At 42.0% G+C, this 144,179-nt stretch overlaps 1 protein-coding gene across 1 annotated transcript; it reads left to right on the top strand.

Annotated features, from left to right (window-relative positions):
* Nucleotides 1-27,533: 27,533 nt before the first annotated feature.
* On the top strand, nucleotides 27,534-138,948 carry LOC126252236 (homeobox protein Nkx-2.8-like). Its single transcript, XM_049953108.1, has 3 exons — nucleotides 27,534-27,723; nucleotides 115,278-115,582; nucleotides 138,460-138,948. The coding sequence occupies exons 1-3, from the start codon at nucleotides 27,534-27,536 to the stop codon at nucleotides 138,946-138,948; spliced, it is 984 nt and encodes a 327-aa protein (XP_049809065.1).
* Nucleotides 138,949-144,179: the final 5,231 nt, after the last annotated feature.

Here is a 144,179-nt window from a genome sequence, read left to right as displayed (position 1 = left end):
TAGCGAATATACGAAGTTCACCTTTGAGTATTTGTTTACTGACAGCCGCTCACATGGTTGCAGATGACATGATGTTCGCTAAGCAAAAAAGACGGCAACAGAAAAAAAGAGTACAGATAATAAGTCACAAACAGCGCCAATAATAGTTTAAAACATGCTGTAGCATACAACAAATAAGGTAGTATGGAAGTATCAGTATAAAACTATATTTCAAAAGACGATTTGTAAAAATGTAATAATGTTTTACTGTGCTTGTACAACCATACCATTTTCTGCATGTTTTAGATAAAAAAAAAACCCTCTGATGATGGTGATATACGTCGCCGAAACTAGTTTGGGATAATAAAGAAATAAACAAATAACACGGTGTTTTGCATGAAGGTGGACACAATTTGTGATACTACTGTATGTCGCTTGACATTTTGGAGCAAGCGAATAGCCTTCGTACGAGGAGTGAGGGAAGGTGGGGCAAGGTGGCCACTCCAAGAAAAAGTAAGTTTTCACCAAACTATGGTTATTGACAGAAGCATGCCACATACACATTTTGAATCTACGTAATATATGGTATCACGCCAAATATTTTAAGTGAAAAACAAAATAATAAATGGGAAATACGTGTATTTTTCTGAAGGCTTAAGTAGTGACCACTTTTCCCTATCCAAGGGGGGCAAATGCCTAGTACCATCACTACAGCATAGCATGTCTGCTGTTCTCATTTCCGAAATATGCTCTACGCATCTTAGTGCCCTAGTATCTGAAACAAGGCCAAGAGGCTGCAGCAGACTTTTTCAATAGCACTTCTGCGTTAGGCCGAACAGAATGACGGATGACAATTCTGTATGTAAAGGGGTTTGAAAGACAAGATAATCTGCAGTTTGATGCGAGATACACGGAAGTAACTAGCTCTTACTGGGTAAACATCTTTCCCACTGTTGTTGTTGTTGTGGTCTTCACTCCTGAGACTGGTTTGATGCAGCTCTCTATGCTACTCTATCCTGTGCAAGCTTCTTCATCTCCCAGTACTTACTTCAACCTACCGAATCTGCTTAGTGTATTCATCTCTTGGTCTCCCTCTATTATTTTCACCCTCCACGCTGCCCTCCAATATTAAATTGACGATCCCCTCAGAACATGTCCTACCAACCGATCCCTTCTTCTGGTCAAGTTGTGCCACAAACTTCTCTTCTCCCCAATCCTATTCAATATCTCCTCATTAGTTATGTGATCTACCCATCTGATCTTCAGCATTCTTCTGTAGCATCACATTTCGAAAGCTTCTATTCTCTTCTTGTCCAAACTATTTATCGTCCACGTTTCACTTCCGTACATGGCTACACTCCATACAAATACTTTCAGAAATTACTTCCTGACACTTAAATCGATACTCGATGTTAACAAATTTCTCTTGTTCAGAAACGCTTTCCTTGCCATTGCCAGTCTACATTTTATGTCCTCTCTACTTCGACTGTCATCAGTTATTTTGCTCCCCAAATAGCAAAACTCCTTTACTACTTTAAGTGTCCATTTTCTAATCTAATTTCCTCAGCATGACCTGACTTAATTCGACTACATTCCATTATCCTCGTTTTGCTTTTGTTGATGTTCATCTTATATCCTCCTTTCAGGACACTATCCATTCCGTTCAAGTGCTCTTCCAAGTCATTTGCTGTCTCTGACAGAATTACAATGTCATCGGCGAACCTCAAAGTTTTTATTTCTTCTCCATGGATTTTAATACCTACTCCGAATTGTTCTTTTGTTTCCTTCATTGCTTGCTCAATATACAGACTGAATAACATCGGGGAGAGGCTACAACCCTGTCTCACTCCCATCCGAATCACTGCTTCCCTTTCATGCCCCTCTATTCTTATAACTGCCATCTGGTTTCTGTACAAATTGTAAATAGCCTTTCGCTCCCTGTATTTTACCCGTGCCACGAATAGAGTGGCCATTTTCCCCGAACGGACACTGTGTTGATATAGGCCTAAGTGGTACACAGATGAAGCTACAAACCTAATGAAACAACGAAGAACTACATTTGCATCGTAGGGCAAAAGATGTAGTTAAAACATCGATATCGTAAAAAAAGTATTACTCTCCGTATATGTGAGGCAACAAGAATAAAATGGGCATGAGTCAGCTTCTATAACTGAGCAGTCAGCGCGACTGCCATTGGGAGGAACCGGGTTCGATTACCGGTACTGCTAGCGATCCCTCCTTTGCGGAGGGCCGGCTACAGCGTGCACTCAACTTCGGGAGGCCAACTGGGGAACTATTCGACCGATTAGTAGCAATTCCAAGTTCTAGAAACCGACAACGACCATGAGAGCGGTTTGCTGACCGCGTGCCCCTCTATACCAAATCCGATGACGCCATTGGCAGAGGATGACACGGCGTTCGGTCGGGTCCGATTGGCCCGTCTACGGCCAGAAAGTTTAAATAATTGATATAGTGGAGTGTCGTGTAGGACTGCTTTTCGGCAGCAGCGGAAATTGAAGGTAAAATCTTCTAGGTTGTTACGTGAAATCGTGTTCCCCTTCGTACTTCTTCCTCACAAATTCAAGTTTCGAGCGGAAGCGTTCAGCGAATCGAGGACACCAGAAGAGCCTGAAATAGGTCCCCGCAGAGATGTCGAAACATCGGTTTACAAGGAAGACTTTTCATTATGAACATTATACAGCCTAAGAGCCTAGGAAATTTTATCTTCAGTGACAACGATCACGAAAGATCGGAAATGTTGCAGCTATATTAAGCCAAGCCAGATGGCTTTCTTAGCCGTTTGAACTGGTCGAGAACGAACTACCGCATAGTAACACACCTTATCGACGGGCTGTGCCATTTTCTTTTGTCACCTTAGCGGCGTTCTGCTATACAGTGGCGTGTTAATTACATTGTGATCAGGACTCCAGACACGTACCTCGAAACAGACAAAAAGTAGTTATGCAATTTTATTTATTTCTTAATGGTAATTAAAACTTCATGACTATCCGTCATACATTATCCATTTCACGCAGATCACAGTATGCTGCAGAGAAACTGAAAAAAGGAGATTATATTCGTAAAAGTTTTACGGCAATACTGTAGTAAACTCGTTGTACCTACAAGGTGATAAAAGGATTCATTTTCGACTTTTTGTGAAATGTCCAATCTTAAAGTTGATCCATTGCCAAAGAGAGCTTTTATATCGCGTGATACAGGAAAACAAGAATTCAGGACCTAAAACGACTACACGACTACACAGCATTCGGCAATTATTTTAAAATGCAGGTTACTTCTGTCTAGTGTCGTTTACTTATTTTAGAATAACTGCTTGTGAAACTATTTCCAAAATTTTACATGCTACCAAAGCGTTTCCTTTCACATACTTCCTACAAGTACAGATATTTGAAAGGCTAGTAGACACAGTCAATTCTAATTTCCAGAAGTTATCTACACCACATCTCTATTTTTTTGTGCTGGTTAGGAATCAACTTTCTAAGTAATCAGATATAAATGCTTAAAGCAATGGGCACCCTCTGCCGGTAATTTGAGGTATTAAATTAGATGTTCAGAAATGTTCAAATGTGTGTGAAATCTTATGGGACTTAACTGCTAAGGTCATCAGTCCCTAAGCTTACACACTACTTAACCTAAATTATCCTAAGGACAAACACACACACACCCATGCCCGAGGGAGGACTCGAACCTCCGCCGAAATCTAAATTAGATGACTGGCTTAACGTGCCTCTGCACAGATTGTGCAAATATGAGTTAACGTCATACTTTCCTCACTTGCCGTGAACTCATCACCAGTGACAACTGCTTTCTATTTATCATACCAGTTTACGTATTTTAATGAACAGTGTGATACGTAGTTTCCTATACAGAACGGTAAACTTAATTCATTCTGAGAGGTTTATGTTTCGTTTGCATGTTCAAAAATGTGCTCTAAATGTCTAATAGACACTTTGCATCATGCGTTGCTGCTGAACATTGTCATGTCTTTGGACACAAGTCCGCAAACAATGCAGATATAATTTTTAATACACTCATTATTTCCAGTTCCTTTTCAGAGACTAATACCTGCGAAACTGTCAGACGTTAAAATGGACCTCACACGTGTGTGTAGCCGATTTGCGATATTACAGCGCCGCAGCTGCTTCGTGACCTAGCGCTCGCTACCTGTCAGCTACGCCGCAGGCTCTGCTCTATATCACTTAGGCCGCGCGCTTGCCCCTGATCTGGTTCCTTCCCTCCCCTTCGTTCAGCTGGTGAGGTGATGTCGTGCTAACAAGTGTACTCACATTCCATTAGACCAGATGCTGGAATGATTCCTTTGGAAAAAAACACACAAAGACTGTCGATAATAATAGAAAGAAGAAAATACAAACATGGATAATAGTTATTTGATAGGCTGCCTACGTCTTAACACTTTCTCAATCGCCGCATGACAGAGAAGTGGGAAGTTTGATATGTTGCAACTTATGAATTAATCAGCCGTCTGTGAAGATTGCTTTATGGCAACCTATCTTTTTACACTTCATATGGATTACAAACTGGCGTATGCCGTAGCCTCTTCAACAAGTTTCCTCCATTCTACCCTCTCCTGCTGGATTCTCGACCATCCTCTGACTCTGATAGATTTTATTTATATGTTCTCCGTACACATAAATGAAATGACGGATAAGGTGAGCGGCATTCTGCAACTCTTTGCTGATGATGCTCTAGCATACTGGAAAGTATCGTCGTTGAATGACTGTAGTAAGATACAGGATTAGATTAGATTAGATTAGATTAATACTAGTTCCATGGATCATGGTTCAAATGGCTCTGAGCACTATGGGACTCAACATCTTAGGTCATAAGTCCCCTAGAACTTAGAACTACTTAAACATAACTAACCTAAGGACATCACACACACCCATGCCCGAAGCAGGATTCGAACCTGCGACCGCAGCAGTCCCGCGGTTCCGGACTGCAGCACCAGAACCGCTAGACCACCGCGGCCGGCTCCATGGATCATGAATACGATATTTCGTAATGATGTGGAACGAGTCAAATTTTCCAATACATGACATAATTAAGTTAATTTAACAACATACTTAAGTTAATATAACAACTTTTTATTTTTTGTGCTTTTTTATTTATTTATTTTTTATTTTTATTTTTTAAATATTTTTTGTTTTTTTGTTTTTTTTTTCTTAATTTATATCTAAAAATTCCTCTGTGGAGTAGAAGGAGTTGTCATTCAGAAATTCTTTTAATTTCTTCTTAAATACTTGTTGGTTATCTGTCAGACTTTTGATACTATTTGGTAAGTGACCAAAGACTTTAGTGCCAGTATAATTCACCCCTTTCTGTGCCAAAGTTAGATTTAATCTTGAATAGTGAAGATCATCCTTTCTCCTAGTATTGTAGTTATGCACACTGCTATTACTATTGAATTGGGTTTGGTTGTTAACAACAAATTTCATAAGAGAGTATATATACTGAGAAGCTACTGTGAATATCCCTAGATCCTTAAATAAATGTCTGCAGGATGATCTTGGGTGGACTCCAGCTATTATTCTGATTACACGCTTTTGTGCAATAAATACTTTATTCCTCAGTGGTAAATTACCCCAAAATATTATGCCATATGAAAGCAATGAGTGAAAATAGGCGTAGTAAGCTAATTTACTAAGACGTTTATCACCAAAATTTGCAATGACCCTTATTGCATAAGTAGCTGAACTCAAACGTTTCAGCAGATCATCAATGTGTTTCTTCCAATTTAATCTCTCATCAATGGACACACCTAAAAATTTGGAATATTCTACCTTAGCTATATGCTTCTGATTAAGGACTATATTTGTTAATGGCGTCATACCATTGACTGTATGGAACTGTATGTACTGTGTCTTATCAAAATTCAGTGAGAGTCCATTTACAAGGAACCACTTAGTAATTTTCTGAAAGACAGTATTGACAATTTCATCAGTTAATTCTTGTTTGTCAGGTGTGATTACTATACTTGTATCATCAGCAAAGAGAACTAACTTTGCCTCTTCATGAATATAGAATGGCAAGTCATTAATATATATTAAGAACAACAAAGGACCCAAGACTGACCCTTGTGGAACCCCATTCTTGATGGTTCCCCAGTTTAAGGAATGTGCTGATCTTTGCATGTTATTAGAACTACATATTTCAACTTTCTGCACTCTTCCAGTTAGGTACGAATTAAACCATTTGTGCACTATCCCACTCATGCCACAATACTTAAGCTTGTCTAGCAGAATTTCATGATTTACACAATCAAAAGCCTTTGAGAGATCACAAAGAATCCCAATGGGTGGTGTTCGGTTATTCAGATCATTCAAAATTTGATTGGTGAAAGCATATATGGCATTTTCTGTTGAAAAACCTTTTTGGAAACCAAACTGACATTTTGTTAGTACTTCATTTTTACAGATATGTGAAGCTACTCTTGAATACATTACTTTCTCAAAAATTTTGGATAAAGCTGTTAGAAGGGAGATTGGATGTTAATTGTTGACATCAGATCTATCCCCCTTTTTATGCAAAGGTATAACAATAGCATATTTCAGTCTATCAGGGAAAATGCCCTGTTCCACAGGTGGCTGAGATTCTTACTTATCTGTTGAGAACAAGCTTTTAGTGTTTTGCTGGAAATGCCATCAATTCCATGTGAGTTTTTGCTTTTAAGCAAGTTTATTATTTTCCTAATTTCAGAGGGAGAAGTGGGTGAGATTTCAGTTGTATCAAATTGCATAGGTATGGCCTCTTCCATTAACAGCCTAGCATCTTCTAATGAACACCTGGATCCTACTATATCCACAACATTTAGAAAATGATTATTAAAAATATTTTCAACTTGTGACTTTTTGTTCGTAAAGTTTTCATTCAATTTTATGGTAATACTGTCTTCCTCTGCTCTTGGTTGACCTGTTTCTCTTTTAATAATATTCCAAATTGTTTTAATTTTATTATCAGAGTTGCTGATTTCAGACATGATACACATACTCCTGGATTTTTTAATAACTTTTCTTAATATAACACAGTAGTTTTTATAATGTTTGATAGTTTCTGGGTCACTACTCTTTCTTGCTGTCAGATACATTTCCCTTTTCCGGTTACAAGATATTTTTATACCCTTAGTAAGCCATGGTTTGTTACAAGGTTTCTTACGAGTATATTTAACTATTTTCTTGGGGAAGCAGTTTTCAAATGCATTTACAAAAATGTCATGAAATAAATTATATTTTAAATTGGCATCAGGTTCACGGTACACCTCATCCCAGTCTAACTGCTGTAGGCTTTCCCTGAAATTTGCAATTGTTAAATCGTTGACTGAACGTACTACTCGTACTTTGGAGGACTGTTTAGTATTGCTGAATGGAGCTATGTCATATATTGTAACTAGCTGTGCACCATGATCAGAAAGACCATTCTCAACAGGCTGAGCATATATCTGGTTAAACTTATCTTGGTCTATAAAGAAGTTATCTATCAGTGAGCTGCTATCCTTTACCACCCGAGTAGGAAAATCAATAACGGGTGTCAAATTGAAAGAACCGAGTAATACTTCAAGGTCATTTTTCCTATTACCCTCTTTCAGAGAATCTACATTGGAGTCCCCACAAATAATAATATGCTTCCCCTGTCTGACAGATAGCACAACAAGGAGTCCAAATTTTTCAGAAATAGATGAAAATTTCCTGATGGGGACCTATATACAGTTACAATTATAAATGTGCCTTTCTTTAATTTAAGCTCACAGGCACATGCTTCTATATGTTTCTCTACACAAAACTTTTTTGTTTCTATACTTTTTGCACAATGATAACTTTTGACATATAATTGCCACTTCGTGTGATGAGTTATAGTCAGCTGTAAATGTAGAGAACGTAAGTTAATGCAGATGAAGGGAAAAACAATCCTATAATATTCGAATACAGTATTATTTAGTTGATTGTTACACAGTCGTGAGCATTAAATACCTAGGCGTGACGTTGCGAATGGAACGAACACGTAAAGAGGTTAGTAGGGAAGGCGAATGCTCGACTTCGGTTTGTTGGTACAGTGTAAGGGAAATATAGCTCATCTACAAAGAGATCGCCTATGTAACACTTGAGCGACCCACTCTTGAGTACTGCATGATCGTTTGGGCTCACCACCAGGTTAGATCAAAGGAATACATCGAATCAGTTCAGAGGCGTGTGCTAGATTGGGAACAGATAGATTCGATCAACACGCCAGCATTGCGGATATACTTCGGGAGACCAAACTTGAATTCCTGGAGGGAGGACGACGTTCTTTTCGCGAGACGCTATCGAGCAAAATTAGAGATCAGGCATTTCCAGCAACATCAGAATGATTCTACTGCCGCCAGTGTATAGTTCACATAAGGGCAGCGAAGACAAGCCATTTGTCGATGCAATGGCTAGCCAGATATAGACGTAGATGCGGATACCTGGAAGCCATTGCTGAGCTGAACTGTCCCATAGAGCTTGCGCTGAAGCCTGCGTTCTATATCCTGAGCTGCCGCTTATCATTACTCGTAAATGTCCATGTTTCTGCAATTTCAGCTGTCTGTTTCATAATATAGAGCCAATAATTTTTTAAACGTGATGAAACGAAGTCAACAATCGTTTATAAAGAACAACAGAGGTGTTGATGACAGGCAAGAGACTACTCCACAGTTACCGAGCGAGGTGGTGTAGTGGTTAGCACTCTGGACTCGCATTCGGGTGGACGACGGTTCAATCCCGCGTCCGGCCATCCCGATTTAGGTTTTCCGTGATTTACCTAAATCGCTCCAGGCAAATGCCGGGATGGTTCCTTTGAAAGGGCACGGCCGACTTCCTTCCCCGTCCTTCCCTAACCCCATGAGACTGATGACCTCGCAGTTTGGTCTCTTCCCCCAAACAACCCAACCCACAGTTGCTGATGAAATAAATGGCTCTGAGCACTATGGGACTTTAACTTCCGAGGTCATCAGTCCCCTAGAACTTAGAACTACTTAAACCTAACCAACCTAAAGACAGCACACACATCCATGCCCGAGGCAGGATTCGAACCTACGACCGTAGCGGTCGTGCGGTTCCAGACTGTAGTGCCTAAAACCGCTCGGCCACTCCGGCCGGCATTACTGATGAGTCTTATCGGTAGCCACACGAAAGAACCCATGCGTCTCGCGAAAACCTGGTAATAAAAACGCGAGAACGAACAAGCTAAAATTTTTGGAAAAAAATACTCATTAGTCTACTACGAGTTGCCTCCTTATAGACAGAGAAGAGAAAGCTAGGAAAATAACAGCACACACACAAAGAAATGTAAACAATCACTCTGTCTTTATTAACTTCGTGGAAATACTGGGACGAATTCCTAACGATACTTTATTAATTCTAGTTCCTCCCTCTACCATTTCACTTGTTCTCCAGTTTCGATTAATTGGATCGGACAATAAGGTTATGAGAATATGAGAAATTTTCTTACCACCATAGTAAGAGTACTGACATTACTGTGATATTTACTTTCATTTTAGTAAATCGTAGAGTACAAGTATAGGTAGACATATAGAAATACGGTAAATCTTCTGTTAATCACATGAAAACACCCACAGAAATCACAATAGTTTCTGTCCCCCCATTTGTATTTGGAAGGAACAGATACTTATCCTTCTCCTCATTCTGATTTGTCATGGCTACTCTAAATTACCGTGGATTAATGCTGGGATGCTTATTTCGATGAAACGAAGGTCGCATTGTTCCGTCTTTTGTCGTTACTGACTGCGATGAGGACGAAACAATAAACACTAAAAACGACTTCGTCGGGCCCAGCAAGACCCATGGGTGGGTCGTATCTTGCACAGAAGAATTTCTAGCAAAGCATGATGAGTTGAGGGCTCTGAAACATGCCACCTCCGCATTCATGAATTCCATTACTAGCAGCTCCATGTTATGGCGCTTTATTCCTTTTTAAAGTAGGAGGATGTCTTGAGCCCATGGCCTTAAGTGAGTCTAGGACGTCGAAAGCCTTGACGGAAATTATTGACTATCCCGTCATTCGCATTCTTTTAGCATATGATAATAACAACCTGCCCCTTCCACAATCCCTTCCTATTCCCATTAGCAGAAGTAATCTCATCGTCACTGGACTATGCAGGTTGCGTTCAATGCTTCACGTTAGCATCCACAAAAAAGGAGCCTATCCTTGACAGTCGTGTTAACTTATAAGACAGATTTAAGAGGAGGGAGCAAGAAATCCGATTTGACGAATTCCTTCTGCAGAGGAAGCAAGGAAGTTGTCATTTAAATATCATCAGGCAGAAAACATGATAAATTAATTACTGAGTAAAGATGTGACTTCATGAAGTAGATGGGGATATTAGGAGATAATGTACATTACTACAGACCTTAAAACAGCAAAGCGTATACGAATCTTTATTTATTCAAAGTTGTATATATATCATAGACCGACAGGTTACATTTTCACTCCTTTTCTGTTCTTGTTAGTTTTTGTTATAAATATTGGTTGTATCAAGGCTGATTCGGTTCCTAGGACCATTTTGGAACGTGCGCCTCTCCTTGATATCCATGCGTGCCAAATGTTAAGCCTTCCTTTAAACTTTTGTAGGAAATGAAAGTGATTATTTGATTGTAGATAATTTGTAGGTATGTTTTCTCGCCTTATCAATAAATGTCATCAAAATAATTATTGATTTGTAGCTTATGGGGCGCGACGTTACTACAAAAACTTCACACAATTTTATTGGTGATATTACTTTGTATGGAGCTCTCCTTTTCGTCCTACTTAATAAAAGGACCAACACGAAGTCTTACTATTTAGCAGCGGTTAACAACGCAACCAAAATGACCAAAGGGAACCTAAATTACTAATGTGATTACTTCGGTGGAGCTCCTTAAGCGAAATTAGTAAAATTATGAATAAAAAACTCTCATTTCTACTTTAGTAGAAGTTGACATGAATTAAAATTTACCGACATCTGATTGATCAATAAGTTAGAGCATAAATTCTTAGTCCTCCATCAAAACATATTGAAGAAAAATGTAATAAGGATAGTATACTTTTACAGGATGTTATTTTCTCATCCTTCCATTATTGCTGAATTTCCTTACCTGACTGACTCGTCAGAGACGGAAAACCACTTTGGAGAACTGTCGAAAGACTATGCTGCGGCCTCCTTGAAAAAGATCTCACTGAAATTCACAATGTTTGGGGAAATAAGTGAAAAATTAATCCAAATTGAGCTCCCGGTAATTTTAACTCTCCTCCATTCGAAAACCTATCTAGAGTTTTCCCTACTTTCCTCCTCCTTCAGTGAATTCACCCGAGGGAGGTGTAGTCAGATACGGATGGTGTAAAAGGAATACTCACTTTCTACCTTGTTGATACTGTTCAGTACAAATTCTAAAGGTGCTTTTTTTAAAATAGTTATAACACTACCGAGGAGTGCGTTCCAAGGCAACAAAAGTGAATTTACGTTACATGTGGAGCACGGCACAAACTACACCTAACTACATGTCCCTAGCACAGTCGGAAACGTACAGTATTTGCACATGTTTTGACGGACGACTAAATATGTAAGCATTATCTATTAAAAGCGCACGGTCTGCCAATAAATACAGCGCTTCCGCGCAATGCACGATGAATCAATGTAACAGACTGAGTTTAACATGATTTTTAAATTATTTACTTTAGTAAAGGATAAAGAACTCTGAACATCGTTATGATTGTCAGTTGGCTTCGGAAAATAAAAATACAGTCTACGATGTTACTAAACTTTCATTGAGACGGTTTAGTTAACTTATTCGTAATATCACGTTAATCTTATTTTACGGTAATATTTACTGCCAATATATACACACGACAGTGTAACATAATTTACCATGTCACTTTCACTGGGGTAGCAATAATAATCAGTTCAAGTGACTGTGACTCATTAGTAAAATTATTTATATTCTCATTAGCACTTTCGGCTGGAATGATGGTTCTGTTTTATCACTTCGCCGTTTTTCTCCGTGAACAAACGGAAAGTTTGGGATATTTTTATTAATTGTATTATCTTCCTGAAAATTGATGTTGCTTATTACAATAATAATTAGTAGTTGTTGATATCTGCATGAAAGAGTCTATGTTTTCTGAGGCGGAAGAGTAGCTCTTGTCGAGGTTTAAATGTTAGGGTACAATCTCTTGTCTCTATCTCCTGGAAGTATACTCTCGTTCACACCTTGTTGCAGATTGTCTTCCAGTCTGTCATTAGCCTTTCGACATGCATAACAGGAGATACATTTTCCTTCTCGTGCTTTCTCTCTATGACAAGAGGACAAAAGTGAAGTAATTTTGTTTAACGTGCTGCTACATTAGTTCCAGATCTTTTATAATATATTACGGAACATGGTGCCTTCATTTATTGATTTCAGCATCCGTGGCTTTTGTTGCATGTTACACTTCCTAACACCCACAACCGTTCTCATTTAGTGTAAACATCTGGCTCCTCTACGATTGCCATGTTCGCCAAATTATGCCTACGGAACCCGCAATTTCTAAGGATCATATTTTGTATCAATTTACGTAACTCAATGGGTCTTAACACGAATTCACCTGTACAAATGTTGAAAAGCTGCTTTATTATTTTGTCTGTTTATATGTCTTATTTTACGTTGTCTCACAGGCATGAATAGATAAATTCGATTAATGTGATAAGTACACATGAAAGCACTGCATGATGTAGTTTCACGTGAAAGTCTACATGCTCATATGTTGAGCGAATGTCGTGCAGTATTTCCTCCCTGACACCTGTAAATGCAGAAGACTGCATACCTCCTTGACAGCTCCTTCTATACCATGAATGAATTCTTGAATATGAGTGAATAAATCTGGAGATATAATATATGCATTTTGTGCCATTTAAGGGAATGGGGTAGATAATAGAAGTATTGAGGTATAACACTATAATGTAAAAAAAAAACCTTGTTTCCTGTGTGCATTTCTTGTGTATATGACACATTCCACATCAGAACGGTTTTTCGGTGCTATTGATCAATGGAACACGTAACTAACTAACTAACCGCATGAACACTAGTTCGACCTCTGTAACTATGCACTTCCTCACTGGCGTCATGTTGAATACGTCTCAAGAAAAGACCACAACGAGAGAATCATAGAAATTATAGGTGAATGTGAAATTTTCAACTGCATTTTCAACAGTCTTTAGGTAAATTTGCGTTCTTCTAGGACAGGCTTAAGCGATGAAGTATCAAATGTTGATCAAAACACACGGTTCTGAGACAATGAGTTTTTGAAGTAATTTTGTACTCATACCTCTGAAAAATCAGAACAGCCATTTCACATCAGTTAAAACCACCTTTCTTGAAAAACTCTTCAAATGAATTACATAAAAAGAAGAAAGTAAAAGAGCCTTTTAACGGTAAGGAGTATCTGTTAGGCACACAGAGTTAAGTGTTCGCACAGTGCTGGTAACCTGCACTTTTAGAACCTGCTACATGTTACGAATATTTCCCTAAATTCTGTGCAACAGCATGTAGAACCTTCTTTTCCAGAATGTCAAACCTACACAGAGTTAACGTGTTCAATTCGGCGACATCCTCCTGCGAGAGTCTGTCCCGCATCTGTTTATATGATGTTATTCAGTAATATTCCGAAATACTATCTAGTCTTTCGGCGCTCATGTTATTTGTTTTTCCCCGGCATCTTTCGTATCTCTCCGTTTAGAATGAGACACAGATAATGCATTCAGGGTCTTTATCTTTTTTCGGGTACTTTGATACCGAATAAACAAACTTTCTCAAGTCTGAAATGGAATGTGTATGTTTTACACAATTTCCAATGTCATCTTTATTGTTCAGCTTGTCCTGTTACATTTCAACACATTTATAATTCATATTTATGCAACTTAAACATAAATACCAAGGAATAACCTGTTTTCATTTTCTCTGTCACTTGTCTACGAGCTGATGAGATACATTACTGATATTTAAGCTTATGAAAATAGTTATTTAACGGACTATACTATTTCATTTGAATGGAACTACGCGTTCCGTCGTCACGCTATCATTTCTTGGAATCTTTACGTTTATGCAAATTTTGGGTGAAGGGTTGTTTTCGTATATTTTTGCTCAAAGCGACAAATGGCTAGAAATAAACGAAAACAGCTTAATGATACGTGAAACCAACCACCCTTTATGATGATGAAGGTGTATCTGAGAAATGCGTAATGACGTTACAAATGAGTGTGACGCAGAATACTCATATTTTTACACATTTACCGATTCGGTAACTGTTCAGGTGCCCCCACCATAAGTACGAACTCCCGAACCTCCGATTTTCAGAAGTAATAGACTGTAATCGACTTCACAGATGAGAAAATTTACAGAAATGGGGGAAAATATAAACGTTATACAGTTTTACCTGTGGAATAGGCTCGTCGAGTACACTCGAAGGGATAACGATACCTGCAACATATATGTGCACGATAAGAAACGTCTAAAAGTATTTATTAATATTTGTTTTTTAGAATAGCTCGCAATTGAGAGCAGATCTTCCCTAGATGGAGGAATTATCAGCACTGATCATGGGAATATTGGACAATACAAACATAATCAAGAGTTACGTTGCTATAACAAAAGTGCTAAAGAAATATATTTTTGTAGTGAAGATGTACCAAGGAGCATAAATCAATAAATGCGACGTACGCCGCCTGGGCGAAAACAGAAAGCTGCAGAAGACCCGCGGAATGGAACGGACTACCCGATTAGTAAAAAAATTTGGGTTTAGGGCAAACAATGTTAAGACGATAATAATGATTGGCAACACGGGAAACAGCGATTAAAATCCAAACTGCAAATGACACACAATTAGAAGATGAGAAATAATACTTCTGACTAACTTTCAAGCTTACACAAAACGGCCAAGAAGAGAATGACAAAAGAAGCGAAATGGCGTGGGTGCTTCCGCAGGCATAAAGTATTAATATGAAGCTGAGCAAAAAGTTACTGAATGTGTGCGTGTGAAACACGGTACTGCCCCGCGGAGTGGCCGTGCGGTTAGAGGCGTAATGTCACTGATTGCGCGGCCCCATCCCGCCGGAGGTTCGAGTCCTCCCTCGAACAAAGGTGTGTGTGTTGTTTTAGCATAGGTTAGTTTAAGTAGTGTGTAAGACTAGGTCCCGATGATCTCAGCAGTTTGATCCCTTAGGAATTCACACACACACAAACACGGTACTGTATCGAAGTTAAGCGTGGGTCATGGAAAATTCGCTGATACAGAAACACGAAAGTTTTCAAACGTTATGCTGTGGATGATTGTTAAAAAACTAAGTACGTTAAAATAAAACGATATGAATTGGTATAAGAAGGTATAGGTGAAGGGAGAAGTCATTGGGAAATGTTATCCTAAAAGGTTGGTCAGTGGATGTTGCTATTTCATCCTGGAATATCAACTGCTACAGGGAAGAGCGGAGAGGGTAAACTGCAGGGTCAAATAACGATTGAAACAAGCAAAACAGATTATAGAGAATGCTGCAGTAACATTACTCCCATGCAGTCACGAAAAAAATGCAATGAGAAAAAAAAGATATGAGGGACAACATCAAACGAATCTATACAATAAGGACAAAAGAATAACAGCAAGAAACTGTGTTGTAAATGTCCCTAATGATTTCATGTACTTCCTCTTTACAACACAGAGAAATAACAGTTCTATTAGACTAGGAAGGACTCTTATAGCTACGAGTGACATTTTCAAGCTAACTTCAAAATAAGCTAATTAATGTTCTATACGTAATTGCATTTCTCTTGCGATGTCAGTATCATAACCTTTCCACTTCATTCTTCATTAAGACACCAGTACATCGTTATCCAGAAATTTGCTGTCATCTCCGTCATAATTAAATTTTTCCTCAGTACTACCGTTTCAGTGTCTATGGATACAAATATCTGTATTACAATTAGTAGTCATGCCACACGATGATAGAATAGCAACATCACACCCACTACACTTTGCTTGCTGCATGCTACGTTTTCTTGCAGAGCGGATCCGCTTTGATAATAATTAGACTGTTGTTAGCATCACTTGCCGCATTGAAATATCGTAAAGAGTGACCGTAGGTAAATGGAGAGACACAAACGAACTACAATTTGTGGCGATTCTGAATCTCTATAACAAGTGATTCGCTTTACGGACAAGTAACTCAAATACTTAAAGAATTGCGTTTCTAGTTATGCAGAACGGCTGTACTGTTTTCAGAAAATAAATGGACAAAGTATCTTCGTGTGTTGTTATTCACTTTCTGGGGCGTGAATTTTAATTCATTCTTGCGTCGAATACAGTATGTAATCTGGGTGCGGTGCTGTCACATACTGTTCAAAGCTGGGCTACATCATTTGTAATGTCAAAGTCAATGTTTGATTGCACTATTAATAAGTTTCGAAAATTATAAATTTTGAATGTGCTCTATTCATGTTCTGCGTGTTCCTGGGAGGATTGCCAAATTAGCAGATAGGTTTCTTCGGTCATGTATGCCGTCTAACTGGGAACACAGTTGTTACTGCTACGGATGCATATCTGAAGTCACTTCAAACTAACATATGCTTTTCGAACTAGAAATCAGTCCCAAGAGGAAGTTGTAGGTCGACAAGAATGTGACAATATATACCTGAAGAAAATGTTGTCCACTTTTCATCAGCCTAATTTCCTGACAGCAACATTACGTTGAATATCTAATCAGACCGTACGCAATAGTCCTCACGACTAAAGCCATTATGAACTTATTCTGGTGGTGTGTGTCTCAAGCGGTGTGAGTCTGACAGAACAGGCATAGAAAAATCATGCAAGAGTCTCCTCGAACGTAGCAAAGTTTAGTTTAGTGGTGAGTGGCAGTTTAGCGCAGAGCCTGACACCCAACATGTTTACATAAGGAGTCAGTGAAGGAACCGTAGGCTTGTGTAAATCTCATTGACCCCCTCTCTCTCCCTCTCTCTCTCTCCTTTTTATCCCTCTTACTCTTGATATAGAAACCTGAGCCGTCGTCACTTCCAAAACAGAATTAAAGTTCCTACTGCAAGCTTACAGAAGAACCAGTGTATAAGTCGTTATACCAGCAAAGTACGAAAATGGACAATTAGAGTTCTGTATGTCTACTCGGATGACTGCGATGTTAAACAGCAGTCACTGACTAAAATCACTTATTTAGTAAATGGATAGACATTTTACGCCAACACGCTGGGACTCATTTTATGCGAGTAAGAAGCAATTCCCTTCTATAAAACGTGACATAAGATATACAAATTATATTACAAGAAAAAGAAACGAAGAACTCATTTATGGTTGAATGGAATAAATTATTCATTTATCTGACTAAGTAATAGAAAATATTTTGAATAATTTGCTTTTTGATATTAATTGTTCATGACTGTTGTGTTATCTGTTTCTCAGTGATCATACATAAACAATACCTGGAATAATAATCAACAGTTTTTTTTCGAAATAATGCAATGTGAATATTTAAAAAAGTCAAAGTAAAGAGTAATACGGCTACACAATAGTGTGTGGAAAGTTACATTACACAGTTCGTACAAAACCAAACTCTAAGGAATTATCCCGGGATTAACAACCATGAACCAAAGTTAGGCATCAGAAAAAGTTTTATGCAGAAGTAGCAAATAATTCAGAGAACAGCAACGCACCAGAAACTGTAATTTATATCAACATTGTGGACCTCGTTTTTCGCTATGAAATACTAAATACGCAACATAAATGCTGTAGCTTGTCAGCTGTCATTTCCGAGAACTAATTTTATGCCCGTCTTACACAGGTGTACAGGACTTGTAATGTCTCTTGCAGCGGTGTCTCCGCGATATTTTCAGAAATTTTATAAATTATATAACTCAGTACATATCTCGAAATATCTCTTCTTAACTTACCGATTCCTAAACTTTAATATACGATGATTATCAATGCAAAGTAGTTTCAAGCCCTATTATTCCTTGGAGCGTCCATTTACTCCATGGAATAGCTTCTCTGCTATCTATGTTTTCTCTTATGAAAAGAATGAGGCAATGCTTGCCGATTAGCCGTGAAAGAAGGAGTATGTATATGTATGTATTGTTGAGCTAGTCGCCATCTTGATGCGATTCTGTATGAGAAGGAATTTAATACATGAACTAAACTAAAGTAAGTGTGTTCGCGTATTATTTAACTGATTATTATTGACAGTGTCTGCTTACTACGCTGTGTTGCACGGGATCTGTGGGGAACGTCTGATTTACACTGGACGAACCTGCCGTTTTGTATGCTCAAGATATCCAGTTACTTCAAGTAAATAGGCTAACACGGTCTTACCAGCAGATCTCCGGTCTTCCCCATGTGATCACCGAAAGTTAATAATTATTACAAATATTTTTAGGAGATCGACTGACAATTTTCGTCGCACCGAGACTTCTAAATTGCTTCACTGCCTTATGGATTTTAAGTTAAGCTCAGTTTAATCAGGATACAACAGTATTGAACTGTGTGAATGTGATAAGCCTGCTTTGTGCATGAAAATTCCCTTAACATACGCATGTTTTTACTATCCTGATCAGTGCGGCTAAATCAGGCCGGTGCAAGACGAGGTTTTTTAAATTTTAGATCCCACAAAAAAAAATATTAAAGACTGATAGAAAGTTATCAATGGTACAGAGTGTCTCTTAGTATGGATAGGTAGCTACGGTCGATTTGGGGTAGACCAAATAAAACTTTCTTTCCCTTACTAAGTGCAAGTAAACCTAGACAAGAAGGAGCAGTATCTACTGAGGGTTTTAAATTACAAGTGAACCGAAAAGGAAATAATTGCTGACGACAAGCGGATGTCTTTATGCGTTCAGTAGAACAAGGCAACTAGTGAAACGCTAAAAACGTGATTCAAAATGTACATAATACAGTTATAAACTCTTAAAGGCCTTACTAATAAGTAACATATTGTGACTACATGATTTAGAACACATCCTTTTTTCTAATCGCTAACAATAAACTGTAAGGTATAAGAGTGAAAAATTGTCGAATTGCAATTACGAATATATCTTCATTTTCAATTATGTTGTCTGGAATTAAGATTTTGCTATATTATAATATTTTGCCGGTTACTGACTCCTTATTTACGACGGGATGATAGTTAAAGATTAGATTTGCACTGCAAAGTGCGAAATTGTATTCCGCGTTTAAAAATCTAATGCTATCACAAGAGCAGCATAAACTGCAACCCAGTAACAGTGAAGAAAATTGTAACGTTCACCTTTGTTTTTCCGTAGTGCTTCCGTGTCGCTTAGCGCTTATCACCTACAACAAATATTATATCACTAAACTACGTTCTATGAAATTATTCGTCGAAAAGTATTATTGCTTTCATTCTGGTGTAATTACTTTGCATTTTATGGTAAATAATTTTGAAGACATAACCCCTTATTCAATAATGACTAGAATTTTTGTTAACACTTATGGAGAATGGATGAAACTACCACTCCATGAGTTTGTTTGAGGAGTAAATGTTTCCAATCGTCCTTAATTGCCTGTGTGTTCTGCACCGCCCACTAGTTGATTGTCGTTTAGACTTTCTTTCTGTAAAACAGTCACAAGTTCAGGTAACGCTCAATGAAGTGGTTAGCCGTCATGCACCATCCTCTCCAGCGTAGACCACAAAGGTTCAATAACACCCAGGAGGGTGACGGTGGTGGCCAGGGGAGATGCGATAATTCATCCTCTACATCTACATCCATACTCCGCAAGCCATCTGACGGTGTGTGGCGGAGGGTACCTTGACTACCTCTATCGGTTCTCCCTTTGATTCCAGTCTCGTATTGTTCGTGGAAAGAAGGATTATCGGTATGCCTCTGAGTGAGCTCTAATCTCTCTGATTTTATCCTCATGGTCTCTTCGCGAGACATACAATGGAGGGAGCAATATACTGCTTGACTCCTCGGTGAAGGTATGTTCTCGAAACTTCAACATAAGCCCGTACCGAGCTACTAGGCGTCTCTCCTGCAGAGTCTTCCGCTGGAGTTTATCTATCGTCTCCGCAACGCTTTCGCGATTACTAAATGATCCTGTAATGAAGCGCGCTGCTCTCCGTTGGATCTTCTCTACCTCTTCTATCAACCCTACCTGGTACGGATCCCACACTGGTGAGCAGTATTCACGCAGTGGGCGAACATGTGTACTGTAACCTACTTCGTTTTCGGATTGCATTTCCTTAGGATTCTTCCAATGAATCTCAGTCTGACATCTGCTTTATCGACGCTCAACTTTATATTATCATTCCATTTTAAATCCCTCCTAATTCATACTCCCAGATAATTTATGGAATTAACTGCTTCCAGTTGCTGACCTGCTATATTGTAACTAAATGATAAGGAATCTTTCTTTCTACGTATTCGCAGCACTTTACACTTCTCTACATTGAGATTCAATTGCCATTCCCTGCACCATGCGTGAATTCGCTGTAGATCCTCCTGCATTTCAGTACAAATTTCCATTGATTCAACCTCTCGATGTACTACAGCATCATCCGCAAAGAGCCTCAGTGAACTTCCGATGCCATCCACGAGGTGACTTATGTATATTGTGAATAGTACGGTCCTACGACACTACCCTGCGGCACACCTGAAATCACTCTTACTTCGGAAGACTTCTCTCCATTGAGAATGACATGCTGTGTTCTGTTATATAGGAACTCTTCAATCCAATCACTCAATTGGTCTGATAGTCCAAATGCTCTTACTTTGTTCAACGACTGTGGGGAACTGTATCGAAAGCCTTGCGGAAGTCAAGAAACACGGCATCTACTTGGGAACCCGTGTCTATGGCCGTCTGAGTCTCGTGGACGAGTAGCGCGAGCTGGGTTTCACACGACCGTCTTTTTCGAAACCCATGCTGATTCCTACAGAGTAGATTTCTAGTCTCCGGAAAAGTCATTATACTCGAACATAGTACGTGTTCCAAAATTCTACAACTGATCGACGTTAGAGGTATAGGTCTATAGTTCTGCACATCTGTTCGACGTCTCTTCTTGAAAACGGGGATGACCTATGACCTTCCAATCCTTTGGAATGCCTCGCTCCACAATTCATCCTCGTGCCTACAGCTGGACGATGCGAGCTGTGTGAGCAGGGGCCCTGTCACCTTAGAAATCTTCATCACGACTGTGGGGCAAACATTGTATGGTAAGACGGACCTTATCAGCCTTGTCAGTAATGGTAGCTTGCGCGGTAACCATCGGGCCTTGAAATATCTAATTTTGCAGCCCAAATCGTCCTGTTCCATTCTTAGGACGTAAACTCGTCCACAAGTTGGAAACAGCGTGTTACAACACTCATTCGACCAAATGACTTTCTTCCATTGCTCCATAGTCCAAGTTTTATGGGTTTGGCATCTAAATTTCTGTTACGGGCTTTTGCATCACTGATATATGGTGCTGGAAATCTTGCTCGCTTTGAATTACTGCCCGCTCTGCAATTTCCAGCTGCAGAGCTCCCTTTGTGTTATTTTGATGCTGAAAGGGTTCACGAATGTGACACTCAGTTCTGCAGTGAATGCTGAAGCTGTCGTCCTCTGATTCTTCCTCACAATCCTCTTCCATGATCGTCCATCACGATCACTCAACAAACACTTTCGTCCGCATTGCGACTTGGCGGATGACGTTTTTCGCTTTCCGTATATGTCGATAAATCTTCGATATGGTGCCCATAGAGACATCGAACACTTCGGCTACCTTGGGTATGGAAGCACCCACCTTAAGAGCACCACCAATTTGCTAGCGTTGCTACCTCTGGATCAAGGGGTCCCGGGTTCGATTCCCGGGTTGGGGATTTTCTCTGTCCAGGGACTCGGTTTTTGTGTTGTCCTCACCATTTCATCACCATCATCATTATTAATGACAGTGATTAGAGTGGATTGTGAAAAAATTGGACTGTGTAAAAACTGGGACTTTGTACGGGCGCTGATGACCGCGCAGTTGAGCGCCCCATAAACCAAACATCATCAACATCATCATCATCATCACAACCAATTTGCTTATATTTGAAGTCATTTAGCTCCGATATAATGCACTAACAACTACACAGAACACTGTTCTGACGACGAGCGACTATGCAAATAAGCATTGCTCGCATTTTTGCCATATTTTTGTCCACCCCTGTATCCCGATGAAACTTGAACCGTCGTGAGAAAGAACTGCTGCAGTATACTACAGGAGGTATATAAGAGATATACGCATTGAGACCACCAGAAATGACCCTTTTACTCTGAGACAACACTTGCACTTAAGTCACCGTGATTCATCATGGTCCAGTGAACACTACAGACACCGAGACACGCGTCCTAAAAGGTTGTGTGGTCACCACCGGTGGCAACGCATGCTCCGCAGTTGCTTCCGTGCTGGCCCCAAGGTTGGTAAGGAGTTCTTGTGGTAGAGCGCAGCATTCCTCCACCTTCCTCCAATGCTTGGTGGTCGTTGGAGCATCTGAACATACTTCAGTACGTCTCCCTTACACATACTACACCTGCTTGATCGGATTTAAGTAGGGGGCACGGGAAGGCCAGTCAATTAGCCGAGTATCTCCACGTTTCAAGAGTTCCACCACCTACGCTGTTCGATGTGGTCACGTATTGTCATCTTCAAAAATGTTCAGGCCGAATGCAAACCGGAAACGACGCATACGGGGAAGTACAGCGTCACAATAACGTTGACCGGTGAATGTACCACATTCAAAGATTCGTAGGTTAGTACGCCCATGCAACATTATGCCTCACGACACAGTAACACATGACCACCAGAACGATTACGTCCGACAGTGTTCTCCAATATCTGTGTGTTCTCATCGCGCGCCGAATGTGGGCGCATACGTAAGTTCAGAAGTCCAATTCCTGGGATACGAACGTAACTGCTTTCGAAAGGCGTCGTGTCGTTGCACAACAGCCGATTGCATTCCGCTTCTGTCAAGTGTGATCACGTCCACCAATCCACAATATCGAAACACCCTCAATACGGCCGAGATCCCGCACCAAGCGGTTTTCAAAGAGAAAGAAGCACTCAGCGGTCGCCACTCCATAACTGATTCCGACGTTCAGGAGGTCATTGTAAAGCAGCCCCTAGACGTGGACCGTAACTTTTTATATGGTGGTCTCGACAAATTACCTAACCAGTGAACAAATGCTTCACCAGCCATGCTGACTACGTTCAGAAGTAATATCTACCAGAAGCTTAGTAATATTTTGTACCCAATTTTCTGCGTAAAACTTTTCTCGCATACCATTCGTTGTGTTTGGTATTACCCTTGTAAATAGTTATGTATTCAGAGTTTTCTTTGATTGTTTTACTTTTCGTATAACAAACCCCCAAAGCTCCAAATATAACAATTACGAATTACAAATTCTACAACAAAAATCACTTTGATACATCATATACAATGCACAGAACCATACTACCCGATCGAAAGTAACCAGAAATCCCTATACAAAACAGAATTGGCATCCAGGTGTTACGAGAAGCGGATCCGCCAGTATGAAAGGAGGCGTGGGACTATTCAGTTGTCAGTATAGAAGCAGAAACAGGAGAATGAATCGGTCAGGACGGCTCATTGATATCGAACGTGGCCTAACCATTGATTATCACATGAGTAACAAATCCATTTGAGACATTATGACTCTTCCTAAATTGTCCAAGTAGGCTGTTGAAGATGTGATTGTGAAGGAACAACCACGACTGGACCGAGACGAGGCAGACCGCATGTACTGAAGGACAGGGACTATCGTTCAATGCGGACAATAGCTGCAAAAAATCGCATGAAATCAGCGGAAGGAACCACTCATTATTCCGAAAGTTCTACGAGCAGTCATCCTAGCGTGCGTAGGAAGTTAAGAATGGTCGAGCAGCTTCACATAAACCACATATTTCAGCAGCCAGTTCTAAGCGACGCTGGACCTGGTGTAAAGAGCAATGCTAATATACAGTATATTACTGGAAAAGAGATATTTGGGGTGATGAAACACTTTATACCCTGTGGCTTTCGGTGAATGTGTAGTACGGGAGAGGTGGTGTTACAGCATAGGGATGTTTCTCGTGGTTAGGGTCTCGTCCTTTTACTGCGCATAAGCAGACATTAAATGCAGAAGGATGTGAACACAATGTACAATATCGCATACTGATTACCGTTGGGCAACAGTTCGAAGACGATGACAGTTTCTGTTAGCATAACAATGAAAACCAACAGCGTGTTTCATATCGTGGGACCCTGAACTGATGCACAAATTAAGAGGCAGTATCACTATGTTATGTAAATCACACCAAAGTGGGTTCATATTGAATCTTCACAAGCTGTGTAACGCAGTTTTATAATGACCCTAATATAAATCCTATGTGGGGTGAGTAGCCTCTCATATAATTTATTCACTAAATTAGTAAAAGTTCCCCTCCAAAAATGATGATGGGAAAGGAGTCTGGTTAGCGTAACTGTTCAACAGATAAATTCCGTCCTAAAAATGTAGAACTAGATTTATTATTTCCTTTAAAGGGAACACAAAATTGATCATGAAATTGTGCAAGGAACAGTCATGTATATTAACGTAAACCCAATATGTAACTAGTCCTCACTTGAGAGAGCTGTTGGTATGGACCTAGTACAAACGACACCGTGTGGTATCTAGTGTGCCTCTCCAGTACGAGAACAGGGAGCAAAGAGAACAGGTGAATTGTATAATAATGGTAAACAAGTGGGTTATCGGATGTAGGACCACGATATAACCTAAGGAAGTAAAGTGATTCTACAGTTGCCACTGCTGAGAAATCTCACTTCGAATTTCGGTGGCTCAAAAATCAACTGAAACCCTACCGGCCAGAGGTGGCTATATCACCGGCAAGACAGCGCAAAGTGGCGTGCTGATGCCCGCATCTCGTGGTCGTGCGGTAGCGTTCTCGCTTCCCACGCCCGGGTTCCCGGGTTCGATTCCCGGCGGGGTCAGGGATTTTCTCTGCCTCGTGATGGCTGGGTGTTGTGTGATGTCCTTAGGTTAGTTAGGTTTAAGTAGTTCTAAGTTCTAGGGGACTGATGACCATAGATGTTAAGTCCCATAGTGCTCAGAGCCATTTGAACCATTTGGCGTGCTGATGACGGCTGCTACTCGTGGTCGGACGCTGCCTGGAGCGGGGTTGCGCCTTGGACACGCATCGAAGCGCAAGCGCGACAAGAACTAAATGTTTTTCCGTCTGGATGTACAAGTGAAGCTGCTAATGAAATTACTCTGCAGTAAGGACGGGAAAGTACGCAATCAAGTGGCGGGCAGGAACCTACTCCTCAAAATATTCTTCCGCCCCGCTCCCAGAGAGCGACCGCTTGGCTTGAGCCAGAACTGGGCCAATCGTTGCCGATAAACAAAGCTTTCGCCAATAATTTCCTTAAAACAATTTCCTCTAGACTCCCACTACCGTACTCCTTCAAGCTAGACGCTAATACCATTCCTTACTGCCAATTCCCAACCGTGACTGCAAACGTATACTGACGTAACAAAAATGTTCAAATGTGTGTGAAATCTTATGGGACTTAACTGCTAAGGTCATCAGTCCCTAAACTTACACACTACTTAACCTAAATCATCCTAAGGACAAACACACACAAACCCATGCTCGAGGGAGGACTCGAACCTCCGCCAGAATCATGACTGCAGTGCCCTAGACCGCTCGGCTAATCCCGCGCGGCACTGACGTAACAGTCAGGCGGCTTATCACAGTCTCCACCAGCACTTTGCGCGGGAAGCTTTGTAATCATGGGTGGCAACGGAATATGATAACTGGGGTGGAATGTGTCGTACCTTTCTGTTGGCTATCCTGTGGAGCTCAGCGACCATTTCTCCGAAACATCCCAAACAATAGCAGAGCTGTGGCGCCGAGATGGCGACTTCCTACCCAAAACATGAGGCTTCCGCGAGAAAACTGCCCCCAGCCATTGTAAAACTAGCGACCGTCCGTCGCTCTGGCCCCTGAGACCCGACATCAAGAGAGAAAGCCGTCAACCATGGGTCAAGAGTCCGCCTGCGGTTGCCAGTGACCATACGTCCCCCCCCCCCCCCCCCCCACCTCCTGGTACTGTGAGTGATTAGCCTTCTCACAGCCTAAAAGTTCCCACTCATCTCCTATATTTAATGAACAGGATTACAATATACATGCATCCTACTGCTTATCATGTAGATGCGGTACATAGCATCCGATTACCCATTCTGAATGACAGTGATATACAGTAGCGAAATGCCATTGATTTGATGATTTGATTGATTTGCATGTATGCAAATTCAGATTTTAAAAACGCATGATAGGGTGGTTTGATGGCCCTTCAGTATATGAAGGTGTCAGGTGGCCTGCTGTCTTGCAACAGTGCACCCCGCCATGAAGCAGCATTTGTTAGGGAATGGTTTGTGGACAGTATCATTCATTAAATGGACTGGCCTACACAGAGTTCCGACATGAGCCCATTGAACACCTTTGGGATAAGTTAGAGCGTCGACTTCACTCCAGACTGCAGCATTCAACATCACTACCTTTTCTGATACTAACCCTTTAGGAAGAATGGGCCGCACTTTCAGACGCCTCGATGAAAAACTTCCCACAGAGTCCAAGCCATTATGAGGGGAAGGGTAGACCGACATCATATTAATGTCCACTAATAGGTGTTCAGGTGTATATCAGTTTATTGTTAACTTCACTTGCTGCTTTCAAGAGGTCACTCCGTTTCCGAAAGTATTTTCTTGTGACGCTCTATTTGGTGATGGTGCATTGTCTGTTCTGCTGCTGTACTGTTACATTACGAATTATTGACTATGCCCCAATTGTATGTTGTAGTCCTACTTCTGGCGCTTTATGCACGGCTCCACTTTAGGCAGCACCAGATTTTTCTGTCTAGTACAAGGACTGACGCTGATGTAGTTGGACCCTCGGAGCCAAAACGACGGAAACATTTGCGCCAGTTTCTTCTCTCCTTCCTCTCCAGGAGAAAAGGTTGCGGTGCAACAAGACATCTTGTTGCCGCAAAGGTCTTCAGGACTTTAGGCGGCGGTATAGAATGGACTGAAAGTGTTCTTGAGAATATGGTGGAAAGAGTTAGTTCCATCTCATAATTATGGCCTATTGTCGCCTCAGGTGTGGCAGAGTTAAACTGCTGGTGTACACTTCGGCACTCCTAGTAGAATGCGCATAGACTCCGTCAGATGTACAGGCACACGTCTTTCTCATTTGCTGTTCTGCCTGCTCCTGTACCATACTGGAGCAAGGTATGGCACAGGAACAGGCACAAGTGAGCATTCTATAGTGTCTGATGATGAGAAAGGTCCTCCTTACTGCTGTCTGTGAGACTGTCTGTGATTTCTCCTCGTCACTTCCTTTGAGTGTTTCTTATTTCATTTTCGGCTTGTGTATATCTTCGCCGATGTGTGTGGATAGGAGCGCACAGTTAGTCACGGATGGCGAGAGGCGTGGGCTCTTCTGTGGAATGGCGACCCTCGACGGCTCGTCCGCGGCTCCTCCAGCGGAGTCTCGACTGGAGAAGAGGGGCTCCAGTGTCAGCGCGCTGGAACGCGGGCCCCGGAAGGCGGCAGTCGCAGCGGAGCTGAGCCGGCGGCCACTTCACGTGCCTCCGCTGATCCCGGCCTCTCAAAGCAAGGCGCCCCCTCCGCAGTTAGGTTACGTCGCGTGACACCGCGAGCCACTCTGTCTGTCGCCGGGCAACCGTTGTCCTGTGTTGCGCTAGCGAGTGTAACACGATTTGCATAATTAATTTTTCACTTTGGACAGAGTATGCGTTATTTTAAGCTTCCTTACAAATTTAAATTGGGTGCCAGACATGGACTCGAATCCAGAACCTCACTTTTCACAGGCAGTGTTTTTGCCAGTGTGTTTCCTCATTGGTGCATCCAAAAGAACTGAACATCCGTAGGAAAAAATTAATTTAAAATAAACTGTCTTCATAAGTAAAGACAATAATTTTCTTCCTTCTTAAGTACCTATTTGGCTCAAGTCTGTAAGATTCAGATTAAAGGCGAACTGAATAAGGACTAAATATAAGCTAATTAACTAATTAAAGCAATAGAAGTATTGCAATTTCTACGAAAAATTGTAAATTTGCACCTAAAATCATTAATTTCATCAGTGTGGGCCCCACGCCCTCAATACATTTGCAGAAGGACATTATTCCACCAGGCTGTGCTTTAAATTTTTTATTGGCGCTTCTACACTACTGGCCATTAAAATTGCTACACCAAGAAGAAATGTAGATGATAAACGGATATTCATTGGGCAAATACGTTATTCTAGAACTGACATGTGATTACAATTTCACGCAATTTAGGTGCATATCTCCTGAGAAATCAGTACCCAGAACAACCAGCTCTGGCCGTAATAACAGCCTTGATACGCCTGGGCATTGAGTCAAACAGAGCTTGGATGGCGTGTACAGGTACAGCTGCCCATGCAGCTTCAACACGATACCACAGTTCATCAAGAGTAATGACTGGTGCATTGTGACAATCCAGTTGCTCGGCTATCATTGAGCAGACGTTTTCAATTGCTGAGAGATCTGGAGAATGTGCTGGCCAGGGCAGCAGTCGAACATTTTCTGTATCCAGAAAGGCCCGTACAGGACCTGCAACACGCGCTTCTGCATTATCCTGCTGAAATCTAGGGTTTCGCAGGGATCGAATGAAGGGTAGAGCCACGGGCCGTAACACATCTGAAATATAACGTCCACTATTCAAAGTGCCGTCAATGCGAACAAGATCTGTTGACTCAGGGATCGAGACGTGGCTGCACGATCCGTTACAGCCATGCGGTTGAGGTGCCTGTCATCTCGACTGCTAGTGATACGAGGCCGTTGGGATCCAGCACGGCGTTCTGTATTACCTTCCTCAACCCACCGATTCCGTTTTCTGCTAACAGTCATTGGATCACGACCAACGCGAGCAGCAATGTCGCGGTACGATAAACCGCAATCGCAGTAGGCTACAATCCGACCTTTATCAAAGTCGGAAACGTGATGGTACGCATTTCTCGACCTTACACGAGGCATCTCAACAACGTTTCACCAGGCAACGCCGGTCAACTGCTGTTTGTGTATGAGAAATCGGTTGGAAACTTTCCTCATATCAGTACGTTGTAGGTGTCGCCACTGACGCCAACCTTGTGAGAATGCTCTGAAAAGCTAATCATTTCCATATCTCAGCATCTTCTTCCTGTCGGTTAAATTTCGCGCCTGTAGCACGTCATCTTCGTGGTGTTGCAATTTTAATGGCCAGTAGTGTAGTTTTGGGTATAGCCCATTTTCAATTGTGTCTACAGTAACAGATGTCGCTACATCGTCCTCGTTCCGTCAAAAAGATTTCCCATTAAGTCATGCACATGCCACTGACATGAAGAATAGTTTATAGCGTGATTTATAATGAATATTTGAAGATGATGACCACTGACGACCGTGCTGTGCACAAATGTGTATTCCACGTGACTTACTCACGAACAAAGGACGATCTATGCACATCTGTTACTGCAGATGTACTTGAGAATGCGCAACGCCCGAAACTAGTAGTGCGAATAAAATACTTAAAACGCAACCTGCTGGAATAATTTCCTTCTTAAAATAAAGCATTAAACTGTATACTTACGCTCGTTGTTGATGCTTATGAACTGCAAGCTTATGCACTGCAATGATTCCAGCACCAAGTTATCCTATGTCTTCCCCCAGAAACACTTTCTAGCAAGTTACCAAATTCTGTCATGTGCTTGCTTTGTTTAAATTGTTTGTAGTGCTCTGCCACAATGCAGAATATGTATTCTTTAAAGCTGTCCATACTTATTTTATGAATGACAAAATTAACCAAATTTCCAGTTGCCACGTAGTTTCGTTACATTTTCATTTTGTATCAAAAAGTACGTCACATCCGCTAAAATTTGTTCGTCCGTAGTGATGCATCTACCGCTATTTCTTCTTAGAAACGCTACCTGCTTTTTTATTCGGATCCGTTTGTCGTTGAAGCCTTTGCAGGTATCTATCAAATGGTTCAAATGGCTCTGAGCACTATGGGACTCAATATCTTAGGTCATAAGTCCCCTAGAACTTAGAACTACTTAAACCTAACTAACCTAAGGACATCACACACACCCATGCCCGAGGCAGAATTCGAACCGGCGACCGTAGCAGCCCCGCGGTTCCGGACTGCAGCGCCAGAACCGCACGGCTACCGCGGCCGGCTGCAGGGATCTATCGACCACAGTACTGTTGCACCTGGTAGTGAGGGCGTTTCGGTCGGTTTTTAGTGTGTTTTCATCGTGATGTTTCACGAGTACATGGTGACCAACCTGATAGTAAATGCCAAGTGTTCTGAAACCATTCACAGTTCGATGCGTCTTCCTTAATCATCAGTGTGTTCTTCCATTGTAATGCCACCACATGTTTCCGATAACGACCACAGAGGCCACTTGCAATTATGTATCGTGTTCGAGTAGTAAACATATTGGTTGCCTTGTCAGCTAATCCATATCTGAGACACGTGTAAGTCAGTCAGCCCTATAATATTCATGCTCTCGTTTGTTGCTAGAATATTGTTAACATCACCGACGGAGCCATACACGCAAGACCTCATATTCCTTTCTCAAAGTCACACACTGTAAGTCATTTCTTCGAAATATCGTTCCCTCCTGGAGTGTTCGCGCAACAAGGAGGGAAGATCTAGAAAATCTGGGACAGGTGCGGACAAAATTGAAGCTGCAAAGATGGGTCTTAGGTTGTGCTTATATAGCTCGGTTACTATGCCCACCACCTTCGAAAAACACGGTTCCTGGTTCGAGTCTCGGCCTGATACGCAGTTATAATCTGTCGAGAAGTTTCAAAACCTGTCAAAAATTGCTGATTGTTCTTTTATGTATATGAAATCTTGCAACTATTGTCCGTTCTGTGTAAGTCCTACGAGACGCCACACACAAATTAAAGGAGAAAATCACTCAATATATTTCTCAAACATTCCATTTTCGTGTGGCTTGATGTTTAGCTACTGTCCACATCATCACCATGGAGAACTAATAATGTCGTTAATCTGCCCACAACTTCTTTAATCCGCTGTCGTACAAGTGGTTCTTTCCAAAAAAACACATTAATATTGCCTCCATAACTTTTGCGGCTCCTGCAAAAGATTAATAACGAAATATTTTGTCAACTGTACTGTACTGTACTGTAGATACGCAGCCGCGACACACGTGTTCCACGCACAGTATTTGATCTTGTTTTTCCCTATGGTAAACAAATTCCCCGTGATAGCGTTCCCTGACATTTGTTTTGAACATCCCGAAGCCGTTTCTGAAAGCTCTGCCAGTGGTCACTTACATTGACGGTTTTATCTAAACGCGAAGAGATCCTCCTTTGTCCCTCCCTAACGCCCCCTTACCTCTTACTCCACCACACTTCAGCTGAAAGTTTGAAAAACTTCACTAAAGTATATGTCGCTTGTTCCCACATGCATGGAGCACTACACAAGTTTAATCGCTCAATAGTTATCCCGTAAAGGCGTTTAAGGATTCATAATCTAGACTTCTCGAGCATAACGGCACTCGCAACTAATGTGAGGGTGATATTACTTAAGTAGAACATTTTGCAGTCACTAAAGGAAACGTCTAAAGCGAAGAAGTGCAGTAGTTCTTATTGTATTGCATCCGTATTCGTCAGAAGCGAGCTGCGGTGATCCAAATTTTATGTTTTCCATTGTTACTCGAAATCAAAATGGTTCAAATGGCTCTGAGCACTATGGGACTTAACATCTGTGGTCATCAGTACCCTAGAACTTAGAACTACTTAAACCTAACTAACCTAAGGACATCACACACATCCATGCCCGAGGCAGGATTCGAACCTGCGACCGTAGCAGTCCCGCGGTTCCGGACTGAGCGCCTAGAACCACGAGACCACCGCGGCCGGCTACTCGCAATCGATGAAGGCAAATGGTGTGATGGTTCCCTTGTCCATTGGTCAAGCCACGTGGTGCTCCTCTGCTATAACGTCATCACCGATGGGGCTAATATCGTAATCTTACTTTTATTTTTCTATCGTTAGTTTCAGAATAACGTGTATAGATCCTGCAAATTATGGCAGATAATTGAAAATTCACATTACGTCACACGGAAGGATATTGAAACCACTGTTATTGATTAATATGGCAATTGCTTTACAAATACGTGATTTTGTCTCATTGTTTGTAGTACACATGACAGTACTGCTAAATATTTTATTGAGTAGTGTATTTTTGAGATATAGAAGCCGAAAAACGGAAAGAACTGCAAACAGTGAGCGACTGATAAACGCTTTCGTATTTGCAACATTCTGCCGTGTAGAAATGCCACACCGAAGTTAATATTTAGCTTCGGAAACGAGAAAGAGGAAGGGTACCCCACAATGTTTTCTTATTATTCTCGAGTAGTTGGTCTTTCACTGACTCATTCTAAATTTTTAATGAACTCTCAACTTTGAATCTTCATCATGTGGAACGATGCTACAGATAAGTCTACTGTTATGTTAAGGTTGTAATATTCGTTAAGTGATTGTAGGAAATTACGAAATGAAAAGAGCTGATATGAAGTCTTTGAAACCAGCTGCAAGTTGCGCCTTGTATTTTTTATTTACCGGTTTCGCTCTTCAAACGAAGAAGAGCATCATCAGAATATACACTGTAGAAGATACAAACTGAAATAAAAAGATACAATTTGAGGTAACACGGAAAACTTACATTGATGTTACGTTAAGTACATATTTTGTTTCCAGTACGGTGTCTTACGTTCAAAGCTGTTTGACAGCGTTGAAGACTGCGTTTAAAGTTGGCTGACAACTCAAAAGATTAAACTGGCTGTGTGCGACTTAAACGTAAGTCATCTTTCTGGATATGGAATACGTACCTTACACAACATCAATGTTAGTTTTCCTTATTACCTCAATTTGTATCTTTTACAGCGTAGATTCCAATTATACTCTTGTTCATTTGAAGAGCGAAACTGGGAAAGCAAAATTAAAAAGCATGACTTGTGGCTGTTTTCAAAAACTTAGTTTTAACAGTCTCTGCCCCTGCACGCAATGCCTGCTCTTGCTACAGTTGATCTGATTTAATCTGATATCGGAACATTGCCTACTGGTTTCCAACAACGAGAGGACCGCTGTACATGTAAAAAAACCATTAGCAACAGCATTCATGTGGTTCCGCAAAGTGCCACAGCATTCATTTCAACATTTTAATGAACAATCGGACCATCAGTTTCTGTAGACCATATTTTCTTTACCTCTGACGAAATACTGATAACAGAAATTGCTTCATTATTCATCATTCGTCCGGTTATCTCTTATGAATTAGCAATAACTTTGAAAGCCTTCCACTTCATGTCAGTTTAAACATGGTTTTGCTCTGAAGATACTGAATGAGATCCTTGATAACACAATTGGACTGAATTATAAATACTTCGTAGATGGGCAATGAAGGGGTGTAATATGAAGTAAATCTGAAAAACTTAGCTCTGAGTTTCGATTGATAATCATAAACAAAGAAGATTCATCGTATAATAAGGCGTGCCTTCTAGGCTCCAGTAGTGTAGGACAAAAGTGCTATGAGATGGTGTGATGGAGAAAATGATTTCCTATGACGTCTCTCAAAACGCGTATCTCGTAATACTGTATCACGAATCCTGTAGTGCAGAAAAAATCTTACGTAGCACAAAACATGGGCTCTGCATAATTAAATACCGTTGCTTAAGAGCAGGATGGAATATAAACGAAAGGAACACACCTTCATGTAGCAGTTTTAGGTATCCAGATGGGTAGGTGGGGGCACGTTGTCGGAATCATTAGGCAAAAGCAAGTCTGTGAATAATACATTTCACCAATGCGAAAAGTACTGCGAACGTAATATAACTCTCCAACAGAGAAAGTAAAGCATGAACTACCCTTCATAGGTGGTTACATGGCATCAGATTTAACATGTTCAACAAGCCAAATGTACATCTTGAGAAAAAAAATCTTAAGTTACCGATCGTGATTTTAAAAGTGAAAGAGAGTTGTTATTAGTCACTTGGAACTACTATTGGCTAGCGTCAGCTCCGATAAAATCGCGTGACTACAAAAGTACTAATTCACCCACTGCGATTAGAAGAATAATGGAACACGAGAAACAACCTCGATTGTTCATGGCTTGAGGCAAATGTAAATTCCAGCTAGGTAAATAAATATAATATTGCCCTAAGCAAGCTGCGAACTCACCACATTGTTTGCAGTAGCAGGTAGAATGCTCCAATCTCGAACACGCAAGGGTCTAAAAACAGCGACGGAAGCATCGAATAGAGAATCCATATTGGAAACGCTAAGGGCGGAGAGCTAAATTTCGCTTTACTCGTCAAACCATACCATCCAGTAACCGAACTTTGTCAGTCTGCGAGCGACCAAGCCATCAGTCGGCAAAACGTGGCACAGACACATTGCCCTAACAGTCGGAACTCAGTGGAACTCAGACCCTCCGGAATAAGTTGATTAAATAGTGCCGCTGGGTTACACGTGATATGATGATGATTATGATGATGATGTTTGGTTTGGTTTGTGGGGCGCTCAACTGCGTGTCGGCACGGTAACTCAGCGCGTTCGGTCAGAGAGCTGGTTGGCCTCTGTAATATAAAACTGAGTGGAAGGATCAAGGAAACGAACGGATGTCATGTGACGTCCGCAATGACCAAAAAAAAAAAAACATGAATGATGATGAAATGATGAGGACAACACAGACACCCAGTCATCTCGAGGCAGGTAAATATCCCTGACCCCTCCGGGAAGCACGTGTTATGAGACACCCGTCACGCGGAAGCGGCCGTGTTTCAACTTCCACCAATTAGACGACTTTTTTGATGCTAATTAGGTAAGGGTACAGTAGTTACTCGTATTTTCACTCTCATAGTTGAAAGTTAAATCACCTGTACGTACACAATCTCGGGGACAGAGACAGACAGGTATGTCTATCGTCCCGCTGGAGACACATTCGTAAGAGATGGAGCATCTAGACAGGTGGGGAGGCAAACAGCGGCTGACACTGAGATGTTCTCATCCCCGGCACTGGACTAAAATGATTTACGGAAACTCAGTAAATTTAAATCTGGATGGCCGTAAGGCTTTGAATCTCACTTCTCTCGACCAAGAGTCTACAACAACGAGACAACGCTGCCGGTGGCAGATTGGAGGTAAACGGAAGGAGTCAAAGGAGACGAGGGGGAACGACACAGGGACGGAGAAAATTAAGAAGAAAGGAGCGGAGCGAGGGAGAAAGGCCAGCCGGCGCTTTGTGTACTCAGATGGGCGCTGATTGACGTGTTGATCACTCTGGGAGCGCTTCACTAAAACGCACTTCATGCTCGCGTAATGGAGCACTTCTGGTTGGGGGAGGCGGAGGGGGGCCTCACGTTCTACGGCCTGCTGTCGGACACGTGCGCTGCAGTGGTTTTGGATGCTCTTCTCGGAACTCTGCCACTATTTCCGTCTGACGTTTCGCGGCGTTTATTAGCCCCTACCCATCTGTGTCCCAAGCTTAAACGATATATTGCGCCCTATCAATTAAACGTACAGGTGTACAATTAAATTCCTAACACATGCCTCTAAGAACGACGTAGAATCTTCCTCACGTTGGAATCATACACTCAAACGACCTTTTTAAAGTGAATAATGTATAATGTTTCGTCAACATCGAAGTCGTTACAGCTACAGTCATCTCCAGGGTGATATGGAGAGCTGTACAAACTTCCCCCTTGTCTATCTTTTTTTCCGCTATTCGGTTTATTCAAATTTGTGTCTGTGTCGTGGTGTAACATCCGTTTGCAGCAGCGACGTACAAGGTAGGGACCTATAATGACACGTGATTCTGCACAATTACTCTATTAACAGCCAAAAGGAAGTGGCTTTCGAACGACAACTGCAAACGTTTGATGACAAGGCGACAAATCAGCCGAATCCTCAACTGGAAAATTCATCTGGTCTGTTATGCAGGGCATTAGAGTGGTAGTACGAGTGCCATATGATCTCATGTCGACGAGCCTAATTTGTATGCCTGGTGAGTGAGTAAGATATGCCTCCTTGCCCGATACAGGTGTTCTATGAATGTGAATCTGATCACTCCCAAAGAAATGATGAAAACATAATAGTTTGTCACATAAGCTGCAACAAATGAACGCAACAGTTTCACAATCACAGTTTCTCTGTGCTCTTTCAAAATATGTTTTTAACGTTTCGTTTTGGAAGTTTTGACTCTTGAATACCTTCGTTGTAACATAGTTCACATCCGTTAATTTGTTGTTTTCATTTCTGTGAGACGTCTATGTGGTATGTCGCCTGCTCTCAGTATTCATCACATTTACTTTCGACGGTAACTTTTCTTACAACATGACTCATATTCTATAACCAACGTACAGTATGACAACTGTCAAGACTACAGAAAGAGAACAAACATTTCAATGACCGAACGGACAGATCATAATGTGAAAAAAATAATTAAATGCCACGAGGAAGTTTTGAACACGGCTCGCCCACGTTCCAGACCGACATCTTGACCGCCTATATATTTACGATGCTAAAACCTTTCGGTTACATTTGTAATCAATCATGGTCTATTACCAATTACATGCCTCAATAATACAGTCGACAACTTCCTATATAATTGCTAACGGTCCGGTACTGTGTAACAAAATTCAGCACGCTGTCCTGGATGGCAAATGTTCCTCAGAGACAGTATGATGGAGCGGGTCTTGTTCTTAAAGTATTACACAAACTATCTGTCGTATAAAGCAGTTATATGAGAATTTTTGCTTGTAACCCTGCCGCTCCTTTTGATACTGTACCTAATGTTCATGTAATATTATGAACCCAGTTTATTCCCTGAAATTTTACCCCCGCAGACTGAACATCACTGATTAATGACGCAATATGAATTCAAAGTTTAGGTTTCGGAGTTGGCAAACCTTACGCGTAGAGCAACGAATGGGGGATGGAGGGGTTACTCGGTAGTTATGCAAATGAGTTATGAACTGATACACTAACCGTAAACCTCATAGGTCTACTGTATTGTCCTAAAGTATTTAAAACTGGGGCTAACAGGCCCAGTTTGTGAAGAACTAATCTGTTTATCGTTTATTGTGTACACTATCTTCTAACCTGATTCCGGAGAACTTGTGTGGCGGTAGCAATAACTGAGGACTGTTTTAAGAACAGTCAACATCTACAAAAAACAAAATTTTCAAGAAACACGTTTCATCGAATTACCTTAGCAGTATACATTCCTAATGTCTTACAAAAAGATATTTCACAAATAAACTGTAGATGTGTAATAGAACGTCTTAAAACAAATCTGTTAGCGGTTAGTTGCAAATAAAAACTATGTAACAATCATGTATTTTTTCCAATAGCAGTACAGTTTTAGTTTATTTTAAAGTAATAAGTTAATAAATTGGTCCGTTAAGATACTACACTTCATTATTTTCCTTGTCATATTCATCGCAACACTCCAGAACCTTCCCATTGAACTCTCGGCCTCCTGACGACGTATCAAAAAATTTTTACGTTGTCAACTTTTCCGACAGTCACATGCATTCTAGGCTTTATTACAGCTGATTAATCAATATCCCTGAAACTATATATGTTAGTTGTCTTCACTTCAACAATGATCGGGCAGGAAAATTTATGTTGTTTCGAGTTTGCAGATGGCACTACGTTTGGTATTTCTTTCTTTTTCTTATCGATGCGAATTCTGGCTTCGTAAATTTTTTATTGTAGCTTCTCTTTTATTAATCTGTTGGCAGTATTCTTGAAATCGTGCACATGCCATTCCTTGCCCACATCAACAGAGGTACTGTCGTGGAACTTCATGATAGTTTGATAATAAGGTTATGGTTTCTAGTTTTCTCAGTTCATTCTTAATGGTCCAAATGCCCTATTAAGGGGCATGTAATTGTGACTCCTAATTAGGAAGTGTCTATCAAAGGCAGCAGATGTTCAGATTCGGTAAAATACGTCTCTTCTTGTGGATATCGAGTTTAGAAAATTTATCAGGTGTATGTGCAAGATTAAACAGGCTGATAGCAAGTTTTCATAAAATCCTTGTAATACATTGTTTGGTTTCATTTAAAGTACACGTATGTAACTCATTTTTCCAAAACTTGCATCAGTTGAGTTTTTTTTAAAAAGGTCTTCAGTTTACGATAACGCCGTTTCTGGTGCTGTATGTTCTGACTAACTCACGTTGCGATGCAGTACTAGAATTGCCAAAAAGTTCCTACCGAAGATAAGTCCAAGTGTTGCTGAGTTAATTGCAGTGTAAGTCAACGGAACACGACTTGTTTGAAACTAATATAACATGTTGATACTTGAAGGTAAGGTGCAGGTGGTGGAATTCGTGTTAAAAGCAAAGGTGTAAGTTCCATGATAGGTAAAGACGAACATCGCATTAGAACATTTAAAATCTCCTGCTAACATCATAATAGAAATATATGTGGAATAAATGAACAAACTTTCGGAAAAAAGGAAAAAAAGAAACAAACTGCCTGTAAATCACTTGAATTAGCAAATGGTTAATGCAGGAACCGACACCGATCACCGCGTCTTCTGATGAAATCAAATGCGTGAACAAAGGCATAACATCTTCCATGCCACGTCCGAATATAAAATGAAACGCGAACAGGGAACAATTTTACTTAAATCTAACATTCTTGAGATTTCCAGTCAGGTGAATACGAACCGAATGCTCACAGCCTGCTGCAGTCTCACCATTATTCTGTATCGAATACACAAGAGTCTGAATCACTTCCGGTCCGTGTGCTGCCCAAGATGGGGAGCGCCTCGTACTTAAAACTCCGTGAGATGTCCAACAGAAAAAGTACCCGCCGAGTCCTGTGACTGGCCAACTCCGGTAAAGCTATAGCGTTTCCATAAGAGATACCTGCCGTTCTGTGTTAGCAAAGACGTACCGTTCCACAGGACAGAGGCGGCTGTGACGGATCATCCGTGAGCGACAAGCGACTTGCGCGTGGCACGTGAGTGATTTATGAAAGGTGCTTTCTGCAAAATGGCCGCCTTTCATGCTGTCGTGCACTGGAAAATGTCGTCGTTGAGTGACTGCAGGAGGATTCAGGAAGACTAGGACGGACAATCTATTTTGTATAATGAATGACAGCCTGCACTAAATGTGGGTAAATAGTAAGTTATCTGAATGACCCACCGGGTTAGCCAAGAGCGCTAAAGCGCTGCTTCCTGGACTCGGGTAGGCGCGTAACGACTAGGGTCGGTGTTCTGGCCAGCCTGGATGTAGTTTTTAGGCGGTTTTCCACATCCCACTAGGTGAATCCCGGGCTTGTCCCTACGTAACACCTCAGTTACACAGACATTTGAAACACATTCACACTATTTCATGCTTTACACTAGATGCAGACAACTGGGTTGCACTGGTTCCTTCTCGGTGTATGGGGTGGCGGGCATCCTTCACATTAACCATATCAAATCCGATTTTAATCACGCCGACCCTGCGAAACCTGTGGGACAAAGGCAAAAACAAAAGAAGAAGAAGTAAGTTATCCAAATGGATAAGAGAAAAAGTCTTGTGATGTTTGAATGTAGCCGTATTTTCTCTGTCACGGTGATGAAATATCTAGAGGTAAACCGAAATAAAATGGGCATGTGAGGTCAGGTTCCAAAATACTAGGGAAGACGAATGTTCAGTTACAGTTCTTTAGAAGACTTTTAAGGAAGTTGCGAAAACCTAAATCAGGGTTCAGGACGCGGATTTGACCCGTCGTCCGCCAGAATGCGAGTCCAGTTTGCTAATCTGGGATCCTCAACAAGGTGGAATTAATGGGAGGCAACAGGGCAATTCAAATTTCTCCTGCTCTGGAAAAGAAAACTGAAAATCTGTTAGATGACAACCAGTTTGGCTTTAGGGAAGGTAAAGCCACCAGGGATGCAATTCTAACGTTGCGGTTGATAGTAAAAGCAAGACTACAGAAAAACCAACACACTTCATGTTTTTTGTCGACCTATAAAACGCGCTCGACATTGTAAAATGGTGCAAGATGTTCAAAATTATGAGGGAAATAAGGGTAAGCTTTAGGGAAAGACGTATAATATACAATACGTACAAGAGCAAAGATGGAACAATAAGAATACAAGACGAAGAACGAAGTGCTCGGTTTAAAAACGCTGTAAGACAGGGATGTAGTCTTTCGACTCTACTGTTCAGTTTATACATCGATGCAGCAATGACAGAAATAAAAGAAAGGTTCAAAAGAGGAGTTAAAATTCATGGTGAAAGGATATCAGGATTCGTTAATGACAGTGCTATACTCGTTCTCAGTGGAAGTATAGAAGAATTGCATGATGTGTTGACTGGAACGAACGTTGTAATGAGTGCAGAATATGGACTGAGAGTAAAGCTAAGAAAGAGGAAAGTAATGATAAATAGCAGTAATGAGAACGAGAAACTTAATATAAGGATTGTTGATCACGAAGCAGATGAAGTTAACGACTTCTCCTACATAGGCAGCAAAGTAACCCATGACGCCCGGAGTAATGAGGATACAAAAAGGAGACTAGCACTGGAAAAAAGGGCATTTCTGCCCAAGAGAAGTCTATTTGTGTCAAACATAGGCCTCAATTTGCAGAAGAAATTTCTGAGAATGAAAGTTCGGAGCATAGCATTGTATAGTACTGCAACATGGACTATGGAAAAAGTGGGAAAGAAGAGAATCGAAGCATTTGAGAAAGTTGAAAGTTAAGTGGCCTGATAAAGTAAGGAATGAGGAGGTTCGCCGCAGAATCCTCGAGGAAGGGAATATATGGAAAACAATGAGCAGATGAAGGAACATGATGGTAGTATATCAGTTAAGACACCACAAAATAACTTCCATAGTACTAGAGGGAGCTGTAGAGGGTAAAAACTGTAGAAGAAGACAGAGATCGAAATGCTTCCAGGAAGGAATCGAGGAAAAAGGTTGCAAGTGCTACTCTGAGATGAAGAGGTTGGCACAGGAGGGGAATTCGTGGCGGGTCGCGTCAAACCTGTGAAGAGACTGATGACTCAGAATTGTTGTTGGTCAGGTCGCTACGAACGACAAACTGCACAGGATTCACCTCAGTGCCGCGAATGCGGAAATATTGACTCGCTGGCGAACAGATATGTTTGTGGAGCAACGGAAAACATATGGAATTTTCTCAACCACCGATTAGCCAACATTGATATGACGAGGGAATGCTATCTGGACGTTCGGGAGCTGATGCGGCGTGACAGCACATTAAACGCAATTACTGAACACAGAAAGCCACTTACATTACTGAGAACCGAGAATCTATATTCACGAAATATTTGACCTGTATTTAAGGGGGAATATTACCCAATGCAAAGGATCCCAATCACAAGGAAAGATTTGGCAACATATTACACATCGAGTTTGAGGAATCCCTGCAAGTGCTCTTCAACATGCCTGTCTCTAGACAACTGACACAACGAGAAAATAAAAACCACGGAAGAGTCTATTAAATCTTCGTAACTCTTTAATGCAAGTGATACAGTTGTTGTGTGAAGAAACAGAAGAAGGTATGCAAGGAAAAAATTGTTTTAAAGGCAACAATTCCTCTGTAATCGTAAAATTCCTGGTTCTTGAGTTTCGGTGTTCTGGTATCGTAAATTACATCTGTGTGTATATATGACTTAAGTTTTCCTTTTATTAAGCTGATTGATCCTTGTAAAATGCTCCTTGGACAAAGAAATTACAGATAAAAATAATACATTGCAGCGTACGTGTAGGTTAAAATTAAATCAGATAGAGAAACTTTCACCAACAGTACAAGAATATGGTGGAATTAAGTACGTCGATAGCTCATTCACCACCGTAAATCTACATTGCTACCATTGTCAATTATCAGACAGACTGTGATGGTACCTCCACAAAGAGCGTTCTGCGACCCATGTAAGGACGATGCAGCTGCTTGCGAGCAGGTACACAACCATGATAATACTGTACACTGACGGCTCAAAGTTTAATCGCACTACCATAAGTGTTGACGTAAATACAACAAACATGCAATTTGATTATACGCACATCCACCGGTATCAAAGATAATGAGAGTAGATATGGCGGTAACCTCGCAGCCACTCAAATACATAGACATAGCTTCGACGACCATTATTGTGGCTAAGAAATCACTTAAACCTAATAGTAGTACATCTTATGTATACAGTACTTTGAGATTGAGAAAGAAAGTTTTAGGAAACCGTGTAGGAGAATGATAATGCTTAATGATACTCCGAACAATAAGAATTGAGACCATCTAGCAAAGCGAGTGGCGTGTGAAGGACAAGCGGATGCCAATAATATCCTGACATTCATAAAAAAAAGTGGTTCAAATGGCTCTGAGCACTATGGGACTTAACTTCTGCGATCATCAGTCCCCTAGACCTTAGAACTACTTAAACCTAACTAACCTAAGGACATCACACACATCGATGCCCGAGGCTGGATTCGAACCTGCGACCGTAGCGTTCGCGCGGTTCCAGACTGAAGCGCCTAAACCGCTCGACCACTCCCGCCGGCCTGACATTCAACTTTATGTCACATTTATAAGTAAAACTTAAAGAAAAAATACTCTCAAGTATGACAAACATAAAAAAGAACAACATGTGAAGACGTGCGTTTAGAAATCACGAAACAGCAATAGTACTTGACAAGTAAATATTTCAGAAAATTTTTGGTAGTTATCTCCATACATAAATTTAATGCTATAGGAAGAATTTAATCAGAACACGTGTGATGAACAAGCGAAGCAGAAGAACTGGACCTGCGAGGAGTAAGAAGATAAAAATCGTCTTATTTGGGTGAATGAAATTGTCAACGAAAATCATTGAATTCATAAAAACGATAGTGAGCTTGAATTACGAACCTCCCCTTGGTCTGCGAACGCTGTTGGTTCCCAGAGACGTAAAATGTTTCAGAACAGTGTGTCATTAATTAATACATTGTTATTCATATAATACTATGGCGGAGGGTGTACTGTGACACACGTATTATATAGTAATGAAACTACATAATGTGATTGAATTACACTATCAAATAATGTACTATGTGATGAAATGTACAGTTAACATCAGCCAATGGGTATATATGGTTCAAATGGCTCTGAGCACTATGGGACTTAACTTCTAAGGTCATCGGTCCACTAGAACTTCGAACTATTTAAACCTAACTAACCTAAGAACATCACACACATCCATGCCCGAGGCAGGATTCGAACCTGCGACCGTAGCGGTCGCTCGGTTCCAGACTGTAGCGCCTAGAACCGCTCGGCCACCCCGGCCGGCAATGGGTATATATGTTTGTGTATGTTTATGCTTATATAAGTACACTGATCAGCCAGGACATTATAACCACCCACCTAACACGCCGTATGTCCGCCTTTGGCATGGATAATAGCGGCGACACGTCATGGCTTGGAAGCAATGAGCATTTGGTAGGTCGCTGGAGGGAATTGGCAACACATATGTACACACGAGTCACCTGATTCCCATAAATTCTGGGGAGAGGCCAATGAGCTCTGACTACGTATTCAATCACATCCCTGATATGTTCGATCCGATTCAGATCTGGTGAGTTGGACAACCAGCACTATCAACAAAAGACAATTGCACTTAATGTCATGTACCGAAAACTAACAAAACAATCTCTACCAATATCGACAATGGCATGGAACAAACAAGTTAAAGCGAAACGCATTTTTGAGATGAACCGAGTAGGTGGTTAATGATATCATAAAACTCCCATTTAGCAAGAGAACAGCGACCTTATGCGCAGAAAGGGATAAGGCCAGAACAATACATTATTCCTTTTAATGTAAATAAGGCCAGGACTGAGGGTAAGTCGCTGCACGTCATTCACAGGGATAGGCTGCGACCCAACAAGAAAAATAAAAATTTATTCACGTCTAGCGAGACGGTGATTGGCTGAAGCCATCCTTGACGACGCAGACGCGACATGGTGGGGAGATCCCTATTATATAAACGCATTTTGAGACTTAAAATTTCTGTCTCTCTCTCTCTCTCTCTCACCTCAGGACAGACCGCACAATTGTGTGGAAATAAGTGAGGGTGATACGCTTCATGTATCGTGGCGACGGATAGCAAAGTGGTAGTTAATTATTCCTGTAGGGATTTTTATTGGCAAAGAAATTGTGCACGTCAATCCAACCCATAGCGAGCGTGCAATAGCCATTATTTTGACCAGGGAAAGTTTAACGTTCTACGGAACGCACGAAAGTTGCGACTGAGTGAATTCAGTCAAGGCCAGAGAAGGGAATTAGCGTTTCAGATCCAGCACGGAGACAATGCCATTGCATATACCGCTTGGTAAAGTACCATCGCGTATTAGGCCACAGTAAATGTTGAGTATAGATTTTTCTCACTCCAACTTGCGTACAATTTGACCACTTAATATCAAAAGCTTGGCTACTAACCTACCCTCACATTGTGCACAAGAGAAATTTTTTTCATTGGTTCAAAAAGTAAATTTATTGTCCACTCAGTGAATTGACCAGCTACGACAACGTAGATTGAAATGAGCTGATGAGGATTTTTAATAATGATTCTTTTTGGTGATAAAAAACTTTCATGTGTAGAGGTAACGATTGTAATAATCGTCATTTCAATATGTCCAAGAATTAAATATTTTGTTATTGAGTGTCAAAAGTAATTGGACATGATATATGTTAATCACTTGACCCCTCAAAGCAACAGTTCATAAATTATATGTACAAGATGGGAATAGCAGTTTTGTCTTTCTAGAATAGACCCCAAACTTTCACTTTTATTAATTCATGCATGCTAGGTACTTGACAGCAGAATTTCTAAGGCTTTTTGTTAGGATTCGCACCTGGTATTAGCTGCCTTACAGGGCCAGGGTCATATTTATTTAGAATGTCTGTTTGACACTCTGGAATTGAGAAGACAGTTCAGATGTTTTGTCCATTTGTGCGTTAAGTGGTAAGCTAAGTTTGCACACATTAGTACACTCACTGTGCAGATACACAGGTCAGATATATGACAACTCCATCACACTCGTGGCCATGCGTCATGGTGCATTGTCTTGTTGGAAAGTGCCACTGCCGTTGGGAAACATGATCGTCATGGACAGTTGTACGTGGTCTGAAACTAGTATACAATACTCCTTGGCCAGCATGGTGCCTCGCACTAGCTCCAATGGGCCCACAGACCCCAACGTAAATGTTCCCCAAAGCACAATGGAGCTGATGACACCAGCTTGTCTCCATCCTGTGGTACAGATGTGAAGGAGCTGTTCCCTTGGAAGACGACAGATTCGTGCCCTCACATTGGTATGATGAAGAAGGTATTGGGGCTCATCAGACCACGTAATGCTCTGCCACTGCGCCAACATCAAGTGCCAATGGTCACGTGCCCACCTCAGTCGTAGTTGCCGGTGTCGTGGTGTTAACATGCGGACATGGATGGGTCGTTGGCTTTGGTGGTCCTTCGTTTGGAGTGCTTGGTGCACTGTGTGTTCAGACACACTTGCACCCTGTCTAGAGCTGAAGTCTGACATTAGTTCCGGCACAGTTCTTCGCCTGTTCTTTTCTGTTCTGTTTCACTAGTCTGCCCAGCCTATGACGTCCCACTTCCGTAATGAGTGATGGGCGCCCTATCCCACGATGCGTGGACATGGTTTCACCTTTTTTTTTTTTCATAACATGCTGAAGACTCAGATAGATTGCGCACCTTCCCCATTCTAAACACGGACAGCACGCTCACCGACACTACATGCACCATGCATGTCTCTGACCAGCAATCATTCCTCGCCAGGCAACGCTACTATTGCCTGGGCCAGTTTATATACAGGGCTATTACAAATGATTGAAGCGATTTCATAAATTCACTGTAGCTCCATTCATTGACATATGGTCACGACACACTACAGATACGTAGAAAAACTCATAAAGTTTTGTTCGGCTGCAGCCGCACTTCAGGTTTCTGCCGCCAGAGCGCTCGAGAGCGCAGTGAGACAACATGGCGTCAGGAGCCGAGAAAGCGTATGTCGTGCTTGAAATGCACTCACATCAGTCAGTCATAACAGTGCAACGACACTTTAGGACGAAGTTCAACAAAGATCCACCAACTGCTAACTCCATTCGGCGATGGTATGCGCAGTTTAAAGCTTCTGGAGGCCTCTGTAAGGGGAAATGAACGAGTCGGCCTGCAGTGAGCAAAGAAACGGTTGAACGCGTGCGGGCAAGTTTCACGCGTAGCCCGCGGAAGTCGACGAGTAAAGCAAGCAGGGAGCTAAACGTACCACAGCCGACGGTTTGGAAAATCTTACGGAAAAGGCTAAAGCAGAAGCCTTACCGTTTACAATTGCTACAAGCCCTGACACCCGATGACAAAGTCAAACGCTTTGAATTTTCGGCGCGGTTGCAACAGCTCATGGAAGAGGATGCGTTCAGTGCGAAACTTGTTTTCAGTGATGAAGCAACATTTTTTCTTAATGGTGAAGTGAACAGACACAATGTGCGAATCTGGGCGGTAGAGAATCCTCACGCATTCGTGCAGCAAATTCGCAATTCACCAAACGTTGTGTTTTGTGCAATCTCACGGTTTAAAGTTTACGGCCCCTTTTTCTTCTGCGAAAAAAACTTTACAGAACACGTGTATCTGGACATGCTGGAACATTGGCTCGTGCCACAACTGGAGACCGACAGCGCCGACTTCATCTTTCAACAGGATGGTGCTCCACCGCACTTCCATCATGATGTTCGGCATTTCTTAAACAGGAGATTGGAAAACCGATGGATCGGTCGTGGTGGAGATCATGATCAGCAATTCATGTCATGGCCTCCACGCTCTCCCGACTTAACCCCATGCGATTTCTTTCTGTGGGGTTATGTGAAAGATTCAGTGTTTAAACCTCCTCTACCAAGAAACGTGCCAGAACTGCGAGCTCGCATCAACGATGCTTTCGAACTCATTGATGGGGACATGCTGCGCCGAGTGTGGGAGGAACTTGATTATCGGCTTGATGTCTGCCGAATCACTAAAGGGGCACATATCGAACATTTGTGAATGCCTAAAAAAACTTTTTGAGTTTTTGTATGTGTGTGCAAAGCATTGTGAAAATATCTCAAATAATAAAGTTATTGTAGAGCTGTGAAATCGCTTCAATCATTTGTAATAACCCTGTGGTCAGTAATTCAGTGGTCATAATGTTCTGGCTGATCAGTGTATCTACGAGTAAGTGTGTTTGCGTACGTGTGTGCGAAGTTTTTAGATAAGGATGCTGTAAACAGTTTGGGTGGCTGTATGAGTTCGGTTCCAGTATGTAATAAATATTAAATTGAAGATTAGTAACTGAATGAAAAGGAAGCTAGGTAAACAATATGCTTTTTCTCTCAAGATTCTCTTTCGGACATGTTACTATCCATGGCATTTATTTTATATCATTCTGAACATTTATTTTATTATGTATGGGGTTAGTCAACAAAGTACAGTTGCAAAAGAATAGGAAAGTACATTGCCGTGGTGTACTCCCATGGATCATCTCGGCATTCGTCGTAACCTCCGCTACGTTTTGGAAAGCTTATTATTAGGTTAATCAAAACGTCTGAAGATATTCACTGTGCACGTACAGTGTGTGAAGGGGTGCTGTCGAAGGTCTCTGTACTCACTAATTAAATGAAATGGTCCATAAGATGACATTCCAATTGCTTGGCTGTACCTCATCCTTGTCTAACAAAACTTCCAAACATAGCAACCTACAGAAGACAATGAACTATTCACTGATGCAGGAAATATTCGTAACGAATCCATTAAGCTTTGCACACTACTTACTGTTTCAGACTATGTTACTTGTAAAGTGTACGCTGTTTGTAAACCGAAAAAATATTCATAATATACATAATCCTCTTGTATTTGTCCCACACGTGTCATGTAAAGTCTCTCTGGTTTGTGTGGAACAGATTAAACAGGTAATCAAACATCAGAAAGACAGCTATTGCTAGAGAAAATATGAAGCTCTTCACACGTAGTTGAGGAGTGTTATTACAGCACTGGTGTTCCATTGAACTGTCACAAGATAACCATCGCAGCTGTACACAGCTTGTATCGTCCCCTCATCACTGGCAACTCAGGTGTGAGCGCGAGACGAGAGCAGACGATTCGAGAGTGACAGAAGGCAATCGTCATGGCCGAATCGGTCGACTGGCACCGTTGGCAACATTTATTGGATGAAGTGAGGAGGAATAACTTTGGGTGGGTAGAGTCAGGTCGACCTTCGAAACTGGTTAGGTAGCTTAAGACCGATGGGATAGCCACGCGGGGTAGCCGCGCGGTCTCAGGCGTCTTGCAACCGTTCGCGCGGCTCCCCCGTCGGAGGTTCGTGTCCTCCCTCGGGCTAGGGTGTGTGTGTTGCCCTTAGCGTAAGTTAATTTAAGGTAGACTAAGTAGTGTGTAAGCCTAGGGACCGATGAACTTAGCAGTTTGGTCGCATTGGAACTTACCACAAATTTCCAAAAAATGATAACCCTACTATTAACAAATTGTGACCACAATTTTTGTACGCAATTTAGCTAGCAGTATGTTCAGCCAAAGGCGGATATGTTTTATAGTTTGCGTCGATAATCGATATTAAACAGTTGAATTAATAGAACCTGGATTCACACTCAGCACCTTTCCTGAACGCATTGTGGTCAGAATACTTCATCAAAGTTTTGTGTTCGTGAGTTGAATAGGCGCTTGTGGAATACTAACAGTCCGTTGCAGCAGACTGCTGTCCTCATTGTCATCTCTCTGTTTAACTGACGAAGTGATAACCGACTATTCTAATTTCGTGGCAAACCAAACCTTGTTGGCATCCATTAACCATCTGTGTAATGGGTGTATTCGAATGAGGCAGCGTCTGTGTGCCTGGTGACATACACGGTCCAGTGACATCTACGTCACCACTGCCTGTGATCGACTTCAACGTGCAATAACAACCCACAAATGGGAAATGGAAGCACTAGCAGTTGAAGGTTCAAAAATGGTTCAAATGGCACTGAGCACTATGGGACTTAACATCTATGGTCATCAGTCCCTTAGAACTTAGAACTACTTAAACCTAACTAACCTAAGGACATCACACAACACCCAGCCATCACGAGGCAGAGAAAATCCCTGACCCCGCCGGGAATCGAAACCGGGAACCCGGGCGTGGGAAGCGAGAACGCTACCCCACGACCACGAGATGCGGGCTAGTTGAAGGTATATGAAGCGTGTTTGGGAGATGCAGAAAACAGCGCAGTCGTAGTCATAATGCGGAAACGGAGCGATTTACCTGACGTCCAAAAGGTTATTGACTTTCAGGCCAAGAGTGGAAGCATATCCGAAACGGCTAAATCTGTTAGCTGTTCGCGTGGCGTCGTGGTTAAAGTATAGAGTGTATGACAATATGGTGCTATCCAAACCCGACGCCAAGCACCTGTTGTGCATCAGATGCCATAGATGACAGGGGTGAACGACAGCTGAAGGAATGTGTACGGGCGAACAGACGTACAACTATTGAGCAACTGACCACTCAAATGACCGAAGGGGCTGCCAACAGTGTCTCCTCATCGCCCGTTAAGCGAACGTTACTACATATGGACCTTTGCAGCAGAAGACTGGTTCATACGCCAATGGCGACTGTCGTTCATCGGTAACGATGGTTGGAATTTGCATGCCAATACCGCTACTGGACGTTCACTAATCAGCGAAGGGTGGCCTTACAAACCAATAAACCACATTTTGCGTTCCATCAGCGTGAAACGTCTGAAAGCAAACACGCTGCAACAATCATCGGAAGTGTCAGTGCCGGAGGATGGAGCGTTATGGTCTGGAGAATGTTTTCATGGGATTCCCTGGGTAATGTCGCCATTCTGGAGAGCACAACGTATCAACACAAACCTGCAAATGTCCTAGGGTACCCTGTCCACCCCCTACATCCAATTTGTTTCTCATCGACACGATGGCATCTTCCAGCAGAACAATGCAACGTGTCACACACCTCGCAGTGTACGTGCGTGATTCGAAGAGCACCAGGATGAGTTTACCCTACTACCATGACCACCTAACTCCCGGTAATGAAACCCAATTGACAATCTGTAGGATCACCTCGATAGGGCTATTTACGCCATGGATCCTCAACGGAGAAACCTAGAGCAGCTGTCAACGGTACTAGACTCGTCATTGCTAAATATCCCTGTCGGTACCTTCCAATTCCTCATTACTCACTTTCTGCACGTCTCGCAGAGGTCCACTCTGGGAAAGGTGGTTATTCAGGCTTTTGACACGTGGTCGCATTAATGTGTCTGGATAGCGTATATTTTACGGAACACAGCGGTAGGCCTCGAGTGGACTTATGGAGTTAATCTGGTTGATGCTTCTGATGTTCCGTCTGCCAGTACAATAGCTGACAGCTCAACTGTGTGACAACTTTCAAACTCACAGAGCTTCTGGATTCTGTATTAACAGGAACAATTCAGGACGAAGGATGGCTAGCTCCATGTTTTGACCTAATTCCTTAAGCAAATGTTCGGGATGCTGTCAGTAGGGATGTTCCTCCTCCCAATCTTCTTTTTCGAGTCCCTTCCTGTGCTGAGAGAAAATCTGTAGGAACGACGGTACCTACTTCCTGCGCAGCTCCCAGATACCAACTTAAAAAACGCTGAAGGTGCTGTGTTTCAGTTCGGTTTTGTTGCATTCTGCAATGACGTTACCAGTGCTATACCAAAGTCAATACTTTTTCTGAATTTTTTTTAGTATTCTGTATCACGTGGCCGGCCGCGGTGGCCGAGCGGTTCTACGCGCTTCAGTCCGGAACCGCGCGACTTCTACCGTCGCAGGTTCGAATCCTGCCTCGGGCATGGATGTGTTTGATGTCCTTAGGTTAGTTAGGTATAAGTAGTTCTAATTTCTAGGGGACTGATGACCTCAGATGTTAAGTCCCATAGTGCTCAGAGCCATTTGAACCATTTTTGTATCACGTGTCCCACACGTGAGCTCGTTTCCATTACATGTGACACGCGGCCTTTTTGAGCTGTCGCTTTGATATGGGACCTTTTCTCGATTAGCAGACACTGTATATAAACAAGAGAGATGGACTAAGTGAGAGTTTCTTCAGTGTCTATCTCGAAAATCGTGAGCCATATCCATCAACTTATCTCCGTAACTCATTCATAGATATTGATAGTCTTTTTTTTTTCTTACTGATAGAATACCTACCCAGCTAGCTATTCATTTACCAAGATACGCTAAATTTTACTTTATTTAAAAAAAAGTAATAATGTTCTATTCCGGCTTTCACATGCATCTGTTTTGGAAGACGCAGCAGGCGCCCCATACACCCCCACAGACCGCTAAAGTATCTGCAACCATGCTGAATAACACACTTCCGTACAGCTGGAAGGAATTCAGATGTGCGTTAAACGTGTGGACAACTGACGCGTATAGGGCAACTTTAGGAACTTTTGAAGCAGTGCATTGCCAGAGAGTTTGGTCCAAACACTTCATCCGACAGTTTGTTTTTCCTCCTACCGCAAAGTGACTCTACTTTTAGATAGGCACGCAGAGCACCTGCGATCTCGACAGGACCTCGCCCGCGGCGCAGAAACGTTTCACTTCGTTCACGAGGCGCGTACTCCACTGAGTGGCTCAGCCGAGAGAGCGTAGAATGCATGACTGATGCGTGCTTATTGTCAGAAGGGACTGGCGCGTCTCACACAGTGCTAACTATAACAGTACGTACGACGCAGGTTCTGGGAAATGACACTCAGCGTCTCTGCATCTGACAACTTGCAGACAATGGCACATCACTCATTTGATACTATGTCTTCCGAGAAGTCTAAAAATGTATTGTAGAGTTACAGTGCGTGTTAGCTAATGGCACAGTTTTTTAGTTCGTTAGTTCCATGTTCGGGAAATCAGAGTCATGCGAAACGTTAAGACGTGAAACTTTCAATTTCGTAACAGTTGCACACCTCTCTCTGAAATATGCATATTGACTCTACAGACGTTTGTAACTGGCTGGTTACAAAGCCACCAAAAATGATTAGTTACTTCTACTGAATAAATCCTATAAGACATGAAATAGTTCTCAAGTAGAAACAACTAGGTCTGTATGTCAGATTTATATTTAATGTGAGATTGTCAATTGTACTTCCCACCTTCACTGTAAAAATAGAATTTACTAGAGTGTGATACAATCACGTTATAGATGTAGTTACTCTTGCATATGGTTCCGAATCATGGAGCATAATAAAACAAAAAAAAAATCAGGTATACAGGCAGCAGAGATGAAGCTCATGGGATATGTAACAAGAAGATAAAATAAGGAATGAAACAGTAAGTTCAGATTTAAAGATCTTTTCAGTTAAGATGAAGATAGAAGAGAATAGACTGAAGTGGAAGGATCATGTAGATAGACTGATAAGAAGTAAGTGGCAAAAAAAAAATTGTGGTCGATCGGACCTCGTAGTAAGGAGACAAAGATGAGATTATGCCTCTGAACCTCAACCTAGAATCTGATTTTCCTAAGGTTTGTTTTCTCTCACCTTTATCCTTTACGTCGCTTCGGATGGTTACTGTCAGGTATTTTACGACAGTTATTATTTTCACTGATCTGTCCCCAACGCTGTAATCCAGAACTAGTGGCCTTCTTAGACTAATCATCCCCAGTACATTAGTCTAAGTAATAAAAAAGGTTAAATCCACTGAAAGTTGTAAAGATCAAAGACTTCATGAGAGTTATCATGAATATTCTTCATACGGTCGATTCACAGTATATTTTAACAAATGTACCATTACTTGCACACTTTCGTTGGTGGGCACCCTCGTCGACGTTTATGCCTTTTCCTCATGTTTCTTGAAGCAAGTTCTGGTAGCTGTGTTTGATACAGTGAGCTGGTTTTGCATCAGCTGAGAACTCACAAATCAGGTACGTAAAATGTCAATTTCTTTTATTTAAAAAATATGTAACTAATCTACGTCGACATGCCTATGAACTGGGTAAACATCTTCATGAATGGGTAAACATCACTTTTCCACTGGCTGGTGCCACATGTAAACGATTGTTAACGAAATGACTGCTTGTAATCAGTGCAGTTATTACGCAGCAACCTCCTCCAAATATTCTAAGTTCTACTGTTAGTGAAACATTTATTTCTCTTGCACTGAATTTCCCAAATTTTTAGTTTGTTATCGAATTCTTATATGTATTTAGTGACGAAATTTGGAAGAACTTGTACTTATCGTTTCCTTATGGTCCATTTGAGCATAGTCTCGTACATATTAAGTATCACACACAACCTCCTGTACACAATATATATCGAGAATAACTTACATAAACAAACAGTTCCAAAGATGTTTTTAGATGTAGTTGACAAAGGTAGTGTCACAGGTTTCCACACAGTGTCATATGCTTTTGTACAGTGGGGACGTATCTTAACAATATGGATCATAATTTGCTTATACCAATTTTGCAATGGTGCTTATTTCGATGTGTTACTATTTTTATTTAAGTATACACTCAAAAAATCTGAACAAATTCACTAATTCACTTTCAACTATTTCGTTTGACATCTTGTCTTCGTATTTTCTGTATTGTGAGTATATCTAAAATTCCTCTGAGGAATCCATTTTATTCCCCTTAATTAGTCGGGCAGTACTTTCAAATGTTTTTTATTCCAGTCTTTGATCACAATATGAATTATTTAGACGATGACAGGTTTCAGTCCGTTATGACTATCCTCAGATCTTTTTTACACCATGTCCTAAACTCATAACGCCATAATGGACAAGGTGTAAAAAAGATCTGAGGATGGTCATTACGTACTGAAACCGGTCATCGTCTAAAGAATTCATATTATGATCAAAGACTAGAATAAAAAACATTTGACAGTATTGGATTACTGTTGTATATGCGACCATGTCGCAGTTGGTTGCCCTAATTTTCCAAATCGGTATCCTGTATTGTTTATGTGTGTAGCTATTGTTGATGTGTATCCGTTGTGAGTGTAGGCATTAATGTGCTATGTGTACCTACTGGTGCTGATATTTCGGCCTGTTTGTCGTAGGTAGAACATGGAGCATTCCTGAATATTACTTTGTATATTCCAGAGTCTGAGTATCGGTCATGATTACACTTTATGTTATAAATTAGTTTTTGTTGTGGTTTATTTGATGTATAAAATACAACTTTTAACTAGCGATATTTGGAAATATTTACGAGCTTCTCGGCTTGATTGTTAATGTATGAGATGTTAGACATACATTTGTTATTGACTATTTATTCTGTGGTGCACTTTGTGTTTGGGTCTTTCTACACTTTGTCTAGAAATGTGTCAACCATGGAAGCAGTATAATGATTGGCAACTGCAATCCGTTTCACTATATCTATTTCATGCTGCATTGTTTCATGGTTCAAAGGTATTTTAGTTGCCCTATGTAGCAATGACCTGTATGCTGCCTGCTTATGTATGTCTAGGTGACATGCAGTTGTGGTGTCGGTCAATATATTTTTCCCATAAATTCTGAAAGTGTATGTATTGTTGTGTTTTCAATATTTAGGTCGAAATAATTTATTCTTTTGTCTTGTTCACGATCCACTGAAATTTCAACTTCAGCTACGTACTGCACATTAAAGCTTACAGACACAATAGACACACATCAGCAATAGCCACGCACATACGTAATACAGGACACCCACTTGGAAAAGTGAAGCAAAATGTCAAAGTAATCCACCGACAAAATAAAGGGCATGACATGGATTTGTTGGAGATATATTCACAGTATAGAAAATGTGAAGACAAAAGATGAAACGAAACAGTTGAAAGTTAATCAGTGAATTTCTTCAGATGTTTTTTACAATATACTTTATTAAAAATAGTAACACACAGAAATAAGCACCATTGGAAAATAGGTATAAGCAAATTATGATGCATATTGTTAAGATAAATACCCTCTGAACAAAGGCATATCACACTCTGTGGAAAACCTGTAATAAAATCTTTGTCAACTACATCTTTTTAACTGTCCGTTTATGTAAGTTATTCTCAATATATACTGTGCACTGGAAGTTGTGTGTGACCTTTAACATTTGTGAGACTCTGCATAATTGGGCCATAATTAAACTATAAATACAAGTTCTTCCAAATATCGCCACTGAGTATATAAAAAAATCGATAACTAACTGAAAATTGCACACTTTTTTTGCATATTGTAGTCAATAAAATGAAGCAGAACGTCACATATTAAAAACATTACATGAAAATGGCATAGTACAAGGAGAAAACACACTTGCAAATTGTAATCATTTCCGGAAATGAGTTGTGTACAATATGAATCAATCCTGACTGGTAGCAGAAAAGTTACTTACAAACAAACCCATTGTTTTCACAGTCGCAGGCTTTCGCAAAGCCATTTATAATGGACGTAATTAGGATTGATTGTACACGCTGAATTAATAACTGTTGCTCCAGTAAAGCGAAATACACTATGTGATCAAAAGTATCCGGACACCTAGCTGACAATGACTTACAATTTCGTGGCGCCCTCCATCGGTAATGCTGGAATTCAGTACGGTGTTGGCCCACCCTTAGCCTTGATGCCAGCTTCCAGTATCGCAAGCATACGTTCAGTCAGGTGCTGGAAGGTTTCTTTGGGAATGGCAGCCCATTCTTCAGGAGTGCTGCACTGAAGAGAGGAATCGATATCGGTTGGTGAGGCTTAGCACGAAGTCGGCCTTCCAAACCATCTCAAAGGTGTAGGAGTAACGTCAGGAGACTGTGCAGGTCAGTACATTACAGGGATTTTATTGGCGTGTAACCACTCCGCCACAGACCGTGCATTATCAACAGGTGCTCGATCGTGTTGAATGATGCAATCGCCATCCCCGAATTGCTCTTCAACAGTGGGAAGCAAGAAGATGCTTAAAACATCAGTGTAGGCCTGTGCTGTGATACTGCCACACAAAATATACAAGAGGTGCAAGCACTCTCCATGAAAAACACCACCACACCATAACACCTCCGAATTTTACTGTTGGCACTACACACGCTGGCAGATGACGTTCACGGGACATTTGCCATACCCACACCCTGCCATCGGATCGCCACATTGTGTACCGTGGTTCGCCACTCTACACAACCTTTTTCCACTGTTCAGTAGCACAGTGCCTTCGAGCAGGAGAGCTTCTGTAAAGTTTGGAAGGTAGGAGACGAGGTACTGGCGGAAGTAAAACTGTGAGAACGGGCCGTGAGTCGTACTTGGGTAGCTCAGATGGTAGAGCACTTTCCCGCGTAAGGCAAAGGTCCCGAGTTCGAGTCTCGGTCCGACACACAGTTTTGATCTGCCAGGAAGTTTCATATCAGCGTACACTCCGCTGCAGAGTGAAAATCTCATTCTACCCATTTCCTACTGGATTGAGTGTATTTTAAACGCACATTTTAGTTTCTATGACTTATATAATGGTTGTACTGAAAATTGTTTTAAATTATGTCAAAATGCAAAGACCTTCTTTTGCGAACAACTTACGCTAAGGACAACACACACACACACCCATGCCCGAAGGAGGACTTGAATCTCCGATGGGAGGAGCCGCACGAACCATGGCAAGGGGCCCAAGACCGCGCGGCTACTCCACACGGCAATAAATAAAGAACTGGACACTCCACGTACCTGATTTTCACAAGTTCATGTGGTACAAAATCGGCTCAATGTATTTAAAACAGATATCAGAATCAGATTTATGAAAGATGAGGGAAAGGTAAGTGTGCGCGTCAGTGAATCTTCGCAAAGTTTGAAAGACGATGTGAATTGGCAATATGAAAAATATTTATAATCACTATGTTAGAACCTTTGATCTTTACAGATTCAGTGAATTTATCATTACTTATTAGGTAGACTGAAAGGTATTACGTATTCAGGCGCAGAAATCCACCACTGTTGTATTACACTAATGGCAACAAATAGCTGCAAACAGTAACTTTCGTTAAATATCTGGGATTACCCATCAGAAACGAGTGCAATGACCACATAGAACTAATATTAGGAAAAGTAGACGCTTGGCTGGGATACGTAGGAAGACTCTTAAGGAAATGTAATTCATCCACGAAAGTGGTGCATTACAAAACACTTGTTCGACCGATCCGTGAGTATTATTTATTATACATATAATATCACGTGGAGATTGCGCAGTATGTTAGTAGCCTCATTCTTATTGTTGTTCCTTTAGATCATTTAAAAATGGATACTAGATATGCGAAACTGGTCTTTGAAGTAAATGGTTTATACTGTGTAAATGAGACAGTATAATGCATTAGTAGACCCTGTAGTGTATTACAGTGAAGGAGCTACAATCTCAAAGCCTCCACAGGTGCATAAAAAGAAAAATTACTTCTTAAAGGCCATGTTGGAAAGACAACTATTGTCGTGACAGAATCTTCGTAGTATACGTCTAAATGGTTTTTAAGCAATAGATACGCCCATTCTTCTTAGCTTCACGTTCATTGACGGCCAGTTCAAATGATGATGTACGGACTCTTTTTCACTTGTTCATTCGTCGTATAATAAGGACTGAAAAACTCAATTTGAGAACCAGAAACTCTTAATTTGACCTTTTTTTAATTTTTTAAATAAATTGAAGTTATTGGACTTTCAAGCAAATTTTCTTTGTGTGCTCGGCAGTACTATAGATAAGCTACATGCTTGCTGATTCTAAAAATGTGCAATATAGCATTCAAAATTCCTGTTATTAGTTAGGTTTTTCCTGGTTATATTATCTTGTTTGTCAATGTTTTTGATTGCTATAACTACGAATGTCTCAAAACAGAACAATTCCTACTGACCATATAACACGTAATAGCACGTCATTTAGAAGTACTGTAAAGCCAGCTCCCACTTCCTTGTCACAGATATCATCGTTTGAGTCCACGACGCAGGCTAGCACCACTTCACACGTGTGGCTCGTAATATCGACCCATCAGTACAGTTTACGCTGGCGTCGTGCATACTGCTGTGCTGTCTACGGCAAGATAAAACATTCAAGGCTCCATTAAAGCCGTCTGTCAACGTTACGACATGTTAATGTGGTATTTTAAAGCAATATAAAGAATGGTTGAAATGGCTCTAAGCACTATGGGACTTAACATTTGAGGTCATCAGTCCCCTATACTTAGAACTACTTATCCCTAACTAACCTAAGGACATCACACACATCCACGCCCGAGGCAGGAATCAAACCTGCGATCGTAGCAGCAAGGTGGTTCCGGACTGAAGCGCCTGGGCCGGCCGCGGTGGCCGTGCGGTTCTAGGCGCTCAGTCCGGAACCGCGTGACTGTTACGGTCGCAGGTTCGAATCCTGCCTCGGGCATGGACGTGTGTGATATCCTTAGGTTAGTTAGGTTTAAGTAGTTCTAAGTTCTAGGGGACTGATGACCACAGATGTTAAGTCCCATAGTGCTCAGAGCCATTTGAACCATTTTGAAGCGCCTGGAATCGTTCGACCACAGCGGCCGGCTTCAAGCAGTCAATTATAATTGTACGTGAGTCAGGTACTTATATATGTTTATTCGGCTTTCTACCACTTATAGGTGTTCTGTGCTTCCAGTCAGTTTTATCTTTTAGGGCGCTATGTGAGTACCCAGCTTTCATCGATTTATCGCGCTTTACGGTCTTACACGTCTATTTTCGAACTATTGTACTTATCTAATGTTTTAATTTTTGTACAGATCACACGAAAATTCATCTCCACTGATGCGTAACCGATAGTGAAAATTTAAGAAAAGTATTTTAAGAGGCAGTGCGGAAAATTTTATTTACCGCATGGAATTTTGGCTGTGGATGGCCGACGTCCAAAATAATATGTTCATTACACGTGGGAGAGTAGCCACGACAGTGCGTAACTTGGATATGCTGAAAGTTATCTTCAGTGGGTATCTCTTACACTGTTACTGCTATATAATAGCATACCTTATACAGCAGAATACGTGAGTAAAACTACATACATGCCCGACAATTGCTACAGGATGTTCGTTTCTAATTTTCAGTGCTGTACAAGGAAAGTCGCGTGGGTATTGAGAACTTAAGTTCAAATGTGTGTTAAATCTTAAGGGATGTAACTGCTAAGGTCATCAGTCCCTAAGCTTACCCACTACTTAACCTAAATTATCCTAAGGACAAACACGCACACCCATGCTCGAGGGAGAACCTCCGCCGGACCAGCCGCACAGTCCATGACTGCAGCGCCCAAGACCGCTCGGCTAATCCCGCGCGGCAGAACTGAAGTCTTACAGCTCTACTCTACAAGCAAAATCTAGGATCTCTGACAGTGACGGAGAAGAACACAGAGATTTAATTCCCTGCGTTTCCGGAGGTACCCTACATGTTGGATTACACATCCATCCACTCTAACATCTGCATCGCAGGCCAGCAGTGGTGCTCGCAACTCAGCGCCACACGTGGAACGAGCGCGGATCGGCGATGCCGGTGGTCAGGCTGTGGAGCTCTCAGGTCGGCCTCGTTCGCGGAGTGCCTGCAGGCACACACACGGCAGCGCAGAGTAAACAGCCGTCACTCACTGTGCCTGCTGTCGATTGGCTTCACCGGCCGCTGTCGATTAGCCCAGTTTGCTTGTACCGCGCCGGTAATGGCCGCACAAGTGGGCCCCACTCTTCACTCGCTGCGTCACTCGCACTCCGCCTACCTACTCCGCTGGTGCCTGTCAGCTGCCCTCGCTGTTTCACCACATCCTGTCCATCGCGCACGTGTCCTGTTCATTACTCGCAATACGACAGAACTCATTGCCGAGTACAGCGACAGTACACACTACGGAGAAATAAACAGTAAACTCGGTAGACATAACGCTAACATCGAGTACCACTGCTTCTAGCAATAATGTCTTCAACTTTGGTTCGTAGGACATCCGCAGCTGAGAGGCACGATAATTAATGAAGAGAGATCCGCTTCAGGTGTACTAATTATTTAGTGAGACTATGACCGGTTTCGGGATTTAAAATCCCATCTTCGGTTCTATGAAATTATTGTATTTCGTATCATTCACACCTCCATCCATTTATGATTGGCGTAACTACAGTGAGACTGCACGGTGGCGGACAGTGACTGCAGCTCTTGCAGCTTTCTATTTGTTATGTGTTACAAAATAAAATACTTTCATACACCTGAAGACGGGATCTTAAGTGAAGCAACCGGTCGTAGTTTGAGTACAACTCAAGCGGGTATCTCTAAATTAATTATTAATAGAGCCCTCAGTTCATTGAGGAATAGTCAGTACGCTTCGTCAGAGATGCTGTACCCACCGGAAGTCACTCACTGACAATTAGATAGTGTAAGGCTTGAAAATTGTGAAGGTGTTCACCGTGACATTTCGCCTGCCGTTCCAAGTAATCGTTGACGTTTTTTGGAATTAAGATTGGGTAATTTAGCGTGAAGTCAGGGTGCGATGGGACGTATCAGACTCCATCAAACGGGGTACGAGTGTCCACAGCAACTATTCATAAAGATGTACAAGAAATGGTCCGAAAATGTTTAAATAAACATCCTGTCAATTTTCACGGTAGCCTGAATGAGTGGGCCTGAGTCATTGGTATCGGAAACACCCCCAAAACACCACACAGCTACCTCCAGATTCTCCAAATGCTATTTGCATGAGGGCTCCATTGCATTATTCGCTCGGAAGCTGGTTAAGATAAACGTTCACTGGCTGACCGACGCCAGGTTGCGATGGCGCGGATACTCGGCAAGAGCATTTCGGAAACTACACGGCTTGTCGAGTGCCGTGTTGGGTGTCTTCCAGCACGTGGTGAAATCAAGGTGAAACGACGTCCAGACATTGTGGTGTTGAGCTGCCACACCTTATTACAGATGTCGGACGTCGCAGGCTGGGCAGACTGGTGAAACAGGACAAGCGGCGAACTGTGGCGAAACTAACATCAAACTTCAATGCTGGGCAGTGTTCTAGTGTGTCTGAACACACAGTGCACCGCAGGCCAATCCTAACGATTGGCCTCCGCAGCCGCCGACCCATGCATGTGTAAATGTTAGCACCACGAGGTAGGGAACTACGACTAAAATGGACACGTGACCATCGGCACTGAACTGCGCAGTGACAGAGCACTGCTTAGCCCGATGAATCGCGGTACCTTCTTCATCATGCCAATGTGAGGGCGAGAATCCGTTGTCCTCCGGACAAACAGCTCGTTGACACCTGTACAGTGGGGTGGAGACAAGCTGGCGGTGGCTCATTTATGCTCTGGGCAACATTCACGTTGGCACCCAAGGGTCCAGTGGAGCTCGTGCAAGCCACCATGACGCCAAGGAGTATCGTACACTGGTTGCAGACCAGGTACATCCTGTCATGACTGTCATGTTTCCCAACGGCAGTGGCATTTTCCAACAAGATTACGCGCCATGTCACAAGACCTGGACTGTCATGGAGAGGTTCGAGGAATATAGTGGCGAGTTAAAATTGATGCTCTGCCCCTCAACTCGCCAGATATCAATCGGATCCAACACGTGTGGCGTCAGAGCTCGTCGGTCCTCTCCTCGGAATTTACGGGAATTAGGTGATTTGTGTGTGCAGATGTGGTACCAACTCCCATCAGCGACCTACTAATGACCTCTTTGCTTCCATGCCATGACGCGTCGCCGCTGTTATCCATGCCAAAGGTGGGCATACTAACTATGAGGCAGGTGGTCATAATGTTCTGATTGATCAGTGTAGACTGAGGCACAAGGGGGGCTTATTTATATAACTTATTAGCGCTACACCTGACAAGTCGCATGCCGTAGATATTTAGTGCTACCCGTACGAATTTGGCGCGTGTCACTAATTCATATATTATGTGTGTGTGTGTGTGTGTGTGTGTGTGTGTGTGTGTCCAACAGCGTCTTTGTGTCTGTATGTGAAATCTGAGGTTTCGTACAAATGAAGTGTGTTGTCCGCCACATACTAGGAAATTTCTATAGCGAACCAGCTGAAAGATAATCATAACTTCGGAATTATGAAAGATTTTCCGAATTTAGTAGTCGGTGCTACCTGGAGACTGTCGTTCGGTGAATAATGCAGTGTTTTTCTTCCATATATTGCCCTCATCTTGTCGACAACAGTCAATAAGTCTCTCTCTGCTGTTTGTTGCAATATCCGTGCGCAGTTGTCAGCTATGGAGAGATGTGGGCTCTGAAAGTCGTGTCTACAGCCTAAACAACATACTCCGACTTCGATTATTGATTACAACTTTGATCGAATAAAAAAAGGAAGGACATTTTTCGTCTGCAATGCTTAAAAAATTTCCCAGGAATTCTACTCAACATCATGTCATATGAGGTAGTTTTGACTTCCAATCATTTGCAAGTAAGTTGAATGAAATCAAATTAAATCACGAAAAAGTATATTTTATTGGAATACAGTACATGTAACGTAGCATTTATCAACTTCTTCTTAAGCAGTAGACTACTTAGTTGAAGTCTCTCACTGTTAATTCAGTCTTGGATACCCTCTAAGAAATTTTAGACAACAGTAATTTCAGACGGAATAACAGAACCTTCATAGTTTCATTGAGACATCTCAATTTTGGGGCCCATATCGGAATACCTTGGACATGACATGGTACTGCAGAAAAAGAATCAGATTTCGGGAGCGTGTGGGTAACTCATCCGTATGGCGGAAGCAGAAAACATTTAGCTGAAAGTCGTAAGTGCGTTATAAGAAGTAAGGGTTCCTACACGACATTCAGTGAAAGTTCCATTAAAAGTTACCATACAAAAGTTTGTAACATTGGGCAATCAAAATCACCAAACCGTTCTGAAAAATGTATTCTTCCATCACACCTAAGTTTAAAACCGCCCGCCACGATGTCACATCAGAGCAAACAGATGCACAATGATCAGTTTGCATAAGGCTATTCTCAGAACAGTGCCTAAAATTTTGTCTGTAGATTGTACATACGAGACGAAACTAAGCTTCGCTTGAAATAAAAAAAAAACAGAAACTAAATTTTTATGACGATTTCTCCAAAGAATTTCTCTACGCAGATGTCTGTCTCGTGGGTAGTGTACACTATCTGATGAAATGTAGCTTAACACCTGTTAGCGGACATTAACACGGTGTATGCCCACCCTTCGCCTTTATAACTCTGATTGAATGTCTGCGGAGGAATTCTTCCTCATGAGCCGAAAACAGAGAAGGTAGAGACGAGGGTCTCTGGGGTCCGGAGCAAAGTCGACGTACTAATTCGTCCTAGAGCTGTTACATTCGGTCAGTGCTGGACTCTAGACAGGGCAGTCCATTTCAGGAATATTATCGTCCACAAACCACAGCCCCACCGATTCTGCTTTATGACAGGGTGCTGTACCACGCTCATACAAACCATCAAGGACTCCGTACTGTTACTGAACTGCATGCTGTTCCTATTGTGGTAAAATGTATTCATATCCTTCCGCATTTACCATTTTCTTCAGTGAAATAAGAGGTCCAAAGCTTAACCACGGAAAACACCATTACACCGTAACACTGCCTCCTTCATACTTCACTGATGGCCTTACAGAAGATGGCAGGTACAGACGTCCAAGAATTAAACACCAAATCCAGACTTTTCCATCGAACAGCCACAGGGTGTAGTGTGATCCATCACTCCAAATCATTCGTTTCCAGTCATCTACTGTACAGTGCCTTCGCTCTTTACACCACATCAAGTGTCGGTTGGTATTTTCTACTGAACTGTATGGCTTATGAGGAGCTGCTCGACTATTGAACTCCCAGTCTTTCAGTCTTTTGTACTCCATAATTCCTACGGCCCCATTTCGTCAGCGCACGAGAGCTGCATGACCTTGTTTTAGCTGTGGTTGTTACCTTGCGTTTCTACATCGCAATCACATGACCAACAGTCGACTTGGGCATCCTTAGAAGGACTGTAATGTTCGTGGTGAACCCGTTACTCAAGTGACATCAATGACTAGCCCCGTTTCGAAGTCACTGAGCTATCCTGCTCGACCCATTCTGCTGCTACTGACGACTCAGTGCCCCTCGCCTTCTTTTATACTGGTGGTTATGCCTTTCCTGACATGTAGTAGTAGGTTCCGCATTACATAGGGGTCCCGGATATTTTGATCAAATAGTGTATAGTTGCATCTTTGAAGGTGTTCACTTTCACATCTCGGCGAAGAATTCGCGAACACTTCGATGAGTTAACTGTAGCAATGCAGCGTGGTTTCTCGCAGAGTGCCATAGAGGTTACGTTACTTTTCACTTGAAGCTCGACACATGAGTGATATCCGTTCCTTTGCAGAATCTGTTACCTGAAATTTGATGTCCAAGCATAAGGATATTTTTCTTCTTACAAGGGAACCTCCTCATCGCACCCCCCTCAGATTTAGTTATAAGTTGGCACAGGGATAGACCTTGAAAAACTGTACACAGATCAATCGAGAAAACAGGAAGAAGTTGTGTGGAACTATGAAAAAAATAAGCAAAATATACAAACTGAGTAGTCGATGCGCAAGCTAGGCAACATTAAGGAGCGTGTTAGCTTACGAGCGCCGTGGTCCCGTGGTTAGCGTGAGCAGCTGAGGAACGACAGGTCCTGGGTTCAAATCTTCTCTCGAGTGAATAGTTTAATTTTTTATTTTCAGATAATTATCAAAGTTCACGCACTCACACATACTCAACTTCGCTCTCCAAAATTCCAGGAAATGTTCAGATTTGCTTGGACATATACAGGATTTGACGGTCTACGCACGGAAACATTTGAAAACGTAAAAAAAAACATGTTTTGACAGAAAAGGGAAAACTATGCGACTGTGAAACTGTTGCATTCATTTGATGCAGTTTATGTGACAAACTCTTAAGTTTTCATCACTTTTTTGGCAGTGATTATCACATCCACAAGAAAACCTAAATCGGGTAAGTTAGAAGAATCTTTTTACCCATTCGCCAACTGTGCAAGTTAGGTGGGTCGACAACATATTCCTGTCATGTGACGCACATGCCGTCACCAGTGTCGTAAAGAATACATCAGACGTGTTTTCCTGTGGAGCAATCGGTTGACCTATGACGTTGCGATCAAATGTTTTCGGTTCCTATTGGAGAGGCACGTCCTTTCGTCTACTAATCGCACGGTTTTGCGGTGCGGTCGCAAAACACAGACACTAAACTTATTACAGTGAACAGAGACGTCAGTGAATGAACGGATAGATCGTAACTTTGCGAAAATAAAGAAAGTAAAATTTTCATTCGAGGGAGGATTCGAACAAAGGACCTTTCGGTTAGCAGTTGCTCACTCTAACCACGAGACCACGGCGCTCATCAGCTAACAGTGTCCATTATGTTGCGTATCTTGCACATGGACTACTCAGTTTGTATATTTTGCTTATTTTTTCATAGTTCCACACAACTTCTTCCTGTTTTCTCGATTGATCTGTGTTCAGTTTTTCAAGGCCTATCCACTGTGTCAATTTATAACTAAATCTGAGGGGGGTGCGATGGGGAGGTTGCCTTGTTAGAAAAGGACTGAACGAAAAGTGGACACGCAGTGCACGTTACTTTGAGTGACTCACCCTTTTTAATAAATTCCTGAACTTAGAAAGAATATGCCCACGATACCATGGAATGTCTGATACTGAAAAACGACACTTAGGCATCAGTTTAATGTCGCTAGCCTCACAGATCTGCTCCCTCCTGACACATATCTCCGCCTTTTGTAAGGTCCCACTGGTCCTGTAACATCTCTAAATTTAATACACATAAGAACCACGATTTCTAATACAGGCTAGGCAGTTTGGTACAATGTATGTCCAGGCGATATCGGCACTTCAGGTTCTGGCGTTTCCCGTTTTACAAGAGGAACAAATCAGTCCTCCTCTGACATGTATGGTTGTCGCGATACCAGAAACTGCACAGGAAAACAAGTAGTCACCCAGAACCAAATTGTGCTACCACAAAATGTTTGAACGAAAAGGTTGGATTTACTGAATTGTATTCCTTAGAAAGCTGAAATATTATTCGTTGCTTACAAATACCTTCTGAAATACCTGAACTGCAAAGTCATCATTATGTAATGTATTTCCATTAAGCACTATTTCGTTATCTTTCAGTCATCTTGGGTATATGACATAATAATTTAGTGTTTCCAGACTTAGCATAAAAATGTTATAGTTACCTTTAGGTTAACAATGCTACGTTCCTACATGGCTTACTGACACGTTGGAGGAGTCACGAACACAAAATTTGGGGCCTGCTGCTAGTTGCGGGGCAGTGAAGCCAGTATTAGACAAACTGCAGCGTCCTTTTCCGAGACCGCTAGGGTCGCAGGTTCGAATCGTGCCTCGGGCATGGATGTGTGATGCCCTTAGGTTAGTTAGGTTTAAGTAGTTCTAAGTACTAGGAGACTGATGACCTAAGATGTTAAGTCCCATAGTGCTCAGAGGCATTTTCGTATTCCGAGCAGGTTATAGTTGCGGACTTCAGCCGTTGAGAAGAGAAACGTTGCGAAGCTCTCGCGCTGAGCAGGGAAATGTTGCAAAACTGATGTGATCCGAGATAAGTACTTCGGCTAGAGCAAGGCGTAAGGAAAGAAATCGGCTGAGAGCTATTTATCGGAGGTAATTTAGAGAAGAGGCGGAAAACCAGAATCTGAACCGTAAGAGAGGAACATTAAACCCCAACCCCGAATACGTCTGCAGTGTCTTAACCACTTCGCTCTTTTTCCTTTATTCAGCTGAAAGGTAAAACAGATGCTTTTTCACTGATAGACGTGAGGAAATTGGTCCTCTCTTTCAGACCGATAGTATATATCTTTTATTTTGGTAACAAAGCTATCTACAGTGACCGAGTACAGCAGTCGTACCACAAGTAAGAAAGTAGCTAGAGTGACGTTAGCAGCCTTCCTTTTCAATACATCAACTGCGTAGCTTTCACATAATGGTGAAATAACACGAAGCGGAAAGTCTTCCATCAAAGTTTTTCTCGGAAAGCCATTTTCATAAATTGGACCGTACGCAACAACGGCGCCGAAACGTGTCGTCCTTGGAAAGCGATTGCGGCCAGCTCACCTGCTGTTGGGCTCTTCAAAAGGCGGCCCCGCGCCGCAGCACTCTCGTTTATTGCTTATTTCGTCCGAGAGGTCTCAGCGGGGCCGGCCTGACAAATGGTCTCTCATTCAGAGGGGTTCACTCAACGCGAGCGACACGCGCCAGAGCCTGGGGCGGCGTAATGGTGCCACCAGCAGTCAAACGGTTAATTACGTAATGACGCGCAGATTGCGCCTCGGCGCTCTACGCGGCGGAGGTAAGCACTCCCACTCGGTACTGAAAGTTGCTGTTTTAAAACGGAAACTGCTGCAACACCCGGTAAGGTGCATTCTCTACCGTATCATTTTGTGTCCATTCAGTCACCTAGCGATGTGAGAATAGTCACAGAAACTTGTGCTCTGCCTTTAGCAACTTTTTTTTCTCGAAGTTCATCCAGAAGTACCGGGTAATCTAACAGCTACAAGATAACTTTCAGGGACTGATACATTTGATGCGAGAGAAATTTTAGGCTGTTCAACATTCAAGAAAATGGAATGAGATGATCGAATGGCGCTGATGGACGAGAGTTCCGAGCTGAGGAAGTTCCGCCATCAAGTTGCAAGCGTTTTTAATTGACGACACATTGGGCTATTTGGGTGTCGATGGAAATATGATGACGGCAACACAACATCCAGTCCCCGGGCGAAGAAAATCTCATTCTCCGAAGGGGATCGAAACCGGTTCCCTCGCATGGCATTTAGCTGCGCTGAGGACTCAGCAAAGGAGGCTGACGATATTCAAGAACAAGGTGCCCTAGATCGTTGGGAACACTTCCAGAGTGCTTTGAAATGCGATAGCAAGCAAGAAACTGTTGCACAGCAACCACGTTCCCTGGCACATGAATAAATGGTTCAAATGGCTCTGAGCACTGTGGGACTTAAGTGCTAAGATCATCAGTGCCCTAGAACTTCGACCTAATTAAACCTAACCAACCTAAGGACATCACAAACATCCATGCCGGAGACAGGATTCGAACCTGCGACCATAGCCGTCGCGCAGTTCCAGACTGTAGCGCCTGGAACCGCTCAGCCACTCCTGCCGGCGCACATGAATAAATTTCCGAAGCTACTGCTCCACCGAGCCCGCCACAGACCGTGTGTCCCAATCGTTACCTGGAACATGCGAAGCAGGCATTGCTAACTGCAACACAGCCAGGAGAACCTTAGCAAAAGGTGCCAACGGTGTAGTAAGACAGCGCCCAGATCGTCGGTGTGCAAACCTCACTATACAGAGTAATGACATCCAAACACACGAGCTCCGGCACTCCTAAATAGCTTGAGGCAAGTGCCTGGGTGGTTCCTTTAAAAGAGCACGGCCGACGTCCTTCACCATTCCTCCGTAATTCGATGGGACCGAAGAGCTCGCTGTTTAGTGTTCTACCCCCAAATCAACCAACCAACCAACCGACACTCATAGGCGCTATAGTACTGATGAGAAATGCAGAGACTCGGGAAAAGAATAGTTAACTGAGACACCACGGTGCCGACATGACTGCTGACACACAAGAGCAAATGTTCACCCAACGAGTTCTAAGTCTAGGGGACTGATGACCTCAGATGTTAAGTCCCATAGTACTTAGAGCCATTTTAACCAGATATGTGATGTATGATTTTTGAATATTGAATACCCTTGTCTCAGACACCTCGGCCTCAGGGTCTGCTCATTGCAGCCACACCACTGGTCCCAAAGGAATGAGAGTCTCGGTAAATACAGGTTAGCTCTACTGGAGAAATGTAATCTGCTGCTTGGTGCCTGCCTGAGCACTTCAACTACGAGACTGTGGTTGGACTTCATCGCCCCATGCTGCCCGTATCGATGGGTCACAGCCACGACCGGTAGGGGATGTGGACCTACTGGGGTACTCTGATGAAGGACCAAACCGTCTGACTGCAAGCTGCCATATTCTGATTGCTGGGTGGGCACCCGAGTGTGTATATTGCCTTCCTGGGTATGCGCTGCATATGATGAGGGAGCTCTGGGCTTCGGCCTTCACGACACCTAACATTCGGAAGACATCTGAGACTACAGGTCGAAGCGAACGACCCTTCGCGAGAGTTCTGAGGCCCATGGTATCCACAGAGGCAAATAAGCGCAATGATGGCTGACATAGTGCTTAGTGTATTCGGGATTGTAAAACAGTTAAGATCCTAAGACGCCAGGAAGGCGTCTGGCCCAGGCGGTATCCCTGTAAGACTATATGTTGACTGTTGTTTGTTGTTGTTGTTGTGGTCTTCAGTTCTGAGACTGGTTTGATGCAGCTCTCCATGCTACTCTATCCTGTGCAAGCTTCTTCATCTCCCAGTACCTACTGCAACCTACATCCTTCTGAATCTGCTTAGTGTATTGATCTCTTGGTCTCCCTCTACGATTTTTACCCTCCACGCTGCCCTCCAATGCTAAATTTGTGATCCCTTGATGCCTTAAAACATGTCCTACCAACCGATCCCTTCTTCTAGTCAACTTCTGCCACAAACTTCTCTGCTCCCCAATCCTATTCAATACCTCCGCATTAGTTATGTGATCTACCCATCTAATCTTCAGCATTCTTCTGTAGGACCACGTATCAAAAGCTTCTATTCTCTTCTTGTCCAAACTATTTATCGTCCATGTTTCACTTCCATACATGGCTACACTCCATACAAATACTTTCAGAAACGACTTCCTGACACTTAAATCTATACTCGATGTTAACAAATTTCTCTTCTTCAGAAACGATTTCCTTGCCATTGCCAGTCTACATTTTATATCCTCTTTACTTCGACCATCATCAGTTATTTTGCTCCCCAAATAGCAAAACTCCTTTACTACTTTAAGTGTCTCATTTCCTAATCTAATACCCTCAGAATCACCCGATTTAATTTGAATACATTCCATTATCCTCGTTTTGCTTTTGTTGATGTTCATCTTATATCCTCCTTTCAAGACACTGTCCATTCCGTTCAACTGCTCTTCCAAGTCCTTTACTGTCTCTGACAGAATTACAATGTCATCGGCGAACCTCAAAGTTTTTACTTCTTCTCCATGAATTTTAATACCTACTCCGAATTTTTCTTTTGTTTCCTTTACTGCTTGCTCAATATACAGATTGAATAACATCGGGGAGAGGCTACAACCCTGTCTCACTCCTTTCCCAACCACTGCTTCCCTTTCATGCCCCTCGACTCTTATAACTGCCATCTGGTTTCTGTACAAATTGTAAATAGCCTTTCGCTCCCTGTATTTTACCCCTGCCACCTTCAGAATTTGAAAGAGAGTATTCCAGTTAACGTTGTCAAAAGCTTTCTCTAAGTCTAAAACTGCTAGAAACGTAGGTTTGCCTTTTCTTAATCTTTCTTCTAAGATAAGTCGTAAGGTTAGTATTGCCTCACGCGTTCGAACATTTCTACGGAATCCAAACTGATCTTCCCCGTGGTCCGCTTCTACCAATTTTTCCATTCGTCTGTAAAGAATTGGCGTTAGTATTTTGCAGCTGTGACTTATTAAACTGATAGTTCAGTAATTTTCACATCTGTCAACACCTGCTTTCTTTGGGATTGGAATTATTATATTCTTCTTGAAGTCTGTGGGTATTTCGCCTGTCTCACACATCTTGCTCACCAGATGGTAGAGTTTTGTCATGACTGGCTCTCCCAAGGCCATCAGTAGTTCTAATGGAATGTTGTCTACTCCCGGGGCCTTGTTTCGACTCAGGTCTTTCAGTGCTCTGTCAGACTCTTCACGCAGTATCTTATCTCCCATTTCATCTTCATCTACATCCTCTTCCATTTCCATAATATTGTCCTCAAGTACATCGCCCTTGTATAAACCCTCTATATACTCCTTCCACCTTTCTGCCTTCCCTTCTTTGCTTAGAACTGGGTTGCCATCTGAGCTCTTGATATTCATACAAGTGGTTCTCTTCTCTCCAAAGGTCTCTTTAATTTTCCTGTAGGCAGTATCTATCTTACCCCTAGTGAGACAAGCCTCTACATCCTTACATTTGTCCTCTAGCCATCCCAGCTTAGCCATTTTGCACTTCCTGTCGATCTCATTTTTGAGACGTTTGTATTCCTTTTTGCCTGCTTCATTTACTGCATTTTTATATTTTCTCCTTTCATCAATTAAATTCAATATTTCTTCTGTTACCCAAGGATTTCTATTAGCCCTCGTCTTTTTACCTACTTGATCCTTTGCTGCCTTCACTACTTCATCCCTCAGAGCTACCCATTCTTCTTCCACTGTATTTCTTTCCCCCATTCCTGTCAACTATTCCCTTCTGCTCTCCCTGAAACGCTGTACAACCTCTGGTTTAGTCAGTTTATCCAGGTCCCATCTCCTTAAATTCCCACCTTTTTGCAGTTTCTTCAGTTTTAATCTACAGTTCATAACCAATAGATTGTGGTCAGAGTCCACATCTGCCCCTGGAAATGTCTTACAATTTAACCTGGTTCCTAAATCTCTGTCTTACCATTATATAATCTATCTGATACCTTTTAGTATCTCCAGGATTCTTCCAGGTATACAACCTTCTTTTATGATTCTTGAACCAAGTGTTAGCTATGATTAAGTTATGCTCTGTGCAAAATTCTACAAGGCGGCTTGCTCTTTCATTTCTTCCCCTCAATCCATATTCACCTACTATGTTTCCTTCTCTCCCTTTTCCTACTGACGAGTTCCAGTCACCCATGACTATTAAATTTTCGTCTCCCTTCACTACCTGAATAATTTCTTTTATCTCGTCATACATTTCATCAATTTCTTCATCATCATGGCCACAATAATGCGTTCACTATGCTGTTTGTAGTAGCTAACCCGCACTCATATTTTTTTATTCATTATTAAACCTACTCCAGCATTACCCCTATTTGATTTTGTATTTATAACCCTGTAATCGCTGCAGTCCGGAACCGCGGGACTGCTACGGTCGCAGGTTCGAATCCTGCCTCGGGCATGGGTGTGTTTGATGTCCTTAGGTTGTTAGGTTTAAGTAGTTCTAAGTTCTAGGGGACTTATGACCTAAGATGTTGAGCCCATAGTGCTCAGAGCCATTTGAACCATTTTGGACCCTGTAATCACCTGACCAAAAGTCTTGTTCCTCCTGCCACCGAACTTCACTAATTCCCACTATAATTTTAACCTATCCATTTCCCTTTTTAAATTTTCTAACCTACCTGCCCGATTAAGGGATCTGACATTCCACGCTCCGATCCGTAGAATGCCAGTTTTCTTTCTCCTGATAACGACGTCCTCTTGAGTAGTCCCCGCCGGAGATCCGAATGGGGGACTATTTTACCTCCGGAATATTTTACCCAAGAGGACGCCATCATCATTTAATCATACAGTAAAGCTGCATGTCCTCGGGAAAAATTACGGATGTAGTTTCCCCTTGCTTTCAGCCGTTCGCAGTACCAGCACTGTAAGGCCGTTTTGGTTAATGTTACAAGGCCAGATCAGTCAATCATCAAGACTGTTGCCCCTGCAACTACTGAAAAGGCTGCTGCCCCTCTTCAGGAACCACATGTTTGTCTGGCCTCTCAACAGATACCCCTCCGTTGTGGTTGCACCTACGGTACGGCCATCTGTATCGCTGAGGCACGCAAGCCTCCCCACCAACGGCAAGGTCCATGGTTCATGGGGGGGGGGGGGATATGTTGACTATGCTTCAAATATAGCACCATTCTTATCCATCATCATCTATCAGAGATCACTGGAACAGCGGAAAGTTCCACGGGACTGGAAGAAGGCTCAGGTCATAGCAATCTATAAAAAGGGTAGAAAATCGGATGCACATAATTATCATCCAATTTCACTGATGTCGATTTGTTGTACAATCATGGAACATATTCTGTGTTCAGACGTAATGACCTTTCTAGAATTGTGAAGCTCATCTGCAGAAACCAGCACGGTATTAGGAAACAGCGGTCATGCGAGACACAGCTGGCCCTCTTTGTGCATGATATACAACAGGCTCTAGATACCGGCTCCCAGGTTGAGGCCATATTTCTCGACTTTCGAAAGGCGTTCGACTCAGCGTAACTTCAGGTGTACCCCAGAGCAGCGTAATAGGTCCGCTGCTTTTTACGATTTACATAAACGATCTGGCTGATGGTATTGACAGCGGCATTAGACTGTTTGCCGATGATGCTGTGGTCTACAGGAAAGTAGTATCACACGAAAGTTGTGAACAAATCAATGAGGATTTTCAGAAAATAAATGCGTGGTGTAATGACTGGCAGTTATCTCTCAATATTATTAAGTGTAACCTAGTGCGAATAACAAGGCGAATATTCCCATTGATGTACGAGTCCAAAATAAACGCCCAGTCTTTGGAAGTGGTAACATCCGTCAAGTATCTTGGTGTGACTGTTCGAAATGATCTCAAATGGAATGATCAGATTACACAAGTAACTGGCAAAGCGAACTCTAGATTGCGGTTTATTGGTAGAATCCTGAAGCGATGCAGTCCTTTGACAAAGGAAATTGCTTAAAATACATTCGTTCGTCCAGTCTTAGAGTACTGTTCGTCTGTATGGGACCCTTACCAGTTAGGTCTGATTCAAGAGATTGAGAAGGTCCAAAGAAGAGCGGCAAGATTCGTGACTGGTATATTTAGCCATCGCGAGAGCATTACAAATCTCATAGAAAGTTTGAAGAGGGACACACTTGCAGATAGACAACGCGCTAAACGTAAGGAGCTGCTCACTAAATTCCGTAATCCGATCTTTGCCGAGGATGTAGAGCACATATTATTACCACCAACTTTCAAATCGAGCAATGATCACCATTCAAAAATAAGGGAAATTAGAGCTCATACTGAGGCGTTCAGACAGTGGTTTTTCCCTCGCCCGAGCCGCGAGTGGAACAGAGGGGGAGAAATATGACTTTGGCGCCTATTGTGTCCTCCGGCCCACATCACTTGGTGGATAGCGGTCCCCGCTACGGCACCGCGCACCACCTCGCTGTCACACAGTGTACCTGCCCTGTCGCAAGCTACGTGAGCTGCCAGAGCTAACAGCCCGCCCCAATTCCTGTACGTCAAGTTAATAAAATATCGTTACAGATATCGCCGTAGACGAAATACCAGACCTCGGAGCTTGGCCTCTGATATTTGTTAATACCTGCCGTACCTCGAGGTCCACTGAGCTCATGACCTGAGTGATGGCGGTCACAGTAGAAAGGATCAATGTCCTGACCAGGACGAAATCAGTAGAGGAAAACGAGTGTGGATTGAGGAAGAGGAGGGAAAAAGCTCGAGCATGCTCTTTCAAAACAACTGTCCCGGACTGAGTCCTAAGTGACAAACGGAAATGAGAGATTACTAAATCTAGTTGGCCGGATGGGGATTTGAGCTACTGTGTCTCACCTCTCCGCCAGCTCATGACCGTGAATATTGTGCTAATACATAGCCTGTCCGAAAAGTTTCAAGAGGGATTTTGTTCCTGGCGTCGACTTCAGTACAGGAACTACAGTGTCGGCTTGACACACAAACTGTAAGCAGCAGATCTGCTCTCGATTAGTCAGCTACAAGCGGGAAGTATTAAGTAGTGGACGTGCGGCCGTAGTGTGTCAACGGTGTTGAGATGCAGATCGCAACAGAACAACGAGCAGTGCTTCGATTCATGTACAGCTAGGTACAATGGCTAAGGAGACAATTTGAGACCGTGAACAACACAAGGTGCACAAGTGTTTAGGTGGTTATCGCGCGAGAAAAAAAGAGGGGTCGGGCTGTACCAACTCAGGTTCATCCGATTGAAACAGTGAGAAAATTAGTTCTCCTCTCTTGCAGAGCTATCAATGAAGAACGACACATCCTAAATAAAGTCCTCAAGATATTCTCCAGAAGGTTTTGAAGAAGAGAAAAGTATGTGCTAATTTGGTCAGGCACACCCCGACTCCAGAACAAAAGATCGACTGGTGGACGACTGCCATTACCTAACTGAACAGGAAAAACGCGGACAGTTATTCCTTTCTGAAAACCGTACCAAGTAACAAGACTTGATGTTGTCAGTAAGAACCTAGCCGCGCGGGGTGGCTGCGCGGTTTGAGGCGTTATGTCACGCCGGAGGTTCGAGTCGTCCCTCGGGCATGGGTGTGTGTGTTGTTCTTAGCATAAGGTAGTTTAATTTAGTTTAAGTAGTGTGTAAGTCTAGGGACCGATGGCCTAAGCAGTTTGCTCCCTTAGGAACTCACACACATTTGAACAATAAGAACCTACCACAAAACGACAAAATGGAGAATGTGTCTCTGAAGGTGCACCAAGCCCAAAGAAGGCATGACTCAAAAAATCAAATCCGAAGACAGTGATCATCGCCTTTATTGACATTCACGGCGTTATCCACAGGCAGTTTGTTCCCACTGTAGATTCCCAGTATTATTAGGGATGGCGGTTGTTACTAAAACAATCGGTTTTCGCATAAATAGTTTTTTTCCTCATGCCCAACGGCTCGAAATAACTGGATTCGGAAATAACCTATCTCGGCTCCATATTCCTATTATTCCCTGTAATAGACGTAGAAATAGAAGAAAAGTTGAAAAATTTTGATTCACTCACTTTCGAGAGACATAGAATCGAAATATTGAATTAAACAGGCAAATAAAAGGTAACTTTGTCAGTCCTCTGTTCGTTGCTTTCCACGAAATGTCGTAAGTGGCTGTAACTACAAAAACTCACGAGTATTCTTCCGTTTATTTTTTTGAAACTGTGTCCAAAAACCATGCTGTAATAGGCTATAATAATATTATTTGGACATTACGAATAGTCACTGCTAAATGGTGAAAAGTGAGGTTGAGGATCTCTATTCTTCCTGTTAATTTGTCCGGTTTCAAGGGCTACATGCGGGTAAAGGCGTATTATTCAGAAATAGGCCGCAGGTCAATTACTTTCTGTTTTTATTGTATACTACTAATAAATTCCCGTTAAGTTTTTAATTTATTACTGTTACTATTATTCTCTTCCTCTTTTATTATCTCGTAGAAACGGCAGACAAAGCTTTAATCTTTTTAAGTAAATGAAGCATTCTCCTTCATTGCTACGTCACTTCATAAAAATATTTAGAGAGTAGGGTTGGTGCTACTCTGCAATACAACGGCTGTCCGGCGGCGACGGCGAGAAACTACCCTACCGTATAGACCAGGCAGGGACAGGTCTTGCACGCTACACGAACACGCGTACTTTAAGGGGAGGTTTACTATCTTTGGCCCGGAAAAAGCATTTCCTTTGAGAATTTTTTCTCGGGATGTGTTATAGATAACAAAGTCAAATTTGCTCAAGATGTTTATTGATATTTCCTCTACAAACTGGATTTTTTTCGACCGGAAATATCGAAGAGCAAAGACGGAAGTGCCGTGGGCACGAAACCAAATTTCGATGTAGACCTCCACGCGCGGTATGTCACAGGTCAGCCGGCTCGTCTTAAATCAAAATTGAGTTGACGTTAGTGAAGTATACAGGATTATTTAGGAGCTGTACCTCGCTTAAGTTATTTGGACCATAGGAAACAAATTGGTGGCCATTTGAAGAAAACAGGGTTTTTTCATCGATTACTCGACTTCGTCGGCCAAGTAAAAATATTTATAGTCGATGGATCGGAATAAAAGTGGTACAACTCCTACACAATTTAGTTAGCTCCGTTAGAAACAAAGAATGATGCTAATCGGTTCAGTAGATTTGAAGTTACCTTACCGCGCGATAAAAAAAAGTTTTTTCCACAAAAACGCGTTTGAAGTTTGGACTACAGATAAATGCAATATTATGCAACGTACGTTCAATCTGCTATTCCGGGTCCATAAACCAGTCCTTCCTCTTCCTCATACAGGGCGTTCTGCTCGATCTGGGCCAACCTGTGCTGCTCCAGAGCCGCTCGTACGGCCGGTGACAAGCGGTTTTCGGACGCTTGACTCCGGTGGTCTTCCGAAGGCTTGGTGAACTGCGTCGAATAGAGTCCAAGGGTGACGTCCATCGTTGTCATGGTCTTAAGAATTGCTGTATAGCCTTCGTTGAAGCTGCTCACTGCAAGGAAAGTCGCAATCTCCACAGTCTTTGCACCAGAATGCAAATGCTTCGGGGCTAACTTCCAAACACACGCGTTCAAACTTTCATTTGAATTTTGTGTGTTTCCTCCCAAGCATCAGTACAATAACTCGTCCTCCGAAAGAAAAAAGCTGGTGCGTGAAAAAGGACGATTTCAGGCAGGTGTATTTTTTTGTACTACCGCGAACAACAAACATTTCCGTTCCATATTCGGAAAAATCGTTTCAGGGGTGTATTATAAACACTTTTATGGATCCAAAAATGCAATTTTAAAAAAATCCGTTTTTTTAACCAAAAGATAGTAAACCTCCCCTTAAGCGACGACACACGGCAACAAGGACGTTACTGTCTCTACAACCCTACACCAATTCTTATGCCATTTGTTTGTTGCTCATTTCTGACTGCATTGTTACTAAAATGTCACTGATCGCTTATCCCACTTTCTATAGTAACGCAATATTTCAAGCAAATGCAAATTATACGAATAAAACTGCTTCTTTTTTTTAAAAAAACGGTCTATTTAAAAATGAATAATTTTAGCACTCCTGCTTTGGCTAATTGATATTCCCATTTTTTTATTAGTAATAAAATTAAGAAGAAAACATCTTTTTTTAACCGAGATCAAGCAAATACCGAAAAGTACAGGTTATTAAGTACTAAAATAACGGTATCAGTTTTAACTGGTCTGTTTTTACTATCTCTATGTATTATTTGGGTGACTTAGATCGGTTCTGCAAAAGTATTCAGAGGATTCGTTGTCAACAGTGGAAGGTAACGGATTTCTTGTTGTTGCATGACACCGCACGCGCTCACATGGCTGTAGTTCTACTGAGATTTCTAGTGAAAAAACAAGTGCCCCTTCTCAACCACACTCCATACTCACCCGATCTGGTGCCGAGCACATTTTGTTTTCCTTATGAAAAATAAAAATTCACACGATTTGTCAACACTTTGTCGACGTAACCGAAATTCAAGCCAATGTGATGTGCAGCTAGAATGACATCCCAAAGAAAGATCTATCTGGCAATCTCACTTGGTCATAAGGCCGGGTGCTGTGTGTTGTACTCAAGTCGGGGAAGACAATGTAGAACACCTGAAACATTAAAACCACCACCTTACCTCTTCTATATTTTTTATTGATCCAATGTCGCAACTTCTTGTACTGACAGGGTATTTTTGTCTTTTTCGTTGTATTATCGGAAGCATATGGTGCAAGTGTGTTCTCTGGAACAATTATCATATTCCGTTATGATTTCTGAATGATCAGGGTTAAGAAACGTTCAAAATACAACATATATTTATGCTGTAAATATTGGTGTCTGAATACTTCTCATGCATCATTTTCTTTATGCTGGCTTCCACACCAACTAAGAATCTGTTGATGATTCCGTAGGAGCCGTAAACTCCTGTCAAAATTAAGAAGTTAAGTCAATTCACTGCAGGAACGTTTGGGGCTTAAGAAACTGGGGACCGTTACTTTAGACTTGACAAGTATACACGTAGTTAACAGAAGTGTAATGCACAACGTAAATGGCAACGCGGAAACCACATGAGTACAGTGTATTAAAATAAACTATTCCGTATTTTGAGAGGTGACATATGGACCAAAATCCGAATATTTGGGCTCTAAAATGCATACGTAAGAGCTATGAGCACTTGTTCGGTAGAAGGGATGTTTTTCACAGTAGCGAAAGTGAACAAGTCTTTAGGTATGCGATTTACAGCCGAAGTATACTGGATATTTTTTCTGCACTAACTGTGTTCACGTACTGACCACTACGAACAATTACTCACTGAAACACTGCAAGCATTTTTGTAACGTATATGGAACAGGCAACCGTCATCGACCGGTTAACGTGTCGAACCTACGCAGCCGTACATACTGTCAGACCTATTTCACTGTACCAAAGCCTCACCAGCACCGTTGCATTACGAAATTACAGATATTTACTTTATTGTCGCTTTCGCTCTGTATTCTTACTAAGCCGCTTCATCGCTACCAGTACAAGCCATCAAGAAAGACGAGTCTTAATGCAATATTTGCGTGTGATGCTCAGATTTATGGAAAAAAGCATCTTCTTGTGCATGCTTTTTTGCAGAGGCAGATAATACTCTTTATTGTAAAAGTTTTCTCACTTTCTGGAAGATTACGACAACAGAAAGTAGAGAACCACAAAAAAGGTACCATTACTATCGATGCGACCAGAGGAGAAAAACGGCGACCATCTATGGCGCTCAGCGATGCATTTCCCCGAAGCAGAGGCCCTCTAAAAGGCACGCAGCACAATTTAATTCACAAGTTTCCCAGGCGCACAAAAAATAGCGGCTGGTAATTGACAGCGGCCAGTGAAGTCACGTGGCGTGTGACACGGTGCCACCCTGTACCTTGCCACTGTCACTCTGCCCCCCCCCCCCCCCCTTCCATAGTCGTGTCAAAGCCACACCAGAGATGGCTGTATCGCTCCACTGTGCGACCCGCGCATGCGCGTTGCCGGTTAAGCCAATGGCGCCCAGCAGAACAGAAGCGTTACAAACGTAAATAGCGATAAGACATTTATTGTTAGGCTACAGCGAGAAAAAAGTTAAGTATCCCTTACAATGAGGGCAGTATTCTGTCGTCGAAATAGTAAATACAATACCCGCATCATTTTCCCCTCTATTTGGTAGTGATGATAATGTATTGGTAGGACGCACAGCAATGAGGTCTTCAATGCACGTACTACAAGTTTTTGAAACAAATGTGGATAAAAGTGTCGGAATAATAAAACTTCAACAACAATCTAAATAAAAAAGCGAACGCACTCTCACACACATACGACCGTGCGTCTCCACACTCGCACGCCTCCGTCTGCTTAACTGTATTCGAGTGTAAGTGGTCTACGAATTTTACATTCCACACTTCCTTCCATTACCAAACTGACGATTCAATTCTTTTAGTTAGATTGAACAACATCATTCTTTTTGTCCTCATTAGTTGTTCTATCTACGCATTAGTTTTCGACATTCTTTTGAGCACTGCATTTCAAAAGCTTTTGTTCTCTTCTTGTCTGAACTGCTTACCGTCTACGTTGCACTGCTGTACAAGGCTACACTCCAGGCAGATACTTTCAGAAAATACTTCAGAAAATTTCAATCTATATTCCATGTGAACAAATCGCTCTTTTTCAGAAACGTCTTCTTTGATATTGCTGGTTTGCATTTTATATCATCTCTACTTCAGCCATCATCAGCTACTTTGCTGAACAAATAGCAAAACTCATCAGCTAAATTTACTACCTCATTTCCTACTGTCATTCCTCCAGTGCCACTTTATTTGTTTCGACTACATTTATCCGGCCGCTGTGTCCGAGCGGTTCTAGGCGCTTCAGTCCGGAACCGCGCTGCTGGTACTGTCGCAGGTTCGAATGCTGCTACGGGCATGCATGTGTGTGATGTCCTTAGGTTAGTTAGGTTTAAGTAGTTCTACGTCTAGGGGACTGATGACCTCAGATGTTAAGTCCCATAGTGCTCAGAGCCATCTGAACCGTTTTTCGTCTACATTCCATAACCACTCTCTTACCTTTCCTGATACTCATTCTGTCCTCTTTTGAAGGCATTATCCATTTCATTCATCTACTCTTCCAAGCCCTGCACTGGCTCTGAGAGATTTACAATGTCATCGCAAACCTCAAAGTGTTCATTTCATGTCTGTGATCTTCAGTCCCCTTTATATTTTCGCTTTGTTTTGCTTTACTTCTTGCTGAGTGTACAACATAGGGAACACTCTACAACCCCGTGTTACTCACTTCTCAACTCCTGCTTCTGTTTCATGCTCTTCGGTTTTTGTAATCACTGTCTGGTTTCTGTACAAGTCGTAGATAACTTACCGCTTACTATAATTTACTCATGCTACCCTCAGAATTATAAGAGTGTATTGCAGTCGACTTTGTCAACAGCTTTCTCCAAGTCTACAAGTGCTGTAAACGTAAATTTACCTTTTTTAAGTCGATCTTGTATGATACGTTGTAGGGTTTGTATAGTCTCACGTGTTAAGACATTTCTCCGGAACACAAACAGATCTTCCAGAGTTAGCCATTTACAAATTTTTCCGTTCCTCTTTAGTTTCTTTCGTTTTTTTTATTTAACCACGGCTTATTAAGCTGATGCTGCTGTAATATTCACACCTATCAGCACCCGCCTTTTTAGTAGTGGGAATTATTGCAGTCTTCCTCAAGATCGCCTGTTGATATAGCTTGCATACAAGGTGGAATAGTTTTGTTTTAATTTTCTCACCACAGAGTTTTCTCCGGCGTCAAGTTTGTTTCCTGTTTGATACCTGGTCTTCAATCATACAGGATGCAAAAAACAAGAACTACGTGTAAAAAGTGTTAGAGGTTTTAGAGAAGACAAAAATAAATAGGTTTGTGCGCTACCAAAGTGTCACAGTTGAATTGTTTTCTTGCTAGGAGTCTTTGAGGGATTTGACGCTAAACCTCCCTTTGATCAACGTTCACAGTTGTTTTGACTGCTTCGTACGCACCACACTGACGCTTGCAAAACAGTTACATCTTACTATTAGGAAAGGAAAACTTTCATTACTGCTAAAAATCTCCATGTCCCTGGATAACATCGTTATCGTTTATGTTATGCTGCGTGTAGATGAAAGCGTCTGTTGATGCTTGTAATTTCTTGCTGGCTGATTGCACTCTGACGAAGTTAACTAACAACCACATTTTGACGCAGATGTCAGAAAACGTATCTACAATGTTTTCTCCATTTGCTATATTGGGAGAGGTGGGCTAGTAAAGTTGTCACCACTTTGTCCCGAGCTCACTCCTGTGGATTTCTTTTACTTGGAAAAATGAAGTGTTTGGTGTACGGGACACCGATACACACTCCAGAGGAGCTGGCTGCCCGTTTGGCTGAAGCTGCAGTCATTATTCGTGAAACAGCTGGTTCTTTTGGCGCATTAGGCAAGCATTAGCACGAAGATGCCTGTGTATTAATGTAAATAAAGAACATTTTCAGCAACATCTCTGAAACAATGTTCACCATGCAGCAGTTTGAGCACCGTCTCTGAACATTACTAACTTCAAAAGTTTCACAGCCCCCTAGAGGGGAAGCCGTGCACCTGAGACTTCTTGACACATAAAGAAGTGGTTTTTACATTCTCTAAACACACAAAAATTTTGTGTATTTATGAGAAAACGTGCTACAAATTTCATTTTCCTTCATTCTGTTCGTTTTATTTGACTTACGACCACTTCGAGATTTCAATTTCTTTGCGGCCTGCTATAGCTGGAGAGTTTTTCGCGGCATCTGAACTGATTCTCTATAGTCCACATTCATACCCATTTATACGCTAAAGCAATTCCGCTCCTCACTTTTGTTATATATGTTACCTTACATAATTATGGTGCCGAGATAGTCGGTCTGCTTACTTGATCAATTTTAGTATTATCAATATACACTCCTGGAAATGGAAAAAAGAACACATTGACACCGGTGTGTCAGACCCACCATACTTGCTCCGGACACTGCGAGAGGGCTGTACAAGCAATGATCACACGCACGGCACAGCGGACACACCAGGAACCGCGGTGTTCGCCGTCGAATGGCGCTAGCTGCGCAGCATTTGTGCACCGCCGCCGTCAGTGTCAGCCAGTTTGCCGTGGCATACGGAGCTCCATCGCAGTCTTTAACACTGGTAGCATGCCGCGACAGCGTGGACGTGAACCGTATGTGCAGTTGACGGACTTTGAGCGAGGGCGTATAGTGGGCATGCGGGAGGCCGGGTGGACGTACCGCCGAATTGCTCAACACGTGGGGCGTGAGGTCTCCACAGTACATCGATGTTGTCGCCAGTGGTCGGCGGAAGGTGCACGTGCCCGTCGACCTGGGACCGGACCGCAGCGACGCACGGATGCACGCCAAGACCGTAGGATCCTACGCAGTGCCGTAGGGGACCGCACCGCCACTTCCCAGCAAATTAGGGACACTGTTGCTCCTGGGGTATCGGCGAGGACCATTCGCAACCGTCTCCATGAAGCTGGGCTACGGTCCCGCACACCGTTAGGCCGTCTTCCACTCACGCCCCAACATCGTGCAGCCCGCCTCCAGTGGTGTCGCGACAGGCGTGAATGGAGGGACGAATGGAGACGTGTCGTCTTCAGCGATGAGAGTCGCTTCTGCCTTGGTGCCAATGATGGTCGTATGCGTGTTTGGCGCCGTGCAGGTGAGCGCCACAATCAGGACTGCATACGACCGAGGCACACAGGGCCAACACCCGGCATCATGGTGTGGGGAGCGATCTCCTACACTGGCCGTACACCACTGGTGATCGTCGAGGGGACACTGAATAGTGCACGGTACATCCAAACCGTCATCGAACCCATCGTTCTACCATTCCTAGACCGGCAAGGGAACTTGCTGTTCCAACAGGATAATGCACGTCCGCATGTATCCCGTGCCACCCAACGTGCTCTAGAAGGTGTAAGTCAACTACCCTGGCCAGCAAGATCTCCGGATCTGTCCCCCATTGAGCATGTTTGGGACTGGATGAAGCGTCGTCTCACGCGGTCTGCACGTCCAGCACGAACGCTGGTCCAACTGAGGCGCCAGGTGGAAATGGCATGGCAAGCCGTTCCACTGGACTACATCCAGCATCTCTACGATCGTCTCCATGGGAGAATAGTAGCCTGCATTGCTGCGAAAGGTGGATATACACTGTACTAGTGCCGACATTGTGCATGCTCTGTTGCCTGTGTCTATGTGCCTGTGGTTCTGTCAGTGTGATCATGTGATGTATCTGACCCCAGGAATGTGTCAATAAAGTTTCCCCTTCCTGGGACAATGAATTCACGGTGTTCTTATTTCAATTTCCAGGAGTGTATATTTTTATTGGCAATGGTAAACTTTCTTCGTTTCTGTAGAACCGAGTCCACCAGATGCGTGTCTGACTTGTTTCGTGTAGTGCCAGTTTCCGTCTTTCTGGTTGGATCAGAATGAACATGGATCTGATAGCAAAAACAATATTGCAGAAGATCAATAAATAAATTTGACCTCCCATTTTCTGTGTAGTGTAAATACCTTTCACTTTTGTCGCAAATGAATTAAATGAGACGCCGCTTCAGTAACGGAATTTCCTGCTAGTCGTCGTTCCCCAGAATAGGGAAGTCGGTCGCAGCGTGTGGGCAAGGCGACACCGTATCCAAGGGCTGCGCGTCTCACGCGGGCCACTGTCTCTTTAGTTGCTTGTTCACGAAAGGCGAGTTACGCCTTCACGGAGGGTAACAGTTGAAAGGCTCGGGAAACAGTGAGCCCCTGTGGCAAGACTGCCAAATTAGTTGCCATTACGGCGTGCGCCATTCTTTTAAGACCCGCCCATGCTCCATGTGTGCTAGAGAAAACGCCAGTTATCAGTCTGAAAGTTGCTTTCAGTGTACAGTGTTGCGACAAGCTGGCTCCTAAAGCGTGATCTGTCCGCTTTTGTAGACACTGGCTTGGTCACGCTCAGTGTAGCGTGGAGTGAAAAAGACAGTCCTTGTTCTAGCCCACACTAGTGGACGGTAGAATTTTAAGGCAATTTGTCCAAGCCATTCTCTTCTACCGTTGGCCAGTCTGGGACCACACCTTCCAGTACAATGGCCGTATTGTGAGGCGATGCTGGTAGTAGAATTCCGATTACATTGTCATGATAGGCTGGCGCCGCACAGTTCAGTCAAAAACGAATTTCCCCACCCCCTTTTTTCTTGAGTAATCTGTTTTCTGACTGGTTTGATGCAGCCCTCTATGAATTCCTCTCCTTTGCCCACCTCTTTATCACAGTGCGGCATTTGTATCCTACGTTCTTAATTATGTGTTCAATGTTTTCCAACCTCTATCTCCTCTACAGTTCCTACCCTCTACAGCTCGCTCTAGTACAGCGGAACTTATTCTTTCAAGTCTTAACACATGAAATTTCGTCATGTCCTTTTTGCCGCTGTTTCCCATGTGATCCATCCTTCGCCGATTCTATGGAGAGCCTCAATTCTTTATTTAATCAGTCTACCTAATTTTCTGCATCCTGCTGTAACACCATTTCTCAAACGATTCAGTTCTCTTCAGGTTTTCTCACTGTTCGTAATTCACTACCATACAATGTTGTTCACCAGACGTACATTCTCAGAATTTTCTTCCTCAAATTTATTAAGCTCTACATTTGACGCCAGTAAACATCTCTTAGCCCGGAATGCCCACTTTGCCTGCGCTGATCTGATTTTTACGTTCTCCTTGCTTCGCCCGTCAGCGGTTATTTTGCTTGCACTGTAACAGAATTCCTTAACGTTCTCTACTTCGTGGTCACTAATTTTGATGATAAGTTTCATACTGTGCTCATTCCAGATACTTCTCGTTAATTCTGTCTTTTTCCAGTTTAATCTCAATCCATATTCCGAACTCATTAGATTGTTCATTATTTTCAAGGGATCTTGTGATTATTCTTCATTTTCACTAAGGATAGCAGTGTCATCAGTGAATGTTATCATTGATGTCATTTCACCCTGAATGTTAATCCCACTCTTGAACCTTCTCTTATTTCCGTTAAGGTAGCAAGGCCCAGGTAAGTGTGATAACTGTCACATAAGCAGCTTAAAAGCTCATGCATCCAAGCTGCTGACAGAAGAATGAAAAAGAAAATTGGGGATCTGTTAGGTCTTTAGTTAGGTTTAGGAAATGTAAAGGCACCATAGAATCAGTTGCGACGTTGTGTTTGACAGTGGAAGCATCCGTTATGTCGATGATATTTTTCTGAAAGTTTGATGATTCGTTGACAGTCTCATGGTTTCCACATACCAAACTAAATGGTTGCTTCTTTACAACTTTCCCAAATGATTTAAGAAAGGCTGCCTATCTGCTCTCAAGTCTTCCAGACCTCTTTTAAATTCTGACCCCAATATTGGATCCCCTAAGTCTTCCATACTGACTCCAATTTCTATCGCGTCATCAGACAAGTCCTCCTTCAGCATACGCTTTCCTGCTACCTACTCTCTCCTCTGTGCTTAGTAATGGAATTTCCTCTGCACTCTTAATATTACCCCTCATGGGTTTAATTTCACCGAATCTTGTTTTGACTTTTAAGCATCCTGGGTCTGTCCTCATTTCTTTTTTGATCCCTTCACATCTTTGATGCAGCCGTTTCCTCTTTGCTGTCATGCACTTCCTACTTATTTTATTCCTATGAGTTTCGTCGTTGACGGCATCCGTCAGAATAGTTCGAAATTCATTCAATATGTCGTCGACAGATACACAAATTAATATTAGCAAATCCGACTAAGCACTTCGTTAAATACCAGTCTATTAATTACAACTTGATTTGTCTAGTACCATATGATTATTCTGATTCTTTCACACTAACGGCGACTTTTAAGCTTAGCAACTGAGGATTCATAGTGCGCTTAAGGCAAAACAAGACTGTTTTAATTTGTGGTGTGGATGCCACAGTATTTGAGAACAATGATCCTGACCATTGTTTAGTCTCTTAGTTACTTAGGTGGGAATAAAACCCTGTGGAAAACTCATGCAGCTACTTCATACCCTCCCATTTCATGACCATCCATCAGTTTAAGTTGGGACTGGCCTGCGCTTAGTTTCCAATACTCTCGGAGCCAGACGAACAGTTTTGATGTGGAAAATAGTGCAGATGGGAATTGACTACATAGCAGGAAATTTCAGAACGCTACAATATTCCACTTAGATCCATGTGTGCGCTGACGTATCCGCCTACATTAAGTTGATACCTTGTTCTCATCACGATAAAATGCTCTGAATGATACTTATTTAAGTTGTGACGCTGAGTAAGTAAACACTATTGTTTGAGCTCTGCATGAGTGTTCCGTTTCTAAGCTACGACTGCACTCTTCTTTGACGTTACGAGATGTCTACCTTACGCAACAAAGTAGTTATGAGCAAATAATCTAGAATGGCGTGAATCAGCCTACCGGTTAATTTTTGTACCATCGGTGCAGCGGTAATGTACTGGACTTCTGACGAGTCTGTTGCAGTAGATGTTGGTTCGGGTCAGACTAGAAACGCCGGGATTTTTCTTTTTTTTCTCGTTTTCTTCATTCGTCTGCAGACGGCAAGTTCGAAATTAAGTTACAAAATCTTAAGAGAAGCTTTGCATAATAAGCGATTTCACAACCTCGTACTATCACTTCACAAGGAAGGCTCTGAACAGATTTAAAGAGATCAATAATGATAGTAACTCGTGTTTTTTGTCGTCGTTTAGGAAATCATCATCTCGGACAAAAGCTATGGAAGCAATGAACACACTGAGTAGCATTTCTCTGTGGTAAGTGCGGAGGTGAAAAACTAATGAATATTGGAACCGCACGCTTTTTCGTAACTTCAACAACATGTTTCTCATATTTGTTCAGTTACAATAATATTTGTCTTAAGACACTTACGATAAGTGTTTAATTCAATTGCATTTATGGTACAGTTTAGCCGCAGTGGCAGAATGTATGCTTCAAGTATCCTAACACCATATGCTGCCAGAACTACTGTCATATGAAAACTACGCCGTCTTTGTGTCGACATTTTATGATACTTGCGTTAAAAGCTGTTAAGTATGTACCCACGACAAAATACAGCATCCCCAACCACATCTGTTCCGATAATATCTAGTAGAAATGGAATTACGTCAGGAGCGGTTCTGGGGCTACAGTCTGGAACCGCGCGACCGCTACGGTCGCAGGTTCGAATCCTGCCTCGGGCATGGATGTGTGTGTTGTCCTTAGGTTAGTTAGGTTTAAGTAGTTCTAAGTTCTAGGGGACTTATGACCTCAGCAGTTGAGTCCCATAGTGCTCAGAGCCATTTGAACCATTTGAATTACGTCAGTTTTAATCAGTTAGTGTTCTTCGCGACCCCACTGATGGAATTCAAAGTCAGTCGGGCAGTCTGCGTTTCCACCGAAGACGCACTTCGCCGATTTCACTCGGATATCGGAGTCGTTTACCATGAAAACTCAGGTAAGAACTATGAATAGTATTATACTGTCCAAAAAGAAAACTACAGCATAGGCTGTAAATGGCAAGCAGTCGCAGCGACACTCAGGGAACACTGGATGGGTCCACCAGATAACAACATTTCCTCTACCAGTTTCCGTATCCTGCAGTGTGACCACTTTGTATTCCGTGGGCGGTCGTCTTTACCCACTGCCGCCTAAAGAACAGATTCAGTCTTAGCAGCTGTAAAGATTGCGCAAAAGTCTAGCGTTTCTATCAAAGAATGTACTCTTTTTAGTGCTTTCGAAGTGGCACATTATAGGATTGGGATTTAGATTCACATAGTGATTTAGGCCATGTTTCCACAACTATCGTATGTATTTATGCAGTGGTGTGACAATATCATACCATTCGGAAACTTCAGGGTACTTTGACGGTCGGCCACCCTTTGGGTCAGGGGTCGGTGGCCATCGAGTATGGACAGGTGAGACGATGACGTTATAAGTGTCGAAGGCGGAGGTCCGACAGTTAGTGAGAGTTCCAGTCTTACGCCCGAAGCTGTCAGTGAAACAGCGGTATCTGTAACAACATTTTAGTTACGTCATTGCTACAATGAATATCTTCTTCTCCAGAGCTCAGAAAACAGATCGAGTTGCTCGCTGAGGCTTCCGGCTTGCGGAGCTTGTGGCAGGTGAGACAGCGAGACGGGGAGGGTACGGTAGCGATGACCAGCGAGATGGGCCGAGGATGCGACTCTGTAAACACGATGGCCCTCAGAGCTCTCGCGGAGGGTCGTGCGCTTAGACGTATACCCGCAGCATCTTCCGGATGGCGGCTGTCGTGAAGGCAGAAGCCCAGGGCCCCTTTAGTACACACTAGATTTGTAGAAGTACCGTAGGTTACCGTAGGCTATCATAGGTAAGAAAATACACTGCTGGCCACCGTAAATGCAACACCAAGAAAGAGAAGAGGTAGCACAACAAAATTTATTTTGTAGATAACATGTTGACCAAGTATCAAATGATTACGTTTACAGACGTCTGTGACATGTGGTTCCCGCCAGAATCAGTAGCCAGAGTAGCCGCCATTGTTGGAGATCACCGCTGCCACACGTCTCGGCATTGAGTCAAAGAGACGTTGGATGTGTTCCTGGGGAACAGCAGCCCAAGCAGCTTCCACATGTTGCCAAAGATCATCTGGTGTGGCAGCTGGGGATGTAATCTGGGTCACTCGTTGAGCAACCATGGACCACATGTTTTCTATCGGCGAAAGATCCGGAGAGCGAGCCGGCCAGGGAAGCAATTCAATCTGGTTATTGACGAAGAACCTTTGGACAATGCGTGCCACGTGTGGTCGCGCATTATCCTGTTGAAATATGGCTGTGGCCGAGCCCTGAAGGTAAGGAAGGACAACTGGCTCCAGCACCTCGGATATGTAGCGCCGGCTATTTAAAGTACCGGCAATGCGTACTAGAGGCGTGCGAGAGTAATATCCAATACCGCCCCATACCATAATACCCGGTGCAAGACCAGTGTGGCGGTGCATAGTGCAGCTGTCCAGCATCCTCTCTCCACGGTGTCTCCACACTCGAATCCGACAATCGTGGTGCTGCAGACGCGTGCCTCGTCAGTAAAGACAACGTCATTCCATTCTGCCGTCCACATCCGTCTGTCATCACACCATTGGCGACGGAGACGTCTGTGGTTCTGCGTCAATGGTAGACGAAGCAATGGACGTCTTGCGGACAGACCACTCTGCTGTAAACGGCGTCGAATGGTACGCGCAGACACTGGATGATGCGTTACAGACGCAATGCGCTGTGCTATGGTTCGGGATGTCACTGAGCGATCCGTCACTGCCATGCGCACGATTTGCCCATCAGCACGTGCAGTGGTGCACCGAGGTGAATGCGATCGACCACGTCTGTCCGTCGTACCCTCCTGCATCCAACGGTCACATATCCGCATTACAGTTGTTTGGTTTCGTCCAACACGACTAGCGATTTCTCTGTATGATAATCCACAATCTCGGTAAGCCACTATCCTTCCTCTGTCGAACTCGGATACTTGATCAAACGATGTTCGCTGTTGTCTACGAGGCATAACTGATCGTCTTGTGAAACAACCACAAGGTAAACACACGTGCCGAACGTACACTCGTCGAAATCGCCAAGCCTTAAATGGCGCTATGAGGTGGCGCCACAGGCGCGCGTGAAGTGCGTCTGCGCTGAAATTCTAATCAGTTGCATATCTCATCGCTGCAAACCCATGGTGTAAATTTGACTTGATTCGGATGCTTCCTTCAGGGTGTTGCATTTACGGTGGCCAGCAGTGTATTAGGGTAGTTTTCCTAGTGGCTTTGGTCGGTTAAAGTCGTACCCGTGCTACCTGTAAATTAGGAGTGTTGCATACCTATCAGGCGTTACCTGATAACGACCTCTTTCCTTACGTATGTGACAAGTGTGTAACAAGACTCCTCTAAAAACCCGAAACGGTGAATGGTCCAGAAACTGAATTAGGATATATAAATGGGCGCTTAACCTACAGAACAGTTTTGCCCATATAGTTATCCTCCTGTTTCCAACTAAAAAAAAAATAAATAAATAAAATTATTTATAACAAAATTGTAGCTCTCAACGTTCAGTTCCGGTTTTATTCGAAAGTTTTGATTTGTTATGTGAAACGTTGGTATGTCTAGTAAAACTAAAGAAAACAATATAGATGTATCATATAGGGCTATAAAATGTGATTTTTATCAACAAAAACGTAAAATAAAAAAATCCGCAAAAGAAAAAGGTATCGAACATTGCTTCAATACTTGGTCGAACTTATATAAAACGTATTTGTCATTCATAAACAACATTCGCGTTTACTAACAACAACAGGAATCTCTTGACTTTGACAATGATGAAGAACGTTCTGTTGAGTACAAGGGAAGAAGCATTACATATATTTTTCATGTTTGTGCACGTAAACTTTACTTGTAACATAAAAGCACAGAAGTTACGCGATCAACTAATTTTTGTCACATATAAAATGCAGTTTATATTCTGTAAGCGTAGAAAGTACGTAATGGACTAAGACTGAATTATGTGTGTTTCTAATTATGTGCAAAACGACCACTCAAACAGACGAACGAAACAAAGAGAAGTCGTCGTCTCGCTGATACTTTCTTACACACATATCCTACCAATGGTCCTAATACTACCGGTAATCCTATCATTTACTATCTTATTTCTTTAACGTACTGAAACTATCAATCTGTTGTTTTGGTAGAGCGCAACTCTAGTACACACAGTGTAACGCCAGGAGGGAGGTGCACTGTGTACTAGAGGCACTCGGCCACCCACCAAACAAGTGGAAGATGGCATTTTGCATTCGGTCTATTTGGCCTTTCACCAGGAAAGGTCCAGTTAGTAACAAAGGCATGTTGTGTTAGAAACCATTTAAACAAGTATTTTGTCTCTGTTACTGATAGCATGCGGTGGTCAAAATAGTTCAAATGGCTCTGAGCACTATGGGACTTAACATCTATGGTTATCAGTCCCCTAGAACTTAGAACTACTTAAACCTAACTAACCTAAGGACACCACACAACTCCCAGTCATAAGGAGGCAGAGAAAATCCCTGACCCCGCCGCGAATCGAACCCGGGAACCCGGGCGTGGGAAGCGAGAACGCTACCGCACGACCACGAGCTGCGGACCATCCGGTGGTCAGGTTCAGTAAATAATGCAATCGAATATCTGAGACCAGTGCAGACAAGCAATCTCAGTAAAATGGAAGTGACACTTACTTCACCCAAAGAAATATAATCCACCAGAAAGTCCTTGAAATCTCAGCATTCTAGTGGTTATGATAACATACCAACAAAATTAATAAAAGAATGTTCATGTGAGCTTCGTCATATCACAAGTTATTCGTGTAATCAATCACTTATCACAGGAACATTCCCAGACTGGCTTAAATATGCTGACGTTATACCTCTCACAATAAAGTAGAGAAATAAATGCCGTCAAATTACCGATCGATATCACTTTTGCCAGCTTTTTCAAAAATCTTTGAAAGGGTTATGTTCAAGTGTCTACTTAAGCACCTTAGTGAAAATAACATACTGTCAAAGTCACAGTTTGGGTTTCTTAAGGGTTCTGATATTGTAAAGGCTATTTACACTTATAGTTACAATGTTTTTAATTCATTAGACAACAAATTAGAGGCAACTGGCATATTCTGTGACCTTTCAAAGGCTTTTGATTGTGTGAATCACAGCATTCTTTTAAGTAAATGAAAATATTATGGCATCACTGGTAGTGCTGCAAAGTGGTTTCAGTCATATGTTACTAATAGAAAACAAAGAATGTCATTCCGTAACACTTCAGCACTAGGCAATCAGACATCATCTGACTGGGAACAAAATACATGTGGTGTTCCCCAAGGTTTCATACTAGGTCCACTACTTTTTCTTGTGTATTGTAACCTCCCCGCAATAAAGTTTGAGAGTCAATGATTATAAAAAAATGTAAATGTACCAAAATATCGTTAAGGGATGAAGATTGATCACAAACCCACAATAACATTAATTAAATAATGAACCATGAACTGAATGTAACAACTCAACAGCAATAATTAAACCTGACAAATTTTATAAGGACAGCAGCGCTGACCTACGGCCCTGTGAAATAATTAAACCAAAATTCTTACCTCAGTAAAACTGCATCTATATCTGCTCTTATTTTTTGGCACAGCTCTGTGCAATGCTGGCGTATATTTAATTTTGATTCTTGGAGGAAACGCATAGGAAATATTCTTTAAATTGAAATGAATGCTTTTCTTTGAAAAAGTTACTTTATAGAAAAATTATTATTGGGGCATTTTTTGAACAAATTAATTACAATTAACATACGTTATTAGCTGAGCGCAATTCTGCTTCATTACCTTCTACAATAATACACATCGTCCACCACAATCGTGACCAGATTCGGAAGAACAGCACGCCGTCGACGCATGCCGACTCCCGCAGACTAGCACCGACTACTACACCAGACTGCTACTACTCTCCAACTGACTACTCTCTCTGCCCACTCGCCACACACAACTGTATCCGACTTCTACTACAGAGTACAACTCGCAACTGCACACTCGCGCGGACAAGCGCAGACTAGCAACGATAAATAACTCTCTGGTCAGAGATTCTGTCATGCCTCGCCATCGCTGGTAATGAATACATATGAAACGTACGCGTTTCATAACCCTCCACTGGGGGGCAAAAATTTGGCAGCGATGGTGAGTCATTGGACTTGCCATGAGCAACAAATTTTTTCTTAACTAATTAACTTTACAATTACAGAATATACAGATATATAGGTGTAGACATGAAGTAAATATAGTGCACATGCACTGAGTACAGAACATATCAGGTAATGACAAAATATATATACAATGAGTACAGAACATATCAGCAAATCACAAAAAATGTATATGCGATGAGTAGAAATTATGTTAACAAAATGATAAAAGTGCGCATGCACTCTAGTTCAGAAAATATTTGCAAAATCACAAAATGTATAGGCCATAAATACAAATCATGATGACAAAATGATGATTTTTTTTTACTATGTCACAAGAATTAGGATAGGAAAGGGAAGGATTGCGTCATGGTTGTAGCACTTAAGGTTGCACGCAGCTGCACTGAAAGTCCATATCTTTCTACAGAAGCACAACACCAAGTGAGGCAATCTAAAGTTCTTTTCCCAGAAGTATTAATCAGCGTAGCCAAGACACTGAAATGCCGTAGTAATATTCCATGTTATCCTTTTGGTAGTACATTAGGTACACCAAACAGTGGGACCGTAATAGCAACTCATCGCTCATTGTGGTGGACAGCATGTCGTGTCAACACCACGTTCTTGTCTGTTACAGCAACGTAGAATTAGTGCAAAAACCAAATATAGTGCTCCATGATCATGAGGATATACAGGACCAACGGATATTGCAGTAATTCCAGGTAATTAGGTTAGAAGGTGAAGGACATTAAGTCACATACTAGTCTTCATTGAGAATTGCACTAGTAATGGGTGGCACACATTGCCCAATCATTGAACATTTCTGTACCATGTACGTAGTATTACAGAATAATGTTCATGAGTAACTTTACAGAGAACATTGGCACTCATTGACTAATTACAAACCATCACAAGTCATTTACAGAGAACACTGGCACTCATTGCCTAATTACAAACCATCAGAAGTCATTTACAGAGAACATTGGCACTCATTGCCTAATTACAAACCATCAGAAGTCATTTACAGAGAACATTGGCACTCATTGCCTAATTACAAACTATCACAAGTCATTTACAGAGAACATTGGCACTCATTGCCTAATTACAAACCATCACAAGTCATTTACAGAGAACATTGGCACTCATTGCCTAATTACAAACCATCACAAGTCATTTACAGAGAACATTGGCACTCATTGCCTAATTAAAAACCATCACAAGTCATTTACAGAGGACATTGGCACTCATTGCCTCATTACCATCAGAAGTCATTTACAGAGAACATTGGCATTCATTGCCTAATTACCATCAGACGTCATTTACAGAGAACATTGGCACTCATTGCCTTATCACAAACCATCAGAAGTCATTTACAGAGAACATTGGCACTCATCGCCTAATTACAAACCATCAGAAGTCATCATTGAAAATGAGTTAATAAATGGCATAATTAATCTAATTATAGTAAAAATTGTCCTCATAGTTCATCTTATTACATTAATCAGTGGCATTCATTTGCCAGTTACAAAGCATTTTTTTGTGCTAGCAATGCATTGCGTTGGGTTCGATAATTAATAACAATATTTGCTTTTGAGTTATTGCTGCAAATGAAGATGTGTTACGTCATTCGTCATGAGTCAGCTGTATCAAGATTATGAAACAAGTAGAGTATATGTAATCACATTCATAAATGACATGGGTTTAAAGAACAACTGCTTATAGTACATTAATTTTATGAATAATTTCTCCTGCAAAATATACAAAAATGGATTATTAGACTGAAAGAAGAAACGCATTCTATGCTGAAAAGTAGTGAACTTCGAATTAACAGGTAGTGAAATGTGTATGAAATGTGTTCCCTAGCTGTCCTTTCCAAAACCTTCAGTCATCATACTATGCAATACAACACATACTGTCAAAACGAACTGCAGCAAATCCTTAAATAACTACAGAGCATAAATACATAAACTTCAACATCATCCTCATCTGTAAAGAAAAAACTTCATTATCCATCACTTCATTATCATAACTCCATTATTATCATCACCTGTAAAGAAAACCTTCATTATTCATAGCTGCATATTCTTCATCATTATTCATCACCATTCATTATCATCTGCAAAAAAAAAATCACTTCATTATTCATTACACAACTATTCCTTATTTCTAGCATATTTCCTCACTAAAACTAAGATGTTAAGTTCTGTCTGACAGCCTGCATCAATCGCTTCGTATTCTGAAAGAAAAAATTAGTTAAGACTGCTATTCTACGATGTGTATAGTATATTCTTGTTAATGCTTGTTAATTCTGATCCATTTACTCTTCCTCATAAGGTTTTTGCATCTTCTTTCGTTTATTCCGTAGGTGAAATTCCCATTTCTGTTTAACTTATTTCCTGTACACGTTATTTCTTTCTGAAAATGAGGAACAAAGATTAATGTCTTGCATTTAATTCATATACCCATTAGATAAAAACTGGTTTATAGTGATATAATTAAGCATACAGCATAGCATGACAGAAAACGTAATATGTCAGAAACATAGACAGTGTTCAGATGCAAAAATGTACACAGAATATCATAATGCAGCAGCAAAAAATTAAAAATAGTCTCGATGTTGAGATATCGTAGGGCAAAAATGTCAAAGTCAACTGGTGTTTGCTATATCTTAACTATTTCATAATGCATACAAACAAACAGGAAAACAATCGTACATACATAAAAAATGATGACAAGAAATGTGACTTTCTTTGTGTTCAGCTTGTATGTTGTGTAGTTAATAGAGGCTAGAATTAAAGACTTTAATGGAGAGAGAATTTAATAAAATTAATATGTCACTAGATAGAATTGCATAATTATTCATAAGATACGTAAGTTTATCTGGAAACTTGTGCACGGTCTGATGTGTAACGACAAGAAGAGCGACCTGCTAACCTTACCTTGCCGGGCACTTGCCAAGAAAAATACGACAATCATCAGTAAGTAGTCACATAAATATAATTACATAAGTGGTCATAAAAATGTGTAAGTTAATCTGGAAAATATGCACGGTCTAATGTGTAACGACGAGAAGAGCGACCTGCTAACCTTACCTTGCCGGGCACTTGCCAAGAAAAAAAATACGATAATCATCAGTAAGTGTTCATGTGAATATAATTGCATAAGTGGTCATAAAAAATTAGGAAATGGTATTACAGTGTGATAAATCATAAAGTATGTTCATTCAATAAAAGGTTTAATATTTGATATGTGGTGGTTTCCTTTCGATTTTCTGGTTCTCAAAGTTTCGACGTGTATAACATTGGGGTGAGGAATGCTGCGAATCCGATATGGACCTGCGTATAGAAGTTCAAATTTACTGCACCTACATTTTATTTTGTTGGATAAAAAGTGTGTACGTACTAATATCTTCTGTCCAACGTGAAGGTCACGGCGTATACAAACCGATTTTTGTTGTATTCTCCGGCGCTCTGCGGCACGTTTGATGTTGTTCAGCGCAATGTCAATTATTTCATGGTGTCGTAGTAGACGAGATGTAGGAAATGTTACTAATTCTTTAATTTTGTTAGGTGGTTCAACGTTTTTCAGTATAACAGACGGAATGGGATAATGCTTGACTTGAAATATGTCGTGCTGTTTGACTTGAAATTCATACATAAAACCGGACCTAGTACCAGGAACGTTGTCAAAAACTGGAGCTTGCTGTAAAAGAATTTTGTGTAGTTGCGTGCGTTCGTCGTCTGTTTAACTTTATCACAAATCATTTGCATAACGTCGTAGTCAGCTTCGTCTGGAGTATTATAGTTATGTACGTATGTATCTGTGAACAACGTGGAATTACAGTCTATGCTACGTGATACGGAAATGACCTCAGTACAATTAATTGTTTGTTCTTCCGCAGATAATGAGTGCTGAAATTCTAAAGCCAATTGTACATTTTCATCCTTCAACATTAAATAGGAATTTTGAAAATCAATAACTGCGTCGTGTTGTACCAGAAAATCAGTACCTAAAATAACGTCTGTTGTCAATAAAGGAACAATCCAAAAATTTGAGTGAAATGTGTGACCTGCAATGAAAAATGATGAATGGGTCTGTAATTTAACGTCTACTCCTTTACTCGATACTGCTCCTTTCACTTTCGTTTTGCCTAATGGTAATGTAGGATAGGTATTCTCTTTGTTACACTCATTGAAAGTTTCTTCATTTATAACTGACATAGGTGATCCAGAATAGATTACTGCTGAAAATTTCGATGATCCAATTTTAATTTCGATGACAGGGTGTGAAATGGTTTTCTGACCAATTGGTCTTTCCTGCAAAAGAGTGTCTCTGATGTCGTCATAAGTAATAACATTTTCGTGAACAACATTCTGCGTGTCTAAACTAGTGCTTGTGTTACCGGAAAATGCGACCTGTACAGTATCTAGTCAAATTCTATCTGACGTATTAGTATTATCAGGAGGATTCTGTGGCATTTCCACTATTTCAACTGTTCTGTTATTTCTTCCTGACGTATTACGCTCCGAATGATACCTACTGTCTGGTTCATGCATGATAATGTGTTGTTGCTGATGCTGCTGGTAAGACAGACTGTTATTAAACGTATGTTGATAATTGTGCTCATTGTTTTTACGTCTGTCGTGATAGTCATTCCTATTCGGTGCATTGCAATAGGAACTGAAGTACTATGTTTTCTGTACGTAGTTATTTCCTTGCTGCCGTGCGTTACTATTTGTTGGAGCTGAGACTATACGTCCACGCGGCGAAACATTAAAGCTTGGTTGACCTTGTATACCACATTGTTGGTTAGGTATGCTAACCGGCTGACTTTCATGCTGTTGCGGTGAAAAACGTCTATTGTTACTAAAATGCGTTCGCTGTTGCTGAAAATTTTGTACATACTGATGATTAAAATTTTCTCTGATATTAAACCTCATACTTGTCATTTCTGGGGCGTCTAATGAAAAATTGTCACTTTCGGTATAACTTGTCGTATCGGGTTTTCTTGACTTATTTCTTAATCCTAGGTAGAGCAATAGTTAAAGAGCTGTTTTGATAGATATAAAGGATAGTAGAAGAGAAGGCAGCAGTGCAGAAAACTAGAGATGAAACAGCACTACTACGGCTCGGGGCCCTGTGCACGCTATGGCACATACTCATTAAAGCGTAATGAATCCCCTGAGGTCAATTATGCGCTGCAAATACATTTTAGCTTTTGCGTTACAGGCAATGCCGGTGAAAATTCAAAAATAAATTGCTGTATCCATGCTAGTTGTAGTTTCTGCATTACAGGTAATGGCGGTGAAGGTACAAAAATAAATTGTCGAATACGGTTCAAAGCGTGTACCTGTGCTCCGTCATTTACAAATACCTTAGATTTTTTTACACATACAAATTGCTTATAATCAACGTTATCGTCTCTGACTTTGTGAACAGGTTCAGCATTACATAAGAATCTGTTTGTCTGTATCTTTTCGGATTTTAAGTCGCGTAGTTTTTCGGATTTTAAGTCGCGTACTCTCTGTAAATTACTTAAGTTACACTGGCTGTGTGAGTGTGAGAAATGCTCGCAATTCGCCGTATGCTGTGACGTGTTATTAACTGAAATATTTTTTTATCTCTGTTACCTCTTGTTGTAAACTTGACAATTTTCTACGTAATGTGTTATTAGACGAATCTATCTCATTGATTGTCTGCGGCAGATTTTGAAATTCAGGTGTTTGGTTAAACAAAATCGGTGCAGTATCGTCTGATTTGCTGTCATTATTACTTTCGATAACCTCAATACGACTGGCCAATTCATCATATTTTTCAGTCATTATTTTTAGCTGATCATCGGTTTTAGTGTCAGTTTGTATTTTACGTGTGGTTTCGTTCAATTTTTTAACGTCAGCTTTGATGACGTTGGAATTATGTGTTAGTTCTAATTGTTCGAGTCTGTCGGTCACTGTTTGAAAATCTACTGTGTGTGTATCTGTTTTTGATTTATGATCAGAAATTTCATCACGCAATTCTGTGTTCAACTGTTTGATGGTATTAATTTTGTCGGACACTGTAGCAATATTGTTGTCTACGTATGTTTTTGCTTTCGCAAACAATTTACGTTTATCTTCCTGTCTCTGTGCGGTGATTGTTTCCATGACTTGTCGTTTTACTTTATTCTGTTCCTGTATAAATTTACGGAAACGCGTATCACTGTTTTGTAGGTGAAGATTAAAACGTTCGTCAATTTGACTGTTCTGTTGTTCAAATTTCGCGTCTATCTTTGCATCCATTGTGCTCAAAAGTTCTGCCGTGATTAATTTAAACTCGTCGCGTAATTGTGTTGCCTTCTCAGAGCATTGTATACCGACTGCACTAATTTCGTCTCTAAGTGATTCTGTTGCAGCTGTTTTCATATCCCTTAATTCTTGAGCAACAGATCTAATTTCCTCACTACTTTTCCTACCACAAGTCTCAATTTCCTCACGTAATTGTTCCTTAGTATCATGACACTGCGCGGCAACGGCTCTGATTTGTTTACTAAGCTGTCTGCAATTGTTGTCTAATTTTTCATTAAGGTGTTTGTTCTGTTCACTAAGTTGTTTGAAATCTTCTTTAAGATTGTCATGTTTTTTATTAATTTCATTAAGTTGTTGTTTTTTCACTAAATTATTTGAAATTTTCACTAAATTGTTGTTGTAGCAATCTTGCCAAAATTTGTTCCAAGTCAATATTACCGGCTCTATTCTCTGTGCTGTTTGATGACGTACCTGCAATTCTCATGTTTTGTGTAACCATTTGATTATTCTGTGATTCTTGAAAAGGTTTGCTAATCGGATGTTCACTGTTAGTCCCTACCTCAGAATCAAACAAATCTGCCGTACTTTGAGTACACTGTTCGTTTTCATTAGAAAAATTTATCTGTTTGTCACGTAAAACCTGCAAACCGGGTGTGTCAAGTTGGGCAGCGCTCATTGCTACAGAACGTCCCACGTCATCAATTGTCGTCAACTTAACAGAGGACACAATTGAATTCGTTTGTTCAACGTTAAGATAAAAATCCTTACAAGTGGTCGGTATGCACTGATTGTCAGTAAATGGAAGATCGTCATCATTATACTGCATGTCGCAAGTACTAACGGTCAGGTTGTTTAAGTCGGTTATTTCACTCATTATACCTCGCGATGTACTATTAACAGTTTTTCGCGGCATTTTTTTTGCACAAATCACAATTATTCAATACTGAAACAAAGACAATACAAAATGCAACAAACAAAAATACAACAAAGAGCAAGGAATTCCCGATGATCTGTGAAAGAAAGTGACAAAATTAGTAGATGTGTTGCGCCAAGTGCTAATTATATTTAAGTAAATAAGAGCAGATATCTGACTACTTATCAGAAGATTCACAAAGAAATACGATCCTGGCAGGGTCGCCAAGTGTAACCTCCCCGCAATAAAGTTTGAGAGTCAATGATTATAAAAAAATGTAAATGTACCAAAATATCGTTAAGGAATGAAGATTGATCACAAACCAACAATAACATTAATTAAATAAAGAACCATGAGCTGAATGTAACAACTCAACAGCAATAATTAAACCTGACAAATTTTATAAGGACAGCTGCGCTGACCTACAGCCCTGTGAAATAATTAAACCAAAATTCTTACCTCAGTAAAACTGCATCTATATCTGCTCTTATTTTTTGGCACAGCTCTGTGCAATGCTGGCGTATATTTAATTTTGATTCTTGGAGGAAACGCATAGGAAATATTCTTTAAATTGAAATGAATGCTTTTCTTTAAAAAAGTTACTTTATAGAAAAATTATTATTGGGGCATTTTTTGAACAAATTAATTACAATTAACATACGTTATTAGCTGAGCGCAATTCTGCTTCATTACCTTCTACAATAATACACATCGTCCACCACAATCGTGACCAGATTCGGAAGAACAGCACGCCGTCGACGCATGCCGACTCCCGCAGACTAGCACCGACTACTACACCAGACTGCTACTACTCTCCAACTGACTACTCTCTCTGCCCACTCGCCACACACAACTGTATCCGACTTCTACTACAGAGTACAACTCGCAACTGCACACTCGCGCGGTCAAGCGCAGACTAGCAACGATAAATAACTCTCTGGTCAGAGATTCTGTCATGCATCGCCATCGCTGGTAATGAATACATATGAAACGTACGCGTTTCAGTATATTAATGACCTGTGATCTGTTACATTACAAGATGCCAAGTTTGTCTTATTTGCAGATGATACAAACATTGCAATAAATAGTAAATCAAATATAAATTTAGAAAGGGCAGCTACTCAAATTTTTATTGTCATTAGAAGTGGTTCATAGCCAATTCACTATTATTAAACTTTGAACAGACCCACTATATGCAGGTCAGAATTTCTAAGAGATTTCCTTCTAGTGTGAGTATAAAATATGATGACAAGGAAATAGGAGAAGTTGAGAGTGCAAAATTCTTAGGATTACAACTAGATATAAGTTCAGTTGGGAGCGACATACTAACGAACTGCTAAAGCGCCTAAACAAGTCTGTGTTTAAAATGCAAATGATGTCAGACATTGGAAATATAAATATAAAAAACTGTCGTATTCTGCTTATTTTCACTCCATTATGTCATATGGTATCATATTTTGGGGTAACTCACAAATCGAGAAAAAACTTTTAGAGTACAACAGCGTATAATAAGAGTAATGTGTAGTGTAAATCCAAGATTATCATGTCGAAACCTATTCAAAGAATTGGGCTTACTAACCACAGCTTCTCAGTATATTTATTCCTTAATAAAGTTTGTTGTAAATATTACGTATCTTTTTGCAACTAACTGTTTAGTACACAGTATCAATATTAGGAATAAGAAAAATATACATAAAGATTAAAATCACTTACTCTTACCCATAAATGACTCCAGTATTCAGCAACGCATATTTTCAATATGTTACCAGCAACCATTAAGAGTTTAGTTTCAGACAAGGCACAATTTAAACATTATTTAAACGAATTTTTGGTGGCCAACTCCTTCTATTCCATCCATGAATTTCTCAACAAGTGCAGAAGACCATTTGAATCCAAATTTATTACACTTTAATTTTTGACAGTATTTGGTTGTAACAGCCAAGTAACTACTTACTGTTGGAATGATACATGTATGGAAAGCAGATGTAAGTCTTAAGTCTGTAAATAGTGGAATCTGGTACATAATTTGACTGTTCTTAACTGGGGATCATTGAAATGAATAACTTACTTTAATTTTTGACAATACTTCGTTGTAATAGCCAAGTAACTAGCTACTGTGCGAGTGATGGATTTAATGAAAGCAGATGGAAGTATTAAACCTGTAAATGTTAGAAGTTTAATTTTAATTCGTGTGCATAATTTTACTGTTTATTGACTAAGGATCATTAAAATTAATGAAACTCAAGTTTTTCTAATTCCTTTTTTGTAATGTTCTTATCTGACACGCTCCACACCCAGGAGGATCCCTTTTTTCTGGTTCTATGGAATGAATAATTAATCTAATCTAAACTAATCTAAGTCCGCATCATATCAGTCATGGCTGTGAACCATCGGTAGCGGCAGCACGGAGAAATGAATTCCACCCACAATAGGCTGCCGGCCGTGGTGGCCGAGCGGCTCTAGGCGCTACAGTCCGGAACCGCGCGACCGCTACGGTCGCAGGTTCGAATCCTGCCTCGGGCATGGATGTGTGTGATGTCCTTAGGTTAGTTAGGTTTAAGTAGTTCTAAGTTCTAGGGGACTGATGACCTCCGAAGTTAAGTCCCATAGTGCTCAGAGCGATTTGAACCATTTTGAACCACAGTCGGCTAGGTGCTTTCTCGTAGCTGACGTCATCAAACAGGCAGTGAGCAACACATCACGATTCGCCAGCAGAATTAAGCTGTAACTAGCAAGGCTGTCATTCCATCTGGATCCCAGCCACTCAGGAGGAGATGTTCAAACCAGGGGCGTTTAAAGCCATACATCACGCCATTGTAGCAGGCTAGGCGGCCATTTGTCCGTGTTTAACCACAGGTGTCAGTGATCTTTCTGAACTGTGGTAAGTACGTTTTTCCATGGCTTTGCATTTATCTTCAGTACTAGGATGCCCTGGGGCGGTGGAGCTCGGATTCTGCATGCTATTATTGCGTACTGTAGAATTCGCAGAACGATGTTTTGTGTGTCGTTGTACTGTGTAGCAGTGAATTCTGACTGTTTCCCTGCTTTTGCAGTCCTGTCACTCTTAGGGTTTTCTAAATTACGATAGTGACACACGGCCTAAGTCGGAATTGGTTATTTTACCGTCTGTGTCGAGTAGGAACCTCGAAAATTTATTAGTGCACCCAGGAACAGAGCTCCTGTGCAACAGTACAGTAGTGCTAACATGCTGTAATGGTTATTCTGTTATACCTGTAATTGGTTACTAGTTTAGAAGTACAACATAAACTGACAAGATAAATAGCAGTGCTTGAAGTAACCGTAATTATACCGCTGTAACTGCGGCATGAGTGGCCTCAAACGCACGACTTTGTGTGTACACCACAGACCGTTCGCCTATTTTTTGCCTTTATATACTGTGCCTTCTGGTTGGTATTAAAAGCAAACGACGTCTCGTAGGTGCTTTCGTCGGTATTGACTTTGTGTCCGCACGTAACTGAAGAGAACAGAAGTGAATATGTTACCTTCCTCTTGACGTGAAACAAGTAGACGATCACTCCTAGATATCTTTATTGTGAAGACAAAAAATTATTAAATATTGGTTCTAGTCTTCTTGACCAAAGGCCGTCAGGTAACTTATAATCAAGTGCATAACTCAAATGGTTGAGGTAGAACGACAATGATGTGTATACAATGACGGGAAAAATATTGCAAAACCAAGAAGGAGTTGCACGGCATAAACGATAGTTGGTAGGCGTGTTTCTACATCTCAAAGATAATGTCTGTTCAGATTTCACTTCAGTCGCATGAGTTGCGTTAGTAGTGTCACCCTGAGGATGCAAATCAGGTTTCATTAAAGTGCACGTTGTAACGGCCGTGAGCGTGAGCTACCTTTGAGATTCAACGAGGTGAGTTGATGTCAGTCAAGAATGATTTTAAGGTGTCAAAGATGCCATTATCAACACCTCACTGAGTTTGAACGATGTCGTGTAATACGACTACGAGAAGCTGGACGTTCCTCCTGCGATACTGCAAAAAGACGGGGCAGGAATGCAGGCACTGTACATGATTCCTGGTAGCGGTGGTCACGCGAATGAACTCCGGAAGGCCACGAGGCACTACTGAGGGGGAAGACCATACTGTTCGGCGTATGACTCCGGCGAATCGTAGTTTCCTTGCAGTAGCAGTCTGAGCAGCAGTTGCCACCACAGTGATACAACCAACTGTTACAAATGAGTTACTTAAAAAACAGGTCCTATAGCGTTCATTCGTCTTTCTCAAACTACCGCTATTTGCGACTTCAGTTATATCAGATGGTTCAGGTGGCTCCGAGCACTACGGGACTTAACATCTGAGGTCATCAGTAACCTAGAACTTAGAACTACTTAAACATAACTAACCTAAGGACATCACACACATCCATGCCCGAGGCAGGATTCGAACCTGCGACCGTAGCGGTCGCGCGGTTCCAGACTGAAGCGCCTAGAAACGCTCGTCCACAGCGGCCGGCTCAGTGGTATCAAGCGAGAAATCCTTGGAGAGCAGGCTGGAGGCCTGTTGTGTTATCTGGTTAAAACTGGTTCTGCCCTGGTGCCAGTGATGTCCATGTGTTGATTAGGAAGCCAGTTGATGGCCTGCAGCCCACCCGTTTGCTTGCTGGACATACTGCCACTTCTCTATACTGGTCAACAGCTCATTATTTGTGCCAAAAAGGTGTTCTCACAGCCAGCGTTTCATGTGAGCAAAGAGAGGGAGACACATACAGTCGTCCGCAGCTCGTGGTCGTGCGGTAGCGTACTCGCTTCCCCTCGCCCGGGTTCCCGGGTTCGATTCCCGGCGGGGTCAGGGATTTTCTCTGCCTCGTGATGACTGGGTGTTGTGTGATGTCCTTAGGTTAGTTAGGTTTAAATAGTTCTAAGTTCTAGGGGACTGCTGACCATAGCTGTTACGTCCCATAGTGCTCAGAGCCATTTGAACCATTTGAACAAATACAGTCTGCATTGTGGGTAGTCAAACACTTCGCATCGAAAACGCTGCAAGAGCGTCTTTGCTGCAGGTGCAGTGTGTGGGCGAACATTGTCAGGAAGGGCAGTGCCTGAGGACAACATTCCTCTTCACTTGCTCTGAATTGCCCTTCGTAGACAGTTTTCTCGAGTCCCCTCGCAGAAGAAGGTATTCGGTTGACACTCGATTCCTCCCCTGACAACCTGCATGGCGATTATCTGTACATTCTTCTTTAAAATTCATGTACTATGGCCTCAGTTTGCTGTCACTGATGACAGATATGTTATATGTGGTGCCTGGATTTATGATATGTGGTGCGAATTCGAATGATAATAGAAGCACTTTAATGGTTACCCCACAAGCCCTGGCTGCCAGACTGTACGTCAGTCTGTAACCTCCCCCTCACTTATCGACCTTAATGACAGTGAAAAATTAAACAGCGTGTACCTAATGGAAATTTGGGAAAAGCAATCGTCACCGAAGTTAATTTGACGGTAAAGAGGGAGGAAAGGGTTACATCTGAATGAAAGGAAAAATGCAAATGAAACTGGTGGAAATTAATTTTGAAAAGGGGTAAAGTTAATAAAGAAAGTAAATGTGCGGCCGTTACGTCAACAATTAACTAGCGGTAATTAGATATTTGAGATTTGGGGGAAATTACGGTCGCCAGTCCTAAGGACAATTGCTATAGTAACTGAAAAAAGAATGGTTATTACACATATAATTAGCACTAGAAACGTGGCAACTGAAGTTTGACACGTGTAGTGTGAAAACTGAAAGTTTGTCAGAAGTAATAAATTTCGCTACAATCTGACTTAATTTAGCAAAAGAATTAATAAAACCGGAAAATCGAAAGTTAGTTTAGTGACTGAAGTTAATAGTGAGCTTTCTTTCTGAAGCACATCGAAATTCAGTAAAATACGGTTATTCTTGGACTACCTCAACAATCATTTCAAAAGCTACTTGAATCTACGCAATTTAGAAATAAGAGATTTAACTTTGAACTTGAATTAAATGATTCTGAACAATTAACAATAGTAAAATTTAGTACGTACCAAGCTGAGCTGCAGTCACAGGTAAGCTAAAATACGGTAACAAAACTCGCACTCTTAATTTGTGCTTGTGTAATCTAAATATTGTAGCCAGCTATGAATACTTTAACTGAACTTTGAAATTAAAGCAGTGAAATAGAATAATATTGCTTTAATGCTGGCGTTTGAATTTCAACGGCACTCGGGTTCATTCCGGAAAAGGAAGGGACCCTGCTTGGTAATTCAATTGGGACAATGAGCAACAAAGGTTCATGCTACGTTGCTGTAATTTTGTGATTTGAACAGTTTTAAAAGCTGAGGTCTGCCATACAGTTCTAAAACTTTACGTGCTTCCAGTCTTCCTTGTTGGTTGATTGAAGGTTTGAAGCCGTCGATCGAGGAGGTGGCGACAGTCACTCATTGTCGGCCGTCGCTGTTGCAGAAGCTGGATGTTGGCGCGCCTCCTTCTCGACACGGTCACCAGGCGAAACGGGCTCTTGATGGGCGCCAGCTAACGCTTCCCGTCTGCGACACCGTGTCAGAAACTATCATAGCAAGTCGAGCGCAATTACATGCTGCCAAACCCCGAAAGCGCGGCAACTCGCGGGAGCGTCACACAACTCCCCTGCTCCACTGCACTACTCCGGCCAGACTCTTTCTGCTCAGCCCGCGCTCCACGCGGCAGAGTTAACACTACCAGAGATCCTAAAGACTTTGGTTCTCCACACGACCTATCGATGTATTCGTTCGATAGCATTGTTTTCCCTAGGCAAGACCCAGCGTAAAATACAAATAATATTTACAAAACAAACCAATTATGCATCGACATAAATGCATATATATATATATATATATATATATATATATAATGAAACAATTACAATATATAAAGACACAGAAATGTCATATCTTCAGGTAACAAATAAAGGAAAAGAATTTATACTACAATAGATGGAAAATGTAGGATATGCATTTCCGGCGTTACAAGTCCTGTGATTCTACCTCTTGTGCTTCCATTCATGAACAGCATTCCAGGGCGTGTTTTCCAACAGGATAAGACTCGCACACGTACCAATGTTGTAGCCTAACATGCTCTATGAAATTTCTACATGTCCCGCGCCCCGCTCAATCACCATATCTGTCTCCAATAGAGCACGTATGGGACATCATTGGTTGAGCATTAACGCATTAGCATATCTACCAAGTTCCATTGCCGTACTATGGTTACAGCCCACACTGGATGTATCCGGGAAATTGCTATGTAATTATAACCGCCTGGTACCTTCTTATGCACCAGGCATAGTTCGATTCCCACTTAAGGCATACATCTCTAAAACAGATACTGATAGACTTCTTTCAGCGTTAGTAATGGCAGCTGAAGAATTTCGGATTGCACGATGGTTAAGCATCCACAGTAAACAAGACGTTTCCCGCTGACGACTACGAATAAATTGGTTTAGAGCGGGCCATGACAGAGGCGGCAGTTGCCAGAAACAGAGTACCTGTTACCAGTAAACTTTCTTAGACTAGAAACTTTATTTCCTGAAACAATCGTCACATAAGGTCATAGGACACTTACTTCTTGTTTTATTTCGACTCGCGAAGTCGGACGTTTTGCTACTAGATTTGGATTCGAATTCTATATTCCCTTTCACGGGGTTTGGCCCTCAAGGGAGGATACAGTTGAGTACCTTCGCTGGCTTCCCTAGGGTTGCAAACATCTCTTGAATTCCACTAAAGGCATATTAGATATTCAGTGTCACTTTGTGCTAGGTAACAAGGGTGGTAGGTGATCTCCGAACTGCACTTACCATCAAGAGTACAGTGAAATTACTAGTGAGCTTTTCGATGTTATTCAAGCAATTTTTTTTAATGAATAGTTCATCCATCAGTCTGAACAAACCACTCGTCACGCTTTCAGCTGTTAGTTAGTAGATGTTAGAGAGTAAGATTTCTTAGAATTGTCGTAGAATTTTTGGAGACAGTTCTTTCAAACTCTGTTATTCATAAAAGATTTTCTTTATGACTACTGATTACTGAATGTGAAGTGTTGGCAGAAGAGCCAACACCGTGTTGCTAGAGGAGGCCGAAATGCACGCGTTTAATTACACGCAGACTGGCGTGAGGTCTGGAACAGGACAAGGTCTTGAGATGATGTAATACATAACTTTAATCCATAATTGTAGAACATCGCTCTTGATGATACATGCTTCACAATAATAAATATCAATTGAATACAGCGCCTTGCTAGGTCGTAGCAAATGACGTAGCTGAAGGCTATGCTATCGTCTCGGCAAATGAGAGCGTAATTTGTCAGTGTACCATTCCTAGCAACGTCGGCTGTACAACTGGGGCGAGTGCTACTAAGTCTCTCTAGACCTGCCGTGTGGTGACGCTCGGTCTGCAATCACTGACAGTGGCGACACGCGGGTCCGACGTATACTAACGGACCGCGGCCGATTTAAAGGCTACCACCTAGCAAGTGTGGTGTCTGGCGGTGACACCACAGAATGATTTATATGATGGGAGTTACGGTTCTTAGTTATCTCGGAAATTAGTGTGACAATACTTTTGTAATGACATTCACTGTAATGAGTCTGAGTTTACAGCCGTTGAGGACTGTCTTATTTCTAATAATGTGTTTCCTAATTTTGCAATATCATGGTATTAATTTACATCTGGATTTATTGCCATAAAGAGCAACGTTCTCTCACGGTCTCTTGCGGTAAAAATTTTGAATATTCAAAAGAGTGTACTACAAAGAGTTTGTAATATCTGCAAGAAAACTACGTTATGTGGGCTGCATACAAATCATGCAAAAAGTGATTCACGTCGCTCAGACACATTTGAGAGATGATAGTACCTAGAAACAAACCAAAGATTAAATATGGATTTTTTTTGGGGGGGGGGGGGTGGCAGGGTTATCATTAGAACTTTATGACTAGTCTTGTAGGGTGGTGGACTAGAACGTCATGCATGTATCCACACAGATACTTGTAACTGAAAAAAATCCTTGTTTACTATGATCACTGGTAACAATAGAATCTGGTAGCAGTAACAGAAATTTTCGTAGCAGAAGTGTAACTTTTATCCCCATTACACACGAAATGATTTTTAAAGCGGAATTTTAAGTGCACATTCGATAGAGCGGTCCCAAATTAGTCTGAGGCCATATTCATTTTATCGATATGTATGAGAGCCATTTATTTCCATGTCCTCTCGGTTGCGAAGTGGAAACTACAGTGAAAATAAAAAATGTTTTATTTACAACATTTAGCCACACCTTACAGATACTTCTCTAGACAGTCGCTGCTCCGACTCAGACATTTTACTTGGCGTGGTACCAACTTTCCAATACACTTTCATGGAAGGCAGAGGCCTGTGCTATCCCGCCACTTCTCTATACTGGCCAACAGCTCATTATTTGTGCCAAAAAGGTGTTCTCACAGCCAGCGTTTCATGTGAGCAAAGAGAGGGAGACACATACAGTCTGCATAGTGGGTAGTCAAACACTTCGCATCGAAAACGCTGCAAGAGCGTCTTTGTTGCAGGTGCAGTGTGTTGGCGAACATTGTCAGGAAGGGCAGTGCCTGAGGACAACATTCCTCTTCACTTGCTCTGAATTGCCCTTCGTAGACAGTTTTCTCGAGTCCCCTTGCAGAAGAAGGTATTCGGTAGACACTCGCTTCCTCCCCTGACAACCTGCATGGCGATTATCTGTACATTCTTCTTTAAAATTCCTGTACTATGGCCTCACTTTGCTGTCACTGATGACAGATACGTTATATGTGGTGCCTGGAAATTAAGCGAAACCCCTCAGCAAAAAGAAATCAAATGACAGAACACACTTCACACTTGGCAGGAGACACTATTGTTCCAGGCACCTTTACGTGCTCACTGTGCACTCTGAACTGAGAAGCTCTATATAAGACGATGGATGGGCGTGTCAGAGACTCTACGCAACACATCTACTCAAAGCTTCACAAATTTTTCACTGAGGTCTTAATTCGCAACCGATTAGGTCTTGAAAGAAGAATAGACCTCTTACTTATTGACAAAACAAATATTGCACCACTTTGGACTGCGGTATTGAGTAAGTGGCTGAGTCCGTCCTGACAGGCCTCGGAAGGCGCAACGGCACCGACAAATAGCCGTGTCATCCTCAGCCGATATGCGTCACTGGATGATACAGAGGAGCATGTGGGCAGCACACCACTCTTCCGGCCGTTGTCGGATTTCGTGACTGCAGCCGCTACTTCTCAGTCGAGTAGTTCCTGAACGGTCCTCACAAGCGTTGAATGCACCTCGGTTGCCATCAGCGCTCGGCAGAACCTGAACCCATTCAAGTACTTACCACTCGGTGTGGCCGCGTGGTTTGAGGCACCATTATGCGGCCCCTCCCGACGGAGGTTCGAGTCCTCCCTGGAGGATGGATGTGTGTGTTGTTCTTAGCATAAAGGAGCTTAAGTTAGTTTAAATAGTGTGTAAGCTAAGGGACCGACGACCTCAGCAGTTTGGTCCCTTAGGAATTCACACATATTTGAACAGTTTTTCAATTGCTAGCCAAGCCCGACAGTGCTTAACTTCAGTAATCTGGTGGAAATCGGTGTTATCGCTGCAGCAAATAAGTTAGCCTGCTCTACCGATTCTGCATGTGAAACTCTCCTTTAAAAACCATTTTGTTTGTAACGGTAAAGAAATCGACGTTGTGGATCGCCTCAGTGCATCACATGAAAGAGATGAGGAGCCGTATTTGTTTGGGCTGACTCTAGGTGCACACTGTACAGACGAAATTGCAGATGCTTGATAGGTTCCCGGGAATTAAGCCGGATAATATTGTAGAAACCGCACAATATTTCAGCGAGACAACTGCCCGCCGACTTCAGGTGCTACTGTCGCGTCGCTTTTTTTTCTCTTTATTGATTTTCAATTCCCCCCGAAGGGGGCGGGCTGTCAGCAGCTTACTACGCTGCTCTACAGCCTACAGATTTTTTTTAAATAAAGGAAGAAGAAAGAAACAGGGAAAAACAGGCGATAAAATGGTGATTTAAAGTGTAAAATGGCGTAAAAATGCGGAAAGTTGAAACAGAAAGCAAAAGGGGTTGGCAATGTAGATAAAATACACAGGAATCAGACACACAATTAAAAAACATGGCGACAGTCTGGTTACTGTTCGCAAGAGATAAAAGGCACACCCAGCGACAGTATGATGGCCGTCCGCAACAAGTCCCAAAAAACACAACACGGATCACTCACTGTAAAACACGCACTGTAGAACAGTCACTGTAGAACACTGCACGAAAGTGGCAGCACAAAGATGACACTCCCGAGCCAAAGGCAGATGGGGGGGGGGGGGACCTGCAGGAGGGGAAAAAACAAGGAGGGAGGAGAGGAAAAAACGAAAAAGGGGGGGGGAACCAAGGAGGGAGAGGACTAATAAACTGGGAGAAGGGCAGACGCGAGAGGTAATGAGAGGAGGCAGAGGAGGGAAATGTAAAAGGACGTGGGGGAGAGAAGGGGGCAAAGAGAGGGGGAAGAAAGAGGATGGAAGGGGGGGAGAGGGAGCCCGGGAAAAGGACAGAGGAAAGGAGGGGGAGTGAGGATCAGAGTTGATAGGAGGGATAAATGGAGGGAGAGAGGGCATCATCCGGGAGGGGGAGGTGATGGAAGCCACCTTGGGAAAGGAGATGTAGGGTGTAGAGATGGAGGGTAGGGGGGACACAACGGTGAAGACGTGGCAGGGGGCAGGGATCGGAGAGGAGAGGAGCAACCAGGGGGTGAGGGGGTTCAAGACAGCGGGAGGTGTAGAGGATGCGGATATGTTCGAGGAATAGGAGCAGATGGGGGATAGAAGGATGGTAGAGGGGTGCAACCCCCATGTCTGGCCAGAGAGGAGTATGAGGAGTCAGAGGCGGTTGTGGGCTTTGGATTGGATGGAGCAGAGATGAGGGATCCAGGTGAGGTGACGGTCAATGGTGAGGCCAAGGTAGGTGAGGGTGGGGGTGAGGCGGACAGGACGGGCGCAGACAGTAAGGGAGAAATCCAGTAGCCGGAAGGAGCGAGTGGTACGACCTACGATGATTGCCTGGGTCTTGGAAGGGTTGAGTTTCAGGAGCCACTGGTTACACCATGCAGCAAATAGGTCAAGGTGATTCTGGAGAAGGCGTTGGGACCGTTGGAGGGTAGGAGCGAGGACGAGGAATGCGGTGTCATCAGCATATTGCAAGAGGTGTACTGGAGGGGGGGGGGGGGTTGGGGCATATCTGCCGTGTACAGGAGGTAAAGGGGAGAGGACAGAGCCCTGGGGCACACCTGCAGAGGCGTAGAAGGTGTAGGAAGTGGCATTATGGATGGTAACATAGGAGGGGCGGTGGGAGAGGAAGGAGGCCACCAGACGAATGTAGTTGATAGGAAGGGTGTAGGTTTGGAGTTTAAACAGGAGTCCGGGATGCCAGACACGGTCGTAGGCCTTTTCGAGGTCAAGGGAGACAAAAATGGCGGAGCGACGGGAGTTAAGCTGGAGGGAGAGGAAATGAGTGAGGAGGAGGAGTTGGTCATCAGCAGAGAAGGAAGGTCGAAAGCCACATTGGGTGTTTGGGAGGAAGTGGTTTTGACAGAGGTGGTGATGGATGCACCGGGAAAGGATGGATTCCAAGAGCTTGCTGAACACCGATGTGAGACAGATAGGACGATAGGAAAAGGCATCAGATGGAGGCTTGTTGGGTTTGGAGAACATCAGGATACGGGAGGTTTTCCACAGGTCGGGATAGGAGCCAGTGGCAAGGATGACATTGTAGAGGGTGGCTAGGATTGAAAGGAACGAGGGAGGGCAGTGTTTGAGGTGGCGGTAGGTAACGCAGTCGTGGCCGGGAGCAGTGTTGCGTTTGGTGCGGAGTGTGAGGCTGATGTCCTGGGTAGTGATGGGAGTGTTAAGTGCAGATGGTGGTGTGTGGCCCAAGTACTGGAAGCTAGGAGCAAGGGGAGAAACAGAGGTATTCGTACGGTCCATGACATCAGGGAAGAGGGAATAATCAAAGTGGGGATCATCTGGGATGGAAAAAAAATCAGAGAGGTGGGAGGCAAAGTGGTTGGCCTTACTGAGGTTGTCAGGAAAGGGACGGTCATTAAGGAGGAGAGGGTACTGGGGGGTGGGGCGGTTCCCAGTAAGGCGGTGGAAAGCAGACCAATACTTGGAAGAGTTTATGGGGAGCGTGGTGTTGAGTCGTGTACATGTCTGGCGCCAGGCACGGCGTTTCTTCGCAGCAAGCAGGTTGCGGATGTGTCGGTCGCGTCGCTGAGAAGCTCGCCAATTTATATGTTGGCTCTCTAGAACAGCGCAGGCGCCAGTGGGGGCATAACGTCATCGAAGACCAATCGTAGACGGCCTCGAATACCAGAGCCCTCTGTTGGAGAAACGGGTGGCGGTCTGCGGAAGCGCGCCGCGCTACGGGAAAATGTGGCCGGGAACGACGGTCCCCGTTCGCGCGCGCGAGGTGTTGGCGCGCGATTTAAGCATCTGCGCTAAGGCTTCCCATCTGCGTTGACTTGGTGCAGTTGCTAATATGCGGCTGACGATTCCTTAGTGCCGCCAAGGCTGGCTCCCAGGCTTTGCTCAGGTGAAACCCCATGTCTCTGTTTATTAGGTCACTGCTTATACGTATTTCGACCGCCTCTTTGATGATGGAGTCCCAGTATGTGGAAGCATACGAGAGGATCTTGGTTTCTTCATAGTTTATGCCGTGTCCCGTGTCAAGGCAGGGTTCAGCAACCGCAGATTTCTCAGGCTGACCCAACCTCGTGTGACGTTTATGGTGGTCGCATCTGTCTTTAACCGTACGACACGTCTGGCCAATATAAGACTTCCTACAGTGGCACGAGATTTTATATATTCCTGGTCTCCTCAGGCCGAGGTTGTCTTTAACAGAGCCCAGCATTGATTGCACTCGTGCTGGTGTTCGGAAACACATTTAATCCGGTATTTCTTGAAAATTCTGCCCATCTTAAAAGACACGCCACCGACGTACGGTAGAAACACCAACCCAGTAGTGTTCTCTGCTTCTTCAGGCTGTTCTTGAGGGTTGGAGCATGCTGGACGAAATGCATTCCGGATCTGCTTCTTGGAGCACCCGTTCTAGGCAAAGACAGAGCGAAGGTGGCTGAGTTCTGCCGATAAGCTGTCCTGATCTGAGATGGCTCTAGCCCTATGCACTACCGTCCGTAATACACCGCTGCGCTGTGAGGGAAGTTGACAGCTCGTAGCTTGTAAATACAAGTCCTTGTGCGTAGGCTTCCGGAACGCACTGTGGCCCAAGGAGCCGTCTTCTTTTCTACGAACCAAAACATCCAGAAATGGGGCTCACCGTCTTTCTCTACCTCCATGGTAAAACAGATTGCAGATGTCTACCAAAATATCAAAGGAAATGTGTCTGACAAGTGTCAGGGCACCCCTCATATGGCTGAAACACGAAATGTACTTAAGCTTTTGCATGAGGTTATAGCAGTTCACACAATAAAAAGCGACAGAGAAAATATAACGTATTTGCACTCACAATGACGTGATGTTGTATGAAGTGTGGCTGACTAGCGCCTCCTTGTAGATGGCTGCGACTCCGACACGAGCGGCTGCAGGGAGGACTCGGGCTCGCCGTCTCCGTCGCCGCCGCTGCTGTTCGGGTCGCCGCCTGCGACGCCTGCCGGCCTGCTACCCCCGCACCAGTCTTCCGCAGCGGCGGCGGCTGCAGCAGCGGCGGCAGCGGCCCTCTCGCCCTCCTCCGGACTGGTGAGGTCGCCCTTCCTGGCGTCGCACCCTACCCACCACCACGGCCACCAGCACCAGCCGCAGCAGCAGCACCAGCAGCAGCAGCGCAAGAAGAGGTCCCGGGCGGCCTTCTCGCACGCGCAGGTCAGTCCAGGGACAGTTAAAACTCACGTAAAGACTCGATTACTGCAAAGCGAATGGAAGGGAACGGCAGTGGTGCTGCCTGTGGCACAAACCTGGGCTATTGGCTTGACTGTAGGTAGAATGCTTGCAGTCCGTCTTCAGCACGACACTAGGAGGAGGAGGTTGGTGGGGCTACCGCTCAAGTCGGTTTTTTCGCCCGAAAATGATCCCCAGTATTCATCTGATATCAGGTTGAGTGGACCAAGGGCCATCTTGGAGGGACTAGAACGAGACATTATCCCCACCCCCATCCGGAAATGAATCTGGGATCTGCAGAATCGGAGTCTATCGCTCTATCTGGTATACCACCATGGCCACCAAAGAGAACGAGCATTCACGATTTTCTGTGTTCACTACCACTGAAACCTTCCCGTCTCCTCTATATATCTCTTTTGTTACTCAACCTTCCCTTTTACAATAACCTATGAAACCTTCCCTTAGGATTTCTACCTCTTGCTTAATAATAACAAATGAAATCTTCCCTATGAAATTAATTCTCTTTCTCAATCTTCGCATACAAATTTAAATGCTGCTTATTAAAAGTTATTTTCTGATTATTTCGATGAAACATAGAATTTGTCGTCGTCGTGACCCTCAGTCGTTACCTGCAAGAACCCAAAACTGTTCCTTACCTTTTTTACTGTTACTGGATCACCATCTGACTGCTACATCGAACTGCGACATGAATATACTTACTGTGTTTTACTATACTCTGTTAGCTGCTGGTGGGCTGTCATAATAAGTGGCTGTATTTATTACCAAAGCTGACGTTATTCTTTAATAGCGAAGCTGACGTTATTCTTTAATTAATTTGACTGAAGTTACGTAATTCAAAATTAAACTTTTTCTTGACAAAAATAAAATTTTGCGAAGTTTTACGTTGATGGTTTTTGAGATGGATTATAATCAGTAATGCAATATTGCTGGTAAAAATTAATTATATTCTGAATGAAATGATTTTACAAACGTTCAAATGGGATTTACTTTTTACAATAATCTCACAACTAGCAATGCGCAAACATACCTTCAGTAGTCTTGAGTTTCTAAAAAATTAATTCAATAATATTAATTCCTCTTCTGATAATAGTTATCTGATGTCTCTGTACATCCGTTTGTAACCTCTTGTAAATCATAGATAGTGGTTGGCAGGCACACCGCTCCTCTCAACCTCTCGCTTCAGACCTGCTACCGACTCGCTTCACATCTTGCTTACTACTGACATCCTACGAACGCTAAGTGCGGTCTCTCCTGCCAACAATGCTTTCTGGTGCAGACAAACCCTGCTACCATTACAAAATGTCTCAATGCGCGGTCATTCCCGCTCTTTTCTTAAAATGTATCCATACGCGGTCCCTCCCGCCCTTTTTAAAATTATATCAATGTGAGGTCTCTCTTGCCAACAATACTTTGGTGCAGAGATTCCCTACCACCAAAATTATATACAACATGACAAATAGTAATTACTCCTACTTAATCCTATTAATAAATTGTAAACATCTTTCGTAAATTGTGGTTTGGCAATAGACAATAGAAAAATACACGTCTTACACCACTCGTCTCGACTTCCGAAAAAGCGTTAATACTGGAGGGAATAGAGGAGAACACGAGAGAACGAGCGTAGCGTGTTAACCCTATTGCTCTGTTTATGTTAATAACTGGCACACGTGTTTCACTCGATACAAAGGTAGTTACAGCCGCGGCGAAATCCGTACTATCTTGATCGGATCGTTTCGTGTGACAGCTATATTGCTTTTAACGATGCAAGCAATATTGTGTAGGAAGCCTAAACCGTAGCTGTCTTAATTTTTACACAAGGTGAAACGCACGAGGATTGTGTCCCTTCCACTGAATTCAGCTCTAGCCGTCCTTAGCTTTTTTCCGAGAACGTGGCACATCTGACAGTATGACGCTTTTCGTTAATTTCTCATTGCCATTGTGGAGGAAGTGTAATATCAGAAAACTAATTATTCACCGCCAATCTAACAACCATTCATACTCTGGTTGTTGTCCTGGGCACACATTTAATTTACTTAAGAGATTCATCTTAATGTTTGCAGTGGTAAGGATAATGTGGCAACTCCCAAACACTAAGTAACCTTTGTGAAACGAGCGGATGGAATAAATACATACGAGGACTGGAGTGTAAAATAAGTCAGAACTCATTCGAAAAGTGCACCCGCCATTAAGACGTATTCACAGCGGGAAAACTATACAAACACGACCTGTAGCACCTTCCACCCTATTCAGTACGTCAAGCCTTCTCTCCTCCATATCTAAAGTATTATGGGACTACAAAAAACGTTCTGTGTCCAATGAAGAATTTATTGAAGACTAAATAGATATTTTGTGGGCTTTTCAGTATCAGGCATTTATGGAAAGCGTTAGACTACGTAAATTGAGATACAAGAGAATTCTGTCGAAAAATAAGTTCTTTTACTAAAAAAACAAAATTTTCCCGTTTGGTACAGAAATGTTCACCTTAACCTTGTAATACGCCTAGCTAAAGGAAGTACGACTTACCAATTCAACAGGGAAAATAAAAGTAAAATAACATGATTTCAACTCAACAATTCAAGCACTCTATAGAATGATTCAGACTATGAGCATACAAAAGCCGTTACCAGTCGCACATGAAATTGCATCTCTGAACACAGATGAGTACGAGGACATGGCGATAATAATTGCGTCTCACAGCAGTAGCTCCTAATAATGTTTGTGCAATATAATATTTTATATTTTTGTCCTTTGTATGCATTCTTGTGCTTGTGCGAGACATCTGGATCTACTCAGTGTTTTGGAAGTACGACAGACAGACTAGCCATTGACAGTTGAGAATGGAATGATCGTTGGGAGTTTAATATACGGTATTATAGTGTGTGAATAAACGAGATGGTTTCTTATATTTTTGAGAGGTCTGTGTGATTGTAAAATTCAAAGCCCATCTGGAAAAAAAGTAACATCTATTGCTGAACGATGAAAAGAAAAGAAAAAAAAGGACATAACATTCAACTGAGATATGTTATGCGGTTTTACACGTTTTCCCTTTGAATTACACTGAAGTGACGAAACGCATGGGTTACCTCCTAACATAGTATCGGGCCTCCTTTTTCCGGACGTGGAATGGACCCAAGAGAACGTTGGAAGTCCTCTGATGAAATTTTCAGCTATGCTGCCTCTATAGTTGCCTATAATTGCAAATGTGTTACCGGTGCAGGAATTTGTGCACGAACAGACCTATCGATTACGTATCATAATCATAAATCATTATCATAAATTTTCGATGGGATTTATGTCGGACGACGTGGGTGACCATATCGTTCCGCCGAGTTGTCCACAATCTTCTTCAAATCAGTCACTAACTGTGGCTCGGGGACATGGAGCACTTTAATCCATAAAAATTCCATCACTGTTTGAGAACATGAAGTCCATGAATGACAGCAAATGGTCTGCAAGTAGCCGAACATAACCATTTACAACAAATACTCGATTCAGTTGGACCAGAGGAACCACCCTGTTCCTTGTAAATTTAGCACACAACATTATAGAACCTCACCAAGTTGCACAGTGCCTTGTTGACAGCTTCGACTCATGGTCGATGGCGCCACAGTATAATCTTACCGCTACGGTCGCAGGTTCGAATCCTGCCTCGGGCATGGATGTGTGTGATGTCCTTAGTTAGGTTTCATTAGTCCTAAGTTCTAGGGGACTGATGACCTCAGAAGTTAAGTCCCATAGTGCTCAGAGCCATTTGAACCATTTTTATAACCCTACTATCAGTTCTTAGCAACAGGAAGAGGGACTCATCTGACTAGGCGACTATTTTCCAGTCGTCTAGGGTCCAACCGATATGGTCACGAGTCCAGGAGATGCGCTGCAGGCAATGTCGTGTCGTTAGCAATGACACTCGACTCGGTCGTCTGCTGCCACAGCACATTAATGCTAAATTTCAGTATTCTGTCCTGAACATACGTCCGTCACACGTCCCACACTGATTTCTGCAGTTATTTCACGCAGTATTGTTCGTCTGTTAGTAACTCTACGCAAACTCCATTCCTATCGTGCGTTAAGTGAGGGTCGTCGGTTACTAGTTGTTCGTGGTAATGCCTGAAATTTGATATTCTTGGCACACTCTTGACACTGTGTATCTAAAATACTAAATTCCCTAACGATTTACGAGACAGAATATCTAAAGGGTCTAGCTTCAACCGCCACTTCGCCTGGCAAGTCTGTCAACTCCCGTCGTGCGACCATAATTAAGTCGGAAGCTTTTTCACGTGAATCACCTGAGAACAAATGACGGCTGCACCAGTGCACAGTCCTTTTACACCTTGTGCACGCGCTGCTACCGTCATCTGTATATGTGCGTACAACTATCGCATCACTTTTGTCACCTCACAATCTGTATAAAATAAGTGCTTCAGTTGTCAAATACAAAGCAAATGAGAGAGTGAATAAAAAAGAGCTCCTCGTAATACCCGTGTCGTGCAGCTCAGTAACGACCGGCCCCCGTATCATCCTCTGCCATATGGCGACGGCATTCGGGTGCGGAATGGAGAGATATGGGGTCAGTACACCGCTCTCTGGGCCGTTATAAGTTTCGCAGACCACGGAGCTGCTGTTCTCATTCTAGTAGCTCCTCAGGTGCCTTCACAAGGCAGAGTGCACAACGTCCCAGCTCTCCTAGCAAGGAAAAAATTCTGCCAGTACTGGTAATTTAACACAGGTCTCTGTATACCAACCAGACACACAGACCATTTAGTTACGGAGGCTCTCGAGGCAGTAAGATAATAGTAATAAAAGAGTCAATAAACTGACAAGAGTAAAGCAGCACTACCTAAGAAAGCTAAGGCTACAAATAGCTTAGGCTCTTGGTACACCTGCTGCTCCTCCTACTGGAGAAGAATGAAAGATTGGAAAAAGGGAAAAAAGTTAAAGTAACAAAAGGTTGATACATTATGTTGCGAAGGGTTGTAATATTAAGCAGAGAAACAGAGTCATCGCTGCTACTACCTCTAGCTCTCGAACTTCGAAGGAATTTGATCACTTGGCTCTGGTTTGGAAGTTGAGTCCGTTCATTGACGAATGTAAGGTTCAACCTATTTGACCTTGGGATAATTCATAACTCAAGAAAAGCATTGGCCTGTATTTCATTATTCTGCAAGGAAGTGCTGTAGGGTGCTCCCTGAATCAGAGGTGGATGGGGCCTGGGATGAATTTCATTTATGGAGAGGGTGCGTATACTTACTGATAAAAATGAACATTTGTTGACTTCGGTAACTTAATTAAAAGGGTTGTGAACATAATGAAATGTGGCCATTGCTGTTGCCTGATACACATTAATTTCCATACTTGGTAAATCTCAAACCTTGGTTCTGAGTCCGCTATTAAGTTCGTGGTTCATGGAACGGGAATAGCCTAAGGATGTACATGAAATGTGTTGGTAATTGCAAAATTGCACAACCGCCAGCTTCATAATGGTAAGACAATAGGGAAAAAATTTTCAGTGTCGTCACTCCATATAAAGTTGATGGTTGTCCAATTTTGCAATTACCAACACATTTTATGTATTTGATAACGGCTGTAGTCGACGCAGTGCCTGTTCCTTTGGACATCCACGCATGTCTACATCTACATTTACATGGTTACCCTGCAATTCACACTAAAGTGTCTGGCAGAGGGTTCATCGAAACATTCTCTTACTACTTCTCTACCATTCCATTCTCGAGTGGTGCGTGGGAAAAAGGAATCCCTAAATCTTTCTGTTCGAACTCTGATTTCTCTTATTTTATTTTGATAGTCATTTCTCCCTACATAGGTGGTTGTCAACAAAACATTTTTGCATTCAGAAGATAAAGTTGGTGATCGAAATTTCGTAAATAGATCCCGCCGCAAAGAAAACCGCCTTTGTTTCAGTGACTGCCACCCCAACTAGCCTATCATATCAGTGACACGCTCACCCCTATTGCGCCATAACACGAAACGAGCTGCCCTTCTTTCACTTTTCGATGTCCTCCGTCAATCCTACCTGTAAGGATGCCACACCGCGTAGCAATATTCCAGCAGAGGACGGACAAGTGTAATGTAGGCTGTCTCTTTAGTGGGTTTGTCGCATCTCCTAAGTGTTCTGCCAACATAGCGCAGTCTTTGTTTCACCTTCCCCACAATCCAATTTAAGTTGCTAGTAATTGTAATTCCTAGGTATTTAGTCGAATCAACACCATTTAGATTTGTGCGATTTATCGGATTTCTTTTAGTACCCATATGGATGACCTCGCACTTTTCTTTGTTTAGTGCCAATTGCTACTTTTCGCAATATACAGAAATACTCTCTAGACCATTTTGTAACTGGAATTGATCGACTAATGATTTTACTAGACGGTAAATTACGGCGTCATCTGCAAACAATCTAAGGTTGCTGCTCAGATTATCACCTAGATCATTTATGTAAATCAGGAACAGCAGAGGGCCTATGACACTACCTTGCGGAACACTGCATCGTAATTGGAAGTAATACAGGCACTGCAATATCGCAATCAAAGGCTGGGTTACGCATACTGGCACTTAACACCACATGCAGTTGATGAAGTTTACACCTAGGAAAAAGAAAAGAACAAAGGCCATCCACTACTATCCTACTATCACACGTCGCTAACAAGCAAAGAGATGATGCTGCCTCAATTTTAACACGCAGAATGAATAAGTGAAGTTAGCGTTGAAATACGCGAACGAGCATCAAAACTTGAGCTAAGGAGCACATTTAATTTAAATACACAGTGTAAGACCAAGAGTAAGAAAGTATCGAACAGACCACGTGGCGGTAACGAAACGAAAGTAAATAGGAATTTCAGGATAAGCGGATTAGAATTGCACTGAGTTTATCGTAAAGGTAAGAAGATGAGAAAGCTGAAGACTCTTAAACATGAACACTAACATGTGGTGCTACGGAACAAAGCAAGTATCGAACAGTAGAAGGTAGAAAATAAAACGGATTGAAAAATCACTGGCAAAATCACAGTGATATCACATAACACACGCGCGCTCGCGTCTAGAAAAATGGGAAGTAGGCTGAACTGAGTCATTACCTATTTTAACACACTTCAACGTGTTCAAGTGACTAGCCGAATCAGACAAAGGCCCACGAAATCACCTACATTTCGAAGAGGATTCAACCCTCACAATATTGAATTAAAATTGTCACACGAACGCACACGACTAGAAAGCTGTGGGAGAAAAGCGTTAGGGCTTCACTTAGAATGAAAACTTACACAAATTCCAACGTTAACTGAACTGTAGAGCAGAAGCTCTTATGAGCAACCGATCTCACCGAGTTCCTCTTCACCAATCCGGGGTTTATTGTTCCAGCGGAAGTGACGAGAGGGCAGGCTTACTGAATTGTGGTAACCTACACAAAAGGCTCGACCAAGGCAAATAGAAAACTCTTAGATATCTACTACTCATCTACTAAAGTTGGCCATAGCGTTACAATAGAAGCCTACACTAACTCCCAGGATTATACACACGCAATTCTTAACTGTACTCAAACATTCATTCGTTTTATTATTATAGGAGGGAAAAGAAACGACAAGCACTGAGTCGTTGTAAACGTGAGTACGGGAATCAGAGAAGTGGCAAAACTTAATGGACTTTGTACAGTGCATCCGAATTAGACAATTACATACAAGTTTAGCACAAAGCATGAATGTTATGTAAATTATGACTAATATAAGTGCACTCAGCCGCTCACTCTTTTTATGCTGGAGGAAATTTACTAACTGCACGCTAAATTTAGGTGCTACAAATACTGAGATGAGGTTACTTGAAAGAAAATCTCACGAAGAGGCTCACGCAGAGACCCTTCAGTAAAACTCCTATCAAGCGTAGTTTATACTACAGTGAAGGCAATCGAACGAGCGTCCCGTGTCGTGCAATCGTTAGACGAGAGCGAGCAGACAACAGTTATCGTTTTCGCTTTGCTTTTGCAGACACTCGATTCTGCTCCGCTGGTTGTCGGTATTTGAGCGAACCGTTAAAGTAAGTTCACGTCCTCTCAAAGCGCGTATTGTGGTACTTTCGATGTTCAATTTAGTTGTATGGGCGATGAAGTGGTCATAAGATAATGTAATCTTGCAAATACAAGCATGGATATCATATGTGATTGTAGGAAGCACGCGATCCACGGCACATGGTAATGACCAAAAAGAAATATACTTGGCAGAAAATTTCCGCAGCGTCTGAAGGACCAACTGGATACGCGAGAAAGACGGCAAAGTCAATACTTACTTCGAGCAGGCAGGAAGAGAGTGAAGAGGTGCATGTTCTATATTTATTTTTATTAAAAAGAAATTTCCTTGAGAGTAAGCAGATACGTACATCTTTTATGCTTGTATCTATTATGCTTAGTAATCTAAAATACAAATATACGAAAAACCTGATCATTTTTGTGGCTCACTTTTAAAGTGTCTGTAATTAAAACACAGGTGTATCAGAATTATTTTAGTAGCTTTTGATGTACAAACTGAAGGAATAAAAATCTTTTCCCTCGATCATGCAATCTCGCCTGAAACAACCTACAGTGCTAAGGCAGATTTCATGAAGTAGCACACTTGATAGGCCGCAGTTTGGCTGTAGGAAAGATGAAGGCACCAGCAAGACAGTTCTCATGTTGTAGAGGTATGACTTATCAAATATCAACACACGTTCATAGGATATGTCGCCTGAAAAAAACATTCGACAACTACCACCATGTTTGACAAACACTGAAAAACAGGTTAAAGCCATCGTGAGTACTGTATAGACAAAGAGGGAAAAATTGGAATGGAAGACCAAGAAAAACGTCCTCAGATTAAAACCGATGCAAGACAAGGATGTAATTTTTCTCCCTTTCTTTTCAACCTGCACATAGAAGACGATACGCCAGAAAGACAAGGCGCCGGAATGGGACTAAAATTCACTGTGAAAAAAGATCAGTGATAAGATTCGCTAATGACATAGCCACCTTCAGTGAAAGTATGGAAGAATTACAGGACATTTGGAATGTAATGATCGGTCTACAGAGAATAAAAGTAACAAGAAGTAGCAGAAATGAGATTAGTAACGATCTTAATATGGAAATAGACATGAGGGAATTAAAGGTATCAGCTTCCACTTTTAACTGATTTATGTCAATGCAGCAAGTTGAACATTTGTGCGGGACCAGGATTCGAACCCGGGTCTATTGCTTACTATAGTGATACTCTGACCACCGTGACATTCAGACACAGTGGTCACCGCAAGCGTACGGACTACCCCAGCACCATGTCCCATCAGATGCTGCGAGTGATAAGGCTAACGAGCAAGTTCACTACTATCAGTAGGTGTGGCATACATTGAGAATTTGGATCTGACCGGAGGCGTGCCAGGAAGCCCGTCCGGTTATAATGACTACTGTGTCCGGGTGGCTCAGTGGTCAACGTATGTGCCTAGTAAGCAAGAGACCTGAGCTTGGATCCCGGACCGGCACAAATTTTCAACATTCCCCCTTGAGGTTTCTTGAAATTACTGCAACCAATCGCTTTTTGTTTTGATCTTCATTACCGGTTTCGAATAGCCTGGCGATTCATCTTCAGATGGTAGGCATCAAAACCAGTAATGGTAAAGTAAAAGAATTGAAGGATAAAACAAAAGGCGACTGGTTACAGTAATTTCAAGAAATCTTTATTCATGACAGTTGCAGTGTCCCTCATCCATAATGGATAAAAGTTTTGTCCCTCATTGATGTAAATTAACGCGCACTACCAGCTACATGTCATTAATTGCCGGCCGCTGTGGTCGAGCGGTTCTAGGCGCTTCAGTCCGGAACCACGCGGCTGCTACGGTCGCAGGTTCGAATCCTGCCTCGGTCATGGATGTGCGTAATGTCCTTAGGTTAGTTGGGTTTAATTAAAATTTAAAAATCTTGATCGCAATCTTGTTAAAATATTTTTTATTGGTGTGAATGACCGGTTTCGACTCTATGGAAGAGTCATCTTCAGACTGTAAACATATATTGCCAAAATAGTGTGGACGTTATAATAAGCATATGAAAAAAATATAAAACTAAGATAAATAGTAATAAATAATACCCGGAGAGGTGGATGGACACTGATAGATGAGTTCCGTTGACTCTCGTGTAACTCCTGACTGTGCATGGAGGGAACGGGTATTAATAGGGCTGGTCACACCCACCGTTCTGACATCATAAGTAGCCAATCAGAAAACATGTTCATGATTAGATAACTTAATATATAACTACGAAGGAACAGTTACAGTTAAAATATATCGTAATGTCAATTATTGATCATTATTCGTCAATTAATATAAATTATACTATTAAAATGGTTCATTGGTATGAAATAAGGCTTAGAATATACTGCCGTCTAAATTCAGAACTACAAAATATGCTCCAAAGATTGTCGTTGCCCCAGAGGTAGCGTGGATAATCGAGGGTTACCATGGAAATGGCGTCCTGTTCCGCTGTGGACGTTAGTGGTGCTGTCAAAGATTGTACTAGGGGGAGATACGTCATATGTTACTGTTATGTGATGCCATAGAAATATGGTTAATTTTGCTCTCTTCTGATGTCAGCTCCATGGAACATAACTGTCCTATGGCGGAATCACACCAACATTTCTGTAACAACAGCGGAAAGATGTTACTAAAGTGCATCGATAGTTGCCGTGGAAATGGCGTCCTAGCCCGGTGAGGCAGGAATCAGATGATCAGAGATTATTATATACTGCGAAAGATATCACAAGGGTTGACAATTCGACCACGAAAACAGTGTTTGCATAGATATGTTGGCGGTTGCCAAGTAAATAGCGTCTTATACTCACTGCGACAATCTATGGTGCTGCAACACCAATAAAAAAATAACAAGTTTGTTATCAATGTAACTAATTTTAAGATCGCTGACTATGTTTTCAAAAATTTCAAAGATCTTACTTAAGTTTAACTAGTTCTAAGTCTAGGGGACTGATGACCTCAGATTTTAAGTGTCATAGTGCTTAGAGCCATTTTAACCACTTGGCATTAATTCCTTTATGTTTTGATTCGTAGTGGCGGCAAGAAAAAAAATGGTGTCTGTGGCATGTCCGAAAGGCGCCACATATAATGTGGAAATATTTGAGGTCCATGAAGTAGATAAAGTGATGGAATTCTGCTTCCTTGGTATCAAAATATTGCATGACAGACGAAATAAGGACATAAAATGCAAACTAGCTCATGCAAACAAGGCATTCCTGGTCAGTAGTGGTCCCGTAATATCAAGCATAGACCTCACTTTGAGGAAGAAATTTCTTAATTAGTACTTCTGGGGCACTGAATTGTTCGTCAGTAGATTATAGACTGTGGCAATACCTACAAAGAAGAGAATTCAAACGTCTGAGGAATGGTATTACAGATGGATACTAAAAACTAAATGGCCTGACAAGAAATGAGAAAGTCGTTCGTAGAATCGTCGTGGTTGGAAAACATTGGCGAAACGAGTAGCAGGATAATAGGATAGGGGTTAAGATTTATGGGAACAACTTCCATGATGCCAGAGCGACCTATTAACAGTAAAAACAGTACTAAAGAAAAATAAAGATATGGCAATATGTACAACAAATAATCTAGGACGTCGAGTGTAAGAGGAAGGAGTGCAATCTCAGTGAGCTGTCTAAGACCAATCAAAAGAGCGATGACAAAGGAAAGAAAAGTCTTACTTAGATATTTATCGCAAATGCGTTGATTCCCTGTTATCTCGGTTCTTTGTCAAATCGACTAGCAGAAATGATACCTACTGAATTTTCTGCTTTTGTAGCATGTATCATAATAAGCTAGTGGTGGACACCTTCAGAGTAGCAAAAGATGTGAGCCAAGCTCTTGCAAAGCTAGAGCATGTGTGACGATCCATCACGAACCGTAGTGTATTCAGTTTTGGCTTTGGCTGTGTTTGCTTAATATCTACACAAAAAAGAAAATATCAGATAAATATCTGTGACCTGTAAGGCGTCTGCTCATTCTGGAAATTATTTAATGCAAAGTAGGCCTGTGTTTTCCTGTTATGAGAAATTTATGCCTGTTAATAATCGCCGGTCGGTGTTGTCGAGCGGTTGTAGACGCTTCAGTGTGGAACCATGCGACCGCTACGGTCGCGGGTTAGAATCCTGCCTCGGGCATGGATGTGTGTGATGTTCTTAGGTTAGTTAGGTTTAAGTAGTTCTAAGTTCTAGGGGACTGATGACCTCAGATGTTGAGTCCCCCATTTGAACCTGTTAATGATCCCCGTAATAACCCATAAAATTCATTACTAAGCACGATCTGACCAAGGAAGTAATTGGAAGCTAACTGAGCAGAACACAGAACAGTCACGCAGTGTAAAATTAACAGGTATAATGCTAGTAACTGAACACTAGTGAATATGAAAAATCTGTTATAAGTTCCTAAGGAGGTTAAATATCCATAGGTAATTAAGCTGTGCTAGAAGACTGTGTAAAGATCACACGATCATTACTCGTTGTGAACCACTGGGTAGATACAATTCTGTAAAACCAGGTACAGCGTCTGTCGGAGCCCCATCAGCGTCAAGCACCTTCTTGGCTGCAAGATCCATGCAAAGCATGGCAAAATGTAGTATTTAGACCAGAGGATTCTGTACCACGAGTACAGACCGCCTAAGACAATGAACTAGTAACGACATTCCGTGTATGCTTCCGCTTTCGGCAAACGTGTCGATTTCGCCACTTAAATCGGCGAAGATCGCGTATTATAAATACATCGCGTGCATTAAGAAACCACATTGCGAAAATGCTGTGCCTACAGATAACCACAATAATCTGAGCCTACTCGTCAAGATCGATAGCCTGCGACGCTGCATTCAGCACCCCGCTGAGAAGAAGGAACACATCCACGTGGCACGGAACCAGGAACAAGAGTGTAAATACTGCGGCACCGCGTGCTGGCATACCGGATGAAGCGCTCAATGGCTAAATAGGCACAGAAGCGTCTGAGGTGACCGTGCCTCACCCCAAAACTCACAGAGGGAACACTTCGATTATATTAACGGACTGCAGCTGATCCTGGTACAGAACAATCTCTGCAGAATTTCTGCTGTGATTAGTTCGCGAAATAAGGTGGTAATGTGCTTGAAAATTCAAAGTGCTTATTTAACAGGAGAGTGATATGTGATCGGTATGCATGCGACAGCATGCGTAAGTACACTTCTGGCCACCGTAAATGCAACACCCTGAAGGAAGCATCCGAATCAAGTCAAATTTACACCATGGGTTTGCAGCGATGAGATATGCAACTGATTAGAATATCAGCGCAGACGCACATCACGCCCGCCTGTGGCGCCACCTCATAGCGCCATTTAAGGCTTGGCGATTTCGACGAGTGTACGTTCGGCACGTGTGTTTACCTTGTGGTTGTTTCACAAGACGATCAGTTATGCCTCGTAGACAACAGCGAACATCTTTTGATCAAGTATCCGAGTTCGACAGAGGAAGGATAGTGGCTTACCGAGATTGTGGATTATCATACAGAGAAATCGCTAGTCGTGTTGGACGAAACCAAACAACTGTAATGCGGATATGTGACCGTTGGATGCAGGAGGGTACGACGGACCGACGTGGTCGATCGCATTCACCTCGGTGCACCACTGCACGTGCTGATAGGAAAATTGTGCGCATGGCAGTGACGGATCGCTCAGTGACATCCCGAACCATAGCACAGCACATTGCGTCTGTAACGCATCATCCAGTGTCTGCGCGTACCATTCGACGCCGTTTACAGCAGAGTGGTCTGTCCGCAAGACGTCCATACCTTCGTCTACCATTGACGCAGAACCACAGACGTCTCCGTCGCCAATGGTGTGATGACAGACGGATGTGGACGGCAGAATGGAATGACGTTTTCTTTACTGACGAGGCACGCTTCTGTCTGCAGCACCACGATGGTCGGATTCGAGTGTGGAGACACCGTGGAGAGAGGATGCTGGACAGCTGCATTATGCACCGCCACACTGGTCTTGCACCGGGTATTATGGTATGGGGCGGTATTGGATATTACTCTCGCACGCCTCTAGTACGCATTGCCGGTACTTTAAATAGCCGGCGCTACATATCCGAGGTGCTGGAGCTAGTTGTCCTTCGTTACCTTCAGGGCTCGGCCACAGCCACATTTCAACAGGATAATGCGCGACCACACGTGGCACGCATTGTCCAAAGGTTCTTCGTCAATAACCAGATTGAATTGCTTCCCTGGCCGGCTCGATCTCCGGATCTTTCGCCGATAGAAAACATGTGGTCCATGGTTGCTCAACGAGTGACCCAGATTACATCCCCAGCTGCTACACCAGATGATCTTTGGCAACGTGTGGAAGCTGCTTGGGCTGCTGTACCCCAGGAACACATCCAACGTTTCTTTGATTCAATGCCGAGACGTGTGGCAGCGGTGATCTCCAACAATGGCGGCTACTCTGGCTACTGATTCTGGCAGGAACCACATGTCACAGCCGGCCGAAGTGGCCGTGCGGTTAAAGGCGCTGCAGTCTGGAACCGCAAGACCGCTACGGTCGCAGGTTCGAATCCTGCCTCGGGCATGGATGTTTGTGATGTCCTTAGGTTAGTTAGGTTTAACTAGTTCTAAGTTCTAGGGGACTAATGACCTCAGCAGTTGAGTCCCATAGTGCTCAGAGCCATTTGAACCACATGTCACAGACGTCTGTAAACGTAATCATTTGATACTTGGTCAACATGTTACCTACAAAATAAATCTTGTTGTGCTACCTCTTGTCTTTCTTGGTGTTGCTTTTATGGTGGCCAGCAGTGTAATATGTTCCAAAACGCCGCGCATATAAATGGGACTTTCCAGTGCTCATACCTCCGGCTCTATTGGTGCTAGAAAGGTGGGGTCAAGTATTTCTGGCAGCCCTTGGGCTATCCCACAGTACAGGGTCGAAATCTGAACATTACACACGTTCTGCTGCTCCGGCAAATGTGGCGAATCGGTTGGTTCTTTTTGCATTTGATATGGTGTACGGTAGGCTTATGGAGACACCATTAGTTTATGGGCGGTTCCTGGAAAACCCCACAAAAAGGATCTTCTTACTACATTTTCATAGTCAGCAGCGGACAAAAACCCAACCGAGGGTGCTAAGACGGCTATGCTTAATAAATTACTGAAACTATTAAGATTTATTCCTAAGATCCAGATCTCGAACAGCCTTGAAAATCATCTTCATATCTTTAACCGCTTCCGAGATACAGAGATTCAAATTTACCCTACTTGTGCTCGTAAAATCCGGCGTGAGGCCAAAATGTAGTTTAAAAAGTGACGTAACACGGAGAAATACGCTGCCAACATTCTCCGTTATCATCTATGAAGTCTATATTGTAGTAATGAAGTACATGCAGTTTTTTTCCACCTAAAATCTAGTATGACGAGTAAAACTAGTTTTGCGTTATTTCATTATCACATAACTAAACTGCTTAAACTTCACTGACCAGTACAATTCTTACCATATGAGTTACAAGCCCAGCTGCAGCAGGGAAAAGAAGGGAGCCAGCGGAAAAATACTCCTATTGGAGCATAAAAATGCAAATATGTTCACTTTTATTTGAAAGATTCTGAGTGAAAAATGGGATGCCAGCTTCCTCAATCTACCTTACTTAGCGTTTTCAAAAATATTCCCGAAACGGCGAACATAATTGCGCTTTTTTATGCTCAGAGAGAAGAAGACAGTGACAAGGGCAACGAGACGGAAAAGTAATAAATACTGGAAGACAGTAGACAGTGGTTGTATTCTAGAAAGAGGGAAGGAAACAAAGGCAATGTGAGAGAAAGATAGGGGGACACAGTGGCAGTAGAACATACTTGACAGTTATAGAACGATGTTAGTAAAAAAGTGAAGGAGACAGAACCAGCGGAGGAAACACAGTCTATGACAGTGACAACATGGAAGAGTGAGGTAATGATACTGAGATGAGACAACAGCAGTAGGAAAGAAGGACTGAGGTGTTATCAGTAAAAGAGACCCAGAGGAAGACAGTGACATTGAGAGGAGACTGAAGTATTAGGAAGTAGGACAGAACGAAGGGGCTGTCGTTGTGACACAGTAGACTGTGACAGAGAGACACAAAGAGATAATGACAATGCTTTAAACTGTATTGGTGAGTCAGAAAGTGCAGCTGGAAGTGGATGTGTATGAGCAACTTCCAGCGATGGACTGATGCGTGTGAGTAAGTTACAGTTATGGGAGCTTGTGGGCATTTGCAGTCAGTTGCATGTTTAAAAGACCTCGATTATCTTCGAATGCCAAAACTTCCGGGAAAATTTTTAAAAGGTGCTGAGGAATGTAGAATGAGGTAGCCGATACCGCACTTTCCGGTCAGAGTGTCTTAATTAAATAGGAAAATATTGCAGTTTTGAGCGTGGATGTTATCCAGCGACCGTATATTAGTTTCAACATAGGATTAAACAGCCAACCGTTTGCACATAAACGGTGAGTACATTGAACTAGGGTTCGAATCCTACTAGGGGTGTTCTCATCAGAATGAAATGTTGCTAAATCCTATAAAATAATACATAGAATAACAGGTATGACAAAAACACATTATTCAAGATGACAATTTCACGACGCACAAAGCTTACCTACGTAAAATTACTTTACTAAAAAGCAATTGTCATAATTCGGAGCAGCTGTGCTCAAGTCAAAAGGAAAATAAAACCTTCTAGCCTTTGCCACGTCTGCCCAGCTGAGAACAATGTCAGACTGATTGACCCAGTGGCTTACATTGCTGCCACGTAAACAATACGAGCTGCGCCGCCTGTCATGCACGGTCAGTAACATGTGCCCCATTTGAAGCATTACAACAGAAACAATTGAAAAAAAGACAGTTAGTTTTAAAAATGACATATAAAGAGAGCTTAACGTCTTTTTTAAAGTACCGTTTTTGAATCAGATTAAGTATAACAGAGCCATCTGTTAGGCTTTACAGAATAATATTCCGTAAAGGACGAATGACAAAAAAAATTATAAACAGTTTCACAAGCCAGAAAATATTTGCGTGAAGGTAACTGCAGCAGCACATATCTATGAGATTAGAAGAAAATAATGTTTCGAAACCAGAAGCAGGAAAAATGTAGTAAAAATAGAGGAGTTAAAATTATGCGAGCAGTGGACTGAAACCATTGAAAAAATTTTTTGTACATAGTTATAACTGTTCACTGAGAATGAGGCCATCGTTCTCAGAAAATATTCAGCTCTTAGAGTACATCGAGTCTATGACCTTTCCTTTCTCTATATAAGCTGAAAATTTCTCCGACGCGTTCGATTTGTGTCCAGAAATTAGCAGATGATCAACAAAAGTGGAATAATGTCCATTAGTGCCTCCTCCCAACAAAAGTTGCTTGTACCTAACACTAAAATACATTCCAGTTTGTTCTATATAATAAACGGGACACGTATCTCAAGTGATTTTATATACTCCTGAATTGTGTACAGGAGCAACTGTGCACTTGAGATTGTGGATGAGATATTTTTGCAAGTTGTTGTTCGCGGAAAATGCAACTTTGAATCTATATTTTTTAATCAAAAGACGACGAATATTATGCGACATATGGTCTATTCGTAGCTTTGTGCTCCGATAGGAGCATTTCTCCACTCGCACATTTATGCTGTAATGTCTTGTACAGTATTTAGTCATCTCTTACAAGATGCTATGTCCTTGTACAAGACAGTACGAGTTTCAGACGGGTATGAATAATCTACCCGAACTCATTTGGTAGTTTCCAACTCGTCTACGAGAGAACATTGTGAATTTAGGGATTGTAGATAGCCGGCAGCTGTGCCCGAGCGGTTGTAGGCGTTTCAGTCCGGAACCGCGCTGCTGCTATGGTCGCAGGTTCGGATCCTGCCTCGGGCATGGATGTGTGTGATTTCCTTAGGCTAGTTAGGTTTAAGTAGTTCTAAGTCTAGGGGACTGATGACCTCAGATGGTAAGTCCCATAGTGCTTAGAGACATTTGAACCTTTTTTTTCTTATTGTAGATATTTGCATTCTTAAATAAAAATTCGAAAAAAATGAAGTGGGCTGCTAGAACAACATGTGAGTGTTTCCCGAAAGGTTTCACTTCCACCAAGTATACGTCCTTTTCCTAGAATCTCGGTGAGCACTCTTTGATGCAGACAATGAGGAACTGACATTTACGACAGTCGCTCAGAGCAACAGTGTTTAAAACAGCCTGTTCGCCCACTGTGCACCCTGTCAGAGAGCGGACTGTTCTCTAGCACCCTTGGAGAGGTCCCCTCCGGCCAACCTGGCTCTCGCTGTACAAAACACAGAGGAGCGGTGCGCTGCTGTTTACTGCGGCCGGAACCATCGAGAGCGGTGAGTCTGCGCAGGCGCGGGAAAGCCTGCCAAATGGCCGCGTCGCTGTGTTGTTCGCCAGCACTGTCAGGCCGCCCGCTCTGAAGCACCGGAGCCCGCTTGCCGGAATAGCCTGCCTAAGAACCGACCAGCAGCGCCCACACGCAGAGCCACGCACCGCAGTGCTCCGCTGAGAAAGTGAAGTCGTGGCTGCCACAACAGTCTCCTATACAATTTGGGAACCAGAAAATATGAATATAATCAGATACCAATGTAATTTACTACCAGGAATCACATTTAAGCGTCTCTCACATGACAAACTCTAAGACTACTTTTTAACTTCCGGTATAAGGCCAGCATTGCAATATTCACACACGTAAAGACTGCTCCCACTTACGAGATCGATAAGTCAACGATTCCTGCTGACTGGAAGATATTTGTTGTTAAAAAATGACGAAATTGCTCCAGCTGTATTAAGGTGTTGGTTTTATTGGCGACTAGTTTCGATGTTGTTACAACATCATCTTCAGGCCCTAAATACAACATACCTTACATAAACAACCAATGCAAATGGTTCAAATAGCTCTGAGCACTATGGGACTTAACTTCTAAGGTCATCAGTCCCCTAGAACGTAGAACTACTTAAACCTAACTAACCTAAGGACATCACACACATCCATGCCCGAGGCAGGATTCGAGCCTGCGGCCGTAGCGGTCGCGCGGTTCCAGACTGTAGCGCCTATTACCGCTCGTCCATCCCGGCCGGCCAACCAATGCAACAACAGTAATTTATGAGATATTATGCAAAACAATTCTATTATAATCATATTACATAGTGGATAATTTTGATGAAAATAATTATATTTTTGGTCATTTCTGTTAAAATGCCATCACTCTGAACAGTAGCCATTTACGTTGTATTACTAAATACAAATGAAGCTGTACATGCACAATCGTTATATTATAGGTTAATATCAGGTATTAAAAATGGGAGTATACAGAAGCTTAAGTGACAAGCCATTATTCTAATGGATAATAACATAGGCGTGGAACATTGTAAATTTTTTTTAAAATAATGAACTATAAAAAGGATAACATACGCATTGCCAGCCAGACGTATGTTAGGTAAACTTCATTGTTTACTCGTAGTGAACGGTGGGCAAGGTAGACTACAGTTATGTTTGCAAAATTCTGTACTGTCGTCGTACTAAAGTAACAGTGGCGTAATTTACTTAGACAACTTCGTTCCCAACGCCACGAAAGAATAGGTAAGGGACCGAAAAAATGGTGTGAAACCCAGTTGACACAGGGTAGTCAATAGTGTAAAATACATGGTAGTCAATTTTAAAAACTATTCATTCCAATACAGTATAAGTTATCACGTTGCTGAAATAATTTCAATGTCGGTGTCTCATCAGGGTCTAAAATAATCAATTCCAGTAAGTTTACATGGTCAAAAGTACGATCAGGTACATGGCAATTCTCTAAATAGAAGCAATCTAGGTAATGTCAGTTGAAATAAACGGTCATGTATTTAGTAATACCACGTAAATGGCTAAGGTCCAGAGTGATGACATTTTAACGGAAATGACCAAAAATATAAATAGTTTCATTAAAATTATCCATTATGTAATATGCTTACAATAGAATTGTTTTGCATAATATCTCATAAATTACTGTTGTTGCATTGGTTGTTTATGTATGGTATGTTGTATTTAGGGCTTGAAGATGATATTGTAACAACATCGAAACTAGTTGCCAATAAAACCAACACATTAACACAGCTGGAGGAATTTCGTCATTTTTTAACATATACTAGCTGACGTCCCACGTCATCCGTTACAATTATGGGTATACGAAGATGGAAGATATTTGGTTGCTAACCTTCGTTTGTCCACATTTTAAGTTTATTTTCATGATGCATACCATATACACACGCCTCTGTATCCGAGGTCGCTAAAACACACCTGTGCTCTGGCACTCGACTAGGAGGTAAGCAGGTTCGAATCCCGGTGGAGGATGAAATATTCACTGCCAATATTGACGGTCAAGGGGAGGAGAGGCGGTGGTGGAAATTTCCTGATGACTAGTCCATGCACCATTGTCCTGGATTAAATTCCAAAGCCCTCCACAATACCTCATGAAGTGAGTCCATGTGATACTATTGAGCTCCTGATACGTTCATCTAACGGGGAACGTGGAGCTCGGCGAACGCCTTGGTGTTCTACGAAGAAAGTAAGCTATGTGCCGGCACTGGGTTTCACCCTCTAGCTTTTCTCGCTATAGACGCATCACGTGCTAGTCTGGCCTCCCCACAGATACCCATCTGATTCGGTTGAACCTTCGTTAGAGCAGACTGTATTATTGAGGAACCTAGAAAATCCACTGTGTAGTGAGCCATGGTTCGAACGGACAGGCTATGGGTTATTATACATCCTAAATGAAGCGTAGTGTGTGTTTTCATAGCAATATTTGGAAGCGTTCAACAATATTTCTTTGCTACATACAGCTTGATAACACATTCGTAAGAATTTAACTTCTGAGGTTAAAACACTAAAAAAAATCCACCAACATAATCACGGCCTTCATAAAATAAAATAGAATAAAGCATTACTTTAAAACCGTCGACTTCTATCAGATGGCTTCACATCTCACACCGCCACTACACCAGGTCTCTTGCTGCTGACCTGGTGTGGGCTCTCAGAGGGTCAACGTGACGCTTCTGCAGAGATCCGGGTACTGTTGTGAACTGACATGTTCGTGGTATTACCGCGTAAGAGCAGCTATTGGCTCAACCATAATGCTGCTCTATTAGTCGCCTACTTTTCCGCATTTCCTAAGTCTACGATCGTCTAGCTCTTTCGTCAGAGTGGTACTGCAAGTTTACAATTATGTGTCTGCCTTAAAATAATTATACACATCCGTTAAGAAATTATAAAGAATTAGGGATGGATGCGCCGTTTTGCAGGTACACAAATTATTGTTTTGTTTTACCATACAAACATGTTTGACCACAGTGGTGGCATCCTCAGCAGGTTTTTCAGTGGTTTTCTCAATTATTTTCCTGAGGTCCATAGATGTTATTTTTAGGTTAAGGAATGTGATACATCAGATTTTATTGTCATTTAAATTGCATGTGCACTTTACCTTTTACAATGTGTGTGTCTCATTGCTGCCAACCAAAATTAGCCACACGTCTGAATTAGTACACCATGTCATATGGAAACATGAGTAATGTCAAAAAATCTCCTACACTGACTTTCTAGTATATTATTCGATCTTTAAAATGTATATTTTGGAAAAATTCGTGGCGTATGCCAGTTTTTGGCCTTACCGCTGTAGTATTTTGCTAGTCCTTAGCTGTCACAAGTTTGTTCGTATGTATCAGAGGTATTTTGTCTAGTTGAACTGAATCTGTGGACGTCGGTCAGAGTTAAGTGAAGCTTAGGTATGGCGAACTATTTCGTGTAGTCTGTTATTCGTGGATTATATTTATTATTTTACTCTTATTTTACTCACGTTTTCTCCTGCTAGTTTGTAATTACTGAGTTCTGTTATGTTGCCGTGGCTTGGACGTACGTTCCACTGCACAAATTTACGTCTCTGATGTGCTTCCGTTAATTTACTTTCTTGTTTTGGCTTGACGTCTGCGAAATTTGAGTCTGTTCCGCTTGTTGAAATTCAATAAGAGTTTTGAATAAAGCTTTGTGACATTATACTGTTTGAGGATTGATAACTATTTTGCCGTGCGTGATAGCTTTCTGGATTTGGCGTGTTTCCTTGTCACTGTTACGGTGGTTGTTTTTGATGAGGTGGTCTGCCATTATGGAATGTGTGCTGCCATTTTTCAGTGCTCTTAAATGTTTTGAGTGTCTTATCTTAAAATTCCTACATGTCTCTTCCATGTCCGTTGAATCACAGTCTTTGCACTTTAGCTGGTGAGTGTCTACTTTGTTGAATTTATCTGTGGTGGTGTTAGGTACTTTTAATCCTTTCTTCAGAGTGTTGTTTGTTTCATTTGCCACATTTATATCTTTTTTCTGTATTACGTTTCCTGTCCCTTGAGAAATATCGTTCCATTGTTTTTCAGTTGTGCCTTCAGTATTCTACAATGTTTCTTTTCATGAATGGTGATCTCCAATTTTACCAGCAGGTTGTGTTTCCTTCCACACTTTCTATGTGCAAGATTTCGAAGTCTGTTCCCTTACTGGGGTGACCTATTTCACTTACATGATTTACAATAGTCGAATTTTCATAATTACTTAATCTGAGAGTATTTTTATGTTCCTAGTAAGTGATTGAAAATGATCTTTCTGTCTACCCAATATATTTCGCAATATAATGTTAAGTATTCATGTATTACATGTATGTAAAGATGAACTTCGAAGTTCGAAAGCACATTCCTAGCTGACGTGCACTCAAACACTCCACTAGACAGCGTTCCTAACGATGGGGTGTTCCACTGTTACAGGTTTACGAGCTGGAGCGCCGATTCAACCAGCAACGTTACCTTTCCGGCCCAGAACGAGCCGACCTGGCGCACGCGCTCAAGCTGACCGAGACCCAAGTGAAGATCTGGTTCCAGAACCGGCGCTACAAGACGAAGCGCAAACAGTTGCAGCTGCAGGAGCAGCACCACCACCAACAGCAGCAGCAGCACCAGCAGCTTCAGGCCACGTCCGTGTCCTCCGCAGCCGCAGCTGCAGCCGCCGCAGCCGCGGCTGCCAAGCGAGTCGCGGTGAAAGTGCTGGTGAGGGACGACCAGCCCGTCAGCCCGGCTGCCGCCGCCGCCGCTGCAGCCGGCAAGGCCCTGTCGCTGTACCCCCCTCCACCGCCGCAGCTGCCACCGCTGCCCTTCCCCTACTACTACTACCACCCATTGTTGTGTCAGCCAGCACCAAGCGTCGTGCCGGCTCACCCCAGCTTGTCGCCGCCCAGTGGTGCCTCTAGCCCGCGTTGACTTATGCTGGCCACTGGAGTTTCCAGCTCGTGCTGACCCGTTGGCCACCCAGTGACGCCACAGACTCAGACTGATCCACCCACTGGACAATTCGCTGCCCAATGGAGCCTCTTTCTGGCAATCCATTTGACCATTCGAAATACTGCAAAACCCCAGACTACTGTAAAGACTCATTCTACAAATCGCCACCTGGTTGAGCCACCAGACAGTGCATACATACCCAACTGATAAATCTCTGCTTAATGGAGCCTCAAAGCTCCAGTGACTTGCCAGATGGACAGTTCGCTGTTAAGTGGAACCACAAGCTCATGGTGACTCACTAGTGGACAAAATTATCTAGCAGTGGAGTCCCTTAACTGCATCTGTTTAGCTGTTGGATGGCTCACTTCCCAGTGGAGTTCGTTTTGACTTACCTTCCAGACAAATCAGCACCCAGTGCAGCCTACATCCCACGCCCTCTCGACTACTGGACACATGGTTAAGAGGGGCACTCGTGCAATTGTAGCCACAACCAAAGATTTTGTGAAGCAGATATATGGTGTACACCTCTACAAACAATTCTTATATGCTCTTTACACCGCTGTTGATGTTACATGTTAATGCACAATCAAGAGGAAACAGTTCCGATGATGCTTTAGAATCTACTTTTATTATACAATTTGCATGAAGTCACTATCACTGTACCTTATTATATATTCTTCTTCAAATAATGATTTTTATCGTCAGTTTTTGATTTCCTCTGTTTACTAAGAGTAGTTCTGAAGGCTAGTCTCAGTTGTAAGAAGTTGCTTCGCACTCGTATCATTTGCTTGTCTCAGGATTACAAAGGACAGACTTTTCAGTGGAGTGTAAGTAGCTTTTGCAAGTAAACTAAGAACAAAACTTATCCCTGATAATTTAGCACAGGCCCCGAAACTCACTGTATCACTACAGGATATAAACAGAAATTTATTGTCCAGATGAAATACTGGACGAAGTTAAATAATGTTGTTTTTAAGTTGACATTGCAAGTCTCAATGTTCCTTGAAAGCTTTGTTTGTGCCACTTGTACTGGAATAGTTACGAAAGAGACTGTAAAATTTGTGGACACAAAAAGAAAATCTGACTTTCAGTTGACGAGATATCGCTGAACAAAAGTCACTGAAATCTATTGAGGGAAACGGTTTGGAACTTTCTGTGTTTCTGGGACAGAAATCGCGGGTATTGTTACTAATGTGCAATCCTTATAACGACGACTGTGGAAAGTAAATTCAGAAGTCTCCTCTTGGATATTATTTATTGTGGGAACATTTTGTAGATAGTTCAGGGTTATCTGGACTACTATGAAATACTGGACACAGCACACTTATTAGAATTATCACTTAATAAGCACGCTCTGCTTCTGATGTAAAAGGAAGTACTTTCTCTTGAGTGTTCGTTATTCTGTTGAATAACAACAGGGATTTCAGCGGTACAGTCACATCCCTTCTCAAGAACTATAGGCAGTAAAGTTGTTTCTTTCATGGCTTCACAATGCACATCTAGGATATCGTTAGAAAAGGGTAGATTCGCAAATATGTAGTCTTCCTATTGTCAACAAAGAAATATAGAATCGATATGTTTTGTATGTCGAATTTTCTTCTTTTACAAATGAGTTAATGCTATCAGTAGTTTGTACTGGCATGTGCTGAGAAATTATTGGTAGTAAAAGATGCTTATATTTTTGCAGGAAACCACGCTGCACTTCAGTCGGAGTACCTGACAGTGTACTGCGTGACACTTATTCAATACTTTTCTTTTGAACAGATACACAGACATTTATTCGAAAGTGCGCCCCATTTCATGTTGAATAATAATACCTGAGCTTTTCACTAGAAGTAACGTTTCTTGAGGGAGTGTTATGTCGTCGCACCAATGTACGAATGGTTGTAGCATCAATGATTTCTCTTCTTTTTACTTTTATTTTCATTATTTAGGACCGTAAAGACCAGCCTAATCTCGTCATTCCTTAAATCTGAATAGCTGTAAACACTGCATAGGGAACTTACAGAAGCATTTAAAGCCAAGTTGGAACATATTTTAATAAATTTATGTTTGTACGGCTCTTATTTCAAACTGATGTTGCCGATAACGAAGAAGACTATCGACAGCTGTGACACGTCTTACTTAACAACACGTTTCTTAATTAAATCAGAGGCATTAGTTACTTTTTTAATGACATTTTAAGTACGTTGTAGATCACAGAACGTGTCTAAATTTTGAAAAGTGTCAAGAAACTGTATGTAACTATTCTGTGTATCGGGATGAAATGATCCGTAAGATTCGTGTAACATAATGTGTTCCATAGGTGTGCCTGGCTGATGAAATACAGTGCATGGAATTTAAATATTCCAAACGTTATTTCCAACTATCTTAATTTCTGCAAGCGTGTAATTATCATCCTGAAGTAATTCCAAGACTGTGCGTGTGGCCTTTCCGTACGTCTTTCGGGAAGGCCAAGAAGTATGTGAACTCTGAAAGTGGTGGTAGTTGTTTTTGGTCAGCCACTTAACACAAAATGTTTACTTTCGACACATCTGTAAAACCTTAGAGACTGTTACGTACTCGTTGTGTTGTATTTATCACATGTAAATATTGTTCACAAATTTCACTGATCACGTTCTAGTAAAGAAGAGAAATTCACTATGAATCCAATTACGGAAATTTACTGAAACCAAAGCAATGCACTGATTGTAAATCTATATTATTAAGTATTTATTACCCTAGTACTGAGATTATAGTTATCCTATTAAAAGTTAATTTATTCAAATAAAACAGGCACTGTACTGATTAAATGCATTGTTGATGTTAAATATACAAATGAGATTTACCAATAACGAGTTTTTCTCTTATAAATATAACGAGAAACTGATATACACCTGTGTATGTAGAAAACTGGTCACAGCATTTGTAAAACAGATCCATCTACTATCGAACACTTGCTCAGTCTTTCATTAATTAACAAACTTACCTGAGAGCCTTGGCATAGAGCCCTCTTGTTTGTTTATTTCCCTTATGATACTTTTCCCCTTTTTCACTGCTTAATCGGTATCCAAATTAATCAACAGTGGTGAAAAACTTCAACCCCGCCTTCTTCCCTTTTATAACACGTACTTGACCCTCCACGGTCATTAACAAAACTTGATTCCTTTTTATCCACACATTGTAATTCACTTGTCTATGCCTCCAATTTGACCTCACTAGTCTCAGACTTTCGAATACACAATTTCGCATTGAATTGCTGAAGACTTTCTTTAGTTCCATGAATCCCAAAAAGGGTCACTGACTTTTCTTTACTCTTTCTTCCGTTACTAATTACAAAGTCAGAATAAATTCTCTGATACATTTACTGCTTTTGAAACAAGAAGTCAAAGACATAACCCAGAAATGCTTTAGTTTATGTGTAACGCAGAATATACATTCTATGAGATTTGATCACAAGTGTAGGTCACAAACACGTGTATTTTGTGTACCTTATTGATGGGTGTGGCGTAGACTAGTATCTTTAAATTTCACAACTACCGCAGTTCCTAAGAAAGTAGTACTGGACTTCCTTGACCAGCACGTCTTAATTAAGCACAGTCATGCGTGGTGTAGAAAATGTGATGGTGTCTCGTAGTGCATGAATTACAACTCTAGAGTGACAAACCATTTTGAAGGAAGGTTAAGATTTTACGTCCCGTCGGTGGCAAGAGCTTTATACATGGTAAAGTCAGGCAATTTGTCCCCTATTATCTGTTACACTGCTCTGAAAATTTCAGTTAAAGTGAACGGCGCAAGAGTGAGTCACCCATATTTTCTGCCCATACCTGATTAATGCTTTATTTATTTAATATTTCTTCTGTTTGAATCCAACCTCATTTGCAAATAAAATACAAACTGTAACCAGCAGATTTTTAGCGCTGTCATTGGAGCTGTAACGGTACACATTATATAGATTGTTGTGAAGAGGAATAGCAGTACTTGTAGGCAAACATTATAATGACGAGAATTGTATGTGAAAAACTTTCTGGTGAATTTAACATTTGATACGACTTTAACGTTCTCCTTACCAAACTATGAAAAGCTGTACGAAAGGCTTTAACATTTGGGAAGAATATTGCCAAAGCAACTAAAAACAATAGTGCTTTGTAATACACCTTTTAAAATTTACGTACAAAACACGAGTGGGACTTCTCAGCCCCCTTAGTACATGTTCACGGTATCAAATAGAGTTCCATACTTACTGCATTAGTAATATCAATTCACATTAACAAAAACAATACGAAACGAGAATATAAACATCAAAACACCCACAATACTGTCATTTCACGTCAGTGGAGCTTGTACTGTCTGATGACGACATAAATAATACAGCTGTACGACTGTCTGTCATCACTTTCTGTACTGAAATGTCACAGCCGAAGAGTTTCCTGTGCTACAGAAGATGTACATACACGCCTAGACAGAATGCTAGTGCTAAAACTCAACTACATGCTGTTTTATGTCTCTGGATAATAGCGGGACTTCTAAGTCCCGCTGGGCAGGAAAGGATTAAACTTAACGGATTCATAAAATCACACACAAATGACAATAGCTTTAGGCAAAGAAAGATGAGGATAAAGATTGTGCCGCCTGTCATCTAATTTACTCATTGTATACATTGACAACATTATTAGACACTAGAAACGTGAAATTAATGCAAGTGATAGATTAACACCATCATTGTTAGACAGTGGAAATGCGAAGTTAATGAAGGTGCCAGATTAATTCTGAGGCATACAGACATGAACACTCCACTCTTTGCGATGTCGAAATGTTTATCTGAAACATAGAAAACAATTTTCAGTTTACAATAACCGTCCAAATCAAATTTGCAAGAACAATCATCGAAAAATTTCGATAAAAAAAACTACAGTAATGAGAAATGTCCCGTAGATACGTATAGTGATAGAGCACACCAAGTGGAACATGATGTTAGGCTGTCAAGTTATCTATGCAAATGAGATAGGCTTAGTACTCAGTTAAATATGATTCTAGTAAAACTTAGCGCAATACACAGACGCAAGGTAGCAAGGCAAACAGGGGCATCAAGCTGAAAATTACAGAGTAATAGCAACCCCTAAAATATCATACAGAACTTCATCCTGGACTCCGACTAAGAAAGACAAAAGAATAATATTGCATGCAATTTTTTGCTTGGAGACCTCTGTTTCCTGCACTGAGACATCTAC

Source organism: Schistocerca nitens, chromosome 4, assembly GCF_023898315.1.
Source record: "Schistocerca nitens isolate TAMUIC-IGC-003100 chromosome 4, iqSchNite1.1, whole genome shotgun sequence".
In the NCBI taxonomy this organism is placed as follows: Eukaryota; Metazoa; Arthropoda; class Insecta; order Orthoptera; family Acrididae; genus Schistocerca; species Schistocerca nitens.
The sequence above is the reverse complement of the archived record's forward strand: the minus strand, read 5'-3'. Positions and strand labels throughout refer to the sequence as shown.

What these genes read in the sequence shown, in the direction of transcription:
- LOC126252236 (XM_049953108.1), top strand. Translation starts at nt 27,534, where the DNA reads ATGGCGACCCTCGACGGCTCGTCCGCGGCTCCTCCAGCGGAGTCTCGA. An exon ending in GGCGCCCCCTCCGCAGTTAG is followed by an intron (nt 27,724 to 115,277) that starts GTTACGTCGCGT and finishes GCCTCCTTGTAG; the next exon opens with ATGGCTGCGACTCCGACACG. An exon ending in CGGCCTTCTCGCACGCGCAG is followed by an intron (nt 115,583 to 138,459) that starts GTCAGTCCAGGG and finishes CCACTGTTACAG; the next exon opens with GTTTACGAGCTGGAGCGCCG.